Genomic DNA, 117,614 nt, shown 5'->3' with positions numbered 1-117,614 from the left:
TCAAATTAGACCTAAACCTTCTCTTCCAAAGGGAGTTGAGCGAGAGAAAGGGACATGTTGAAGAGCGTCGCGAGCGGTTTGGAAATAATGTCCGCAAGAGGTGACAGCAACCGTGGATGTAACCCGTCATGGCCCGGTATCTTACCAGGTTTGATGTTAGTTATTAACGGAAGGACAGTTTCCTCAGTCACCTGTAAGAACTCAATGGTCGGTATCTCGGTGTGAGTGGGACAAGTATTTTTTACAATAAACGTAGAGTAGACTTCGCTAAAATAGTTTGAAAGTGTCTCAGCTTTTGCCTAATCTGATTCAGCTAGTAAATCTGAATTTTCGTGTAACAGTAACGGGGGAACACCATCACTACGTTTCATTCGCCGTTTAATATACGAAAACAATCGTTGCGGACAAGTACGGCTATCATATACTAACTATCGCTCGTAAGTGATACGAGATCTGGCTATGGTTTTCTTACAGATATAACGGAATTTTTGGTACTCACGCTTACATGGGGCATGACCTGTCAACAAGAATAAGTCCCAGAAATGTTTCCTACGCTTTAACAGCTTCCAGGTTTCCTTATTAATCCAATGTGACAGCTTACGTGTTGACCATGGGATAAACAGCGACGTTAGGGACTCGAATGTAGACTTAAAATTATCCCATTCATCTTCGATCAATCCATCCGCGTCGACCGACCAATCAGCCGAGATAGCGCAGTTTCTGATTGCCGGACTATTAGCTCGCTAGATATTAGGACGGGGTGGGGCAGATACGAATTGTATATATAGCTCCGTAAAGGCACACATACAATTAAATTAAATCAGCCCACAATCTTCTATCGACCTGAGGTCACTCAAATATGAAGCGCTCACTCTAAGGCTAACAGCTTAAGTCGCTGAAATAAAAAACGTTACATTCTGTGCTCGCAAATTTAATTTCTAGACGTATAGATACAGATACAATACATCACACTTCTCATGCAACCTTGTGCTGAAATAGAAGAGCTACCTAATTTTGTTTAAGAGTACTGAAAATTTGACTTTTTCGTGAAAAAGTTTTAGTGGTGAGTGCCGTAGTTGGTGACGTTTTTACTCGGGACAAGTAATTAGCATATTGCTGATTGTAGTTTCAGAAAAGAAATATGCTACATTCGTAATGTGAATCAAAACTGCCTCTTATATTTTAAATACAAATCCCGACAAGTAATGCTGGCACTTTCTGCATTAAAAAATTTCCCTGTTAAGAACGTGCGGGACATATGGTTAGGTTGCTACGATTGGTATTGCTCCGTCATGTGAAGAGTTGCAGGTTACTATTTAGTGTGACTGCCATAGTAATTAAAGTTAGGGTCTAAGTTTGTCTTTATGAAGACAAATACAAGTTTCAATAACGACTGCAGCTTTTATCATGACCATAATAGTAGCTAAACAGTTGTGGTTTGTTCTTCAGGCCGTTTTAATCTACCTTAGGTATTGCAATAGCAACACTGATTCTGCTGGGTAATTGGACTCATAAAAGTAGTTTTTAGTCACGCAGTCTACTTTCCCATAATAGTTTTACTGAAGTTTTTTTACTGATTGAGGTAGTTACCGCAACTAGCAGTTGGCTGTATTAACCTAACTAACTGCATTGGAGTCCTTCCCACAAATATAAGACAATATGTCAAGCTAAGCTACAGATACATTTCTTGTTTCACGAGCCTCTGTATTTACTCGGAGTATCAGTGATCTGCTGCTAACGAACATGGAAACATATTACGACTGCAAGTATTTGAATCAAATTGTACGAAATCATCGAGTTATCATGTTTGCCAATCTGCTTCTTATTGTTACTTATTCTTTTTTATATATATTTCCTGGGACCTCAAAAATTTTACTGAAGTTTGCAGATTTGGGATATAGGTGACATATACGTGGATAAATGAACACTTTTAATTTCATCATGTCTGTACAAGATCCTGAATGGTTCTTTAAGTCTATTCTATCACCTTGGTAATACCCTCACAAGATGACCGAAATGCAAGTGTTCATGTTTTTGGTACAATCGTCTTTAGATATCTCTTATCTGGGGTGATTTCGACGTCCTCTTTAACAAGACACTTAGTGAAAGTGATACAATGTGAATAGTCAGCTTAATAGCCTCACGTTCATCCTATTTGTACCTTGTGTTACCTGTAGTCTCTAATGCGTGTATTCTAGGTTTCTAATTTAAAGATTAGTGACTTTCTTTCCAGCTACCAATTACAGACTTACTAAATTGCTAGAAAAAGCTTTCAGGTGTTTCCGGTAGTTTTGCAGGGCTGTTGGTCAAACGCCACATATTTTTGATGATTCATGTATTTTTATCATTTTAGTATCCCCTGAATAATTGAACTAGGTCAACCACAATCCATAGATCCACTGTGATTGCCTTGACGTTGACGTTTTTCAAAGTTAACATCATTACGAAGTACCGTAGTGGAGGCATACTATCCAATGCTAGTTTCCTTTATTTTCTTATCGTCAAAAGTGATTTGTTTGTGATGTCATGGTTATTTTGTTGTTGTGAAGAATGTTGAGATGTTATAAAAGTCCTAAACTCTCGTAACAAAGTCTCACTTAACACCCAGAGTGGATAAATACTGGCTTTTATTGTCTGGTACATGGATTGAATATGATCTATATAAATAAATCTCTATTGTCTTATGTAAACTAAGTCTCGTTATTTATCTAAACATTAATGCAATGGGGCTCCATAATATTTATATGCACCACACAAATAGCTGAATTTGTGTGTAGGCTAGGATACTCCTCGGGTGCCCGAATAAAAACGGGTGACTTCATAAGGGAGCATTTTCCCGAGTGTTTGGTCCATAGCACTAACCCACAAGGCAATAGAGCGACTTTTAAAAATGCAGTACACTTGTTACCGGTTACTAAAAGTGAGTTCATATCTCATTTTTCCCCCAGGGTCCGGTATCTCATGTGCACCTTTGATTTGAACTCAGAATTTTCCAACTCCACCGTACTCACCAACCCTATTAGAGCGCTTGACATTGACTTTTCGTAAACAGCGCTCCAGTTGTGAGAAAGAAATCAGTAAGACTTTCCTGACTCTAGCAATAAAAACAGTTATATGTGAGCTTTTCGATGAGAGTGGGCTTGCCACGCTCTCAGCCGTACCAGAACATTTAGGGTCCGAATTGTATATTTGGTAAATTATACTCTCCTTACCATTTATCATAACGATTGTGTTAAAATTATTCTTCAAATGGTCATAAGTCAGTCAACTACAACGTAGGATTAGGCACATATATGCATCGGTTCTAGTTCCCATACTTCATTACCACATCAAGATGAATGCCGGATTCATAGAAGTAGTTAATTCAATGGCGACAATATCTAAAAGAAAGATTGAGTATAAGTATATAGTACAGGAAGAAAAAATTAGTTCGTAGGAAGAAAGACATAAAGCAATTCCAATCTCACGGTTTAAGTGCAGACAAAAAGTGTATACACCGACGCCACTATGATCGATTCTGAGCCATGTCACCCAGAGTCTTCAATCATTAGTTACGATAGTCGCGCGGACCCAAACCAAGTAGTCCGTATCTACCACCATGGCTCAGACAAGAAGTTGGTGACTTCAAGGACTGATGCCACGTTTTGGTTTGACAGCCTCTAATATTCTTCCAACCGTCCACAATAATCAGCATTGTGCGTCGTGGTAATCGGTATTCAGGCATACGTAACACGTGGCCCAACCATCTCAGTCGATGGAGATTCACAACCTCATCAACTGATTTACCATCGTTCCCTAATACCCTGCGTCTAATCTCACCATTACTTACCCGTTGATCCCAGTAGATGCGAGCAATATTTCTAAGACATCTGTGGTCAAATATTAGTAGCTTACGAGTATCTTCTACTCTTAATGACCACGTTTCGCAGCCATAAAGTAGGACAGAACGAACTGTCACACAGTATACTCGTCCCTTAATTGATAGACGGATATATCGCCTGAGCCATAGGTGACGTCAGTTGGCAAAAGATAAACGAGTTGATATGTGGACCTCCTGGAGAGACATCGATGCCTGAAAATTCATACGACAAGAGCGTTGTTTTCAGCATTAAGTCTATGATGAAATTGAACAGAAACGGGGATAGTGGACAACCTTACCGAACACCACTTGAGGTTGCGAAATCAGATGACCGTTCGCCATAAGCTCTCACTAGACTAGTAGTGTTCGAGTAAAGTGCCTTCACAAGGTTTATGTACTTCTGAGTTAGACTGTTGAATGACAGACACTGCCACAGGGTCAAATGCTGCTTTTAAATCATGAAGAACTATCATTGTCTGGCGCCGATAAGAATGTCTGTGTTCTAGAACCTGGTAAATTTTGAATATGTGATCGATCGACACCACTTGAGGTTGCAAAATGGTCGTAAACATTAATAGAAGAGCTCACAGTTGCTTTACACATGATTTAATGTTTGTTACGCTTCATGTATGATTGTGTACCATTACATTGATGTGCAATGTTCTTATGTTTTAACAGTTGGGAGTCTTCAGTTGCTTGATTCCAAGTCTGTCGTTATGAACCAGGACTATTCATTGAACATTTATTTTGTTGTAAGCACTCAGTTAATACACTTTTCTGATTAATTTTAACAAATTTATTTGCAGCCATATATATATATATATATATATATATATATATATATATTTATTTACATTCTGCAACTTTCCAGTTTTTATGCTAGATCTTTATATGTACAGTTTGAATTACCAAGTTATCTGTTACCCAAGAAAAATCCATTATCTTCTTCTTACTGTTTGGTGATCAACAGTATGGGAAATATATGTAATTTTCTCTGTCCTCAAAATGTTAACAGATGTTATTCAACCTCCGCATTAGATGCTTCAATTCATGATTCAGACGTAAAACTTTTATGTGAAAATGAAGCCGTACCTATATCAGTGGAAAACATTAATGACAGTGATGAACATGTAACAAGTGTTGTTCATAAAGAATCAGTTTCAAAGCACAAAGAGAAATCAAATAACAGTACTCCTGGTCAGCTAAAGTCTATATCTCCTTCGCTGCGAGGTCCGAAAGTAATAAAAGAGTATGTAAAATTTCCTTTTCTTACGGATAACGAGATGGGACATTGGATTATTAAGTCTCGGTTCATGTTTATATTACGCGGACCACCTGGTTCGGGGAAATCTTTTGTGTCGGAGTGCATCCGAATTCGTTTTCCCATGGCTAAGGTGGGTATACTTTCATCGAAAGTGTATGTTTTACTGATTGTTTTAAATGGATACAAGTTTTTGCTAGATTCTATGTTGTTTAATTGATTATGCTTCTTTGTTAGGTGGCTTTCTGTTCAGGTAGTGTCACCAAACCATTGAAACTGCATTCAATTGTGTTAAAATCTCTTCATATGAAATTGTTACTCCTATTGGTTGGTAGTCGGGCAGTACTTCATTCTACTAGTCCCCAATTCGGAACACAGTTGAACAGAAACGAACTTATGCTCTAAATTATAAAATTGGACGGGAGTAGAATTCACTGTAAAACAGGTTTTTGCACGAGAGGATTTTAGAATCCTCTCCAATTATCCTCTAGTACTGATTAGCTAAGAAATAGCTAGTCAGCGTGCTCCAACACAATTCTGCATCGAACATGCTGTAATCCAATCTATATTTTGTCAACAAAGAACTTATCCCATTGTTTTTCAAACCACTCAGGATTCATTCGATTTCTTTTATTCCTACTTGCCAAAAAGTCATCTGCATCAATGTAATCGTAGTGGAAAATGGCCAAGATTCATGGTGTCTACAGCTGATATACGAATGGGATGTGGAGGAATTTTGTATCAGTACATCTTTTTGTAGGTTTAGTCGAGGCAGTCTGCTTTGTGATAATTTTGTCACCAGAACTGCTTAGTTTTGGATATCTCCTTCGTCCTCAGGATAATAAAAATGAAAGTGTTCAGATGAAGAAATTTCGAAAGAGCTATGGTATATTTATTGCAACTAATTAGCATTCAGGTCTGATAGTTATGACCAATGAATTCGGGATTATTTACATGAAATTTCCCTTGTGTTTCTGTAAAACATGACAACGTACATTATTATTACTGTGTCTAATTACATGTATGTAAATTGATGCCCATCTTTATGTTTACATCTTTTTTTACAGATCTTTTCTGCAGATGATTTCTTTTATTTAGAATCAAACGGCTATGAGTACCAATTTGACACCAGTCGATTGAGTGAAGCTCACGAGTGGTGTCATAATAATGCTTATAATGCTGCTTGTTCTGGGTACAGCCCAATAGTTATTGACAACACAAACACAAGAAATTGGGAAACACGTTATTACACAGATATGGCTCGTCGTTTTCACTACTTTGTAATAATGGTCATCCCACAAACACCATGGCGATTTGATGCGGAAACTTTAACTATGCGTAATGTACATTTTGTCAGTTTAGAGACCATTGAAGCTAAAGTCCGGAATTTCGAACATATCTATCCATTGTATTATGGTTGGTTTTGGTCGGCACCACCGAGTGAAACATATTCAAAACTTGACATCTCAGATACTTCACGAGACATAGTTAGTAGACCAGGTAAACGGCGTAAAAGCTCTATTCACTCAAACCCATGTATGGAATTGAATCGGTTGCTTAAATGGGGATGGGATGCTCTTAATACTATTATAGAATTACCCGGAGTACATCATGAATTAATAAATGCTTTCGGTCTGCCCCAAGGTTGGTTCTGTTTTTAGTGTCACTATTAAAGTGTTTATCACGATTTTAGTTAAAGGTACTCCTTTTTCTTAGACTTCATAATTTTTGTATGTGTTATATCTCCTACACATTTAACAAAGAATGCTTCACATGCCTTGCTTTATTTTACAAGCTTCATTCTTTTATTATTTATCTACCAGAAGATTCACATATTGACTTAGACTACTCAGACAGTATAGTTCTGTTTGGTGATGCTGGAAAAATGCAATTCTCCGGTCGTGTTAAGCAACAATAAAAATATGTTTAGGATGAGGTTCCAGACCTCCAAATGCGAATTATTTTTTCAGGATTATTCTACTTTATCGCCTGATATAATGACAGAGTGGTGTATTCGAGTGCGTCGATTGCTTTCACTTATCTTAGCAGTTCCAATGATTCTGATTTGCTTTTTTCTGGAGAAATTTCAGCACGGATTCAGACGTTCGCCAACTTGTGTCACTTGTAGCGTAGGCGAGAAATCCGTCTACTAACCAAACAACGGGTTTTCTGAACATTACTTTGCTCTTTTTTATTTATGGGTGCAAAACAGTTATTAAGAATAGAGGATATTCATTGGTTGCTAGTATTCGATCACAGATGTCTTCGTAGCATTTCTCATCATTTTTGTGACCACCGGGTTAGAAGTTCTGAGGTTGAACTCAGAGTACTAGGTAAGTATGACGTGTCAATTGACTGGAATAGTTAGGACATGTATTACATATGCCAGTATAATGACTACCTCGAAATGCGATAATGGCTAATGTGAGAGTAGGTTGGAAGAAAGCTAGGGGAGGTTAAACTAGATATGGCACCGGTTCATGAAGTCATCGGATTTGCGTGACAATCGTAACCAATCGTTAGAGGCTTCGGGTGTTATGGCTCAAAATCGTCCGCTATAGAACAGGTGCGTTTACTCTGTCTTCTGTTGGAACCTGGGTTGTGAAATATCTGAATTCTTTTTTTTCCTTACCTAGTCTTTTTTACTGCTACCACTAATGCTTTTACTACTTCAACTACTCTAGAGTTTGTTTTGAAGAAATTTTATCATCTTTTGCTAATAGTGTGTGATTACTTCGACCGAAGCACGTTTGTTTACGTTCTACGTTGCAAACGATTGACCAGTACAAATTAAACGGACATACCACAATTGTCTTAGTGTTTTCATTTTACTAATTAACTGTATTCATTATTGGTCTCGATATTTATTAGGAGTTAGTTGTTCACTTATTCATTTTCTAAACTACTTGGCATGATTACATCATTCCCTCCTGTTTGTTTTGGGGTCGTTGTTGCTACCTTGACGTGGTGGTCGGGTTTGCCCATCGTTATGAACCAGTAGAGCCACATTGGCTGGAACAATCGTTCCTCAAGGTCCTACTATGCCGGACAGGTCAGTTGAAGAACAGTAAAACTAAAAGCAGCGCAAACCCAAGATCTGAGGGTGAAGTCAAAGTGTTGACTGTACAGAGATGTGACGGTAGTAAGGTGCTTCCTTCAGACAACCAGCATGACAGCGATGCTGCCTTCCCACAAGGAGGGGTGGAGTTAGAAAAGTTCGACCCCATAAATGCACACCTCGCCTTATCCTGTGGATATCCGTCTCTGGCGGTAATGTCTCAACAAGTACGGAGCTAACAAGAAAATTACTCACAAAAAGGCCATGTGTGACCGACCTCAAGTAGTTGTCCCTTGGGAACAGCGGTCACGCGCTCAGGTCACTGAGACCACCTCTAGTCCAATTCCCTTTCCAGGTACCTCCAGAAGAACCCTTCCGTGTTGTGGGCAAACAGGAAGTGATAACCACTCTCACTTCTAACACCACTCAAGACCACTGTATCCATAATCAAACTCTCTCTTCACTTCCTACTATTCATCCTATATCGACTTTCAACTCTAAACTTCCTCTTCTGGCTTCCTCCTCAATTATCGTCATGGCTAACCATTTTAGTGTGCAAAACACTGTCCCAGGTCTACTGAAATTTCGCTCCAAACTACACATTGGAGCCTTTGACGGGCGCACCCAATGTCAAATCGGCCAGCAGAAGTCCTTGGCTGGGACTCTAAAATCTCGTAGCATTGATGTCCACTTTCTCCATTTTTGTTTAACTTCATCATAGACCTACTGATGGAAATGACGTTCTCGTCGGCTGAATTCTCGGGTATTGAGCTCCTTCCAGGAGGTCCAATTATCGACTTAGAATACGCAGATGACGATTTCACTTATCTTGGAAGTGTGATCAGCCCTAATGGGTTGGTGTCTGACGAAATCTCAACACGAATTCAGAAAGTGCGTTTATCTTTTGCCAACTGACGTCACCTATGGCTCAGGCGATATATCCGTCTATCAATTAAGGGACGAGTATACTGTGTGACAGTTCGTTCTGTCCTACTTTATGGCTGCGAAACGTGGTCATTAAGAGTAGAAGATACTCGTAAGCTACTAATATTTGACCACAGATGTCTTAGAAATATTGCTCGCATCTACTGGGATCAACGGGTAAGTAATGGTGAGATTAGACGCAGGGTATTAGGGAACGATGGTAAATCAGTTGATGAGGTTGTGAATCTCCATCGACTGAGATGGTTGGGCCACGTGTTACGTATGCCTGAATACCGATTACCACGACGCACAATGCTGATTATTGTGGACGGTTGGAAGAATATTAGAGGCTGTCAAACCAAAACGTGGCATCAGTCCTTGAAGTCACCAACTTCTTGTCTGAGCCATGGTGGTAGATACGGACTACTTGGTTTGGGTCCGCGCGACTATCGTAACTAATGATTGAAGACTCTGGGTGACATGGCTCAGAATCGATCATAGTGGCGTCGGTGTATACACTTTTTGTCTGCACTTAAACCGTGAGATTGGAATTGCTTTATGTCTTTCTTCCTACGAACTAATTTTTTCTTCCTGTACTATATACTTATACTCAATCTTTCTTTTAGATATTGTCGCCATTGAATTAACTACTTCTATGAATCCGGCATTCATCTTGATGTGGTAATGAAGTATGGGAACTAGAACCGATGCATATATGTGCCTAATCCTGCGTTGTAACTGACTGACTTGGGGTCATTTCTTGTAGAGAAAAAATACCAAGGGTTAAATAAGTATCTCATACAATTAGGCATTAGTTGGCAGTATTTTATTGTGAAGAGATTTTCGCCGGGGAATTTCACTCTTAAGAAATTTGTTTTGACGATGAATCGTCGTAATATTTTGCACGTTTAACTATACTCCAATATTGTTTATTGTGTTTTAGTACTATGTAATTTTTTATAGTTTTCATGTGATGATTTTGAACTTATGTTAACAGTAATGAGAGTATTTCAGAAGTTGAATAATTGCACATTTATTATTTTCTTTATTAGATGCAACTGTACAAGATGTAATAACTCATTGGGAATCCGCTACAATACCTGACTTCGGGAGAGGTTTGAAAACTTGCAACACACCTAGTATTCCTCATGTAACAGCTAAATTTTCCGGATATGGTCGAGCCTTCGGTGCAGAACATTATGCTCTACGTAGATCTGTGAATGAAAATTTACTGGGAAAATTATTCACAGTACAAATTATCGGCTTAGTGATCACTCCACGTACAATAGGTGCTAGGGTTAAACTTCCAAATGATGAGGTCATTCGACATCTCTGGGCTGCCGACGATCAACAAGTTGTATTCCCAGGTTTGTACATTAATCTCTCTTCTTTTTATCTTATTACATGAAATGTTTGAATAGTCTGTACATTGGAAATTTATAAATTTCTAACCACAGTAACAGCGTTGTGAATCTTCTACAATAATTTGAATGGTGTCTTTTTATAGTGCTAAATTTAACAGGCGATGATAGAGCCAACCAGCTGAAGGAAGTTTTCCCAGTCATACTTTTTACGAGGTTCTGAGTGTCCTTTTTTTTGTTTCCGCAGCTTAAGTTCTCATGTGCTGAGCATTTAGTTTTTTCCTTTTTTTGTAGACTTTCACTATCAAAATGATGTTCATTTTTCTTGCAAACTTAAAACAGTAGAACAACATTCACAACACCCGCTGGAATTATTTGGCACCATGCTGATGACTTAAACTGAATTTTTCCAAAGAGCCATATAATATTGATGTTGATAGATTATTGGATTTTGAATACTTCGGAAACCTGCAAATATCTGGAAGTTCAGATGTAATAGTCTTTACAGCATAGAAATCCTTTTTGATTATAACATTTACATGCATAAGTATAACTACCAATGTTTAACTTGACACTACAGATAAAATAGCTATTGGATAGATTGTTGACAATTAAACTAATGATATATTTGTAATATCCCAATGAGTAGAAAATAAAACTCCTGAAGTTTCGTGACTTTGTTTAATACATTTCTTCAGTCATGAATTTTACTTCTTAATCATTGGAATATTACAAATATATCATTATTTTTATTACTTCTATTTATGATTTTCGTAAGGCTAGAGATTATTTTCAGGTTTAACTATCTGATGAGACATCGGCTTTAAATTTACATCTATGCTTGAATCTTTATAAGATCTAAGGATAATAACATTTTATCCGCTTATTAGGTTTTCCAAAGCCTTTAACTCTTTGAAATCTTTGATTTCTCTTTTTCTTAGCTGAGAACTGTAAAATTAGTGGTCAATTGGGACTTATTTCTCCCTCACTGAATACTATGTGCCTCTCATGGTTGTATGGTTAAATGAATAACAACTGGAAAGGATTGCGCAGGACAGGATAGGATGTAGAGTGCTTGTGAGCGGCCTATGCTCCTCCATGAGGAGTAACAGGCGTAAGTATGCTCATGGTTGTAACAAAAAGAATCATTTTGTTACAGAAACTTTCAAATTAGGGATCAGAACTTTTGGCATAAGGCGATAGGGAAGTTTAATGTAAAAATTATTCCTTAAGAATATAATTCTATCGATGATAAATTTATCACGTACTTGTCTTCATAGTGAGAACAAGTTCATGGCGGATGTTCCGCTTGATGTTAGAGAACTGTTAAATAAGGTAATCTCTAGTTTTGTGAAAGAATCTAGGTGACAATGGGGTTGATGAGGCAATAAGCTTTCACTGCCTGAGTTGAATGAGACATATATTGCATATGCATAGCCACCGCCTATCTCAATGCGTCATGTTGGCCGATGTAGAAGCAGGTTGGAAGCTAGTAGAAGCCAGACCGAAACTTGGGTTCAGTCTTTGAAGTAATTGGCAGTTCAACTAATATTAATAAGTGCACACTACCTGGTTGTGACCCATTCGACTTCCATAACTGATTGTTTAAGATATTGTATGACATCGCTCAAAACCGGTCACAGTGGTATAGATGCCTTTACCGTATCTTTTCCGCTAAGTCGTTAGTTCCGAAATTATCTTTTTTATCCCACGAATTCATTCTCACCTCTCAGATTTATTGTATATTCATATTTTTCCTTACTATCCTCCGATGCTGTCACTACTTCAACTCTGGTGCTTATATTGATAATTTCACCTCGCTGTGCTGATATATGACAAACTGAACCAATTCACATATATTCTCAGGTTTCAATTTACCTGGCTGACTTGTAAAAGTATGCATTATAAATGCCTTTATCAAAAACATTTTCGGTGCTTTGACACCTGTCGTATCCAGAATCCAAGCGTCTTATGGATAACTTGACGATCCATGAATCTAATTACCCATCAAGTTCTATATCATCGGCAAGTAGATCAGGTACACACAACTTGGCGAAGCGATTGATGAAATAGCTAAATTCAATACGCAGAGAATTGATATATGTTTTTAATTTGATTACCATTACAAATATATTCACTCTAGACTTATAACTGGTTATGTTGAGTTCTGTAAAGTCGCACCAATCTGGGCTAGACTAATCAATTATTAATTTATATTTGATAACCGCAGGTGTACTTAGCACAACCCTAATACCTATCTAACTTAGTCAGTTGTAGATTTTTAATTGTATCCCATAAGTTCTGTACTCCGACGTATGAGTAATTTTGATTATTTTAATCTGTATATTTTTCTACTGTTATGTTACTGTTAAAATTTCTTCATTTTTATACTTCTCTTCCGATAGATAATATTGGTATAATGCCTGTGAATCGTCCAACTGGTTGTCGTGCTCATGTTACAATGGCTTTAGCAACTGGTGTATCCCCAGCAGAAACAGGTCTTGATTTACTACGTGTTGTAGACATGGAGTTGAACAATCGGCCAGGCGATCACGTAGCAATTATTAAAAATGGTTCTGTTCGTCGACTAATCATTCCAAAATTACACTGTAATATTTCACCTGAACGCTGTTTAGTAAAGGTACCAAATAAATTAAACTATCATCCACGTAATGATAATAACTTTTACGTTAATGGTATCTCATCAGTTCCGCTCTCAGATTGTGAGACTATTTATGTGTACGATCTTGATTTTCCTCATCACTACCGTGTTACTTTTGCTGCTTCATATTGAGTTATCCTTTCATAAGTTTCCATTAAGTCATCATTAATTGCCAATATCTTCTTGCCTATCTGCCTTACTTTAAATCGGTCCAATTACCTGTATACATATACATACGCATAATACCATAAATTATTTCAGTCTCCATTACTTCACTTTTTAGATTTGTTCATTTCATCGGATTTGCATGTTTTCTCTTTGTTAATTTGTACATGGATAAATCAAAATTTGTAGCAGACATTTTGTCTAGTCTTGTATCTGTACCGGATTATACTAATTGCTGTAATTTATTCATGCTGTTGTAACTATGACCGTTTCTAATCTGCTCGTATTATTTAGTTGTTTATGTACTTATCGTCTTATAACCGGCTGAAATCGTTATCCGAATGATTAATTTCTTGTAACTGTTTATTTTTTCACACTGCATTACTTGTGAAATTCTATACAATCACAAATGAAAACTGGTATATATATACAATATTAGGGTTCATTGTTTAATGGTGAATTTACTATCGCGAGTTTATTTTCTTTTCCACCATGACATATGCTATCTAAGCCTATAAGATACAATACCCGATGTAAAAATTATATATTCCCTCTATTTGTGTTAATTTTCTTGTAGTAATTCATTTTTGCATTGACTACTAAGTAACAGCGTCCTAATTCACCGAAGAAATTGCTTGAAAGGATATGGAAAATTATCTTAGTTAACAATATGATCCAAATTGTCATGAATAGAACTTGAATTCTTCCATATATTGCTTCGTTATGGTTACTTATTCATATTTAAATGCTATCTATATAAACGACCAGCATAACTTTCCGAAATTGTCGGGTAATATTTAGAACGAAACCATCGTTGTACTGTTTTGAGGCTGCAATACTAGTTTTCTTGCGAATTCGAAAAAAGAATGTTTCTAGTGAACTAAACGAATTTCCGTATTGTTTATAGCGACTGACACATAGAAATAGCCACTAGTGACTGGGTTCGAGAATTCTAATAGGAATTTGTGACAAATGGAATAAACCAGATCGAGATTTAAGCAGTAATTCAATGATTACGGTGACTAATGATCGCCCTTATATCAGGTAGACTTAATCCCTAAACTTAACGGTCTAAATGCTCTTGTGAGACCCTAAGGTCTTTGGCGTCAATCTCGTGCGCTCAAATGTGCTAGCGGGATGTAGATCGGATTAAAGAACGTTTCGTGCAGGATTATGTCAGGGCACACTGATTGGCTATTCACCCAATCAGCGCTAGAAGATGCTTTGAAAATACTAGAATCTTCTCGTGTAAAAACTATAAGCATACTAGCGTTTTTACCGTGATTCCTATTCCCATCCAATCATGTTCTGGTTTGGGGACTTGTCGAGTGAAGTGATGGCCAACAATACTAAGCCATACAAGTAGCTGGGTTGTAGTAAAAAAAATTATAAGTCGTGCAAACACTATTTCTCATTCTCCGTAGTGTTCGATGATTCTTCAGCTAATGTCAATTCACGATGAAAACCATCTTCAAGTTGTAAAAATCCACAAAACTAATAAATTTAGGTAAATCAAGTTACTGGCGCGTTTTCAAGTACAGCCAAACTAACAAATCTAGGATTTACCTGTAAAGAATTTCTTTTGTTTATCGAAAAACTGTGTATTATGCACATCAGATTAATCATATCAGAATATATTTTAATGCCTATTATTAATTAAGTAGTAGGTACTACACACTTTTGGGGTTAGTAAATATCAATTTCCACACTTGGGATTATTACATAGCTTTTTAAAATGAAGGTATCGTGTGAACCTTGAGAACTTTCCGTTTTAATTGTGAAGTGAAGTTAATATTGGGTAGCCCCCGAATGCCCTGGTACGGCCGAGAGTGGGGTGAGTCCGCTCTCCCTCTCGAAATACTCTCACACGGCCGCGCGTATACAGCCTCTGCCAGAGAAGTCCTACTCATTGCCTTCTCGTGGCGGGGGTGTTGTTTACGAAAATGAGAGGATGAAAAGCGAATGTCCGGCGCTTTAACCGGATCACAAACCAATGGTGCACATGGGCTCCAGTATCCTGCGGGAACAAATGGCGTATGAACCAATCTTTGGTCACCGGCTACCATGGGATTGCATCTCCTTACGATGCTCCACTGCCTTGTGGGTTAGACCTTTAGGTCAAAGGCTCGGGGAGTGGCCCCCTAAGATAACCACCTGCTTCGGTTTGGGCACCCGGGCAGTATCACAGCCCACACACAAACGATGAACTCTATGTCTACGGCAACTGCTTTTCTCGCTCCGAAAAGCAATCAGTCGATTCAAATACTTATCATTACTATTATTGTCATTATTAATACTATTATTATTACTATTATTGTCATTATTATTATTATTTTCCACATTATTCACCCTCCTTTATACTTATACAGCGGCTCGTCTTTGGTGGAAATCCGACTGTATCTAAACGTTCTCGTGTCACTGTCCGGTTGAAAATTGTATGTTACCATCGAATATGAGTACTGAAGCAGTTTTTCTGAAACCAAGTGCACCATTCAAACTGGCTGCCTTCAACGTTCGCACACTTATGCAGGTTGGTCAACAGATAGGGCTGGCTATGTCTTTAGAAAGTCTTAATATTGATGTTTGTTGTCTATCCGAGACCCGTATTCAAGACTCTGGCGAAGTACTATAAATTCGCTCTACATCTGTCACTTCAAAAAGCTTGTTTTACGTGCGCTTATCCGGGGACCCTGTGGCATCTTCGTCTGGTCTTGCAGGCGTTGGTGTCGCACTAAGCGCTAGAGCTGAGGCAGCACTAGTCGATCGGATCCCCATTAACAGTCGGTTATGTGCTGTTAGATTAGAAAGTTCCATCGAAGTGAGAAGAAATCGGCGTGAGAAACGATGTCTTTTCGTCATCTCCGCCTATGCCCCGACAGATTGCAGCCCGGATGCAATCAAGGATGAGTTTTACTACCAGTTATCTGTTCTTCTCCAGAAAGTGCGTTCGACAGATATTGTAGTACTAGCCGGAGACTTGAATGCTCAGGTCGGGCGTCTAGGCACAGAAGAGAGTCGTTTAGGTGGCCGATGGGGACTCGTTGGTCGCAGGTCAGATAACGGGGACCGTCTACTGCAACTGTGCACAGACCACAACCTGTTTCTGGCTAGCACTAACTTTCGGCACAGTCATCGCCGATGTGCCACCTGGCGTCCTCCCTCTGCATCCCAAGCCTGGACTCAGATTGATCACATCGCGATCAGCTACCGCTGGCGTGGTTGTGTACAAGACTGCCGCTCCTTTTGGAGTACCTATCTGGACTCTGACCATGCCTTGGTCTGCGCCAATCTTGCCTTACTTTTCAGTGGACAACGAAGTGACCGCCAGCAAAGGATTGATATTAGCAAGCTGGTTGCAACTTCTGTTGCAAATAAGTATCGAACCGAGCTAGCCTCTAGGCTAGCTACCACTCCACCGAAAAGTATGGACGAGCATTGGTTGCAATTGCATGACGCCATGAAAATGGCGGGTACAGTCAGTTGTGGGTTTGCGAAACGTCCCGCTTTTAAGCACTGGGTTTCTTCAGGTTCCTTACAACTCATTGAAGCCCGTCGGTCTACTCCGGGTGACCGTGAGTTTGACCATAAACGAAGGATGTTACGTAAAGAAATTGGGCAAAGCTTGCGTAAGGACCGAGAAGCCTGGTGGTCGAAGCGTGCTAATGAACTGGGAGCAGCAGCTGCATCTGGTAACTACCGGAAGCTCTTCCAGCTCATCCGAGCCACTGGCAGCAAGAAGTCTGGTGTGAGTGAAACAATCTGCGAGGATGATGGGATGCCAATCACTAACATCCATCGACGTCTTGGACGATGGGCAGAATTTTTCGAAGGGCAGTTCAACTGGCCTGCTGCTCCGGCAACATCGGTCAGACTGTCCTGCCCTCCATGGCCGGTGACGACTGATCCACCAAATGAGGAGGAAGTCTGCGAGGAACTCCAACTCTTGAAGCGTTACAAATCACCTGGCCCAGATGACTTACCTCCGGCTCTTTTTAAAGATGGTGGTGACTTTTTCACTAAGGAATTGACGACGTTGTTTACAAAGATCTGGGAGCTCGAGAGTGTACCAACGTCACGGAATGAGTCGATAGTTGTCCCTATCTTTAAAAAGGGTTCACGTCGTTCCTGTAACAACTATCGGGGGATAAGTTTACTTCCGATTGCGTCCAAGCTATTGGCTTCCGTCATTCTTCGTAGGTTGTTCAAAACCCGAGAGAGATTGACCCGCCAGGAGCAGGCTGGGTTTCGTTCTGGTCGAGGATGTATTGATCATATATTCACCCTCCGCCTAATGTTAGAACACCGCCATACTTTTCAAAGGCCAACAATCGTAGTGTTTCTTGACATCAGGGCTGCCTTCGATTCGTTGGACAGGACTGTTCTCTGGGATTGTCTATTGAAGAAGGGCGTGCCTGAGAAGTTTATTAACATCCTAAAAGCCCTATATAAAAACACCTCAGGCAGAGTGAGGGCATACAACCACCTTTCTCCACTGTTCCATTCGAGCAGTGGGGTTAGGCAGGGTTGCCCAATCTCACCATTCCTCTTCAACTTTGCCATCGATGACATTCTGGAAACAGCTCTGATGGATGTAAGTAATGGCGGTGTGGATCTGTTGTCTGGAGAAAGACTTCTCGACCTTGAGTATGCGGATAATGTTGTCTTACTATGCGATAATGCCCAAACCATGCAATCCGCACTTGATCAGTTGGCAATCAGTGTCCGTAGGTATGGTATGTGCTTTGCACCGTCGAAGTGCAAAGTACTTCTACAAGACTGGCAGGATTCCAATCCTGTACTCACCCTGGATGGTGAGCAGATAGACGTAGTCGAGATGTTCGTGTATCTGGGTAGCTGCATAAGTGCTGGTGGGGGTGTGAGTGATGAGATCAATGCACGTATAGTGAAAGCCAGAGCGGCTTATGCCAATCTGGGCCATCTTTGGCGCCTTCGTGATGTTAGTCTGGCTGTAAAAGGTCGGATCTACAACGCGTCGGTGAGAGCAGTTTTGCTCTATGCCTGTGAAACCTGGCCTCTCCGAGTTGAGGATGTTAGACGACTCTCTGTGTCCGATCATCGCTGTCTCCGAAGGATTGCTGACATTCAGTGGCAACACCATGTCAGTAATGCAGAGGCTCGGCATCGTGTGTTCAGGCACAGAGATGATAATTCAATTGATGTTACCATCTTGAAACACCGACTTCGGTGGCTTGGACATGTTCTTCGAATGTCGTCCCAGAGAATTCTACATCGTGCATTATTTGCCGACTCTGGGACTGGTTGGAAGAAGCGGAGAGGTGGTCAGTGCATGACATGGTGTCGGGGCATGAAAGAAAGCTGCAAAGAACTGGCTTGTGTTGGTCCTTCACGACTCCCTGGTTGGGGTCTGAGAGATGGTGCTACACAGTGGCTAGAGACGTTATCAGATATGGCTCAGAATAGAAGCCAGTGGCGATCCTGCTGTAACCTTTTACTTTCTTCATAAAAAGTGGTTGTGTCTCCCTTACCTGAAAGATTTCTTCCGATTGTACCTTTGCGCTCCCTGATTACTAGCACATTACCTTACACCAATCTCTTCGTTATTGTTCTCTCTTTTTTTTGTTGCGCTCCTTAGCTTTTTTTTCTTTGTATTCCTCTCGAATTTTCACTGTTTTGTGTGGCGCATATATATTGGCGCTCTCTTGTACCAATATTCATGTGTCCAAATAAATAAATAAATAAAATAATATTGGGTAAGAAGTAGACTACCAGTTATTAGTTAAAGTGCAAAGCAAAGATTGAAACATTATTGGGTCAGTGAAACAATTAGTGACAGAATAAAAACGCGATCTTCTTAAATATTGGTAAGGTAATGATTTTGGCACAAGAATTAATCGTGTTAATTATTTTGAGATCTACATTATTTCCTGTGAGAATTAAATAGTTAACTACTATCTCGGACAACATAGTCCTTTGACAAACATCCATCGCACTGTTAACATGCACACCCTTCTATTCTCATAAAATAATACTTCAACAAATAAATATGGATTGTTAGGTGCAGCCTTTTATCGACTTCATATGGAAAGGGGGCGCATACTAATAAAGTTGATCAGTAAAAAAGCGAGTAACATTTGAGTGTGAAATATGTCCGCCTTACCCTTTGTTCCTTTGACTTATGACTAATCAGAAACGTACTCCAGTTTCTACGATTATTTTCGTATGGAAACAATCTTAGAAAATGGAGTGCTGTTAAGAAAGCGTCAACCCTTTGATGGTTATTTGTACGGAATCATCTCCCATGAGTCTTACCAGTAGAAACATTCTTTACTTATATCGGGGACATTTTTTCAGGACTACATAATTTAAAACTAATTTAAGTCAAACTGATCCTCTTCGTAATATTCATTTCAGACTGCCAATAAATATAAAACCATGCTAAATGTTAATCCACTGGGATACGACATTATCGTACAACCTTCACATTCGTCTAAAGACCTTTAAGTTGGGTAACTAAACGTCACTATGGGTCTCGAATTCCTCAGAATAAATGGCAACTAATTATTTCATAAAATGATGTAAATTTGATGTATAATCAGAATATGGCTTTATCTTATAACAGTGTACACAAGCGAAAAAATATTCGTCAATAAAGATAACTATATTGTAAGTAAGTAACATATATACATTCCGGTAAATAAAATAATGTACAAAAGAAACTAATTAATTTACCTGGAAAAGAAAATGATATGAAATAAAATAAAGTGAATCGCATTTACTGAGTTTTCTTACCTAAATAGGTAAATGAAACAAACTTTTTTAAAAGAAGAAATAGGAAGCAATTTCGATGAAACAAATTTAATCAATCTCTGACAAAAAAAGTACTTTCGACGGCACCATACAATGAATTTCATTATCACAAACACGAACATCACTAGATTTAACTCTTTTATTACCAGACTTTAAGATATTCTGTTCATTAAATGAAGATAACTGGTTGCAGTGGCTCGGTGAAGACGATGTGCAAACAACCGATGAAGGTGACGACGACGATGTTGACTCTAATCCATCTGAACTGTTGGCTATATTTGTCCCACAAACAGCTTCTAACTGTTTTATTCTGAAAATTAGCATCAACAAATAATAGTAGTAAAAACAAAAATAAAAAATCTCGTTTGAAATAAACGAAACTGTTTCAGTGTCTATAATGTATGTCAGTTACCTTTAAGTGACATAAAGACGATACGGAAAAAAATATGGTGCCTTACATGAATGATACATGTGTAGAGACCAACATAACTAGTTTTGAATTTGTAAAATCCATCAATAGAAAGTCAATTATTTGAGTTACATAACTTCTAGGACTTGAGAGTACCTCCAGTCTCTGGCAAGATTCAACCCTATAGCAAATCATTCAGCATCACACGTAATTGCTGAAAACATTACTTTGAGAAAATCAATCACTATTTAGACATTTGGAATATTTTTTATGCATGGATTGCCTTGATAGACGAATATAAACAAATTCTACTCGTTATAATTCACCTCTCCTAAAAGCTAATCCGGGGAGAGAATGTAAAATTTTCTAGCATATATTTGTTAGATTCAAAAAGCCCCCAAGTGCCCTGGTACGGCTGAGAGTGGGAAGATTCAGCTCTCTTAAAATGCTCTCACATGACCATGTACATACAACTACTGCCACGGATGTGTTACGTGTGCCGAACAACCACCTACCCTAACGATCGATGTTATGTGGTGTAGGAGTAGTTTTATTTATTTATTTAAACACATAAACATTGGTACAAGGAGGCACCAAATACGTATGCTCCACATAAACGCAGGCACATCCATTCTTTATCGTTCTGCGAATTCTGAGCTTTCGAGTTCTCCATGACTTTTGTTTTGTTGTTGTTTCACTGATTCATGTTTTCTTGAGTCGTACCTCTGATGCCTAATCTTCTCAATCACCACTGATACTGTTACTATATCTACTACTATGGAATTCGGTCTGATAATTTCATCTTTCTCTGTTGATGTGATATGGCGACTTAAATCGATGTACATACGTACCAGGTTCTACGTTGTGACCGACTGAATGAATATAGAATACAGTTCATTTGTGACTTTTAATAAACTAAAGAAGCCATTCTAATCCTCACGTACAACTTGCTTTACTTCTGCATGCTGGCGAATAGTCACAAATTTATCCAAATTTTTAGGTTGAGATAAGGAGAATGTTTTTAAAGTTACAATCTAAACAACAGTATCTGACTATAATCCGGGCAATTATGATATACATCTCTGGTGTCATAACCAATCGAATTTTCATTTTGAATTAGAACAGCAGAAAAACACGACTGTATGGAAGCGAACTTGAAAACAACCAATAATCAAAATAAATGAAATTAGGAGAAAAATAATGAGTGATAACACTGCAATAACATACCTACGACTTTGCATTTTTAATAGTGAACCCAACTGTTTGTTCTGCTCAGTCACTTCTCGTTGTTTACAAAGTAAATGATACACCAAACGACTCAATTTACAGATGCGGGTCATGTTTAAGTTTTGACCCTGTTTAAGTCGCTTTATGTCAGAAGTTAACTTTTGATTGACCGTTAATTCTCTAGAAATAGTTCCTGATTCCTTGTGGGTGATATTTTCCTAGATAACAGCAACAAAAATGTTAGCTACCCTGAATATTGTGATAAAAAACAACAACGCAAAGATCACATGTCACATGCAAAAAGAACAACTATTCCTCACAATATACACAGTAGAGCATTCATGCTTAGATGGTTGTGATGATTGTGATTATATAATAATCATAACGATAATATTAATCGTATTATCGTATTATGTTTTGCCTGAATATTTGATCTTCAAATTACATGCACTAGAGGACAGAATATGCGCAAAAATTGTTTCTGAAAAAATGACAACTCTAGGATTATTTATTCTAAAATTATTGTGACCGAACACTAAATATATTGTCAGAAGAGACGGACGGCGGGTGGCAGTGGGGTCCAGGACGCGCGTTTAATCCTATTTGGAACCAGATATATTGGTCAAAATGGATAATCATCTGGAGGAAACAAGCAAGTTCCGAACAGTATTAGCATGAAAAATAATATAGATGTTTTACGGATGACACTTGAGTCTATAAGGGATGTGATAAGAGAAGCCGAACCAAGAAATAGGATTAGTACATTGGGTAACATTTATTGATAGACTACTTAGTAGGTTCCGAGTGACAATCACGATCAGGGTTTGGAGATATTGGATGACACTGATTAGATTCGGTCTTAGTGGTGCACACCCACTCACTTCTTGTATTTTAGATCCTAAACCTCAACAATGATTGAGACATATTTCCTTATAAAACAACAATTTGATGTTTATTTATCATAAATACTATTATTATTTCGATTCCATTTATATTCACCTAGGTAATCTCACCTTGTTATGATGTATTATGGAGAAGTCCTACTCACTGTCTTCTCACGGCGGGGTGTTGTTTACGAAATTGAGAGAACAGAGAGCGAATATCCGGTGCGTTATCTGGGTTGGTGAATATGAAGGACCCACCTAGAAAAATTGTAAAACTTTGATTCCAAACCAATGGTGCACATGGGCTCCAGTGTCCCGAGGGAACGAAAGGCGTATGAACCTGTTGTTGGTCACCGGCTACCATGGGATTTAATTTCATTCCGTTGCTCCACTGCCTTTTGGATTATACCTGTAGGTCAAAAGCTCGTGGAGTGGCCCCGACCGTTGTTGCTACCCTGACGTAGTGGTCGGGCTTGCCCATCGTTATGAACCAATCGAGCCACACTGGCTGGAACAATCGTTCCTCGAGATCCTACTATGCCAGACAGGTCAGTTGAAGAACAGTAAAACTAAAAGCAGCGCAAACCCAAGATCTGAGGGTGAAGTCAAACTGTTGACTGTACAGAGATGTGACGGTAGTAAGGTGCTTCCTTCAGACAACCAGCATGACAGCGATGCTGCCTTCCCACAAGGAGGGGTGGAGTTAGAAAAGTTCGACCCCATAAATGCACACCTCGCCTTATCCTGTGGATATCCGTCTCTGGCGGTAATGTCTCAACAAGTACGGAGCTAACAAGAAAATTACTCACAAAAAGGCCATGTGTGACCGACCTCAAGTAGTTGTCCCTTGGGAACAGCGGTCACGCGCTCAGGTCACTGAGACCACCTCTAGTCCAATTCCCTTTCCAGGTACCTCCAGAAGAACCCTTCCGTGTTGTGGGCAAACAGGAAGTGATAACCACTCTCACTTCTAACACCACTCAAGACCACTGTATCCATAATCAAACTCTCTCTTCACTTCCTACTATTCATCCTATATCGACTTTCAACTCTGAACTTCCTCTACTGGCTACCTCCCCAAGTATCACCATGGATAACCAGCGACATACGTCGTTACCTTTTCGTCGTTTCTCCTACGCTCCCACTGACTGTAGCTCGGATAAAGTTGAAGATAACTTTTACAGAAAGCTTTCTGAACTTCTTCAGAAAGCTAAACGCTCAGACATAGTACTTGTAGCAAGTGACTTTAATGCCCAAGTAGGTAGCTTAAACCAAAAAGAAACACGTTTATGTGGGTATTTTGGTATTCCAGCGAACAGATAATGGTGATCGTCTGTGCAACTGTGCTCAGACAATCATTTATTTTCAGCAAACACAAATTTTAAGCATAAGGAGAGACATCGTCTAACATGGCAACCCCCTACACCAAACCAACGATGGACTCAAATAGATCACATTGCCATCAGTCATCGTTGGAGAGGGTCGATAGAAGATTGTCGCTCGTTCTGGAATACCTGTTTGGACTCCGATCATGCTCTTATACGGGCACGTGTCTGTTTGCACCGAACTGCACACAGGAAAGCCACTTTAAGAAGACCCATTAGAATTGAATTAAGTGGTGAGAAAGCCGAAAATAGATTCTAGGAAAAACTGAGGTCACACTTAGTTAGTCCTGAAAACGAGGCTGACCCAGATGTTGCTTGGAAAGATATACAAACAGCTGTGGAAACAGCAGTGATATCTATTAGTGATTTAAACTACAGGGTTACAAAGAACCAATTGATTTCTTCAAGGTCTATTGCACTGGTGGATTCTCGTAAACTCATCCCACCAGGCTCTGAACATTATTTTATTTTAACACACAAATATTGGTACAAGGAGGCACCAAATACATATGCGCCACACAAATCTCATTCGATATGTGTGAGGGCTGTGATACTGCCCGGGTGCCCAGACCGAAGCACGTGGTTTTCTTGGGAGCCACTCCCCGAGCCTTCGACCTGAAGGTCTGATCCACAAAGCAGTGGAGCATCGTGAGGAGATGCAGTCCCATGGAAGCCGGTGACCAACGATTGGTTCATACGCCATTTGTTCCCGCACGATACTGGAGCCCATGTGCACCATTGGTATGGGATCCGGTTAAAGCGCCGGACATTCGCTTTTCGTCCTCTCATTTTCGTAAACAACACCCCCGCCACGAGAAGGCAGTGAGTAGGACTCCCCTGGCAGAGGCTCTGAACACGATGATGAGCGAAAGCGAATCAGTTCTAGGTTAAGCAAAAGTCTAAGGAACGACAGTGAGCAGTGGTGGGCATCGAAATCAAAAGAGATGGGAACGGCGGCGGCTAAAGTGAACACAAAACAGCTCTACAGACTAATAAAATAAACTGGAACCTAAAGTTCAAGTGTAAGTAAGGCTATCTCAGAAAAATACGACACTCTTATCTGTTCCTAGTCCAGACGTTTAGAACGATGGGCGGAACACTTTGAAGGGCAGTTCAGCTGGTCTTCAGCTACTCTACAACTACCCTCCATTCCCAGACAGTGTGAATGAAACATTGAAGTAGGTCCTTAGAATCTGGCTGACGTTCAAAAGGCTATAGTTAATATGAAACGAGGAAGAGCAGCTGACCCAGATGGATTGGCTCCAGAGGTGTTTAAGGATGGTGGTTCAGTTTAAGCGATTAATTTGACTAATATTTTAGCTAAAATCTGGGAGTAGGATGTTATCCCATCTGACTGGTCACAATCACTCATTGTCGCGAAATATAAGAAGGGGTCAAAATCATCCTGTGTCAACCATAGAGGGATTAGTTTGACTAATATAGCACCTAAAATACTAGCCTCAATAATTATCGGGCACCTAACTAAGACTCGTGAACTGCAAACACGAGAAAATCAGGCTGGCTTCAGACCTGGTCGTGGCTGCATCGACCACATATTCACCATTCGTCAGGTTCTAGAACACAGGCATACTTATGGGCGTCAGACAATGATAGTTTTTTCTTAATTTAGAAGCAGCATTTGACTCTGTAGACCGGGCGGTTCTGTGGCAGTGTCTGTCATTGAAAGGTGTACCTCAGAAGTACATAAATCCTGTGAGGGTATTCCATTCCTCACACATCGAATAACGAAGTGTGTTGTATATATATTTGGTGCCTCTTTGTACCAATGTTTACGTGTTTAAATAAATAAATAAATGAGACAAAATAACGCTAGTTAAATAACGTTGTGATTATGAGTGGTTCCAAAAATAACAGAGGAATAAACAAAATTTTGTTTATAATCATAGAGATCTATGAAACAGAGACAACGAAAATCCTGTATATTCGAAATCAATGATTAGCCATTGAGTGTAGATAAATTCTAGTAGAAATATAAAGGAACTCACCGTATTAGCGAGTTGACATGAATGTTGGGCTAACTGGTTTAGTTGATGCCGTTTGAAAGTTGAAACTGCGCGGAGCTCATCTAATGGTATAGGACCTCGAGCTTGACTAATGGAAGGGCTTGATAATTCAGATGGTAGCCACGAGTTACCTAGTGCCAATTAGGCATTAAAATTACTTAAATGACAGATATTGTACTTTCATAAAATCAATTTGTCTAAATAAGTAATGTATGAAAAAAGAACGTGTTAACGCTCAGATCAATTGATGAAACAGTGGTTCACTGACCTTCAGTTTTATTGCTACTACGAGTCCAATTTTAGACTTGACTGTAACTATGACTTAATCGAATATGAATCCATTCTTTTCCTTTACCGAATACGAAAAAAGTGCCGTACCCGAGTTTTTACCACTTAGTACTACACATTTTTTTACAACTGTACGGGATATGGACGTGGAACTTGATGTCCACATGAAATATCTATGGGGACAATCCTCATAAAACAGCGGACTTCGAGAATCAGATATTGGCCAACATTTACAATACCAGTTCGACTGCTTTTGTGCAAAATCATCACTAACCATAACGGTAACTCAAAACTTTGACTAACCCACACACAACAGTCGTTTACGTATTTATATTAAAAACACACAATATACAACACTTGGCTTCTAAATAACATCATATTGGTTGTTTCACTAATAATTACAGGAGTGCGATTAGTTGTACATATTCTTTTTTACTATAAATGTCATTCTGAAAACTAGACAACCAGCGAGACTCCAATTTATGGACGAGCCACTCAGAAGCGGTTTAGAGATTTCAAGGTTACAGCGCCAACTTCAGTGCTTAATGCCAACGTACGATCGGTTCACAGGGAATTTTGTACAAAACGTGATAATTGAGCGGCTATAACAAATAAAACAGCGAGTCTATAATTTGTGGACGAATCACACAGGTATAAGATAATAGATCTCGGATTTTAACGCAAAAGCCTTTCATGCATTTGACTAAATAAACTTCTGGCATTATAGCTGATGTCAGTTCGTGATGAAAACCCTATATATAATCCCTAACTAAGGCAAATTACGAAAATTATCGCGAACTGGATAATAAAAGCACCAGTAATACTGGCTGAAACCAGGTACTGTAGTGAACAGAACACGGGTAGGGACGATCGAATCTTTTTAACAAAAAATTACAGGACTTGTTAATAAAATCTAACAATCATAAAGTAAATGCTTAATTAGCAAAATGTCCACCAATTGCCTCTAAATGACTCAGACTTCATTGTTCTTGAATTTTCATACAAATTGCATCCTGTTTCCATTCTTTACTATTCGATCCTCTTGTCTCTTTGCTGCCAGACTTTCTGTTCACGACTAACATCATATAATACTTATGTCAATACAAGTAGCACACACCACACTCGTCCCCCCTTTGAAGCAGTCGTTCTTGCGGTGGTTCATGCTCGCCGCGTCACATTCTTCGTCTCTTCAGTCTGTGCTACGCCCTCCGTCAAAATGTCGAGTCCGCGGCGCGCTGACCTCTACAGGTCCGTCGGCCTGCCGGGGCAACCACATCCGATATCACCCCGGCACCTGGGGCGCTTAACACCCGCGCCCCACTGGCCTGATGAGCCATCTACATCCGACGTCCGCCCAGCAGCTGCATGTCCCACCGCTACTCTTCGTCGACAGTACCCGCTACAGCCAACGCCACCTCGCCAGAGCACCCCACTCGACGCCACCTTTCCGCACCAGACTGCTCCAACTAGCACCTCAGCTCTATGCCCGCAATGGCGTTCGCAGAACAACACCCCCCCTGGTTGGCAGCGACACCAAATGTAGTGAACAAGAACACAAGTGGGGGACAACATAAATAGCACACACCACAGTACTACAATATATACGGATGTTTGTAAAGAGTACAGACTCCTAACTGGGCTTGGCTATGTGCATCGTGTCGTTATCCACGAGTGGCATTTTGTGTTCTCAACAACCGGGGTGCACATAAGCAATATTGGATCTATGTGGTCGAGGCTAAGAGTTTTTCGACCTCATCACGACTCCAGAGGCCGACTATTTTGTAGCCATATGGATGATTTCCTCTACCGCATGCATTACGATTTTAGAACCTATGAACCCCTTACTAACCTTGAAAAGTTTTTGAACCACGTATAAGAAGTGTATCCACTTTATTTCCTTGGTTTTGTATAATACATTTTTACTCCATACTGACTGTTTGCTGATTGGCTGATATCTCACAAAGTCACTTAAGATTCGTTCAAAGGTCGTCCATAAATCAGAGTCTTGCCGAAAAACCAAGTCCAGGGAATCGTAGTGACGATATTTTAAAATGTAGATATTAAGAAAATTAACAGCAAGTGACGATACGACTAACCTATCGAACCATAGCAATAACACATAGCTCTAAAAAAGAAAGCCTTCTTACCAAGATCTGACTTCAGATGCAGAGATGGAAGGATGTTTTCTTCAAAATGCTCCATCGCCATAGAAGATATATCTCGAAGTTCATGCAGTATATCATATGGTCTTATCGGAACACCTTGATTCAATCGTATGAACCGACAGACACCTTCCATTTCATCAAGAACCTTTCCAGGGAAAAAACAACAGCGATCTTTGTCTGCATAGCGCATGATACTCATTTTCAAAAGAGACAGACGTGTCTCGATGGCAGACAGAGTTTCACAGTGTCTAGGCAAATTCATAACTTAAATAACGCAAACCTGTTAAGCAAGTGATTTCGACGCTCAGATTCACGTCGTGGCAACAGCGAACGAAGTTCTGAATGATAGGATACAACCATTCTCTCAATAGTCTTAAATCCTTTGTTGAGAATGCCACGGCATACAAAGTCAAAAAATCTACATGTCTAGAGACGTTACATAACATACGAAGCAGTACCTCTCTCAGTTTGGAAACTTCTTCGTATCTTAAATACTTGAAAACTTGCTCAACTAGCTGAACAGGTAAATCAACAATATTCACATAGGGCGGCATCACTGACGACCTTCACATATCAAAAACCGCGGCTAAGAATAAATCAGTTATTCGATAATTAGCACAAACTAATTACCAAGTCTAATTCTGCTTATTTAGTAAATTTTATTAACATCACTATCTCAAAAAGTTTTATTTACATCCTACATTTGGAAGGAAGCTGGACTTTTCTAATTTCCAGTATATATGTATGACGAGCTAGTAAAAACCGAGTTCCTTTTCTTTTACCTCTTGTTATTTACGTACGTTTTCATACCTCCCACAGTTCATGTCTAAAATGAATTTTTAGGATCGGATCGCAAGATTGAACCAAATGTGTATTCATAACTAAAACATCCATTTTTACACCTCGAAATACAAAGACGTTAGATGATTTCATGGTTATTTTTACCAAAATCGGTACTCCTGATATCCGTGTTATATGTTCTTCTGACATTATCAATATTCTTTTTGGTTTATCTCTCTGATTTTTATGCCAGCTTTCATCCAGGACTCTTGTGGACATAATTTCGTGTTTCTCTAAGTTCTCCGACCAGAAGATTATAATTTGACTAACACTAAGATATGTCTGTACTGTTTGACTTTGTTTGTTACACAACGGCAGATTAACATCATTGAAATATTGCTTTAGATACGTATCTATTAGTCCACCCCTAGTTATTAGGTTTCAAAGACCAGAAATATCTCACGGAATGACTTTTGTTAGCTGGAATGTATTCTAACATAGCGGATTCCAACTAGCCTGAAAGTATCCTGAGTGCTAGGAGCCGTCGGTGAGGAACGTCGTAACCGAACAAATCGCGAGGCACCGAACTGGTGATCACAGGAGATACATTAAGGCTTAATAATCAAATCAACCGATATTCCACAATTTTGTGAGACTAAGAAATTTCGACAACCATAACTGGGAATGATTGCTGAAATCCCCGCTCCGCTCAGCAATTAACAAACATAAAATCGTATTTTTTCATTTACGCCGTATATGTATGGAAGTTTGGTAGAATAAATGGTAGGAATTTGAAAAGTTGTTGTGATATAAAATCAGCCGACAGTTGTCCTCGTTGAATAAAATTTATTCTAACCACAAACAGGCAATAAAATCTAATAGGAATTCGTTACGGTTAACGAACAAAAGTATTGAATTATCAGGTGATTGCTTGGAGGCGACAGATACGGCAACTTGAATTCAGGTTTTCCATATTTACTTCTTCTCAGGCATCTAGGTGCAGGTTCCTTGCATAACATTTGACCGATTCATCCAAAAGATGAAACAGATATTCAAGATTTTACAATACTTTAATCTGTTACACATTTATAATCTAAGGACGCCAATCCAGTCAAATCAGACATAGGAGATGAGTGGGTTCAAAGGTGTGATTAAAAAGTTGTCGATATGCTGATAAACTTTTGATCTAGACTGGCCGGTAGTTACAAGGAGCGCGTAGAAAATACATCCACTCGTGATCTGTTGCAGTTGTGTGACTGAGTGTATTCAGCTTGGATGCCTCAAGAAAACTAATGAGGTCATCTGCAATATTGAAGACATGCAGAACTATTTCTTCTGGGATTTTGATAACCGCTACACATGACTCATATATTGACATTTGGTTATCCTTTTCATTTAATTGAGACTTTCCTAACATCACTCCAAACTATGACTGCACAAACTTTTATTCTAGCATCACATCTTACTGCAACACTAGGTTAATTTTTCATAATTATTTTCTATTTTTTTGTCACTAATTTGACGATACATACATAGTCGTTAATTCCTGTTCTGTGTTCATAAACGCTTGTTAAACTACTTGCGTATTTCACATCTCCTTCATTTCTATACACTTATTTTCTCCATTTCCTTCTTTAAACTCAATTCAATATTCTTCTCAACTACACAGAACCTAATTTATTATTATTCTGTTATTATTCTCTTTTTCAAATATGGCAAATATAATGCTAACATTACTGAAACTTGTGTATTGCTGCATTTCTAAAGAAACCTGAAATGGTTTCTTCACAAAACTTTTGTACCTATGAGATGTTTGTGAATAACAAAAATAATATTAATAATGACTGTCTTATAGATGTAAATTGGATAATTTTTGTGTATTCACATACAATTATATTAAAGGAAACATTAGTTCCTGCTACTTCCTTGAACTTTAATATCTTTCTGAGGGATATGAAGAATTATGAGTTTCCAAAGCAGAAGACTGTCATTCAACTCTAAGCATCAAAATCACCCAAGGCTACATCGTGTAACATTCACTAACGTTACCGACGTAGAGAATATCATCTCGGATCCACTCATATCCTCATTCTTAGGGACTTCAATCTTCCTACATTCATTTTCGCGGAACATGCGTATATTGGAGGTGAAAACTCAGCTGAAGCTTGGTTTTTCAACCTCAGTGAGAATCTGGGATTGTTCGAAAATGTGATGTCGGCAACTCGTTTGAGAATCAGTGAGACTCCGTCGCGTTTATACTGGGTATTTAAAAATGAAGATTTTCTAACTGAAAACCACTCAATCCTGGCTCTCATTAGGAGAAGTGATCACTTTGTCATAGCCTTGAGTTTTATCGGCAAAACTGAGTTAAGTCATCCCAATAACAACAGGCGCTGAAATTTCAAACGGTTGAATGTGTCAGCTTTACAGGACAACCTACAACAGGTGGGTTGGGAAATTCAACCTCAACTAGGTGTGGATGCTTATTCGGATATCTTATTGATCATGATCTCATGTGATACAAAGCAGTCTATTCCTCAAATAGTCCTCAAATCTACAAGCAACCTACAGTCATCAAGAACTGCACTCTTCGTTTGCTAAGCCGCACAAGGCACTGTTGTGCTGAATACAAATGCACTGATAACAACGGCGCGTACAGGCAATACAAGCATACCAGGAGCATATGAACAAAGGCAATGCGAGAAGACAGGTTTCAGTGCCAGATAAAGCTTATCGACATATTTATATCCAATCTGAACAGTACCCTCGGACATTTCAACCGATCCACACTAACTACATTGATGAAAGCTTCATCTGCAACTGCATAGGAATTTTCGAATTGAACCCGAGCGTTGATACTAATATAACTAAATTACAGAACATGTGGTTTATCCCTTCCTATTGTTCATTGTTTATTAATCATAGCCTTATGCTCCTAACCCTCACTTCCAGTTCCAAAATCCCTCTACTGTTTAAATATACATTATTCTTCCTAAGTGTCATGTCTCTTTTTTCTTTTGCAAGTAGACAGATAACTCACTAATGTTATGGATCATACGAAGCTCAAAATGTCCTAAAGTCTTGTGAGTTACTTGATGTTTTATTTTTCTTACCCTGAAAATATCACAATTTTAATACCCTTTCATATACTTTGATTCGCTATTAGTCCTTACTATATTTAAACCACATATAATCTAACCTCATTTTTGTTTTTAACTTTCACCATTAGTTATCTTCATAGCAGTGTGATATACTAAATGGGTATCTAACCCACAATACATATGCTTTGATTATCTGATTTGCTTGTAACATGGAACTAGTAGAGACAGTGTATTCCAACTATGGGATTTGATTAACGCAGTATTCATACCTATAACAAGCGTAAGAGAGCCTGACGTCACGAAAGAAAGGAGGGTGGCGTTACTGACCAGCAAACATGATGGTACGCAGATAGCCTCAATCCACCCATGTCTGTAGGGCAGAACGTTTTGTTTAACTACAGCTCCTTATGGTCACGTGGAATGTCACGAACTCATTGTATTGATGCTGATTTATTATGCAAAATACCTCATTAAATCGTGTTTAGAACGTTGGATTGGTTTCACTTCCTACCCAGAAATCATGTTACAAGCAAACTGGACAAGTCGCTAAAAACGAAGTCTACTCAAGACCCTATAAAATCCAAAAAACGGGCTCCAATAGCTTCGACAAAAAAAGAGCCAGCCATTGGTTTATCATAATACTGTATTTAGAACTATACTTTATAACTACACATCCCATACTTTCAGCTCCTTTCTGAACCACCTCCATTTTCAGTTGTTCATCCACTCAAACCTTGTTCACACTTATTTTCTTTAACCTATTAGAATGTTCTTGCTTAGTAAATACATTAATAAAATAGAATTAGACTGAGTAGTCATACCTTAACTATTCCTTCATGATCACTGTCTGCCCATGCTTCTCGTCCTTTCTTTTTGCACCGTTTTCAGCCCTTTTGAGATATGCCACCGAAAATATATGAAACGGGTGACTTCGTCCTTCACCATCATTACAGCCTCATCAATTCCAAAGGGATGTAAGTTTGCTATTTCTAGAAGATCCCACCTTCAATGGATCTATCCTAGACTATCACTGGCACGTCGCAATGCAACTTTCATAAAGCGCACCAATTGTGATACTGACTAGAAACATCTACATTCATATCTTATAAAATACCAACCCAGTTGAGCAATTTACTACAGTGGAAATTGTATCATATGTAACAATTTGATCTTGCCTATAAACTGGCACGCCTTATGTAACAAACTGTTATTTGAGAAAATATTATTATTAATTATTATTTGAATTGGTGTGCCGGAAACTGAAGTATTTAAAAAGGACACTTCTTCTGGTCCGCATGTGGTTGATTCCGGTATACTGAGGGAATCAGCTTCAATCTTGGTGACACGGCTTAGCGTGATGTTCTCACACTGTCTAAGCTTAGACAAACTACCGGAAATTTGGATACTGGCTCACATCACACCGATTTTCAAAGTAGGTCGACGCAGCAAACCTTCAAGTTACCGACCGGTGGCTCTTCTTTCTACACCTTAAAAAATATAAAGTCCCTGATATGCGATGGTATACACGACTATTTATTATCCTTAAACTTCTTTACACCCCAACATGGTTTCAGGAAGGATCATTCTTGTGTAACCAACCTACTGACTGCGGCGAACAGATAGACAACCATCTTTGATTGCAAGAAGAAGATTGACGTCATTTTTCTTGATTTCTCAAAGGTTTTTGATAAGATCAACCATATATCTCTTATCAATAAGCTCAAACTATTGGATATCAAATCACCTCTAATTGATTGGGTCACTTCATATCTAAAAAATCTTCAATTTAAGGTCAGGGTTAACTTCACTTTCTCTCAGGCTATGGAATGCTCTAGTGGGGTCCCCTAGGGTTCAGTACTAGTGTAGTGAAGAAGAACACGAGTGGGGACAACCTAATATATTTGGGCACAAAATTACAGAATATCTCACTAAGATCTGATAACCATACAGTAAATAGTTAATTTGCTAAATTTTAATTAATCGTCTCGAACGTGACCGTTTTTTTGCGAATATCAGTCCATCGTCTCAGGTTTCATTGTTCGTGCGTTTTCATACCAATTGCGTTCCGTCCCCGTTCTTTCCTTGTCGACGTCCTACTGATATATATTCTATGCATGAACATTGTGATATACTGTTTATGTGGACATAAGTAGTTCAAAACTCACATGGACATCTTATTTTCTTGATACATAAAATTGATCTTCCACAACAGGTATCGTAAGACTTTTTACTTTTCGCAGATGACGTGAAACCTTGGAGAGAGATACGCAACAAAAAGGATATACTGGCACTTCAGGAGGATAAGATATGACTTCAAGGTTGGGCAGACGATAATGAACTTACCTTTAACACTTCAAAGTGTAAAGTAGTCCATCTGCAACGTGTTGCAGACTACAGTTACAACTTAAGAAACTCCTCTCTAGTAGTATACCGAGTGGTAAAGGATTTAGGAGTCCTGGCGCCCTACGATTTGGAGTCTTACGTTACCTGTGACAAAAATGACTTTCTTGAGATCCTTGCACTGGTAACATAGAAGCGCATTTTGATCAGTGTGATAGTAGAACTGTAGAGTTATGGTCTGCTATGATATTAGTACTGCTCTAATAATAGACCTAATCCTAAAATTGTAGATTTGTCATGATATAACTGCCTAATCTATAAGATCTTACGTGGAAGTCACACCATCGACTACACCAACTCACTGTATCGTATCAATTACCAATACACGATGTAGAACAAGGTTAGGCTAGAGAAGGAACAATATATTTAATATGAATAGAAGATATAAGGCAACATTCAGAGGGACTACGTTTGCACAGCCGCGCCATGCCATCCGATCAACTCCAATTCATTCAAATCCTCGTTGGCGCCTTCTCCATCATTAGGTATTTCTCCGCGTCAAATATTGAATATCTATTTTCCGAGTAACCTCGTATTCCGCTTTGAAGATTGTGTGGTTACTGTCCAATGCCACTACAGAACTCTCCATATAATCTTCAATAGATTTATTCGTCCCCAATTATAGAATGGAAACAGTATTTCCCCTCTCGCTCCAAAAGGATAAGGAAACCGTGAAGCGTATGCAGCGGCGGGCCACGAAATCAGTTCGGGGACTCAAACTCAAGGCCTATGAAGTGCGCTTCCAATCATCAGACTTTCATTCATAAGGGTAGTGGCGTCATAAATTTGACCTTCTAATGGTTCACAGCATCTTGAACAGTTCTGGACATCCCCTTGAACACGTACTTAAGTTTAGCATCAACAAAAACCAAAAGGGTAACACCCAGAAACTAGAGACACAACACATTAGAACGGACTGTAGACACAACCTCTACTCCTGAAGAGTTGTCAAATGATGGAATTTGCTGCGGGCTGAGCTTGTCCAAGAGACTTCCCAGGAGTCCTTTAAGAGGAAACGTGACACCTTCCCAAGGACTAAGGATAATATTTTAATGTGATTTGCCAATTGCTTCTTCTTCTTTCATCGTTAATATACCTAGTTTTTCACCTGTAGGTATTGGTGATCCATTGCAACTAGACACGGAACCCCAATAAGTGAAAGCTTCTTCTATTTCGTCCTCAACTATTTGAATCGCTTAAAAAAACTAAAAAAACTTGAGGGTTCCACTTGTAGCGACCAAAGTTGCTTCATCTATTCTTTTTGTTTTATTCAATAAATCTAGGGATACTCGTCAAACCCACTGATTTCTCAGTTTGACGTTTTGAAGGTCGGCGGTCCTTATAAGTTGTCTGTCTTTGTTTTGTAAATTTGTTAGTCATCTTTTTCTTGGTGGTTTTTGAAATAGGCTGTATTCCTTTAAAAACGTTATGTCGCGAACTCTTTAATTTGATTGTTTGTTTCGTTAAATGTACATGTTCAGTCTGTTTCTTACATATTCATTTAAAACTATTGTAACATTGCTGTTCGGCATGCTGTACTCTCATTGGTTTCCTCTCTGTTGGTGTATAATTGTTGTTCAACTTGTTTATCTGCTCTGAACGACCATGTTTTTCGGCGACACTGAACAAATAGTACTTTGCAATACATTGCAAATTATAATTAAATCATACTTTCGTATTTTTCACTGCTTATTATAACTGTATGAGCTATCTGCATCAGATTACTTTCGTCTACTCTTTCGTTGTATTTCAATGTGGATTGTTTAGTATACGTTTTTTAATATAAAAAACAAGAGTGGACTATAGAGTTAAAATTTCATATCGAACTGAGTTTTAGTGGATGAATGCCAAAAAATTTATTAGTGCCGCCTTAGGTTAGCTTTATGTCCATTTTATAGTAACTCAATAGAAGTAATGTGACGCGATGGTTTGTTCGGATACGTTATTAATGATATTTTGTGTTGATGTACGTAAAATAGCTCCTTACAGCACTCCTGAAGCAAAACCATAGGTGACTCAGTTGTTTGCACCAGTTCATTCACTATTGTTCCGTGTATCTCTGTGATAGCTTCTTGAATTGAGGCAGAATTTTAGTTTAAGATAGGGGTTAACTATCATATTGTTCTGTTTCGTTTTGTAAATTGTTGGTTGTTTTGCTCTGTTAACAAAATATGGTTTAGTCGTTATATCGTCGCTTTGTTTCTATGAAGAGGTTTCTAAATGCATATGACTCGGGTATATTATGTACTCATTTAATCTTTCTGTGTTTGATGTGCGCTATATCTCTACAAGGCGTGATAACTTTTGATCAGCTCATTGCTGCACTGGATCTTAGAAATGATATGAATGTACGTGAATTGCTCCTGAATAATGACCGTTCACAAGACTGAATAAGTGGTGCAATCGCCCTAATGGTTTGAATTAAAGACAAGACAATTTCCCATACGAATAGATTATATATGCGATAAAATGACATGCTTATATACAAAATTAGTAAAAAATCAACGTATTAAAATGTCATAAGCGCTTGTGTAAGATTGGTTTTTAGGTCACTCCCCCAACAGGCAATCAATACACTACTATAATGTCTAGTTCTTTTGGATAATTGAATGGATCATGGATAAATTAATTGTGGACATGATTAGACCATTTCATAAAATTTTTGTTGATCTCGATTTTATATTTCATATCTTTCTCTTTTGAAAGCAATTCATAAGCTTATTCTGGCTTCTCTGGTGTTCTTACTTGTAATCTGTTTCCAACTTCTACATCATTTGGTATCTGATATTTTGTTCGACATCAGTAAAATGTATGATGACTACTGCTATTCAAGTTTTTTTGTAACCATATTCAATCTGAGCTGATGTTAGTGATACGTGCTACTGTGTTTTCTGTAGATCTTGGAATTATTCTTTTTCGTTTGTCGGGACTTACACTATCAAGAGGCATTGATGCTAGTATTGATATTTTGGATGTTATGACCCACCATAACATATTTCAGGCATGGAGGATAATATTTTTGTGACGATTGTTCTCGTCATGTCTTCACATGTGCTTATATTTCGGTTATAGTTGTTATCACCAACATTAACATATCTTCCACATTGTAGAAATTAATTTGCCGTATATTAGTCAACATTTATGTGAGTACTGTCATCTTTCTCATTTAGGTTTTCGCATATTTCCTGTGAAAGTTGGAAGCAAGTCGGATGAGCATCCACATATTTCCTACACAATGTGGTGTGGATCCCTCGGGAAGCGAAATATCAACTACAGACAGCCTTATCCAAGAATTTCAAGAATTCGAAGCACAAGTGTATTCTGGTGCATTATTCGAACAAAAATGCAGAACTAGTACTCCATCAAATAAAAACATTAATTCTGTACCAAGTCAAATGATTAATATCCCCACAATAAGACTTGACCCATGTTCTCGAGGAACTTGTGCCAAGCAACAGTTGGAGAATTTTGGTCCGAATGAAGTAGGTTAAATTGTTTGGTGTGTTAGTTTTATTAGGGAGAACACAAAGAAAAATTACCTTTGGTTAATGTAAGCAACACTTTATTCGATATCTTAAGCAATACTAACTACTTGTAATTCGTCGAAACTTTGTGTCTGGTAGCAAGAAGGAAAGCTTTTAATTAGGCCATGGATTATGTTGATTTATTTATGTCATGAAATAAGGAAATGATGAGTATAGCTGGAATAAAACTTGGACTTTAGCTGATACTTTCTAAATTACTTGCTAACTTCTAATAGCTGGGTTATGAGACTTTAATAACAACTAGATGTTAATTTCCTTTAGACCAGTTTCTTCGGTGGTATTGTGTTGGCGGGATATATATTGGATTAAATAATATACCGTATAGGGTTATGTTGGGGCACACTCGTCGGTTATTTCTTATTAAATGGGCAGAATCGTACATAATGCCAATCACCACATAACCAACTGACAGTACTTGGTTTGTTACGAGTTGTTCTCGGCTTCTGAGCTTCTAACTTAATATTAACGTTGACACTACTGCAGGTTAAATGCGGATTTACCTGTTCAATTAAATTATTGTCTTGTCTGACGTTTTTTAGCCGTCTACACTTATCTGTCAGTATCCTGAGCGTGACGTTGGGTCTTGATCCAGTCTAGTTAAAAGTCTAGTCCTAATCTCAGCATATTGTGGTGACTTAATAGCTTTGATGAATATTCGGCATTTAAATCGATTCTCCATTAATGGCCGTAACTTGGACAGTTCACGCTCTCTGTTGACAACATTTGGTAGAGCACCATACTCATCGTCGTCGCGTTTCACTAAATTTAGACACTGGTGCCGAATACTAAACAATGAGGATGACTCATGAATTTCCGTGTCTTCGGGACTGAGCTCTCGAGGTAACTTGGCAATATATGGTTAGCAAAGCGTTCATGTTCATTGCTCCCCAACTTACGCATCAACAATCGAGTCTTCTACGTGTCATCTTGGTTATAGAATTCTATTATAAATGTATCTTCCCAACTCCTGAAGATATTATTTTTTTCGGGGTCATAGTTGAATTCTTGGATGCTGTTAGTAACTGTATCACAGAAAGTACTTAAAATAGCGTGTGAACTTTAGCGATGGATGTTAAGAAGTTGCGTCAGCCTCCAGCCACCACATTTGTGCATCAAGTTCTGCTTGCTGTTGTCGTGGTATTCAGTTTAGCTGGTCATCTGATATGGGCATCTTGAATATGTTTTTCTTTGTCGCCACCGTTATAATGTCTATTGTTACGACCCATCTACTCTTATTACTTAGTATTCTTCGACATTGCTTCACTTAACAAGTGTCAAAATCAGAATACGGTTGAATAGGAATGTAATTTTATTCTAGATAACAAAGGTGAATGGAAGTTGGCTATTTCCTTACCAACCAGAGCTAGCAGATGCTTGGAGAATACTTTAGAACCTTCTTGTGTAAAAATTATGAATATACTGACGTTCTTACCGTGATTCCTATTTCCATCCAACCTTGTTACGTGGAATATAATCACGTTCCTGTTCAACCGTGTTCTGATTTGGGGACTTTTCGGGTGAAATAGTGTTTAAGAATACTAAGCCATAGGAGTAGCCGGGTCGTAATTCGAGAAACCATAGCATGTTGTTTTTGTAGGTGTTTAGTGGAAAACCTTCCGCGGACATTTTCGTGATTTTAATTCAGTGACCGAGTAACGTGTAAAACCCAGCCGGAAAATTCCTGTGAATTTATCTATTGGAGGACAAGGTTTTAGCTTCTGTCATCTGATTTTAATAACATAAGGCTACTTAAACTGGTGTGTTTAAGAACAATCCATAATCGACAAGTTGACACCCAAGGAATTTTGCTTTATGATTGTTTTACAAATACATTATTATCTCAGATGATTACTGGAACCCAGTAGCCGGGATTCTTTTGCATGAAGAATTGTGATAGTGACTGACTACTCAAATCCAATTAAGTGGTTTGAAGTCCAAATATGCCACCCGATAGTTGGAAGCCAAGAAGTTTGATCAATATACCACCGATACCATCATTCGTGACGTTATTTCTATTTTAGTTGCAATTCATCTGGGAAAATACCTCATTGAAAAGACTTTTTCTCAAATATACGATTATTGAGTGTGTATTTCCCGCTTGTTGCTAAACTGTTTTTTGAGCAGTGGGCAGTAATTTTCAGACACCACACAGATTGTTGTTATCTGAGTGTCCGCTCTTTAGTATCAGTCAGAGATAATTTGTTTAGGCTGCGGTATGTACCTGAGATTGTCTTAGATTTTCATATTTCGTTTCCCATCACTCCTAACTTCGTTTACCTGAAGTAGATCCAGTGGTGTTCTTAAAAAGGCAATGACTTACGTAGCTTTCCATAGTTACCAATCCTTATTTAACCTGTATGTATTGGCAATTAAAACATCCTTTATTTGCATAATTCTCTAAACCTAAGTTTTTATGTTCAATCTTTTCAGAGCTTCTTGATGTATGTATAACATTATATTAATTGAAATCTAATCTTATGCGACATTGTCGTAACATGTGGTTAGCTTTGTTTTATGTTTCGGTATTTCCTTCTGTATACTCAATAACAGGTTTCTGATGTTGAAGTAGACAGTTTAGATGATGAACCAGTGAATTCTACAGTCCAAATCAATGCATCATCAAAAACAAACGCAGATATATTTGGATCCAAAGACAGTGATTCTTTTAGTAATCGTGCAAAGCTTTCACGTATTCCACAGGTGAATTATCATACTAAAGTTTCGTGGCAAGAGTGTGTTGAATCTTTGACAGAAATTTAAATTTGTTTTGTCTTAAAACTTTAAAGTTACGTATCACTGTTAGTTTATTCCTTTTTATTCCATCCGATATAAGGAAAGTGAAATAGCTAATTCGCTGATAATTTTTACATTGCATATTAGGTCATAAGTTTTATCATCTGTCTAGGAACTGTAATAGTGAAAAGAAACTCAACTACACGGGCAAATATTAAAACATGCAGTACTTTAGATGTGTGAACATAATGGTTGTGGGTTAAACGGTTAGCAAGTAAACTGAAAGCTCCAATCGATGAGTGTTTGCATATGGTAATAATCTTACTAGATTTTATAACACGTGATAGTAATAGTGTATTAAAACAATAGCAGTGACGGCTGATTATGTATTTGATGATATACGTTAGACCGTTAGTGATAATTTTTTCATTTAGTGGGTTGAATGAATTTTTCATTCGCATTGCCGAGAGAGTAACCAATTAACATATGTGTCTGGGTATTCACAGTTATAGTTTGTTTTCATTGCCCTGTTCGAAAACCATCTGTTTTGGTTTGGGGGCGCAGGAAGTATCGCAGCCCATATGCAAGTATGATGACGTTACTGATAATTTCATCACTTAATTTTAATATACAGTCTTACCAGAATATACAAGGACAAAATAAATTAGTAAACCCTCGCTATCATATCAGAAGGCTATTAGTCTTTTTGAAATCTCGCACCTACAATACACATTTCCCTAGCTGCAGTTTAAATGGCTTAAAATTTAGCTCAATCACTTGTTATTGCTAAGTTCTAAAATAAATATAAAAAAAGTAAATAAAGTTTTGGGTATTTCAAGAATAACAAAATATTTATGATTGGTGTTGTGGTTAGTTTCGAGCCACAGTCTCTTAAACTATTCAACAATGAACTTTGTTTATCTCTGAGACCTATTGTGCTCATATTAACATGTAATATCATTGAGTAGTAAGATCATTAATATGATCTTTCTGATTTCCTGACTTATTTATTTCCTCTCTTCAAAAAATTGAGTTTGCAGTATATTGCACCTCATTGTATTTATTAATTTATCGATTCTCACGGGCAGCCATTATATTTGACTTGATTTTCACATTATTTAGCCTGGGGTTCATCTATATACATAAGCAAATGGTTTCACATAGATCAGGTGTCTATAGTTCTATTATGTCTTTGCTTGGAAGATATTTCACATCTCTATAGAAAAAAAGGTAAGATACCTCACCGTATTACTTAGTTATCAAATACAACCAGCCAATTTGCAATTATTACAAGTAGGTAGGCTGCTATGAATCAAATAAAGTTATTGTGTTGTTGCTTCAATTTTTCGGATTACCAGTTTATAAAGGATTTTCATTTCTGTCTGAATGGTGATCATAAAATTAATGTTTAGTGTCTGTGTACAGTACTGAACATAACTGAATTCTGGTCTCATATGATTATCTTTTCGTCGGTATAAAACGTACATCATGAATTTTTCAGATTTCCAATTTTCGTGATTGTTTTTCATAAAAGGATTGTATTATATAAGTGTAAACCAAGAGACCCTGGGTTAACCCGTAGAAAATCATAGCTAATGGGCATTGATTAATATACTTATATGCCATCAGGTGCTTTCTAGGGTAGGATCAATACTTTCCAAATATTTTTGAATCGAGGTTTGGGCGTTGGATTTTAAAAACCATGCCAATCGAACTAAAATATCACAATAAAAACTCTTCGTTCTCGTAATATTTATAGCTTCTAAACACACTGGTACAAACGAAGATATGGTGAATCCACTGTCCTCGAAATTCTCTCACATGACCACGTATATACTACCACTGCCACGGAAGTCCTCCCCGCTGCCTTCTCACGGCGGGGTGTTGTTTACGAAATTGAGAGAACGGAAAGCGAATATCCGGTGCGTTATCTGGGTTAGTGAATATGAAGGACCCGCCTAGAAAACTTGTAAAACTCTGATTCCAAACCAATGGTGCACATGGGCTCCGGTGTCCTGAGGGAACAAAAGGCGTATGAACCTGTTGTTGGTCACCGGCTACCATGGGATTGAATTTTGTTTCGTTTCTCCACTGTCTTGTGGATTATACCTGTAGGTCAAAGGCTTGTGGAGTGGCACTCTAAGAAAACTACCTGCTTCGGTTTGGGTGCCCGGAAAGTATTCCATTTCTCACGCAAATCGGATGAAGTGTGGTGCACATATAAATTTGGTGCCTCCTTGTACCAATGTTTATATGTTTAAATAAATAAATATTGCAATTTACACTTGTAACTCGTCTAGAGCTACTAAATACCAGTTACTTATCTAAATGTATATCATAAAGATCATGTTATTATCTATATTAAAGGCATTGACTTATTTACTATCCAAAGTAATGCACTGTTGGCAGATCAGTTTCTAGCATTCACAATTTAAGTTACTTCCCAGTTGATGTATACAACGTGATAGTGTTTCTTTGAACTTCATTTCTCGATAGCTGATCAGATCCCCTAATCGTTCCTTTAGTCAATCCACCATTTCAAACAATCAGGAGGCAACGAAAAATATTGCATCTACAATATCATCTCGCCACAGTCTCCCTTCACAGATGGAGTTTCCTGTCTTACAGTCATCTGCCAACACAACAACGACAACTAGTAAACACCATGTGTCAAATTCTGACTTTATTAAAGTAAAATCTTCAGGAAGCAATCAGTATTTCGTCCCGAATTTACTTACAACACCAGATGTGACGGAAAGCAATCAAAATTTTCATTTGAAAACATATCTCTCCAATCCTACATCTTCACAGTCAAGTTTATCATTCGATTCAATGAATAACTCAAGATCATGCAATAAAAGTCGAGTACAGGTCACAGTTAAGAAGTTGAATACATCATCTCCATCTATAAATAATTTAGATTTATCTAATCTGAACAAAACAAATATGGATTCGATTGCATCGTATGCCCATGAAGATCCAATTGAAACACATGATCTAGTTGTAGCTAAAATGGCTGCGGATGGAGTAGTTTGGGTACCATCTTCTGACGCAAATCATTCTACCATTAATAGTACAATTGCTGAAAAAAACGAGGTTCATCAATCTATTTTACAAAAAACTGATCAATTGAGATGGTATTCCGAGGAAATTGAAGAAGAGAAAATAAATGATAATGTAAGTTAATGAATACTATTTCTTATGACAATGTTTGTAAACTAAATGAACAAGTGGAATTAACTAGGGGATAAACGAATAGACAGTGAATCTTTGGAAGCATTTATCTTTCAAATGTAGTTGACTTTGAATGTCTATGTATACTTTCTCATTTTACTACCTTACATAAAATGTTTATGGAGTTATAAATAAGGTCAGATTTATAAGATACAAGCCACTTGATTTTGGTTGAGTCCTTTCATTGATCGATATTTCTGATTAATGTCCGTAAATGATCTAATTGAAAACTATTTACAAAGGCTAAGATATCTGTACGCCTTAACTTTTTATAAATATTGAACAGTAAGTATTAGGCGTCATTTATTTTAGTCTTGACAGATAACAGTTTTCATTTGTTTTTATACTTTTTTTCATTTGTGTTGACTTACTAAATACAGTTGCACAATGTTTCATTTGCAACTTGTGTACTTTGGTACGAGCCCCTACTTTAGTGTTTTTTCTGTTCCCATACATGATCTAGAACAGATAGATGCATTTCACTAATCTGGAGATTATTACATTGTGATTATTTATTACCATTTTCATTTCAACCTATAAATATTGATGATTCATATTTTTCCGATAGATAACTATCATTTTCTTGATTTTTATATATGACAACGATTCTGTAAAAGATTTACTTGATATGCATTGGATTATTTAGAAATTATTTACACCAATGATTTATCCTTGTTAATCTGATCAAAGGTTCGGTTTACTAAACTAAATAGAACAAAATTAGTCAGTAAAGGTCAGTCAGTCAGTAACAACGTAGAACTTCGTACGTACGTACATCAGTTCGAGTTGCCACACCACATTGGCACAGAGATGCAGTTGTCGATTCAAATCCCGTAGTGGTAGAGGTAATAAGAGTATAAGCAGTAATCGGGAAGATTAGGGTTTGGAGATCTTATTTAAAGAGTATAATACAGTGAAATATATTTGGAAAGAGGAAAAAAGGGACATGAAGGATTCAGAAGATTAGAATTTGGGAGAACACAAACAGTGGATGCACCTGCGCCATTGCAAACGATTTTGAGCCATGTCATTCAGGGTCTGTAACCATCGGTTGCTATCATCTCGTGGTCCCCAACCAGATAGTCTACACCTACCAACATGACTCAGTTCACTTGTCAGTGACTTCATGGACTTGTGCCATGTTTTGGTTTGGCCGCCCCTAGCTTTCTTCCAACCTACTCCTATACCATTGAACATAGCACGTCGAGGCAGTCGGTCGTTGGGCATACGTAACACGTGTCCCAGCCATCTCAACTGATGAAGTTTCACTACTTCATCAATTGATTTGCCATCCTTACCTAGTACCAGTTTCCTAACAACTGTGTTACTTACTCGATGGTCCCATGATATACGAGCAATGTTTCGAAGACACCTATGATCAAATACTAGTAGCCTACGGATATCCTCTACTCTTACCGGCCATGTTCACTGCCATAAAGTAGGACGGAACGAACTGCTGCGCAGTAAACACGTCCTTTGGTTGATAGACGGATATCTCGCCTACGCCATAAATGACGCAAGTTGACAAAAGCTTGTAGAGCCTTCTGCATGCGTGCTGAGATTTCGTCACACACCGGACCACAAGGGCTGATGAGACTTCCAAGGTAAGTGAAGCGGTCGACACACTCAACTACTTCACTCCCTATCATTAGTTCGGGTGTCGATGCAACGCCATCCTGAAGCAACATTTTGCATTTCGAGGGAGAGAATCGCATCCCGAACATGCTTGCATTGTTGCTTAGAGTGGTCAGAAGACTCTGCATTTTCTCACTGTCTTCACCAAATAGAACTATGTCATCGGCATATTCTAGGTCAAAAAGTGAATCTCCTCGTGGACGTTCAACCCCTGGAAATTTAGACGAGGAAGGTGTTATCTCTAAAAGCATGTCAACGACAAAGTTAAGCATGAATGGGGAGAGTGGACATCCCTGACGAACACCACTTGATGTAATCAATTCTGATGACAGTTCGCCATAAGCTCTCACACTACCAGTTGTGTTCGAGTAGAGATCCTTTACAAGATTGTTGTACTTTTTTGGTACTGCTTTCAGTGACAAACACTGCCATAGAACCTCACGATCAACAGAGTCGAATGCCGCCTTAAGGTCGAGAAATACTACCATTGTGTGGCGTCTGAATGTGTGTCTGTGTTCTAGAACCTGACGTAGTGTGAATATCTGATCTATACAACCACGTCCAGGTCGAAAAGCAGCCTGGTTTTCTCTAATCTGCTCTTCGTGAGCTTTGATTAGGCGTCGAAGTGTTATTGAAGCTAATATTTTAGACACTATATTAGTCAAACTGATTCCTCTGTGATTGTCACAAGAGGACTTTTGTCCTTTCTTATAGACTGGCACAATCAGTGATTGAGACCAGTCAGATGGGATTACGTCCAGTTCCCGAATTCTACCCAAGACCTCAATTAATCTCAGTGCTAATACTGGACCGCCATCCTTAAAAATCTCAGGAGTGAACCTGTCAGGGCCTGCTGCTCTCCCTCGTTTCAGATTTCTTATAGCTTTTTCAACTTCATAAGGAGTCGGAGGACCTACATTAACTTGCCATTCATGTTGACTAGAGATCGTGGGAAACCGAAGTGTGGCTGAAGGCCAGTTGAACTGATCCCTAAAGTGTTCTGCCCATCGATCCAATCTCCTGGATTGAGAATGAATAATATGTCCATCTTTTTCTGAGATTGTTTCGCTAACGGTCGCGTTCCTAATTCCGGTTTCCTTAACGAGTCTGAACAATTGTCTGCCATTACCTATTGCCGCTGCCTTTTCCATCTCTCTTGCTTTCGCTATCCACCACTGTTCGCGATCATTGCGTAGACTTCTTGTCAGTTTGCGCTTAAGCTGACTCCGCTCTTCATTATGTTCAGAGCCGGGTGGAATGAGTTCCCGAGCATCTATCAGTGCGATAGATGCTGTTGAGATTCAGTGTTTCTCCCTAACCTTGTGGTTTACCGTACTCGCAGATATCACTGCTGTTTCCACAGCTTTTCGGATATCATTCCATGCTGCCTCGGGGTGGGCATCACATTCATGGCTGCCTAACAGTTTTCCTAGTTGTTCCTGAAATATACTCTTAGCTTGACTATCATTAAGTAGGGCCCTAAGATGTTTCCTTGCAGCGTCTTTCCTACGTCCAGTAAGACGCAAGCAAATACGCGCTCGTACTAGAGCATGATCTGAATCTAAGCATGTGCTCCAGAATGAGCGACAGTCTTCTATCGAGCCCCTCCATCAGTTAGTAAAGGACTGAACGATGAATATGTATTACTGAAATTTCTATTCATAAACTAAGCTCACACATTACTTGCTTTCATTTTTTTGAATAAGTAATATTCTTTTTATGTATATTGTATGCGATTACTTCAAAAGTATGTTAAAATGCACCTCATGAATAAGAACTGTCTAGACTTAAACGTTCACTCATGATATTATATAGCTAATAGGTCAACATGTCCACCAGTATACTATTACATATTTAGATTTTTCTAAAATTTATGTGATACATTGAAGTACGTACGTATTACTTTCTAGTTATATCGACCATCGACTCCTTTACTCACTGTATTTTTTTGTGTACTGCTCGAAGAATCTGTCATATGGGTTAGAAAGTTTGTCATAATCACACTATTTAAATATTACATTGTTTATTTGTGTATTTCCTCTTGTGTTTACGGCACTATTTTTATGTTATTATTGATCCAGTTTGTGTGCGAAATAAATGGCGAACAATCAAATCATGAATAAAATTTTTATTGTATTTCATTTTTTAAAATTCGAGCAGAGTAATTTCGTATATTGTTATTAGATGTATGGCTTATGCCAATTACCGGTTTCCCACACTGTAGAAGGATATTTTTTAAGGTATATGAAAATAAAACTAAATTATAGGTAATTTTGTCAACTTTCAGATGGGACTGCAGCGCTTAAGGGACTACTATTTGAGGCCGGTCTCTCACAGCCTTTTTGTAAGTAATTGATATAACTTATTTGCCAAGTAAAGATTCATGTGCTCAGCTTCAAGCCGCTGTTTATGTATGAGGTCTAGTGATGCTAAACATGACTTTCAGATGAACTTTCTACTCAATTGTTCATAATGCTTCTACTATATAATGTGCTGTGTTTAAAAAAGATGTTCATTATATAAATATTATTGATGTACCAAGTATAAGTTTATGCATTTGAGTTTCAACTGTATTGTTTGTGTGAAAGCTAGTAATACTTACTATCTGCTTTCAATCTATACAAGTTGATTACGGTTTGGACTAGTGCTGGTTAAAAGGCGAGACATCACTTCTAATCTTCCATTAAGCGATAGAAAATTGAATGTTTACATTAAACAATTGATTACTGTCATGAACGTTCACCAAATTATCATATATGACTCTACATTTTTGACAAACTTCTCTTATCAGTCATTACTTTTTTTAACGGATAAATGTTTATTTTTTTCCTCATCCAAATGTACACACACCTTAGGGATGAGTATGTTCGATATTTTTGATTTAATATCGTTAATACTCCTAATGATATCATCAGGTTTTCCTTTTATCGTAGAGATGACTAATACACCACTAGTTGAGTATTATTGATCAAGAAATTTAATAAAAAAGTAGAAAAAAAAGTAGTTGGACAATAGTGATTTTTTCCGTTTTTCCTTTTTTCCTTCTTTTGCTTTTCTCTCCCTCTTTCTGCCTCACTGTAGTATCCTGTTAAAAGAATATGTATGCTTCCAATAAGTTAATTTCTAATTTTTCTTACAAAGAGTTGTATGGATTTATTTATATTCAGTTTTTGTAAAAATTTCAAGCAGTCAAGGTATTATTTTGTTGCCTTTATGCTGTTGCCTTTTCTTTTACTCTTATGTTTCGTTTATCCTATGCGCTTCTACATATATTATACAACTGAAAAGCTAAAAATACACTTGAGTATAGTATTAATAATTATGTACACAATATATTATATCAAGGTAACTATTTAGATCAGTGATCAAATAAGAGATAAATGAAATTATCCGCAAATCATATTCACTTTGACAATCGGTTACTGACCTTCGATATCCGGTGTGTATGTGAAAAGAAACTACAAGTGAGAGTATTAGTGTTACTAATGTCTATAAAGTAGGATAAGGCTAAGTGAGTTTTGTTTTTAAATTGGAAGTTTGCGTGATTTTGTGAATAATTAATCAAGTCATTTATGCGAAAACACGATTCTACTGTATGTTATTGTTTAGTTGAGGAACGAGTTTTACATATATCGTATTTGAGAGTCGTTATCTGGATAAATCTTTATTGCTTACTTACTTACTTACTTACACCTGTTACTCCTCGTGAAGGAGGATAGGTCGCTCACCAGCATTCTCCATCCAACCCTGTCCTGGGCAATCCTTTCCAGCTCCTTCCAGTTGTAATTCATCCTTTTCATATCTGCTTCTATTATCCGACGTAATGTGTTCTTTGGCCTTCCTCTTTTCCGCTTCCCTTCAGGATTCCAAGTTAGAGCTTGCCTCGTGATGCAGTTTGACGATTTGCGTAATGTATGTCCTATCCATTTCCATCGTCTTTTCCTAATTTCCTCTTCAGCTGGAAGTTGGTTTGTTCTCTCCCACAGAAGGCTATTGCTGATGGTATCCGGCCAATGGATGTTGAGTATCTTGCGTAGACAGCTATTTATAAATACTTGTACTTTCTTGATTGTAGTTGTTGTAGTTCTCCAAGTTTCAGCTCCATACAGTAGAATTGCCTTGACGTTCGTATTGAAGATTCTCACTTTGATATTGGTTGAAAGTTGTTTTGAGTTCCATATGTTCTTCAATTGTAGGAATGCGGCCCTTGCTTTGCCAATCCTCGCCTTTACGTCTGCATCTGAACCTCCATGTCTATCGACGATGCTTCCCAGATATGTGAAGGATTCTACATCTTCCAGAGTTTCGCCATCAAGGGTGATTTGATTGCTGTTCTCCGCTTTGAATTTGAGGACCTTAGTTTTCCCTTTGTGTATACTGAGGCCTACTGATGCAGAGACTGCTGCTACATTGGCTGTCTTTATCTGAATCTGTTCACGTGTACATGATAGGAGGGCTAGGTCATCTGCGAAGTCCAGATCGTCTAATTGGTTCTGAGCTGTCCATTGTATTCCGTGTTTTCCTTCAGATGTCGAGGTCTTCATAATCCAGTCGACCACGAGAAGAAAGAGGAAGGGAGAGAGTAAACAGCCTTGTCTGACTCCGGTCCTTACTTGGAATGCATCTGTCAGCTGTCCTCCATGCACTACTTTGCACTGTAGTCCGTCGTATGAGTTCCGGATAATGTTGACAATCTTCTCAGGAACTCCGTAGTGTCGAAGAAGTTTCCATAATGTCCTCCTATCTACACTGTCGAATGCCTTTTCATAATCAATGAAGTTGATGTATAGTGACGAGTTCCACTCAACTGATTGTTCGACGATGATCCGTAGTGTTGCAATTTGGTCTGTGCACGACCGATCCTTTCGGAATCCAGCTTGTTGATCTCGAAGTTGGGCATCTACTGCATCCTTCATCCGGTTCAGCAACACTCTGTTGAAGACTTTCCCTGGTATTGACAGTAGTGTAATGCCTCTGTAGTTTTCACATTTGCTCAGATCTCCTTTCTTTGGAATCTTGATGAGGTGTCCTTCTTTCCAGTCCATTGGCACTTGTTCCTCCTCCCAAATCTTTTTGAATAGAAGGTAAAGCATGCTTGTGGTTACTTCGACGTCTGATTTCAGTTCTTCAGCTGGTATGTTGTCGGGTCCTGCTGCTTTCCCGTTCTTGATTTGTCTGACGGCCATTCTAATTTCTTCCGTCGTTGGTGGGTTGACATCTATAGGAAGATCTGTGTGTGCTGCTTCGATGTTCGGTGGATTCATTGGAGCCGGCCTATTCAGGAGTTCCTCGAAGTATTCTACCCATCTGTTTCGCTGTTGTTGAATTTCAGTGATTGGCTTGCCTTCTTTGTCTTTGACCGGCCTCTCTGGTTTACTGTATTTCCCTGATAGTTTCTTCGTTGTATCGTAGAGCTGTTTCATATTTCCTTCTCTAGCAGCTTTTTCTGCCGTCGTTGCTAATTCTTCCACGTATTTCTTCCTGTCGGCTCTAATGCTCCTCTTCACTTGCTTGTTTGCTTCTATGTATTCAGCTTGTGCTTGGACTTTCTCTGCTCGTGCTCGGCTGTTGTTAATTGCTGTCTTCTTGTTCTTCCTTTCTTTGATCTTGTCCAGTGTTTCTATAGAGATCCATTCCTTATGATGGTGTTTCTTTAGGCCCAGAACCTCTTGACACGTTGAAGTCAATGTTTCTTTGATGCCTTTCCAGTTGTCCTCCATGGTAGTTTCTTCTTCCTTCAGTAGATCTTGAAAGGCTTGGAATCTGTTGTTGAGAGCTATCTTGAATTCATTGAGTTTGTCAGTATCTCGAAGGAAGGCTGTATTGAACCTTTGTAGTGCTGTTTGTCCACTTGTCCAGTTCTTTTTTAGCTTCAGTTTTAAATTGGCTACAACTAGGTGGTGATCTGAAGCTACGTCAGCTCCTCTCCTGGTTCTCACATCTTCCATTGTCCTTCGGAATTTTTTGTTGATGCAAATATGGTCTATCTGGTTCTCTGTAGTGTGGTCCGGTGAGATCCATGTAGCCTTGTGTATACGTTTGTGTGGAAATATTGTGCCTCCTATGACTAATTTGTTGAATGCACACAAATTTGCAAATCTTTCTCCATTTTCGTTCCTCTCTCCCAGTCCATGTCGTCCCATAATATCTTCATATCCAGTGTTGTCTATTCCGACCTTGGCATTTAGATCTCCCATCAGAATGGTGAGGTCCTTTCTTGAGCATTTCTCTATGATTGACTGCAGCCGCTCGTAGAATTGATCTTTAATGTCGTCGTTGCTATCATTGGTGGGTGCATAACATTGGATAATATTCATTAAGATCCCCTCCTTCTTTGTTTTGAATGATGCTTTGATGATTCTGGATCCGTGGGATTCCCATCCTACAAGTGCATTTCGTGCTACTTTGGACAGCATTAGAGCAACTCCCTGAGTGTGTGGAGCATTTTCCTCTTCGGGACCTGAGTATAGCAGCATCTCTCCCGTAGCTAGCCTTTTCTGTCCAGCTTGGGTCCAGTGGGTTTCGCTGATTCCCAGTACTGCCAAGTTGTATCTCCTCATTTCCGTTGCTATTTGGCTGGTCTTCCCGGTTTCCCACATTGTTCTAACGTTCCATGTACCTATAAAAATTTTTGCTCTGGTTGTTAGAAGGGGCATCGGCCTCGTGGCTTCCGAAGGAACTCGGCTTTCACCATGAAGCGTCATAATTCTTCTAAATGAAGACCTTCTAACTCCCAGGACAGAGTTAAAATGGTTTGGATTATTTTTTCTGGTAAGCGTTTTTTTAGCGAGTTAGTTTTCTACGAGATGGGGACGCTAACCCCATGCCCAACCCTCCTCCTTTACCCGGGCTTGGGACCGGCAGTAACTCTAGAAGAGCTACAGGCGGAGTTAAATCTTTATTGCAGTATATTTTAAATTTTCTTTAAGTTTACAATGAACAATGTATAGTTCATACTATCATCGAGATATATTCACTGCAAATTTGTTTTATAATCTATGTAGCTCATTAAATCAATATAATGAACATTTGTGATAGTAACGTATATATTTCTTCTTTATTACAACTACACATGCTGAGTAAAAACTAATACTGTGCTTTCATCTAGACGTCAAGGTACATTTATATTAGGATTTATAATCGGATGGGTCAAAAGCAAGAAAGTAGCTAAAATCTAGTTGTTGAATGAAGTACCAAATTTCGTCTTTCTAGAAGCGGCTGTATAACTCGTATTGACAAGCGTACATCATCACTTATTATCGAGTATCATCGTTTCTAAAATCCTGTCCGATGAGTTGTGAGTCCATAACTTCTGTGATCAGCTTATGTACTTTTAAAATATATTGTACTGCATTACTTGACTTGTATTGCTTTTTATAACGTCAGTTATGGCATAACTAATCAAGATATACCTTTAAACACTAGGATTGAACCAACCTCGTCATATCAAACAAATAGTGCAACGATAGATATCCTAACATTTCGATGTTGTAGAAAAGTGCTTCATCTGTTATTCATTTCTTTAACTTTCTGTTTGTGGTAATATGAACGATAGAAAAGATATAGTTTATTTCCTCTGCGAAACGTCATGAATATTTGTCACGCTGCAATATTACCATGTATTAGGTTTAATTCTCTAAAAATCTTGTCTTATCTGTTCAACTGTTCATAGCACATACTTTCATTTAATAATTCATCATATATATTCCCTTTATGGATAATAAAGGTGTCAGTAACTATGACAAAATACTGTGCATCTCAACTTGAAAATCTGTTTTATCAAGTATAACATTGGAAATTTACATGAACCAAATTATGTTTATAATTCATCGTAATTTTTTCTTTAAAATGTGCATATGTGTTTTTGTACATGTTTTGTTTCTATTTCAACTTGTATATTATTATTTGGTCAATCATTAAATTTCTCCCGTTACTTATCGATCAGTTCTTATCACATGATATTTTGGGATTGTTGTTTGATTGGGTGTATATTAGTTTAGGTAAGTATTACATTGTACACAATAAACGATGGATTATAGAGAGAAAAATAATGTGACAGTGTTATGCACTAGTAATTTTACATATGATGATGAACGTGTAAAGCAAATATGTTTTTCGGGTGTAATTTATTAGTCACTTGAATCACTTCTGTGAGATTATTGATTTTACAAAGTTTCCCCTTGATATACATGTATCACTTAATTCCTTTTGGGAAATATCAAAAAGCGTAATGATGTACAAAATAGAATTTGTGAACACTAACAATAAATAAGTCAACGCTTTATTTTATATCTACTTATAGGTTCAATATATAGGATTTACAAAGAATAAATGACGTAATTAAAAAAAAAGCGGTTATTGAAGACATTTACATCGTAAATCTAACTTGTTTATAATATCTATAGTGTTTCTATACGGTTCACATTGGATATTTACAGTAATATGTACGTTTAGATGTTATCGAAATGAAATATCTCACCGATTTAATAGTATTCACAGGTTGTCACATTGTATCATGAGTACATCAGTATTCTAATATCACAGCTTACCTTGAATTGAGACCAGCAATTTGTTTGATAGGTTGAGTATGTTTAATGATGTATGAGGTGGGAATGAACGCCATTCCTAAACTCATTATATGGTACCTAGGCTACGTTTGACTTATTCTTATATGTCTGAACGGGAAAAGCCTTAGGAAACTACGGGATGAGAAAAAGGTGTTGAATACATGGTGGTACAAGAACACAGGTAGGTATAGGCATTAACCCTCTGATTAAAACTTGAAGATAAGTATGTGCTGCCGAGATCCTTAAAGAATCAAAACTGATTCATCACTGTATTTGGCAACATAGTTTATTAATTGCTTACAGAATATTCGTCATTTTTATTGTACTGCCCACTTAATACTGTTATTGACTACACTAAATCGAACTGTCCCACTGTTTTTGTTTCGAGGTTACATCATTATACTTTCCTGCCCCCATCTATTGCCTCATAATCTCATAATCCTATTGGTGTAACGCATATTTATTTTGGTGCCTATTTGTATCAATATTTATACATTTTACATAAATAAAGAGGTCGTATCAAAGCGTACTTGGGACGCATCGTTTTTATTTGAGGTAGATGCATGATAACTATTTAAGTGTTTAAAATACTCAGAATTCAGGCACTGGGTTGCAAATGCTCAGGCGTAAATATGATCTGAGGATTGCAAATGACCAGAAAACAACTTACTTGTTTTGTTATTTTCATTTTTGCCTATGTAAATTTCTTTTTTTCTTACCTAAGCCCCTCACGAGAGCTGTTTTTCATTTTTATGGTAGTTAAAGATTCTGTCTTATCATTCAGTGGTCGTTTTAGTATGTTCAATGTTTATTTTAATTTGTAGAGTCTTTCTAAATATATTCACTCTTATATGGTGTTCCCTTAAAGAAGTCTTCTTCGGTTTCTGCAAATAAAACTGTCTTGTAATATTCCTTTTGAGTAGCCATGGTTTAAAAAAGAAAGGGAATTATAATATCCAGATATCCGAATCATAGCTAGAATTATATTACGACCTAGTTCAATATACATTACGACCTCATCCTACTCACACTTCTGTTTGGGCAGCTGTGTAGTTACAGTAGCTCCAATACAAATAAAGTGCCTCAAAGCCATGTGTAAATTTATACTTGGTAAAAGAGTTGTATTATTACTATTTCTACTATCATCCCTGTTGTTATTATCCTTTTTTAATTCTAAGTGTTGATTGAAGCCCTTCAATCACAGTCTAGTATTTCCTTGTTTTTTCATTTTGATATATTTGTTCATCTTTCGTATTGTTTTGCATATCCGTTTACTGCTATAGTAAATAATACGTCTGAAGTTTATTAACTATTTGAAACAAATAGATATATGTGCATATGAGTTCGAATCTTTGACAGAACTTGATTTTCATCAGAAGTACAAAATGTTCGTTAACAGAGTTTTTTTTAAAGTAATATTTAGGATGCACAATTGTATAAAACTAAGTATGGATTTGGTTTTATTTATTTTTCTATATTTTATGTGATTAGATAAACACTTAATTTATTATTTTAATAATCCCTTTCAAATTACACCTTAACAATCATTGAAAAAACAAAAGTTTATGTGTAACACATCAAATGTGTTTGTATTTCATTTATTTCCGGTTAACTATGAAGCGTGAAATGAAATAGGAATAATAAAATTGTTTAATCAGGTGAAACTGTAACAGAGTTTGCATTAAAATTTACCAATCTCTATGAGAACAATGATAATAGCTTATGTCTGTTGCTTATTTATTACTAAAACTATCGAAGTCATAATGCGACGTTTTTTGTAGTTTTCTGAAGGTAGACGATGGATGCAAAACATGTGACCTTTGTTAAAGTTCTCTTCAAAGTTTTCAGCCGTTAGGTTAAATAAAGAACTTAGACTTAAAATTTATGCGATTTGATGCAGTTTGTGATGTTGCCAACTGCATATACGTTTAATGAGTGGAAGGTAGATATGGTAAATGAAGTCTGTAAGATCGCTGTTAACAATGGTTGGAATAATTGAAATTGGAACATGATGTATCTTAAATGAACAAGGGAATGAATTATTTTCTCTGTTTTTCAATCAGTCATGTAGTGATAAAATTTTGTTTTGTATTGATGATTATCATAGTGTTGTTCAGTTTACAGTGGTTTATTGTTTCATAGTACAACACCTTTAAGTGATCACCCTGATTAATAGCTCGATTTAGATATTCATCATCTTATCTGTTGTTTATTTTTGATAATTGAGTCAATAGACTTGCACAATGTAATTCTATAACAATTGAATAAGTCTCTCTTTATGTACGTTTCCATTACTGTCTAATTTCATGGTTGATATGCATTTATCAAACGTACAAATAGAAAAGAAAAAAAGGCAATTTAGAATATAAATGTTTATTAGGATTTATTTTCATTTCATTTTTAAATGAGATTAAGTTTGAATCTAACTGTTATATAACTTACACAAGTAAATTTCATTATTCACTAATTAGTGAGTGTTCAAATTCACAATTCACACAAAATTCTAATAAAACGAACAATTAAATTTCAAAGAATTGGGTGTTTCCTATTTTGTTTTAATTACATCAAAGTTAAAGTGTTATACATTCAGATTTTTTCAATATCATTTCATGGGAATTAACATGTACTTGTGTGTTTAAGCTTCACTTATTTTGATTGCTTAAAATTATCTCAAACGAATTTAAATGAAGGAAATTATAATCTCCTAATAATTCAAGAATTAAGATATACTTTGGAAAGTCTTAAAATCTCTGGTATTATTATAATTCAGTAAAAATATTAGCACCTGTCAGTGACAAATACTGTCATTTTGATAGGAAATATCCTGTTTGTTATCCTTTGTTTACTTAGGATTCTTTGTAACGATTGAAGGAGTTATTAGTATAAAGGCGTTTGTAGAGATTATTGAATCCTATAATTTACCTCACGGACTGACCTTAACTATACAACCATTTAAAAACAGGGATAATAACTATATTCTCATTAGTGAATAACTTCGAGAGGAGATTCTCGGAGTTTTAATGAGCTGTGACCACACGAACTTAATCATATCGGGCAATGAGGAATTTACCCACTAATGGGTGAGATTTTGTGAAACGGTTGAAGTTCGGAATGTAAAACTCTAAATAGCTGCTCTCCGCTAGATCTAAAGTTTTTGGTTACATCCCAAATTTTGTCACGGATGGGTACTGCCGAATAGTTGCATACTAGGACGAAATAGTGATCTAGTGCGTTCTGGCTTTCATTATATGTCTGCGGTCAGTCTGTGGTTGTAAACTATAAGATTATGAACGTTTTTTTGGAATCAACCCAAGTTTGGTAGAGATATTGATTTAGTTAACTGGAACGAATGCACTTAACCTCAAGTCAAATGTAATTGTAGTAATCAGTTTAGTTATTACGGTTACTTCTAATTCTTGAATACGCTGTTATTTATTGTTCGTCAGTTACTATTTTTCACTCATTTTCTGTTTCCTTTTCTTTATATTTCTCGACTACCACTGGTATTATTTTCATTTATGAGTTTCCTCTAACTGTGGCTGTGGTGACCATGGTTTGCGGTCTCTATTGTGGCCTTTAGGGTTTTCGCTTAGCCCATGGAGTTAAACTTATTGAAATGGTGATAATATTGTTTATTTCTTACACTTAAAGGTAAATTACATTTCACTTTTCAAACTAATTGACCCTAATGTGTCGTTTCATGGTTGATGATAATCGCATATTCCCATTCATTAATGCGTGTAACAAGTCGATGCAATTCTTACGATATCTTTTATAGATTTTCTCGCACATTTGATTTCGTTGATTAATAGTTTTTCTAAAATATTTTCCTATCTGAATTACTTTTTTAGCCTGTTGTGAGAAGTAATTCAATCACTGAGTCTCATAATTCAATTAAACACAATTCACCTACTATCCATAATAATCCTACAATTGATAATAATGTAAATGAGTAAGTCTTATTTCTTCATTCCTAACGTTTCCGATTGTTTTATTGATGTGGTTTTCTTCAATTCATGAGTTAAATGTTAGTCATTATCTTATTCATCAAGTATATTTTTACTACAAACTTCATACAAGATTCTCATTCATATAAAATTTCTTCTCGATGTTGCTACAATGCTGTTATGCATTCTATTTTCTTTTTATGTTCTGTTAGGCACATTCTTGAGGATATTTATTTTTCACTAAAAAAGTTCTAGTTATTTCATCTTCATATCTTTAGGGAGGTTCGTTGTGACATTGATAAATTTTCATAGATTCACTTCACTTACTTACAACACAGAAATCATAACATCATTTACTAAAAATTAGGTATACTCACTTCGTATTTACAGAAAAGTCTTGATTAAAATTCAAATAAGGGACAAAAAGAATGGAGAAGAGTTTCTAGTTTAGAGCGTGAAGTATGATATTGCGTAACAGACTGATGTCAAAAAAGATATGATAAAATCTACATTATCCTTTTAAATACAAACATTCGATCTAAATCTTTGGATAGTAATCATTCAGCAGACACAGTAAACTTGGAGCTGTTCACTAACTGATTATTCTGAAAGATACGACATTATTATTTCATAATCTTATCAATATTTATTTCTTTAATTCTTTCTATCCTAATAGAACTCATAGTGAAATTGTACAATCTTCAAACGTGCATTGTTGTTCATCGTCTTCTTCAATACAAAAGGTGTTTAACTCATCTAATTGTAATTTTAAAGATTCACAAATTGATACACCAGAATCCTCTTCAAAACAAGTTGAATTAGAGGTAAAATTAGAAGAAGTAAGTTAGAAAACTACTTTTAAAGATTCATCTTTTTATCATTTCTCCTTTTTCATTAGAATAATATTATATATTTGATTTATGCACAATTGTTTATGAAGACAAATAAATTTGTTTAATTAAGTGTTTTATTTTGACATTTGTTTATTATGTAGTGATATCTTTTTTATGAACTAATACAAGCTAAGATCAACTTGTTTTGACTTTATATCCGGCTTTTTATCACGTGATTTATCCACCAATCAAAATACGACTGATACAATCTTAGCACTGTGCCAAACCAATGACGTTCGACCGGTATGGGCAACCTAGCGTCCTTATTGGTCCTATGTCCGCCTAGCCCGTCCATTTGAATCCAGAATACCAATACCAGCTTCCAATATGCGAATCGGATCGAATCATTTATTTCAAACATACTCGGTTTATATATCAACCAAACAGACCGCAACACACCATAAAATAGAAAATAACATTTTTACACAATAAAGCCAAAAAGTGGCTGTGAACGTGAGGGTCAGTAGTCAATAAACTGAACATAGCTTAAGAACCGTAAATCGTACAATAATAAATTATAGGTCAAAATAAAGCTTATAATAAGAGGAATATAAATATACACAATCTAATTATTGAATAGTTATACCATAAGAATATATAAATAATATTTGTCCATTAATAGGTCTCAGAAGTTACTCGTGATTTAATCTTCGCTGGGATATAACACAACTTTATACTCACCTTATTATTCAATTATTTATAGAACCCTGTAATTTCCTAACCAATATTATCTATCCTAGACTACAATAATTTAAAATGCATTATTTTATAAGTAATAGTTTTAATTATGATACTTTTGTGAAATGATTCAGTTGACGTTTGTTTCATTTACTAGCCTTGTTATCGATTATTCAATTTACTTGATTTAATTAATTTCAATCTTTTTTTTCTTGTTTGATGAGTACCTCTTAGTAACTCTTAGGACACTGAAATGATTTAACATATAATTATTGTATTCATATATTTGAGTAGTTTAAATATGAAATAAATCTCTAGTCAATATTCATTAAACGTTGTTATTATCAGGTCATTTAATTATGAAAAATGAAAAGGGGTCTTAAAGAAAAGAGAATTATGTTATTTTTTTTTTATTATAACGGTACAAGTATTTGAAAAGTTGAAATTTTTGTAATTATTTTTCGGATTATTATTTTTATTGAATAATTAGAAAGTAACTGCAGCTATAGTATTTATGTATTTTTATTGTAAGCTTCCAGTGAATCGGTTCAATGTCATTGTACGTTTTTTTGCTATTCCTTAATCATCATTAATTAATTATGTACTGTTTAATTCACTCTCTTCCATTTATGTTACGGTTGTGTTTAAAGTACGATTTCTGATTTAGTGTGTTGTGTGTTCGTATTGTTCGTATCTGTGTACCGGGTGATTAGAATATATATCATGGTACCTGTCTGCTGACCTCTCTTCGGACTTAGGACAGAGGATAAAGAAAAGCTTTTGGATAGTGTACCATTAGGAGTGTAGCCTACATTGGTTCAAGGTTAACTGTGCTGGTCAGAACATATAATTATCAAAGCCTAGGACTCTAGGCCGATCAGGCGTTCCATCCTGATAATTTGATATAGCTTAGTCTGGCCTAGATAACCGGATTAAGCTGCTTCGGTGTTTCGTGCTCAAGTTATTGTTTCTCCCAACTACTTTCTTAGCCCCTAACATTCTAACATGATGTCTGTGATATCGATCCACTTGATCGATTGAATTCGTTAAGGATTAAAAGATTACACGAACATATCAATGAAATCTATTCAGTGATTGATCAACTGTTATTTGAAAATCAGTTGTGGTTTCATTATTAAACCTGGTAACTTTACTTTTACCTAGAATTCAATTAGTTATATGAATAAAAGCTTAATAAAGAATCCCTATAAACAACCATATATATATATAATTTCTAGCATTGAATGTTAGTTTCGTTTACAAACTGACACCAGGTGAGAAATTGTTGAAAACTGTGTTGTATTCTTTAGTTAGTCTTGCATCGTCCTACTTTGAGATTTATATTGTATACTCGCAATACCTTAAAGCGAATCATACTTAGGATCTTCGGTTCATGCAATGAGTACAATTCCTTTAAACGCGTAAGTTAGTGTGCTATGCTACACATTTTTTAATCTAATCATCACTGATAGTATCCATTATTTTAAGATATTCTCAACTGAATATTTTATCATTAAACTATTCGTTTTAGATTAGAATTTTATTTAAATAATTATCCAAGATCAAATCGACTGCACATACTTGTTTATATATTTCTATTCATAACACAAAAGATGCACACTAACTTACATAATGATCAATTTTAATACTTTACCAAGTTATTGTTTAACTTCGTTGCCATAGTATCGACTACAGTCTATCAGCTTTGTTTATGCTCTACAAGTAATAAATCATTGTATTATTATAATTGTTTATTATTACCGATAATTAATAGGGATATGGATTATATACTAAATTCATTTACATACTAACATCTGTTTTACCATATTTTAATCAACATAAAATTTGATCATATTTATCTTTTTCTAAGATCAAGTTCATTTAAGGCTTCTTTATTATTATTATTATTATTATTATTATTATTATTATTATTATTATTATTATTATTATCTCTAATATTGGTATAGTTGATGAGATTATCTAGTTACATAATATTAATATAGAAACACACGATTTACCTGCATAAGCTTCAACGAAACAAAGAACATGGCCATTTTGTTTGTGTAAATAGTCCTAAAAATACACATTAAATGACTCATACAGATTTGTTTACAGTCAGTATGAACTAATTATGTACATGTGATATGGATAATTGCCTTCCATAAATGAAATTATTTTCATGGGATACATATTGTTTAAACTGATTGATCATGTGTTTGTGACCTCTGTCTTATTTGAATAGCCCTTAAAAATGATCTAGTTCTGTTGATCAGTCGTAATGTCTTAATATCATTTAGACTATGCTTTGATGCTTGTTGGTTAGAGATATTTATATTAATATTGAATAAGAAGTCCTAAACACACGAGCTCTAATTCGAAACCTTTCTTAACCACGTGATATCAGTGGGAGAAAATATCTTCATCTTCGTATACTGATTTATTGAATCATATTCACTGATTATATGACGTTAGATACTGAACTCAGCTTTTTGGGACAAATTCGTGGTCCGAATTTTGTCCTTTGGTACGGTTTTGGTTTAGATCGGCCAATAAGTCCAGTCATTAGTGTGTTCTCTTTGTAAAGTAATTGTTATACGATTTCTTAATTATCACTATGAGGTTTTGTGGATATCATAGAATTTTCGTAGATTTTAAATCACGAAATGATTTTAGACCACGATTGAGAACTTGAAAGCAATGGATGGCCGTTTCACCGTAGTATAGGGTCCCACTTTGCGCATTCATGACCCCGCATCTGAGAATCGAGTGTAAGTGAGACTATCTCAGAAAAAGACGACACTCATCTGCTCCCAGTCCAAACGTTAAGAACTACTGGCGGAACACTTTAAGGAGCAGTTCAGCTGGTCTTCAGCTACTCTACAACTACCCTCCACTTCCAGACAGTGTGAATGAAACATTGAAGTAGGTCCTCAGAATCTGGCTGAATTTCAAAAGGCTATAGTTAATCTGAAACAAGGAAGAGCAGCTGGTCCAGATGGATTGGCTCCAGAGGTGTTTAAGGATGGTGTTTCAGTTTTAGCGATTAGGTTGATTAATATTTTAGGTAAAATCTGTAAGTTGGACGTTATTCCTTCTGACTGGTCACAACCACTCATTGTCGCGAAATATAAGAAGGGGTCAAAATCATCCTGTGATAACCATAGAGGGATTAGTTTGACTAATATAGATCTAATATACTAGCCTCAATAATTTTCGGGCGCCTAACCTTAAAAGTATTGCTCGTATCTGCTGGGATCAACAGGTAAGTAATAGTGTGGTTAGACGCAGAGTATTGGGGAATGACGACAAATCAGTTATTACTTCTGTGGTAAATTCTATGAATTTGTTGTTCATCTTGTGCTAATGAGGTGTGGCAGTTTGGACCAATGCATGTGTGTGCCTGGTCCTATGTTTTATCTGACTGACTCTTCTTCTTTTTCCCTGCTCTTATGTTGCTTTATTGACCGGTAAATTTCTCTTTCCTTTGATCATGAATAAGTGAACTTCTTTTTATTAGGATAATATATTTTCGTACTTTTTTTATAGCTTTTTGTCGTACGACAATGTAATATCTAACTTGCTTATTTGTTTAGTTGTCCACTGCCCTACATTTCTGTTAATATGTGTAAGTGTTTAGCATTTTGTAGTGGAATTAATAGAAAAGATCAGTTTTACTTCGCACATGGGTCAACTTGTATTTGTTTACACACATTTGTTGTGTAGTATGTAGTAAGAAAAAAAAAACAGTAAAGGTTGTTGTACTCTTCATTGTGATATAGTTAACTGACAATAATTTAAAGTTCACTGTTTTTTTCAATTGACATTGTGTTGTCCTTCATCCAGTTGATATATTCTCCTTCACTCTCTCAGCATATATACTTGATCGATACTACGTATAATGTACATTCCTTAAGGAGTATGAATTTTCGATTCGTCACTTTTTCTGGCTTTTGTGTGTACATCGATTTATTCTTATTTCTCTCTAATTTTTTCCATTATTATTTTTATCATTGTGTTTTCCTTAAGATGCATTAGTATCCGTTTTTAATGATATAGCGTCGTTTTTGTTTCCACTGTATTATCTCTCTTTTTCTATTAACAGGATATACATTCATATCATTTTCTACATGGATTATCTGAGATAGAGTTCATTGGCAGACTATTTTCTTATATGCTAAGGTGGTGACGATTTGAATAAAAATCTGTTGAACAGTGGAAGGCAAAACTCTTGCCTTTAGACTATAAACATATTTTTCTACCATTTCAGCTACAAAACTCTACTGACTGCGTTTCGTTTTAATTTCTGTATGCTATTCTGTGTTGTAAATATAAGGATGAATACTCTATCAGTCAATAGCATTTTTATCTTGAATTACATTATTACCTGCAAGCTGATCACAACTAACTCACATGGTGTTGTTATAAATATCCATTGGATAGTTACCTTTATTCATATTGGAGATAGAACCTAATACATACTCATCTATTCAGTTTACCACATTATATTAACCCCGCGAGACAAAATTATCAAAACAAAGCTCAGATTAGTGAAAGTAGTAACAGAATCAATAGTAGTAGAAAAGATTAGGGGTATATTTTTGTAACATAATTGATAAGAAATTGGTTGCTTTGAATTTTTCCCGATTTTAACTCCCTTTTAACCTCATTCATTCAGTATTACTTTATATATATATATATATATATATATATATATATATATATATATATATATATATATATACTTGATGCATGTTTGCCAACAGAATACAATGTGTTTATAATTTCTTTATGCAACTGAATAGATTAGTAAAATAGTCACTTATTTCTCAGGTTTCTGAAGTGTAAGACTCTAGATAAAAATTGTTCGTTTAACTGTACTATATCCTTATATGTAGTCTTTGCTTTATATGTTACTACCATTTACTTAGCTACTCCTATGAATACGATGTTCATTTTGTTGTGCTAATGCGATATGGACCGATGCATAATATGTGCCTGGTCCTACGTTGTAACTGACTGACTGATTTAACCGGTAATAATGTGTTTATTGAATACTAACAAATAACACTTCACTTTTTAAATCGTATTCATATAAATTTCAATATATTAGATTAAAAATCATTTATAAAGTAAATGAACAGTTTATAACACTATTTTTTTACACTGATGTTTATAGTACAGTTTGTTTTGTTTTGCGTACAGTTTATGTCACTAAAATATTTTATTCCTATGATATAAATATATATGAGACAAAAAAAAACTTATCGTTTCGACTGAATATTACTTAACTTCACATAACCTTACAGTGCAAAACTCGATTTATGTAACACTCTGTATTGTTACTTATTATATTATAAATCATATATATATATACACATAATTGTATACATTGGTTCTAATTCTTTGTCATTCATTGTTACATGAATTAGACCCACATTATTGTTAGTAAAATATTTAAAATTTTTCAGTATATACGTATTTGTTCTGATTATTTTACGCTTTAAACATTTCGTTTTTGTCAACGAAAAAAAAAACGTTTACAAGAAAATCATTTAGTAGATTAGTTAGAAAATAGTTTGGCGCACTTTTTACTTCAAACGAATGCTTCGATATTTCGTTGACAAGGACACTGGTTACAGATTGTCACCTTAATACTATGCGTTTACTCTCTGTTCCACAATTTGATTTATGGAACAGTTCTATTGATTTATGCCTAGTTCAATAGGTTTTTTCTATTATAACGATAAAATACAAAATAACTGAAATCATATGGAATAGTGGGGTGGTTTTAGATTATTTCTTGTTTTATTTGTTTTTCTGTCTTTTGATTTTGTTTTCGGTGGTGGCTTTGTCAGGTAGTAAAAACTTGTTCATCTTACAGGACAATATCGATCACTTAAAGAATAGTTAGGTTTTAACTAGCAGTGAAATCCAGAAAGTCCATTTTTCACCCTATATATGACTCGTCAACGGAATATATCTCCATACTTATATTGAGTTTCATATTGGAATTTGATCTCGTTACTTTTCCTTCCAAACGCCAACATTTTGTCCATTGAGCTAATTAGTTTAAACAGCTACTAGCATGCTCAATGGGTATATTATTATGTCATACTTCACCATTGAATGAATCATAAAATTTCAATTGTTTAGTTGAACATACAAATATACTATATGACTTAATTATTTCTCTCCATATAATTGAAAGCGTTGCTAATAATGATGTTCATCCACTCAGTTTGTCCCTACACCGATTAATCTACTACTCTATATAAAGTTTATTATCAGTTGTTACTTTCGCTGTCTCTAAACGTTTATGTGTGTCTTATCTCTTGGATGTTGGTGATAGTTTTTAGCAATCTGAATTTCTCTTATGTATAAGCAAAAACAGTGGGGCGCAAAAATGACAACTTTTATCCACTAAGTTCTTTCCAGTTAATCTTGAATGGGAATAAGCTAGTTAATCTGTGTGTTCCATATATTTTAAAAAATACTCTTAGAATATTCCACCCGAAAAACAAAGAATATATGATCTAGCATTTGTTTTCAATGACTTTTTCATGTCTTATAGTTAGATCTAAAGTGATTGTGTTGTTACATCGGATAAAACTCTTAGGGTATGCAAATCAAATGTTTTTTCATAAAAAACAATTGGAAATATGGATTTCACGTGGATGGGGTATTATTTATCCAGTAAACTACGTCGTTGGTTAAGTCAAAAAACAGAATCGACTGGTATCTATGTGAATAAATCTGATCTACTTGTGCAAAAAATGGTACAATCATCCTCACAACATACTCGTACCATCGCTATTCCAGTCTTTTCAGCGAATGTTACATACATTACTCCATTTCCCTTTTTATGAGATTTGTATAGTTTCTTATAACATAACCTTAATTATTGAATCACCTTTCCTTAATAACATGATATTTTTACGAATGACTATTGTGTTTTTTATTGCTGTTTCCACGATAACCACAAAGCATAACAGTTCCTATTCTCTATTAGATTTTTTCGCATACGCTTTTAATCAATTGATTGAAACTTAGTAATGACTGTTTTTTACTTTTTTCTTTTATTCTTCCAGGCTATGATTATTCGTAAACAACAAGATGATTATATAAAACAATTACAAATGTACTACGATAATCTGTTAACGAAACATGCTCTAGCTGAAGTTACCATAGATCAGTTACGTATGGGAATACGCGTTGGAATTGATGTAAACAATCCGAGCGATACACCATCTCAGAATGTATCAAATAAACCAAGATCTCATAGTATGCAAACTCTACATTCCAACATTAATAATAGGCGTGTATCCGATGTAGGTTATCCTCAAGTCAATAGTGGTTATCATCAGACTAGAAATAATTCTAGTAATAATAATAATAGTCTACATTATTCATCAACACCTTTGTTAGAACAACAGAAAAATCGAATAAAAAGAAATTCATCGACACACGATACAAGAATTTTATCAGTGACTTCTGATAGTTGGGAAACTGGACTAGGTAATATCAGTAATTCTAGTCAAATTCATCGTCAGAAAGATACGTCTAACATAAATAATTATGGTAATCAACAATCTGTTTTCCATAGTCAAGATCGTATCACGTAAGTTCATTTTATCTAATTTATCTTTCATATGTTCATAATACACTGATTAATTAAATTGATGTTGTAACAATACCCTAAGTGCTTACCTTTAGAAGATCATCATTTAATTGGACCTTATGAAATTTTTTTTATTAATTGAATAGCTTGCAACTGATTTTACATAACGATAAATCAGTTATCCCTAGTACATATACTGCTTTGAAATTTATTTACTATTAATCAGCAATGATAGTTTTACATACCGTTACTTCCTTTTTTTTACCTCATGCTCTCCAAATACAAGAACAAGTAGTAATAATCCTATACTGGGTCAAAATCACTTCAGAAAATCTTCTGATCCTTCTCTATGTTCTGGCGATGATGCTTCTCGTTTTCTCAATGATCCGATGAAAACGTCCATCAACTCAAGAAGAAATACAATAGCAAATTCATGCTCTCCTGGACAACAATACAAACAACAAAATCAAATGAATTTATCATCGTCATCAAATAGAAATCACATATTTTCCGGTAATAAGTTTATATTTGTTTATTGAAACTACTTTGATACAGAATTGCTGTTTTTATACTTCATATTTTCGCAGTTAAATTAACGAGTCGATCTAAGCTGGACCACCATTGAAAATCTAGAAGAACTGGACGGTCGTCTCTCGTCCTAGTATAAGACTCCTCAGCAGTGCACTATTTCAATGTTAACTATATCCGACTCCCAGTTATTTTTTCAGAAGAAAACTGGTTTAATAATCTAGTTTTTCCTTTTTAACTGTTAACTAATAATCTTTCAGTTTAATTTTCACTTCATTTTTCAAGTACAATATAGAATTCACTGAATAATAAAATTTATCATTAGTTTCTAATTTTTTTTACACTTTGAACAACAACAAGAAAGTGTATACGTGAATACTGACATTCATCAATATTACTCGTGATTATCTTGGGATGTTTGTTTTCTTACTATGTTTCACTAGTTAATTTCAATATTTTTAGCTTGATTACAATTAGCAATCCAAATTGTTGTGACGCACAGTGTCCAGGAGTTGGTAATAATACATGCTATTTATATACAAGAGCTTCGGAGCTCGAGAGATGGAGTATATATATAACACTTTAGGAAATTAAGTGTTAGTGGTTTATTCTTTAGTCCTTGAAAATGAACATCATGTCTTGGTCAATCACATGTACCTATCAGTTATTGATTTCTGATTGACCCACAAACGTATTAAAAGGAGCATTTCAATTTGTTTCTAAAATTGCTCGCAGTTCTTTGTGTTTCCTAATTAATAAGTTCCTAACTAGATATGCGCGTCTGAAAAAGAAGAAAAGTTCCACTGAATTATCTAAGTGATTAGCTTCTGATGTTTTGCAACTATGATATAAATTAATTTCTGTAAAGAGTTTGGCGCAAAAAATAAAGAGTTTAAGTCCTAATGTGGAAATCGTCACTGAGATTCAATCAGATTCATCTGATGATTCTCAGGGTAAACGAAATGTATGTCTTGGATTTCACTGTGTTCGATTATCTAACCTTATATTTTAAAAATGTTTATTTGTTTAAATAAACATATGTATTTATTATTTTACCAAAGCAAATTAGTCACTAAAATAAGATTACTCATTACGATAACTAAATATTATTTATCATTTCACTGTTCATACCAATCATTTATTTTTACCACTTCATCTTACGTCTTGTTGTCTTTATTTTAAATTTTTATAAACAGTTTTGGAATCACACAATGGATGTAACAAGAATGAAGTATTTATCAATGAAGAAGAGTTTGACAGTACACCGACGAATATTAATCATATTAGTGATCAAAATAAACAACCAGACTGTTCAAAAGATCCAATAGACATTATTCAACACTCACAGAAAGCCATTTCTACTGATGCCGCGCCATTAGTCAACGGTACGCCCGATTTAGATGACGATATAGTGTGTGGTCCTGAAGCTATTCAAATGGAATTGCTTCTACGTGTTGCTGATTTACAAACACGTTTGTCTACAATGGAATTGTACGCAAATGAACATCGATTTATTCCAGATGCAGATTTAGTCACAATGCAATTGGATTATGGAACATTGAAAAATTATTATGATTTAGCTAAAGTTCGTTGGGGTAAAGGTAATTCTTGTTCTACAGTTTATTGAATTTCAAGTTTGTGTTGTCTTGTAAAATTGTATCTATATTAGATTTTCAAATGGTCATATGTAGGAGATAGCACTGATATCAAGTTTATAACATTTTCATGTGAACACGAAACTATAAAGCGATATATCTGTGGTTAAGATGTTCAGCTTTCAGCAGTGAGACTATAATTTATGGACGACCTTTGAGCGCTCCTGAAGTGATCTTGAGAATGTCAATCAAACTGCTGGTGTTAAATTAGGGTTATAAAAAATAATGCGAGGAATTAAGATTAGAAATTATAGCTGGGATTTAGAGTCAGAAATTAGAGGCACGATTTTTATTACGAACTGATATCAGCTTTAATGCCAAAATGGTATTTAGCCATATGGCTACATGAGTTTCACGCTGAAATCCAAGACCTGGAATCTTAAATCTAATTGGTTCGTCCATTAATAATAGTTTCTCCCTTTTAGCCTCTACGTTATAGTCCCAAACCTACTTAGATAAATGTTCTTAGGTTTTTCTATTCTAAGCAACCATAGTTCTGTCTAACTATTCTCTCAGTCTTTTATACCGTTCTGGTTTGAAACCTTTTTCGATGTGGTTTACGCATATTGTAGAAACCATCTCCAAACGATTGTCTCTAGTTGTTGCCTGCCCAATTGTTCTTCAGTTGATAAATCTGTGTGCTATAAAGCTGATCACTGTAATGTCCACTAACTTTATTATCGTTCACGAAGGACATGCTTCTTTCTTCTTTATATTCATTTTTTTTGGAAAAGCTTTCAAGTGACGTCTTTTGAGTGATAAAAATGATCTTTTTAGGATTTAGTTTTAAAAAAATACGTAAAGTTTCCTTTCTTACTGTAAACATTTTATGTACTCACCTATGATGTGAACCACAGTTTTATCCCATTAAGTCACATAGTTCATTTAGCATAATTACAAAAATTTATCCTTAGCTCCTTTCATGTGATTTCCTTTAATCACGAATAAACATACCTGTCTGTCATTATGAAATGTTATTATTTTCTTTACAGACCCTCAGTTTGATGTCAACAAGGTATTGATTGGCGAAATAAATCACATGGGTAGTCAGTTGGATAAATTAGGAAGTTATGTATTAAATAGTGGTGAAACAGTATCATCTCCATTATCTACAAATTCTTCATCACCTGCACCACTTCCAACGCCACAACCAACTTCCATGTCTATTTCTGATCTACCTGTAAATTGGAAAGACTTAAATATATTTAAAAATTCTAGTCGCATACCTTCAGGTGAAAATAAACCTGTGAAAAATACTACAGATAGTGGTGTTCTGTCATCTCCATCCTCTTTACCTAGTCGTTCAGATCACGGTCGATTATCCTCTGTGTCTCCGTTACATTCTCCAATTGTTGAAGGTTTGTTTTATTATTTGCTTACTTTATTTCACATTACCCTACTTGGACTACATATATGTTGAGAGTAATTGTATCTTTATTTATTGACTAATGAATTTTCATTATATTTCTATGCCTTTCGGTGAATTGCGATGTTGGTATATGAACTCTTGGATAGTATCTGTGATTTTTTTTTAAATCGTTCACTGCAGGAAAATCAATAGTATTTGTTGAAATTATTTACATGGAGTTTTGTGATTTATTGTTTGCCTTAAATTAGTACATGTCCAGATGTTATGATGTTTAAAAATTCTGGGTAGTAGAAGGTTGTTCTGATCAAGTCAATTATTATGATTATGGTCAATGAATACAATTGTTTCTTCTTAATACCTTTTGTTTTACAATGACAATAGAACTAACTATCAGTGGTTAACATCTGCCTTATGGTTGTGATGACTTTTTATTTAGCTAGAAGTGCATCACTTTATAATCCATATTTGAATAACTTAATACTGAGGTTTTGAAAATAGTTGAATAACTCATTCTGATTGTAATAGAATACACCGTTCTGAAGGGTTATCCTGACCATGCAGCAGTATGCATCACACTCAAGAGTTAAGTTAACATCATCTGAGGAATGCAGGTACATTCTGCTGACGAGTTAAAAACAAGACGAAACGCTCATCGTGGATTTCACTGCTAGTCACCATTCATCTGTGTTATAATACTTGCGACGTGAGGGCAATATCGAAACAATCCTCATAGCATTGATTGTATCCTTAATTAATAATGGGGAGGTTCAAATAACCAATACAAATTAAATACTGAATATACTATACTGACATTCATCAAACTGCTTACATAAATGATTTCAGTTAGATGTTTTGTTTAAATATAAACAGTATTTTATGTTCTTATAATTTAATTATGAGAAATGTCTGTTTCAGGTAAGCAACATTCGATGATCATTAAAATTTTCAATGTCACTATTGCATAATAAATCTATTAAATATCTAATATTTTAGATAAGTAAATGGCTTAAAGAGGTCATCGCAACTTTTATTCTGGTATATGCTGCAGAATAGTTCACATACTTCTTTATGCCCATTTTATAATGACGAACGGAAGCGAGTAAAGCACTGGATTAACAATTAAGTGGTTCAACATTTCGTCACTAATTAGCAGGTTTGAAACCCTTTCTACCTTCGGTTTGGTGAACTAGATATTTTCATCGGCCCTTATAGTTGGATTGGAGCCAAGTATGGGAATCTATTCTTCGTTATTGGTTAATAATAAGTGAAGAAGAGGTGGGATAAACCCAAAACTAAGATATGGTACTTACCACAAAATGCCGTTTACGTTTGATGTGAATCATGCAGAAAACGATGTACCTCTTGAATATATCAGCTGTATATCAATAATAATAATAATAATAATAATAATAATAATAATAATAATAACAATAAGTGTTTGTATTTGTCATCTACCGCTGATTCTCTGACGTGATTAGCGTATATTTATTTTTATCACAATTGATTGATCACTGGGTAGTGATTATTGTCATGTGTGTCAATTCCTTATTAGTGCAGATCGAATGCTGTCGACCATGTTGCAATGTGGCCACCAGTCTAGGTGACTGGACACTGCGTGCACTACGTTGAAAAATATATATATATTAATACGGCCACGCATCTGCTTGCGCCTCACTGGACGCAAAATAGCCACACTAAAAAACCGCATTAGAACTGAATTGAGTAACAAGAAAACCAAAAGTAGATTCCAGGAACAACTGAGGTCACACTTAGGCAGTTCTGAAAACGAGGCTGACCCAGATTCTGCTTGGAAAGATATACAAACAGCTGTGGAAACAGCAGAGTCATCTATTAGTGATTTAAACTACAGGGTTACAATGTACCAATTGATTTCTTCAAGGTCTATTGCACTGATGGATTCTCGTAAACTCATCCCACCAGGCTCTGAACACGATGATGAGCGAAAGCGAATCAGATCTAGGTTAAGCAAAAGTCTAAGGAACGACCGTGAGCAGTGTTGGGCATCGAAAGCAAAAGAGATGGGAATGGCGGCGGCTATAGTGAACACAAAACAGCTCTACAGACTAATAAAAGAAACTGGAATTACTAAGTCAAGTGTAAGTGAGACTATCTCAGAAAAACACGACACTCTCATCTGTTCCTAGTCCAGACGTTTAGAACGATGGGCGGAACACATTGAGGAGCAGTTCAACTGGTCTTCAGCTACTCTACAACTACCCTCCACTTCCAGACAGTGTGAATGAAACATTGAAGTAGGTCCTCAGAATCTGGCTGAATTTCAAAAGGCTATAGTTAATCTGAAACAAGGAAGAGCAGCTGGTCCAGATGGATTGGCTCCAGAGGTGTTTAAGGATGGTGTTTCAGTTTTAGCGATTAGGTTGACTGATATTTTAGCTAAGATCTGGGAGTTAGACGTAATTCCTTCCTACCGGTCACAATCACTCATTGTCGCAATATATGAGAAAGGGTCAAAATCATCCTGTGATAACCATAGAGGGATTAGTTTGACTAATATAGCACCTAAAATACTAGCCTCGATAATTATCGGGCACCTAACTAAGACTCGTTGACTGCAAACACGAGAGAATCAAGCTGGCTTCAGACCTGTTCGTGGCTGCATTGACTACATATTCACCATTCGTCAGGTTCTAGAACATCGGCATACTTATCGGCGTCCGACAACGGTGCTCTTTCTTGACTTAAAAGCAGCATTTGACTCTGTAGACCGAGAGGTTCTCTGGCAGTGTTTGTCATTGAAAGGTGTACCTCAGAAGTACATAAACCCTGTGAGGGCTCTTTACTCGAACACTACCAGTCGAGTGAGAGGTTATGGCGAACGGTCATTTGATTTTGCAACCTCAATTGGTGTCCTTCAAGGCTGTTCACTTTCTCCACTCTGCTAAAGAGTAGAATGTAAAACAGCATTTTAAACTGCAACATTAAATAGATTGCTTTTATTCAACAAGCATGTACAGAACTTATAATATTATGGCGAACTGCCATCTACTTTTGCAACCTCAAATGGTGTCCGTCAAGGCTGTCCATTTTCTTCATTTTTGTTTAACTTCATCATAGACTTATTGATGGAAATAACATTCTCGTCTACTGAATTCTCGGGTATTGATCTCCTTCCAGGAGGTCCACTTATCGACTTAGAATACGCGGATGACATAGTTCTGTTTGGTGAAGACGCTGATAGAATGCAGTGTTTTGGTAGCACTGAGCAACAATGTCAGAATGTTTGGAATGCGCTTCTCTCTGTCGAAATGCGAGTTGTTGCTTCAGGAGTGGTCTGCGTCAACACCTGAACTAAGGATAGGGAGTGAAGTAGTCGAACGCGTTGACAAACGCATATATATATATATATATATTTACATTTATGCTTACAGGTTATCTGATTATAAATGTAATGATAAAATTTAATTCCTATTTTGGTTTCATAAGTCTTCCACATTTACTTATCTAAATAATCATTGGTTATATATATAAGTTTATATTAGCGAAATTTTTTTTAACGCTAACCAACTGTTTACAATGATATAATTTATGACAATATCTAAAGGTTGTAATACTGAATAGTTAAATACTACATATTATTATCTATAAGTAATATTCCATGGTAGATTTTGCATTAATCTCATCTGGGATTATTCATATAACAACCGTACCCTGTTTTGTATACTTTGGTTTTGTATTGAAGTTGTCCATTATATTATTTAAAACCGAACCGTATACTGAATACTCTTTATATATCGTATATTTCTATCATTTTTTATGAATAGATTCCTTATCGGAACTTGAGAGTGTATATATGGAATTGATGCAACATTACAATAAGATTAAACAGCTTCCAATGACTACCTTACGAACTGAACAATTGTACAATTTAATGAAGGTAGGATTGTTTAATAATCATTATCTATAACTTGAAATGTTTAGTTCCATGTTTGTGTTGTCAATAATAATAGTAATAGTAATGATCAGTATGGGGATTTATGGAGACTGTAGTATTTTCAAAGTTGAATTCACGTGTCAATCTATACTAAACTGAGGAGTCCCATGCTGGAACGAAATGGTCGTCCAGTGCTCCAGGTTTTCAGTGGTAGTCAAGCCTAGATCGACTCATGAATTCAACTGTTAAAATTAAATAATACTACCTTTATTTAGCTATTTATTCACCGGTATCATATGTTCGAAGCTTTATTATTCGGGGAGTAATTCTACTGTTGTCGTTTATTGATTTAGCCTCATTTTTTTCTTCCTACAGGTTTTATAAATCATAGATTAAAATTATAGCGTTCCTATGACCTTTCCTGAAGCTTGCATATCAAAGAAATTGTCTTCGCTTGGGCATGAATTAAAAAAAATTTATCATCTTTACTCATTAAGAATTAAAATTTGGTTATTTAAGTATTTTACACATCTTAGCGGTTAAACCGGCTATGGCTGCTCTTTTTTTTATCAGAAAAGTTTCATATCAAAACTTCGAATCATGATATCCTAAAAAAACATACGTAGGCTATATGGGATTGAACCAATTAGATTGCAGACCAAATTATGTGCTGTTGTCATACGGTGGCTAGTTCACTGTTCTACCTTTCATGTGTAGAAAGTGAAATAAGAATCACTCCAAATCAATCAGATGAGTGATTTTCATAAAGGGAATGTAATTGGGTAGAATTTTCTTCCCCCATCATTCTTCCGTTAGATGACATTTCAGTCATTTTAATACGTGATGTTCTAATCGTTTAATCTACTATTCTGGAATGTATATTGACCATTACATTTAGTTTTCTGCACAGATGTGACGTCACAGAAGCTATTTTTTTCCGTATTAGTGGTGAAATACTATGAATTCATTTACTTGTCGTATTCTGCGAATTTCAAAAATGAAGTATTCACTTGTCAAAATAAATTGATTTTCCCATATTCCACACTACTTAATTTAAAATAAAATTTCTTATCGGATTATTGTATTTGAACGGATGGTTGATTATCGGAATAAGGATTTATAAAGATTGTAGTAATTTTAATAGTTGAATTCATGAGTAGATCTAAGCTAGTCCACCATTGAAAACCTGAAAGCACTGGACGGCCGTTTCGTTCTAGTAGAACCATCGGTTTCGCGCTCGGATGCTTAACCTCTAGACCACTTAGCCGGTATTCAACAATGTCCAGTGCATCCGGGTTTTCAATGGTGGTCTAGCTTAAATGGTGAATTGTAAAGTTTACAAAATATTTTCTAAATTGATCTTGGTAATCATATAACACTTAAAAGTGAACAGTATATATTAAGATACTGGTATAAAATCTATGAACATAAATTCTAACTGTCAATAAGAAGTTATAATTTGTATTCACCAAGATATCCTCTACACAGTTTCTACGTTGTATTAGCTTATTCAGTCTTTAGATATAATCAGTTTCACTTTCGTCGTTCTCTACAAATGTACTTGACCATTGATGAAGTAACTGTCAAAGGCGTACTTATTTTAGTTGAGAAAATTCTCCCTTTAAAAAGAAAATTTTCTTAGTACTTATGACTTATAAAGTGCCGTTCCAGTTCCATACAATGCTAACCCATATGGACATAGATTTTTATTTTCAACTAAAAACTGTAAAATATGTATTCATCGACTTGATTATTTAAGATGTTAAATAAGGACTTTCAGTATCTTACCTAGCTATTTCTGATCAATCTTCTAACTGCATGCTTGAATCGGTTTCCCAAGCTCTTCTTATAACTCCAGGCTAAATCTATACGACGAAAGGAAATATGCGAAATTTGTAACGAACTCATGACTCCATGGTTCATTTATGTACAGAAAATTGAGGGTATTTATAGCATTTCAGATGCCCTCGAGCTCCTGAAAATTTTTTGGAATACTTCTAAGCACAGTAGCAGGATGGGTAACCCTGCAGTCAGGAGTGTGACACGTGACTTCACTTTCTAGATGTTTCTGAGAAACATCTGTTCAATTTTGATTGGCTAAAATGCTTCCCACCCATGAGGTTTTTCCGAGGAATGTTTCGGGTATCCCCAACAATATGTTTCTAGTTCTCTTAGCTTTGGCTCATTTATTTTTCTTTGTAATTTCATGAAGTATGTAATAAAGTGACTAACTAGATTTATTGTGCATGTGCGTCCAAACTGTTTCTATGCATATGATGAATATCTAAACTTCATCTTTACTGTTTTATAGGTTTCAGTATGTTCATCATATCATATTCAAATATATTATGTGCTAATTTTTTACTAATTATTTTAGCGTTTATATGATTTGGCGTTAACTGCCGATAATCGTTCCAGTATTATTGCCTCACCGGATGAATTAGAACGTATTTTCCAATTAGATGGGGATACCAGAAAATTAAGTGAAAATTTAGAACGTGCTATTGCTTTACAAAAACAATTATCGAACCATCAGAATTGTAAGCATTAAAAAGAAATAATGTGAAATTTTCATCTCTTTTTTTCTCTCAAGTCCTCTCGTTTATTAATATAATAATAGTGTATAATTTGTAAAACTTGTTAGATTTCGTTAGTTATTTGATATTATGCACCAGATGTTTACATCATTATAATGGGTACAGATCCAATGAAATGATTATTTTTTATTGAATAATTTATAACTTATTATCACTTTTTCAATTTTATTCATCTCTCGTCATAATAAAAATGTAATGGTTGATTATTTACAAAGAACCTTTTTTGTCTGAGGAATATACATTACCCATAATAGTTGAATGCTGTTCTCAAATTCTCCGAAGCCATGGCAATTAAGCGACTAACATCGGACTTATGTATCCAAAAAGACACAGTTGTGAATCTGTCTTAACTACAGTGATTTTATCGCCATTTTGTTACATTATTTTTTTGCGATTTTCTTTTCTCTCCTATTTTAATTACGTCACTTATTTCGAAGCCATAACCTTATTATTTATATTTTAGCTGACTGATCTCAATTCATGTTGTTCTTCATAATTAACGTTCGACTACTTCATTATATAATCAATTAATTATTTGCTACGATAACTGGTGCTCCAGGATCTTCTCTCACATATTATATTTACTTACATCACTCGTTAAATCTTTTACACTCTCACTGCTCCACCACAATTATTGCTATAAGTTTGTAAACTTGACAATAATTTTGATTTTAAATATTACAGGCTGTAAGCAGCTGATAAGAACCTAACGAAATAAAAATGGATTCATGTTACTCTACTCAGTTCTTTGTTCTTGCTCTATTCAAGATAATCAAGGGAACTAAATGTATGAAATTACTCGATATATTTGTATTTATAGCTGATAGTTGATCATGGACAGCAGTATACAATGTAAGATTAAAAGATGAAATATTCATTTGAGAAAAAGATAGGGAAGTTGATTGAGATGGAAGTTTGACAAGCTAAATAAAAATAATTTAAACATATTATTAATAAAAGGGATTTTATGGAGTCATGCTTCTTTTTTCTCTTAATGTCACTTAATAACCATGTATTAGAAATTTTCGTTTTCTGTAGTGATTTTTTAAATAGCTATTTCATTATATTTTTAAACCTGTGATAATTTTCTTGTCATGTTTATCTTCATTTGTAGTTCATAGTTCTGAATCGAATACTTCATCATCACACAAAGATGTTGTTCCACGGACAAGTGAAATAAACGATAACAAAGTTAATTTGCCTAAAGATAAGAGTGCGACTAAATTATCATCATCTGTTTCATTGTCTTCGTATTCCAGAAGATGTGATGTACAAAATAATAAAAAGGTAGGATTAGTTGTTTCTTGATATAACTGTCTGCTGAAATAATTTTTTATATAGTAGTAGTAGTATTGGTATAAGTCAGTCAGTCAGTAACAACGTAGAACTTCATACGTACGTACATCAGTTCGAGTTGCCACACCACATTAGCACAGAGATGCAGTGGTCGATTCAGATCCCGTAGTGGTAGAAGTGGTAAGAGTTTAAGCAGTAATCGAAAAGATTAGGGTTTGAAGATGTTATTAAAGGAGTATAATCCAGTGAAATAAATTTGGAAAAAAAATAAAAAAGACATGAAGAATTCAGATGAGAATTTGGGAGAACACAAAGAGTGGGTGCACCCTCACTATTGCAAACGACTTTGAGCCATGTCATTCAGGGTCTCTAACAATCGGTTGCTATCATCTCGCGGTCCCCAACCAGATAGTCTATACCTACCAACATGACTCAGTCCACTTGTCAGTGACTTCATGGACATGTGCCATGTTTTGGTCTGGCCACCCCTAGCTTTCTTCCAATTTACTCTTATACCATTGAACATCGCACGTCGAGGCGGTCAGTCGTTGGGCATACGTAACACGTGTCCCGACCATCTCAACTGATGAAGTTTCACCACTTCATCAATCGATTTGCCATCCTTACATAGTACCCGTTTCCTAACAACTGTGTTACTTACTCGATGGTCCCATGATATACGAGCAATCTTTCGAAGACACCTATGATCAAATACTAGTAGCCTACGGATATCCTCTACTCTTACCGGCCATGTTCACTGCCATAAAGTAGGACGGAACGAACTGCTGCGCAGTAAACCTGTCCTTTGGTTGATAGACGGATATCTCGCCTACGCCATAAATGACGCAAGTTGACAAAAGCTTGTAGAGCCTTCTGCATGCGTGCTGAGATTTCGTCACACACCAGACCACAAGGGCTGATGAGACTTCCAAGGTAAGTGAAGCGGTCGACACACTCAACTACTTCACTCCCTATCATTAGTTCGGGTGTCGATGCAACGCCATCCTGAAGCAACATTTTGCATTTCGAGGGAGAGAATCGCATCCCGAACATGCTTGCATTGTTGCTTAGAGTGGTCAGAAGACTCTGCATTTTCTCACTGTCTTCACCAAATAGAACTATGTCATCGGCATATTCTAGGTCAAAAAGTGAATCTCCTCGTGGACGTTCAACCCCTGGAAATTTAGACGAGGAAGGTGTTATCTCTAAAAGCATGTCAACGACAAAGTTAAGCATGAATGGGGAGAGTGGACATCCCTGACGAACACCACTTGATGTAATCAATTCTGATGACAGTTCGCCATAAGCTCTCACACTACCAGTTGTGTTCGAGTAGAGAGCCTTTACAAGGTTAATGTACTTCTTTGGTACTCCTTTCAGTGACAAACACTGCCATAGAACCTCACGATCAACAGAGTCGAATGCCGCCTTAAGGTCGAGAAATACTACCATTGTGTGGCGTCTGAATGTGTGTCTGTGTTCTAGAACCTGACGTAGTGTGAATATCTGATCTATACAACCACGTCCAGGTCGAAAACCGGCCTGGTTTTCTCTAATATGCTCTTCGTGAGCTTTGATTAGGCGTCGAAGTATTATTGAAGCTAATATTTTAGATGCTATATTAGTCAAAGTGACTCATCTGTGATTGTCACAAGAGGACTTTTGTCCTTTCTTATAGACTGGCACAATCAGTGATTGAGACCAGTCAGATGGGATTACGTCCAGTTCCCGAATTCTACCCAAGACCTCAATTAATCTCAGTGCTAATACTGGACCGCCATCCTTAAAAATCTCAGGAGTGAACCTGTCAGGGCCTGCTGCTCTCTCTCGCTTCAGATTTCCTATGGCTTTTTCAACTTTGTAAAGGGACGGAGGACCTACATTAACTTGCCATTCATGTTGACTGGAGATCGTGGGAAACCGAAATGTGGCTTAAGGCCAGTTGAACTGATTTCTAAAGTGTTCTGCTCATCAATCCAATCAGGTATAGTAATCTTGTGCAAAATACATTATTCATGTCAGTGACTTAGTGTTTGATGCACTCTGTTTTAAAAAGGGATGATATTACATATTCGAATTTCACTCCCTTGGTTTCACAAGATTCTCTCCCAAAACCAGGTAGATGAACTATGTACCTAACCAATAAGTTTCATCAATACCTTATATCAGTAATATTTACTGCATCTGTAGACGTGCGATGCAAACATTGACCAACTATATTAATTTACCGCTTTGGACTCCTTGTTAATGGCGTATATCTTCATAACTGCGAAACAGTATATTTCAGCCTATGTATACGTGTTTGATATCAGTTGAAGAATTCCTAATTATTTTTACTTACTGTGCTACATGATATTAAATATACATTTTAAAATTTCATAATATGCATTTCTTATATTCAGTATGTTTATTATCATAAAAATGCAAATCCGAGTGTGATTTAATAATAATGCATAAAACGTACTTTAGTAATCACCTTAGCTTATGTGAATCAGTTTTGAATTTCATAATATTTATTTAAATATTCATACTTATATTCAATTCTGCATTAGAGTGTGTCATGTTTGATGTTTTTTTCAAAATGTCTTCCTTTGTATCTACTGTCTCTGTTAATGATTTTGTGGAGAAATAATACTGCCCACATTTTTGTTGTCAATTTGATAATAAAAATTTCATGATCTAATGCTAATGCATGTAAATCTGTTTTATCATGCTTACAAATGATAATTCTGTTGGAAATATTCATCATTCTATGACAACACATACTGGTCTGATAGTAATGCTCCTACGACTAGATCCAATGATTGTAGGCTCAGCAGTTGTTTTTTTGCTTCTTAAGTATCAGTTGGTTTTTTTTTTCTGAAATCATTGTTAGATGTTTAAAGTAACTTCTATTATATTGCATAATGACGTTTCGATAAATTTCTAACAATAAATCATAAAAGCTTTTACTGTAAGAATTTTTCGTCCCGAGTTTAGAAGGAATCTGGAAGAGGTAACTGTCTTAAATCAATAAATGTAGTGGTATAGTTTGCGTAAATTAAACTATTACTATAACTGTGCCTATTTCTAAGTAGCGAAACTCGGTTGATACTTTTTTGACATAGATATAAAACTATTACACCAAATAAAAAAAATTGGGCGCGGGGCAAAAGTTGTTTTTAGTCAATTCTGTTCTGCATTATTCGTTTTTGTTGTTTTGAAAAAGTCAGCTAAATGTTGTATAGTAACATTTTATGTTCATGATCCAGCTGTTAACGTAATTTGTCTTAGTATCAAAGTCCTAGCCATAAATTCTCTGTGATACTTATTGTTATATCCGGACGAGAATAAATGAGTGGCAAACTTCAAGAATTATTTATGGAGTTATATTATATGTATATTCACATAAGCTTTTATTTGATCCCTTAACTTTTATCATATGATTTGCTGTTCTTGAGATATTCCCAATTTATTAGTAACAGTCTTCAAAATCACAGCCACTTTTTGGCTTGATCTTGTACAAATGTTATTTTCTATTCTATGGTGTGATATGGTCTGGTTTTGCTTGTATATGAACCAGGTATTTTTGAGATATATGATTCGTATGGTGTAAGCTGAGATTGACATTCTGAACTTAACAAGTAGAGCTAGGTGGAAAAAAGGCTAATCGGAACTCGAAACCGCTCGTACTGGTGTATGCATCATTAGATTGTCCGTGTAAGTCAACGTATATAAATCGGCTTTCGTATTTCGTATTATTCGTACATTTAAGGACACAATACTTATGTTACTGCATACAATAAACTAAGAAACGTTTTAACAATACTCCTACATTGACCTTAGTAATCATCATTTTGATTAATTTTTGTGTACTTTTCTTCTAGAATTCTACTCATTCACAATCATTCACTTCACCTGATTCATCATCCAATCAGGATAGTGGCCTTTCAACACCCCCTGAAAGCTCTGATGGCATGAAGCATGATGAAATCGATCATCGTAATCATCATTACCAACAAAATCAATCTAACCAATTACCTCATCATTATCAGACTTGTTATTCATCTTCTTATCAAACTTTGAAGCATAAGACATTATCTAATAATAGTAATTCACAAATAGATCATTCATTTGATACACAAAAATATGATCATTCTGATAGTGGTTTAACAAGAACACATCCTCAAACAATTCATTCTATACAACCTATTAATAGTGATCACAGAAAATCACCTATAAACACATCTTCAGCTGAATTAAGTCATTCAGTCTATAATGATAGGGATAAACAAGATAAAATGCGAATAATGCAAAAGAAATCACCTGTTTCATATTCTTCAACATTATCATCCAGTCCAAGTACTAAACAGTAAGTGAATAAAATTTTACTGCCTAGTTTTAGGTTGCTTTTTTATTTGTTTTTAACTTAATTTGAATTTGGTCTCAATCAAAACGCTCTCCATAGTAACGGTTCATTTACTACTGTATGTTATTGTGAATTTATGTAGATCCAAGTGTTTTGTTTTTATGTCGAGTCCTTTTTTTTAAATGAATTGTTTCTATATATTTGTACAACAGTTAACTTATTGTGGTATTCGTTTGTAGTTATTATTTGGTAAATATGAAATGGTTAACACTTGAGATATCCTAACGAAAATAATGTTTAGATCAGTTATCTTATTCCTATTTGATCGGTTTTTCAATGATCCTGAGATTTAGTGTTACGTAACATTGATCAGTTCTAGAAATATGTAAACAGTCATGGTAATAAAATTATCAAGGCAATTTTTTCTCACTGTTTAATTATTTGGCCATTTTTTTACATTGCGTTCAAAGTAACAGAAATGATGTAGTTTTTGGGAAAGTCGTTCATGATCGGTTTAAAAGGTTAATAATAATAAATGTATCATGTTAATTAGAATTTATACATAAGCGTTACATGTTTCTTAATCTGATTGTTATCCAGTGGTATGAATGGGGTCTTGCATGCGGTGAAAAGACATTTCTCGAGATTAGAAGTGCTATTGACGATTTGAGAGTACGAATATAATACCCGAGGGATAAGTGCTTCAAGTTGCTGACATACGACATTTTATGAGTAGTTATAGATAGGTGGGCTCTGTACTTTTAGTGTCTTTTTGCCAACTATAAAAACCCATGAACTATTTTCGTGGTTGACGTTTTCTAATTCGATCCTAACATTATGAAAAGACAGTGAGCCCCAGATCTCGGTACTTTCCAAAAACATTACTGCTATGACACTCCCGTACAGTTGAGATGACAACTTCAACTTTGGGTCATAATTGTGCCATTTTTATTCTTACTGTACCCCACCAAACCTGGTTGAGATCTTCGAACCTAAAGAAACAGATATTTTAGCCAACATAGCTGTACCAAACCATTTCAACATGGAAGCTAAGATTGGGTATATGTGTATCAAAGACGATATTGTTTTATTGAGCCTATTAAACATAATCTACGACCATAGAAAATTCCACTTTTTATCAATTTATTACCATGCCCTTCAAGGTTATTGACAATCCTTGTTGTTGTATTCACCTGTATCAAAACAGTTAAATCAACAAATTGTAATGAGTCAGGAAAGTGTTCACACATATATAAAGTTTATTTCTCAGTCGATTTCTAACTATGCTATTTGAGTAATCGAATTAATGGATTAGTGTTTCCATGTGACGTAAAATGTAGTTTAGAAACCGTATTTAACTTTACAAAGTAAAGTTTTATTCATTCGTCTTTAAATCAGACTTTTTATTAGGGCTACACTGCTGTCTGAATTATTGTAGATGAAGTACGGTTAGAAGCTGTGAATTACTTACACGACTCAAGAGATTTATGTAAATTAAGGCTTTGTCACTTCAAGGTGATTTTTTAAGAGTTACGCTAATCATTTTTGAAATTATTGCCACCAATTTGTGGGATCAAAATTGTATTATCATTACGGTTTAGTATTTTGTTTAATGCAGTTTGCTTTTTCCATCATTATTTTTAGACGAATAGATGATCTTGAGAATGGTGTACGTTTATTGAAAGAGAATCTTGAAAATCTTTGTTTAAAAGCTGAAAATCGTGCACAAAATGGTAATGTGGAAAATGGAAAATCAGTTTTTAATCGAAAATCTTGTCAATTCGTTTCACCTACATTCAGTTTGCGTAATAATCTTCCGTCATCAGGTGTAAATAATTCAGATACTTCTGCTTTTCCACATCTCATCACTAGTGGTCCTCTTTTGAACAACAATAATAAAAGTATTGGTGTTTATGCATCATCTGAACTACCGAACACATCATCATTATCCATTCAAGGTGTTTACGAAAAAAACCTTGTCGAGAAATCGAATTGCAGAAAAACAGTACTTCCACCTGGTCGAGTGTATCATAGAACAGTAGATCGAAGGTTTGTCAAAAGACAATTATTATTTCTATGATAACATACGATTTATTCATATTGCGTAATTTTTGTCCTTCTTAGTCCCTGAAGTTTTGTAATGAACTAGTGTAGTTGTAAGCTATTAACCAATGCTCTCGTTTGGTTTTCTCTCTCTCTCTCTGATTTTGCTGATTTATGCTGTTGCATATTTGACTGCCACGTTTTCACGCCAGATGTTATGTTGTCTATAAATAATTGACTGAACTATGCTGATAATTTGCCTAACTCATATGTTATGCTCTGCTTTTTTCAACCATTCTTTGCATCTGATTGTTGAAAATTCATGATGTTTTGCAGCTTACCAAGTTGGTCAATTCGTCAGATTGATGTCTTAATAGATTTACCTGATTTTTGTTTAATAATTATTTTGTATACTCTCTAATGATTTGTTTGAAACTATATGAAGTTTTGCTCGCAAAACTCGATTATTCCTCAAAGATAAATTACAATCGATACTAAGATTGATATTTAGACCTTATCATCATTGTTTTAGCATAATGAAATGAGATAAATAAGGAGATGGTTTAATCAATAAATATTGAGTGTGAAAACGTTTGCTACTTTCTGCTCATAGATATTAAGGCCTGTTGTCGACAACTAAAATTTGTCGATAAATTAGATCATAACCTTTAAATTAGTTAATACTATGGTTGAGTATGTATGATGTGAAACGGAGTTTTTAATGTTGCTTTCTACCAGTCCATCATGACTCCGTAGTTCAGGTATAAGAGATGATCCGGGCCAGTGACTTGAAAGGTTGTCAAACGTGATTGAAAACAGAAACCAGTGATAATCCTCCTGCAGTTTTGTTTTACATTCTTCATTAAGATAAGATGCACTTTTGTAGCTGAAAAGGGTTTTTCTCGATATTATTCTTACCGAACTGTATCTAGTATTATATACTACTTGTTTACATTTTCTTTTTCATTTCACTTCCTTTTCCTTCCGTATTTCTTTCTGATGTTTTCTTTATGTGATGTATACTATTTTTGGTGACCATTTGTACTGGATTTTATGTGAACTAAATATCTAACTGATCGATCTGTGGAATTTTATGAGTATGTTTTCTTTTCACTGTGATTAGATAGAGATCAGATCGTTACTGGTATTTCATTAAACTGGGATCTGGGACATGATTAACGTACGTTATATAGCGTTCTTCTTCGTTTCCTTGCCTTAGTAATATTTCCGTTGTAACGATCTTATATTATGTACAATAATTCTCTGTATATTTTATACATTCTATTTTTTTTTAGGTTAGTAGCACATGGTCAAGAAAATGATTGTGACTATTCATTTGTTAAACCTCAAACTAACAGTAAAGGTTATGTAAAACCAAAGTCGAATCGACCTATTATACGTACTTCGTCCAATAACAATTCACGCCAAATTGCACATCATATTGGCAATTCCAGAGATTTCAGTTGTTCTAGAATAGTTAATTCTTCACGACCCAACAATAATGCAACTCATTCAAGTATGTTTAATGTTGATAACTTGTTTTTCTTATATTTCAAGCTCTTACTACTCATATATTATTCTTTCCATTAGATTTAGGTATGTTTAGATTCTGCAATAGATCCTGTAAATTTCTTACCTTTTATTATAGTTTTAACTATGAGAAAGAATTACACTTGGAACGATTGTAATCTTGTAAATCAGTGATAATGATTCCCTCTTTTGAGAAAGTCCTCTATCGTCTAAAAAAATTTGAGATAGACTTAGTTGAAAGATGCTTGGAATAGGATGAATCGTTGTCATTGGAGAAAAGATGTTATAACACAGTAACATTTACAACAATTATTCCCATACGTTCTATTTTTCTCAACACATTGTTTTTTCTTGTGTTTGTTCTTGTTCCTCTAAGTAAAAAGATTACTTCAGGACTGGTCTGCGTCAGCACATGAATTACTAATAGGTAGTGCTTTGGTTCCTTCACTTATCTTAGAATTCTGATCAACCCTGTCTTGTTGGTGTCTAATAAAATCTTGGCACAAATTCATAACGCTTAGTTGGCGTTTCCCAATTAGTTTCAGTTGTGTTGTAGGCAGACTATTTGTTTACTAACCAAAGGGCGTATATACTGTGCAACAATTCGCACTGTTCTACTTTATGATTGTGAAACATGATACTTGAAAGTACATGACACACGTAAGCTACAGGTTTTCGATCAGAGGAGTTTTCGAAGTATAACTCTCGTTTCGAGGATTGATCGAGTGAGTGAGCAATACCGAAGTTAGACGTAGGGAGCTTATTAAACCTTCACTGACCGAGGTGGCTAGGATATATTTTAAGTATGACTCGCCAGATCCTACCCCGATGAACGAATCTTTCTAGTGCAGGGATAGCTACGGGTTATGAAATCAAGATTTGGCACTAGTCCATTAAGTTACTGTCTGCTGATCTGACCCACGTTAATGGATGGAGGCTAGCTGGCTAGAGTATGGGTGATAATTGTGATAAGAGGTTGAATAATGTAGGTAACATGATCCAGAGTCGGTCACTATGGTGCACGTCTAGCATCCTTCAATACATATCTTTCTATTCTGTTTTCTCAAATCAACTTCGCAAGGTTTGGTCTTTTTATCATTGCTACTACACAATTTCGATCTATTTTCTAATTTTTATCTCTTTATGGTATTATACTGTATGACAACGTGAGTCAACGCAAACCTATACCAGTGTTTGTGTTAATGATGTCTGACTTTCTAATGCCTGTTTTGTTCATCATTGTTGAACTTTTTATTTCAAAAGGTTTTATTCGTCTGCATGTGATTCATCATTATCTGTTTGACATAAAGTTATTGCTGAAATTCCTAATAATCACATACTACAGAGATCTAAATAAGAATTTAATAACTGATTTCAATATCTATAATTTCTAACTGTATATTATGGTGATCCCATTTGTTCAATAGTTTTCCTAATAGCTGATCGAATTCCATTTATTAAAATGCTAATCGGCCGCTAATTTGAGTGATATGACATCTCGCACACTATGTTAAGATGTTGGGTGGTTGTAGTTTTGACTGTAAAAACTCCATGAGAACCTCTCATACTACGGAACTGGGGGACACGGGATCGAGTTCGCCAAGGAGAATCAGTTCCCCTACATCTACAGGTACATAGAAATTCCTGTAGAATAACTCCAACCACCTAACATCAATATAAGTCCCTCAAATATACTGTTCTGCTTTGAAATGTGTTATTTTTCAGTGGTTTTGTCAACCTACCGGTAACGATTGATGGTTAAATTGAAATTTTGCAAATCTTTTAAAATGAATTATAATACAAAATAATTACAAAATGAAATTTTCGGTAATAATACCATATTTCTAAAATATATTGTTTGTCAGCATGCGTTGACCTTGAAACCAGAAAAGCTGACTGTACTTTTTTTTCTAAGCTAACACTTTCATCGTATAATGCTTTGTTTATGCGGTAAGTGCTTTGTTGTAGGTAAATTACTTTCTTTTTTATATTTCCTGCGGTTTTTTCGCTATCGTTCAATTATTGATATTAAAGGTTTATCACAATATATTCATTTTTTTTTAATGAAGAAATATTCATAAGAATAATCAAAATCAACCGAAATTGTATCATTTGGTAGTACATTGTAATGTTTGATTAAAAGATACTGCAGAGGTGTATAAATATGTAATTTGGTATCAGTTTATTTTTCAGGGTTAACAATATTACTGATAATATGATAGGTAACTGTACTCTTTGTTATTCTTTTCCAAGAATGTTTTTCGGCATTCATCATCATTAAGTTGCAACATATACACTCTTAGGAATCTCTTTGACTTTCTGATGTGAAAACTGTTACTTTTAATGACATCATTGTTTTATTGCTATCGTTTGAGTAGAGTGCTGATTCTTATATTATTAGTGTTTTTTTTCTTTATCCCTTTTAACTTGATCAACCATAAAAATACCCATTGATTGTTTTATATTCACCTTTTTTCACAATCAGTCGTAACTAATAATTATCAACCTCCTATAGAAGGTAATTACAGATTATGAACTTTGTGTAGCCTCAGCTTAAACAATCACCTTTTTTCTATGTATATTTTGAAATGATATACTTTAACAATAAACATGATTTTCCATTAAATAGAGTTCAGTTAGATATAGATCGAATGAGCTTTAAATGTTTTGATACTGTTAACTTCAAAATTACTCTTCCTTGGACGCTAAATTTTTCTTTTGACTTATACGTAAGCCATAAATGATGTTTATATAATAATAATGTTTAGTTCGACTTAATTTTCTTTAGTGACTGAAGATATTTCAAATCTTTTGTGACAATATTTGGTTTGAATTTCTCGATATAATCCATTTCCTTGTTAAACTTTCTTTTTAATTACTGTTCCGCGTTCATTTATATTTTAATCATTGATTATTTGGTTTATTTTCTGGCTTTCTGTGTTTCTTGTTTGTCAGGTAATGGTTTAAATCGTTCAATTAAATATCATTCTACTTATCAATTAAGTAGATCACATCAAACTGATTCCAGTAGCAGTAGTGGTAATAGTTGTACATCATCAGTTAGTGGTGAATACTCTACAGACGATTCACCTACTATTGCTTCACATATTTCTTCAAGTGCATCTTCCAGTTCTATTGATGATAATTTCAATTTCAATCATTCTTCAAGATGCAAACTAAACAGTAAATTATCAATATCTGAATCTAATTGGCAACGTAATGCATTACCGACTTCGTCTGTTTCGAAATCACTTATGCGAGATGAACATTCGAAATCACATAGAAAATTTCATCGGTCAACAAGTCTTTGTAAACCATGGGATTCTTATCGTACTCCACTTCGATCTGTAACAAACATTCATGACAATTACGGCTCTTTAAATCGTTTGAATTCTGTCCCTTTTAAGAAATATGTATCGAGCAATCCTTCGAATTCTAAGTTTGTACATAATCTAGAAAATACCTTTGGTGGTTCAGTACCGATTGTAGCCAATCTGGACACACCATACGAGCCTGCTCACCTCCAACCAGGAAAGCAACAATCTTCGCGTGTGTATACAGCCTTTGATAGTATTCAAAGAAGACCTCAAGTTCCATTTCAACCATCTTTATATTTCTACCCTTCGACAGAACGAATTCTTTACTCTCATCCTGTTCAAACACCATCTGTACACTTTCTCAGTAATCACCGTGAAGATGTTTTATTTTCACCACTAATCCCTTCTAGTTTAAATCATACCTCTGCTTCCCGTCTCAAGACAACATTATGCGATGCCTGTGGTGGAAGTGGTCAAGTATTAGATAATTCTAATGATGGAAGTCTTCTAAGTGGTCGTTTAGCTGAACCTCCACTTATCCGCCCAAATATTGGCTTGAATCCCTTACATCGAAAAACGTTATCTTCAGCCAGGTTGGTCTACCATTTTTGCATTTTTTTTACTTATTTCTAGGATGCGAAATTTATCTGTGGTGTTTTAAATGAACAAATTATAATTATTAGTTCACACCGAAAACTTATGTTCACTTAATGGTGTGCTTATCTGTTTAGTTTGTTGCTTAGTTTCCTATAAATTATTCAATCAGTTCAGACTAGGTTTATGTGGAAGCTTTTGTGATGAAGATAAAGACTGTTCACTTTCAATAATCCCTTTTGTCTATAAGTCAGATTTTATTAATCGATCTCTTAGAGTCTTCTAATGCATTTAAATAAACAGAAAACTTCATCCAGCATTCCACAGGTTCATATTCTCAATCTACATGTCTTTTTTTACTTTGTGTATATTTCATAGAAATATTGGTCAGGTGTTCAGTCCTCTGTTTCTTTCATTTCTAATCTTCATGTTTCAGATTCTGTTAACTTAAACAATAACGTGTTACCCTTTAAAAGTTTTTTTTTGAATCACATCTCATCTAGTTATATGAGGTTAAAAATGTACCTAACAACACTATCCAGTTATCCTTTATATGAACACAATTCTTTGCATCACATATTTTTAAGGTGTAATAACTGCCATGCTTCGTTTATTTTCAGTAACATAATATACTACTTATCATTGTAGTTAGTAGATTGTGTTGCTGACATTGTGTCTTACCACTTATTTGTATTTTGCACTGTTTGCAACCAATCTTTAGACAGTTTCTGATCCTTGTTTTAATCTTAACTTATTCACATATATAAGATTAAATTTCGTATTTCCGTGCTTCCTAATTATTCTGGTTTTCAACTTTGGTGACGAGAAATACTGTTATATAACATAAAGAGTGGACATGAAAATATTTGCATAACTCTATGTGTTTGATCAGTTAACCCTATAGGATGGAAAAGCTTCTATGTGCAAGAAATAGTCACACTAATACATAAATTGGAGGGTTATCTTATCCTGTCCTGCAGACATTGTCTTAGAAAACAATCAGACTGATAGTCACGTTTAAATCAGCTAGATCCAGTCAGCCATGATTTAACAGTTTTATGTTTGCATTAACAAATCTATCAAAGTACATAAAAATATAGTAAAATATTTGTGTGAAGAAAAAGTGTTTCATTTCGAACTAACCCATATATATATACTACTGAAAGTCATGGTGCTTGCCTAAACAAATACAAACTTACAGATAGATAACTTCAAGTAATACAAACACTTTCCAAGATCTTATACATCATATATTTTATTTTTATTATAATACATCATACTTGTATACTAGTTCGTTGAACATCGGTGTTTTGAAGCATTCTCACATGGAAATATGACTTAAAAAATTGTCTACAAGCATAAATTTTGTTAATGGGTTGAATTTTGATTCTGTTCGTTTAATATACTCTGTAAAAGATCAGAATATACGAAAATGGCTTATGAAGTTTTCAGAATTACTGAGAGCGTCTTGTTTTCTTTCGACAGAGCAAAAACAAAGAACTGGGTTCAATTATTTGTTCCTGCTCTAATAAAGAGAACTAAATGTGAGACACTCTTCAGCTCAGATATATTTTTGTAAAATCTTTAATTACTGACAAATGGACCCATTACTTGAAGTAGTAATTCTCTTTTTCCTGATTTCACCTTATGCACTGTTTCGTTTTGTGTATTGTGACAACCACTCCTAGATAATTTTTTCACATTTAACAATTACACTTTATTATCCGATGAAATTTGTTGTATTCCTAATATGTTGTTCTCGTGTAATAAAATTTCACCAGTTTTTTCTCATGTTACGTCATCAAATTCTAATGTTTATTGTATATGAATTAGAACTAAAGAATCTCGTGCACGTCCTTTAAGAGCTTCACACCCTTGTGATGATAACTCTTTTTTACAATCATTACGTTCAAAGTAAGTAGAGTTCTGTTTTTTTTCTGTTGACTATATGTTGCTTGCCTACTGCTAAATGCAAGAAAATTTTCTCTTCTTGTTATTTCCACTGTTTTGCTTGTTCATTCGCATGCTTAATGTTTTTCGTCTGGTTTATTCTACTGTTGGAATCTCTGTCCTGAATAATAATTGGCTTGCATTTGCTTGCATTATGTTATATGATTAAATATGTTTTATATTTTTTCCTGATAACTGTGTATTATATTAATTCCCATATATTCAAGTTATGTTTTACTTGATATGATGATTACTTGTTTTTTTATGTATCTCTGTCTATCTAAACATATCGAGCTAATTATTATGCTTATTTCCTGTGATAATCTTAATCCAATAATACATCCATGTGTTTTATTCAAAAAGGTTTGTTACTTACTTTTTTTGAATTCGATCTAAGTTTCAGTATGAAATATTCGTGTTGTTTGAGGGTCATAAAATTTGTTTTGCCTTGATTACGTATAATTTATTAGCGCCAAGTGCTCTTGTCACTTATTCGCCAACCTCAAACGATATAACGTTTGTTTTTGCGTTGGTTCATGACGCTTTGTGTCTTGGTAAACTGTCCAACTTGTATTTCGGTATCTAGGATAATGTTTTTTACGATGAGTATAATTTTTATTTTGAAACTGATTGTTGAACAGCATTACTAGTAGTCAAGCCATATTTGCGTATTATGGATTTTTAAAAGGAATTTTCGCATAAACATGGAATGGATAGATTTTGAAATTGATCAGTTTGTTGCATTTATACTATCGTATGGTTGACTGATTTATGAAGAGTCTATTACACTATATCTTTTATAGATTATATAATGCATTAATCAGGTATTTCGTTTAAAAAACGCATTGAAATAGTTTGTTATCGTAAAAAGTAGTGGTATATTTGTTTAGACTATTGGTCATTAATTGATAATTGGGAGTTGTTGTTTGAATTTAATGATGGATAAAAACATTGATCTGGATATTTGTTTTTTTGTTGATGCTGTACAGTGTTTGGCAAAGTGTGTAACAACATACACTATTGTACATATATTGTTAGGCAGATTTTAGTAATAATACTGCAATCACTGAAGATTGTTCTTTCTATTTCTTGTCACATTCCTCGCCTTTATGCTGTTTCCATTCTTTTTTCCATAAATCTTATTTCAAGGAATATCGATAAGAATGAACTCGTCAGGATAATAAAGAATGTGTTTCTTTAAAAATATCTTGAGTGAACTTCAATCCATTTGATAGATGATGATGAATAACTAGAAAAGTAATTTTGGAAATATAATTATATTGTAGTTTCGTTAGAAAAAATCTTTTGGATCTGTAACTAACGATCGTCAATAAATATTCGTAAATTACTATTCCAAACCGAATATTTCCCCATTTATAATATTGCAACTGTCACCAGCTATCTGATGCAACGTAACGTACTTCATAAAAACTTTCATGTTTACCATTTATTCTGAAACTTTCATACCGATTTCTCGGTAATTTATGACAATTACTTTTTGGATGCCGGCTCAGTGGTCTATTGGTTAAGTGCTCGCGCGCGAAACCAGCAGGTCCTGGGTTCGAGTCTCGTAGAGAGAGAGGTCGTGGATACGCACTACTGAGGAGTCCCACGATAGGACAAAACGGCTGTTCAGTGCTTCCCTGTTTTCCATGGTGGTCTAGCTTCAACTGACGCATGATCTTAACCATTGAAATTATTTTCTCGTTAAACATATTTGTTTTTTAGTCAAATGATTATGTTGCTTGCAATTTATGCATGTTTACGAAAACATTTACCCATATTTTATGTATATCGTTATTTTGAATACTACTTTTCAAGTCATAAACACATTTCAGACGGTTGAAAATTACTTTCTGATTATTAACTAAATAGCTAATCGATTAACTAACTAACCATCTTTTCCATACTATTTGATAATCTAATTCATATTGTATTCCACTGTATTTTTGATTGATTTGGTATTATTGCTTCGTTTGTTTTTCTTTCATTTAAAGCTTATTTGAAAATGAAAATACTTATAGAAATATCGTTTTAAACCCTGTAAATCCATCTACTTATTATCGTGATTTTGAACGAATCGATCAATCTGGGAAATTTGGATCACTGTATGTTATGTTTTAGTTAGTATTATCGTTGTTAATGTTGAAGTCTTCATAATATAATAATAATAATAATAATAATAATAATAATAATAATAAAGATTAAATGGATGTTAAGACAATAAGTCAAAATCACCGAGACCTAAGATATTCAAGATGATTCAAATCTCGAGTAGACGTTTTTAAGCATTACTGTTGAAATCACATCTTATGTGTTAAGTTTAATGATAGACACAAACAGGTAGTTTTTGATTAGCGAACTTGATGCTGATTCGTTATGTTGCTATTTCGAACTGTTTCACTTTTTCCTGGTCTAGTTAGTCGAGTAGTATCACCAATCGTTTTACAGAATATGTAGGTGTAGACTAGCAATTAATTAATTGTCGTGTAAGTGATCTATGAAATTAGTCTTTTCCAACTATCTATGATATGTCATCACATTTTAAGAAGGATTATTTGCGTAACTTAATAAACTAGTTATATTTGTTGTATATAGATGGTTGATTTAATGATATTGTAAAATTGTTCCTACCGTCAATTATGGTTTTATTGATACCAAGTACCATTCAACATAATTTTTACAGATACGACTATTGGTCATTGTAAATAAATCATATAAAAATTATTGTATTAAAATATTCATTTTGATTTCTTCCTTGATGTAAAACAAATCCTCATCTATCATCTTCGTATTCTAACTTCCGTTATACGATTCGTATCTTCTAGCAATAAGTATTAGTTTTAAAAGTAGTCTCTTTTATGATTGACGTAACTAAATGATGTAGTTTATGTTTTATTCTCACCACTCTGCTTGAGCATCTGAGCTACCTGTTCCTGTCATCTAGATATTTCAACAATTAATATATCATTATGTCTATTAATCGCATAACATATCCTGGTGCATTTCTGAAAAGTGTACAACTTTTCGTTGTCAAAGTTACAAAAAGCCCAATAAGAGATAATGTGGTCGCTGGCAATATGCAGCGAAAAGACTATACATTATTCAGATGTTCATTTACTGAACTGCCAACATCTAACTGGTGATCACTCAATATTTATCGTCAGGATTGACCAAGAAGTAAGAAACGGAAACTTGTTGAAATACTTTGCGCTGAGAATTCTATATTGTACCAAAAATATAATATTGAAAAAAGCTTATAATAAAAAATATAACAAACGAATAAATTATCAATTAATAACTCTGTTAGCGTGACATAGACTGGATTAAAGCATGCTCGATGCACGATTGCTTTGGTGCACGCTGATTAGCTAATTCTTATCCAATCAGCATTAGCCAGTACTAAGTGAACACTAGAATCTTCTCATGTAAAAACTATAAACATACTAACGTTTTCCCTATTGTGCTTCTGACTTGCCTCTTACTTCCATCTAATTTTGTTATTCGGAATATAATCCCTTTCCTGTTCAACCGTGTTCTGATTTGGGGACTTTGCCGAGTGATTTGGTGTCCAAGACTACTAAGTAATAGGAATAGCTGGGTTATAACCGTAAGAGAGAAATATAACAAACTCCTTTTATTTAAAGAATACAAAGTGTAATGAACTGATCTTGTTTTTTTCTTTCTTTTGAAAAAAAAAATAGTTCTCGTATTAATAAACATTCTCGTTCAAAGCAGATTAATCGTTCATTTCATACACATATTTCACCAAATCATTCAAAGCATTCACATCATTCGAATAAAACTATTAATTATCATAACGATAATAATCATAAGAATAATTTTAAAAAGATGGAGAACAATAAAAATATTGACATAATGTATTCATCTGAAGATAGTAATTCAAGTATATCCTCGAACGATAAACATTCAAATCATTATAAACAAGTTTTACCAATGAATAATTCGAATTCTGTGAGTTCTTTTAAATATGATACTTATTCAATGTTAGTTAGTATTATTTTTATGAATAATTTGTTTGTTTGTCTAAATAGTCTATGGGTTGTTTTTTAAAGATAAGACTCTATACTCTCTATACTTCTTCGCACACCATCCGTCTATAATCCGTAAATATCATTTAAACAGTTGTGCTAATCTGTTTTTGTGAAATATGATTGAATTGCTTGTATACTCAGTCCAGGAAGGATTAGTTCATTGACACAGATTTTTTATTATCCGCTTCATTGTTTTTTTTTCTTTAAATGGTCTGTGCGTGTGTACGATTCGTAGTTTAATACTACAATTGTTTTTCTGTGCGATATTTGTTTCATGCTTTTAACTGTATTGTGTTTGCATCTCATTTGTTTTTCATTGGTAACTCTATTCAATACACTAAAAAATAAAGCATAGATTATAACTTTCAATCCAACAACAGTTCTACAAATTTAATTAAAGTATATATTGGACAAGCGAAGAAATACTATGAAATAGTACTCGATGATGATTATTATTGTTCACTGAGAGATGCAAAAACATTTCATTTCTAGTTACAGTCATATTTCTATTCAAATAAACTACATTATTTTGTTAATACTCTGTGGGAAATAAAAAAGAACAATACTGAAATGACTTGCATTTTATGCGTTTGATTCAAGTGACAAATTACATTAGTAGACAAGTGTATAGAATTATTCCCGAGTTTAATGTACTGACACAGTTTTTTTGTCATTTAAATTTTACCAAATCTTTTCTGTTGCAAAATGATCCATAAATGTAAATTGAATGGATGAGTTAGATCATGTATTATGTGTATCCCCACCATCTACCTTACCATGCAATGCTTACTGGTGTATAGATCAAGTTGGAAAATAGTTAAAGGTGACTAAACGAAGACTAGATTGTCAGCTCATAAATCTATTGACTATTAGTTGGAGCTGTGTAAACCATTTGATGTTTTCAAGTTGAACAGAAAAATGGTTCAGTTGAATCACTGAGCTGAAATGCTACACAATATCGGTATTTTCCTATTTGAATAATTTCTTCACGATATTGTAATGTTATAAATGGGTAACTGTTTCATCTTGTGTTAAACGTCCATTGATGATAGGTTTCACTTAGAACTACTGGAAGTTCATTTGAAAACTAGTCGCTAATTAACATTTACTTACTATCTACTTTAGTTTATTTAATCCAAAGATAAGTTGTTTTTTTTTTCATTATGAACTGTTTTTAACTTAATAACGAATTCTCATAAATTGATTTAGCTATTTACCACTGGAAAGTTAGAGAAGATAAGGCTTCACTTTGGTGATCATTGTATTATATACATAATAGAAAGAAGTTCTAAGAAGTAGGCAATCAACCATGAACATTTAAGAAGCTCATTTTAATTGTCATGTAAAGATTATGATTCAAGTTGCGTTAACATCAAGTTATGTAATTTGGTGTCTATTTTGTTATATGTAATGATCAACCCTAAGATAATATTGAAATAATTGTTTTCAATTAGTTAACTGAATAACTTTGTGACATACCTTAGGCATTCACTCCAAATCACTAGGATACAAAACACAACATTGGAAAATGGTTCTGGAATGGTTTAAGTTTGGTGTCACCCGAAAACCATCATAATTCATGCTACTTAACTTTAGATGAAGTTACATAATGGTAACTGAAGATGAATACAGTATCATGTACAAAATGAAGTGCTTTGAATATGAGAAAAATCACCTCAAGCAAAATAGACTCTCTCTTTATTTATATCTAAATACGGACTGTAATCATTTCAATCAAACAGTCACGGACATGAATTCGACAGGAGAAAATTCAAAATTCTGGGTTGAGAAAATTCTAAGACTAGCAGACAATTTTTTAATACATTGCATTCAGATCAATCGACTGGTAGTAAACCCATTAGTGGTTATCTAATCTATCAACGCAGACGATCAGAGGTCAGCTGAACAAATTAGTCAACGTAATTTCAAGGATAAATGAAGATACCAAGTCTAAAACAAGGTTACTGGAATGAACTGATGTAGAATAACTACAAAGTTCATTTCTATATCAATTAGGTGCTGATGATTTTGTCTATGATGACAAACTCAACAACGCTAAATTAAGGAAGTGATAACTTTGTGAAAGAATTTTGAAATATGGATTTAATGCTTTAGAAATGAGTTTTGTTTTCTTTTTGTTTTAAAAGTTTGTTCCTTGTTTTAAAAGTAGAATATTTACGAGAATAACTGAACTCTTACGTGGTTTATAAAAATAAATATGCTTGAAAACTCAACTATTGATTTTGTTGTCGTAGCATAAACACTTACTAAAATATTAAGAAAGGTTCTGGTGTGTGATAAGTTTTCTTTGGGAAATTACTAATAATTTTTGTTTTGTTTTTTTTTGCTGAAAAATTTACTTATAGGTAGGGAAATGTGTCAGTCAATCGAGGCAACAATCAACAGGTTCTCCATCGACATCAGCATCATCCACATTATTACCAGCTTCATCAGCTCTACAAGAAATCCTTAAAGCAGCTTCATCAACCAGTCGATTAGCACAAAAACTTCGTTGTAGCTTAGAAGATTTGTGTAAAACTGAATCGAAATAGAGCGAATTTTGTGTTCCAAACTTTCAACTATATTGTGTATAGTTATGTACTTGTGTGTGTATTTCCTTCTCACATAGTTTTACTGATTTACTTTCCTTTGTATTTTCACTATATACACATCCCATCTTATACGTGCTTACCAATTGTGTGTAATGGGATGTCGTGATAGAGGATGTTGCCTGATTGTGTATGTGTATACATGTCTGTGATAGGGAATTTATGCGACCTTTTTTCAGCTTTATCTCCTAGCTTTCATATATATATTACGTATTATCATTGAACAGTAGATATATTGACTGATTGTTTGATTAAGAATAATCTTTCGTATACTGAATATAGCCATATTTCTTTATTCTAGTAAAACAAATAACTGTATTCTATATAAATATATCCTTCTTTGTAGATAACCGTACCTAGTAAATAGTGAATATCTTTTATTTCATCTCTTCATTTCAATCATCATATAATTCTAGTGTTAAACTCATTCATTATTAATATGATTACTATTATAATTAACATTGTTACCTTAATTATATTGAGCCTATCTTTATCATATTCTCAATTTTTTACATTCTTCCTTTTGTAATGATATTCTTCACTGCCTTCAAAATACGCTTTCGAACTATTGTCATATTGAAATGAGAAAGTGTGTGAATTGACCAAAACCAACTTGATATTCTTATGCATACACAAACTACTGCTGTATGTTACTGCTTCCTTTAAACATTTCCCCTTGTATTATGGTTATTATTTTATTCATTAAAAAAGTGCATTTGTCCTTATGTTATCATTATAAGAACAGAAAGATCTTACTGTGTCTGTTTTTTTTAAAAAAAATAGATTAATTAATTATTTCTCAATTGAACAGTATTATACATATTCTGTCTTTGAAGGAGTTTTTCCTCGAGATTTCCTTTCTTTTAGAATTAGTAACCTATCCATCTGTTACTTTTTTGAAATTCCTCGTGTGTTGGAGGTCCAGTTGTTTGTTTGTTGATTTTCGAACCTTTGAATTTATTTGGATTGTTTTCTCTATTTGTTTCTTTTATCAGTGTTACTTCTTTCCACTTTGTTTTAATTCATGAATAAATTATAAGTGAAATATTCTGTTGTTTGAAATTTTTTTCGTTAACTATATTTCAAGAATAGTGCTTTAATTCATGTGCTGAACAATTATTAACTACACTTTTTAAGTGCCTTTAACCAAACCATTTTATATGGCGTTATCGAGTTTCTTTGGCAGCTTTGAGATTCTTATGACTTCACTAGCTTTGTTCACTAAACGAATTAGTCATTTATGTGGTCACAGTTGATCTTGTAGTTTGAATAGCTAAAAATGACGCTAAAATATGTTGTGATTTGCCCGGATTCGATCAGTCGGATTATTTTTTAAAAAACGTCCTTTCTGGAACGCTTTCTTAATCGTTAATTCCCTAAATGTACTTCAGGCAGTTCATTTTTTCTAGATTTCTATAAATAGCTACCGAAAATTCTAATAAGGAACTGTAACTATTCAGTTGGAATTAGTCAATATTTGAGGGTTAATTCCTTAAGTTATCAGTTCATGAATATGAGTTTTCATATCACAGTAGTAAAACGAATTTTTATGGAATACTGTTGAAGACTATTAATTCAATATCTCAATAAGTTTATTATGGTCAATTGAATATAAGATTTTTTTAAGATGACTGATAGAATTTTCAGCAAAACATGGAGAAAAGTGTTTGAACTTGGTGAGCTTCCCCATGTTGCCGTAGCAAATGAGAAATTATTCAATAATTGAATCTCCAATTTTAATGCTTGATAGTAATACACCGAATGTCATATTTCTTAAAATTAAACAGCATTTTATAGGCGACGATTGCATCGTTTATTCTGGTAATGTTCAGTCGAAGTTTTCAGTATTTAACTAAAATAACGCAGCACAAAAATGGTATACTAAACGTGTGTGTGGTTGTTTTAACACCATTTAATAAATACACTTGTCCAGTTATTATTACTTTTTTTGGACTAGATCTATATCTTCATGCCTAACAATTGTTTACATTTATAGAAGGGATCTGTCTAAATATTGTATTCCTTTTATAACATAACCAAGTATATATACCAAATAAAAATTCGGGCAACATAAACACAAATAAAAAACAAGCATAATTTGATTAAATGACATTAGGGTATAGAGAAGGATGTAATACTTTTTAACTGATATATTACATGTTATTTAGTTCCCTAATAAATACAAATTTATGTACTAGAGAATATCAAGATGAATTATGTGATTTGTTTATTTTTCTTTAATATTTAGATTTTGAACTTTAGATTATCAGTTGTGTTACATGTTATTGGTACTCATTTTGAATTATTTACAAAGAATTATGCAAATAAAAGAAAGAATATCAACGGATTATGTACCTTAACAAGGTTAACAAATCCCTTTCATAATATAATAGCTGGGATTGTTTAGAATGATCTAAGTTGGTAAATATTAATATTATAAAAATAATAATATGATTGTTAAACTATGGAGTAATTTAGTTTCCAATCAGTTTTGATCAATTAACTAACAGATTATCAATGAATTGTTTATGTTGTTATCAATGAATCTTATACTGACAAAGTTGTATTTTCATGGAATGTCATAACTTGTCATCTTATGATGCTTAGATTGAATAAATGGAAAATTTCTTTTTAAATTTATTGTTGTCAACCAATGTAAATATGTACTTATAAATCATTTGCAATATTTATATTAACGTAGCTTATTATTTATATTATCATGTTGCATTTGCCTTTAAGGATTGGATGCTAATATATACGAAAAATATAACATATTTGATCCCTAACATTTAATACTGTGCATATATACATATTCATATATATAATTTCATCTAGTCGTTAGGACAGTTTCATAGGCTTTACCAACACAATCATGTGTACTTCTTTGCTATATTAAAATGTAAGCATACAACTACTAGTATGTTCCGATGTGGTTATATTTTTTTTCGGTCAAAAATAAATGATTATTAGATCTGATAATGTTTCTTTTAGCTGTGAATATTTTCGTAATATTGTTATATTACGAAACAATTCAAAAATAATCTAATTAAAAGGAAAAGGCCTTCCTTATTAGACGACTATTCATAAATATAAGATTAAAACACTTAACTGTTTAATTAGTACCGATTGGAAACAAGCAAGAGAAACATGTATTATTGATTTGTTCAAAATGACGAGTTTATGTCGGATTTCATCTCTGTGCATTTGGTATTTGTTTTAATTGGTATACTAATAACTATACCGAACAAGCGGGTTTTTTTTTCTCAATATTCTGAGTGTACACATCCATTTCATGTAATATGTTTTTTTAGTGGACAAGTATTTTATTTTATGAATCTGTTCTGAATGCGCTAACTTCCTAGTTTGAGTCCCTATGACGTATTCAACTTTGAAGATAGATTATAACTATATAATAATCCTTCTTAAAACACAATGGAGTACGTATTGATCCCTTACCTCTGTGTTTAACAAAGCGAGAATAATTTAGTAGTAAACTTTGTGTTACTGACCAGTAGTATACATTTTGAAGTATATTTTCGAGAATTTGTTTTTCTCAAGTCTCATATAAGTTAACTGTTGAATTTAGTTATAATTTGTTATTACTCATTGCAAAATATTGTCAGATTGAAGAGTTATTTACTTAGTATGTTCCATCGATCAGTAGTGGTACCATTATTACTTCCTATATTATTTTTAGTTTTAGCATATTGGTTATTCTAAAAAATGATCACATACATATACATCTTTCAGTGCATTTAATATTCTGTAGAATACAAACTGAGTACATAGTACTTCCAAGTTTTTGTTTTATTGCGGTAGTTCGATGGAATGCAAAAAGTATTATAGCATACGAAACGATTGTCTTTGGTTGAGAAACATGTTTCTACTGGATAAATGGTTCGCAACATTCAACTTAATTCTCTATGCCGTAAATTGAGTAACATACAAATTACAAAACATGAAGGAAGAAAAATCTGTTTTACATATTATGTTCTAGACTTAGTCGTATCATCCAAACTTCAACACTGAAGTGTTCCTACATTTGATCCTTATCAATCAGAAATTAAAACTGCCAGCTTAGAATGTATATCGAAGTTCTTTTCTAGTTAAATACAGGTATTAATTCCTAATCTATCGGAAGCCTAGAAGTTCTACCTAGAATATGTTGCCATGATTCCGTACACTTTAACGAAGTTGTTGAACTCATCATTTTGAAAACGTCCGTCAGTGTTCCAACTGCTTGATCTCAAACAAAACTGGAAATTTTCTTGAAACAGATATACCTTCCATAAAGAAGGTTATATGTATGAACTACAAATTAATACAAGTGAATTATTTTCTTATACATGATTTCACTTCTGTCTACTGAACATTTTGATTAGTAAAATGTACACACAGTTATATCATTATTATTTCCAGTTATTAGAATCTTACGATATTTGGTTTATAGATGTACTGATTCATATATCGCTTTTTTTATTATGATAATTATTATAGTTTGTATTTTTCTATTAGAAAATCTTAATCTTCCAGAGTGATGGTTGAATAGTTTGTTTATTTATCATATAATCGAATGTGTTGTTTTTCTTAAGTGAATAAATTGACATTTTGAAAAGAAAAGAAACCATTTTTATAATCTACTTTAATGATTCTATGTGAATAAGTATTGGAACGTAAATATAAAATAGTTGATTTTTATCTAATAATTTTTATGTTAACCACGTTGAGAAATTTTTCTGGTTAAGAAAACCAAACGTACAGTATTGTAGCGGTACATAAATAGCTCTGTAAGTCTTCGACATTAGATGCTGACAACATTAGTTTTAATGGACTCACCTAGTTGAAAGCGCTCGGTCATGCATCCGCACCAGATCACGAGTGGGAACGCCGTGCTCAACAACCCCTGCAATCTCTAACCCGATTAGATCAGACGACCCTCGATAAATTGATAGCCTATCAAATATATCTTCAAACCTCCTCGCTTCTATCTTTTGATTTCACTTGGTTGGTACGATTCATATTGAAATTATAAAATATAATCATAGAAAATGCATATATGTAAACAATAAACCGAGGAAATGAACAAATCAATTCGTTTCATTCATTTTGAACCAGTACAAGTAACATAATGTACACATATTGTTTTTTGTTATTGTTGTGTTCAACGGATATTCAAAACACATCTAAGATTATCATATGATGACTATATCAATCAATTATCTGTCTCATTTTATTTTACGATATTCGACAATGTCATCGTTTTCCAAAACATAAATTGACATTTTACATAATATCTGATTTAAGAACAACATTTTTATTGATTTTATGATCTAATGATCTATCCTGCTAGAATGGGTTATCTGTTATATTCGATTATAAAAAACATTATTGATTGATAATTACCATAGTTGAAACTGTAAATTTTCCCATAATTATATGACATAATATAATCTCATTACAACAAATGTACCGTGAAATATGAAGCTTAAATCAGTTGAACAATTTATACTTCTGATAAATGTTCTATGAAGAGCAATTTGTTCCATTTGACGAACAGCTCTCATCTTCATATTTATCACTTATGACTATGATATAGTCACATCTTTTAATTTCGGGTTGCCAATTAAATTTTTGATGTATAACATAAAAGCATCAGTTGAAAACCATTATTGAAGAATACCCATAGCTACTCCAACAATCCATTGAATAGCCAGATGAAATCAAAGGACAGACAAGCATGTTCCGTTATTGTGAGCTATTAGGTTGAGATAGTTCAATGAATGTTCAAGGGAATGGATTAAGGTTTATTGAAATCATGGTCACACAAAACTTCAAACCTCCTTTATGTTATCACTCTTGACTTACCTTATTAATATTGATATATTGTTCAGAGTGGTGTGTTTCACATTGTCTTCTTCATCATCTTTCTTACTTCTTACGTAATACACCTAATAAACCCATTATTTTTCACGTATGTGTTTTTACACATATGTGAGATCAGATTGTTCTAACTTTATCGCCTTAATATATCATGTAATTCTGATAATCTTTGTCTTTTCATTGCATTATCCAAATTTATCAAAATAACTAACTGTTTTAATATATTTAAAAATACAGGTCTATTTAGACTACAATATAGTCTTATAATCATCTGGTAATTGGTAATCACCGAAAGTCTCGATGTAAAATAAGGAAGGTTGTTTCTAACAGACATCAGCTAGATATGTTTGCAGCATCATTTAAAAGTATAGTTAACCAGAGATTTGAACATATGTCTTTCAGTAAATTGATCGTGGATATTTAATCTCTATTACTTCGGGCAGCATTCAATACTAAATTACAAGTCTAGAATGATTGCTCATTAGACAATGTGACCTACATTAAACAGTCACAAACAAATACTCACATAAATACTTCAAGTTTTTATATTGTGCTTGTTCTCTAATATACCTTTCAGAACAATATTATAATGTTTTACGTTTCACTGTATTATATAATTTCTATGCTTTGTATGTAACTGAAGAATGATGAAATCGCATTTGATACGCTAACGAATTACGTCCCCTTTGTTGATGTAACTTATGTTTACTATAAATTTTGTCTAAGTTACAGTACTGTCGTATAAAAACCAAGTAAACCGGAGAGCGAAGTATTGAGGCCTTGTATATTAAATTAAACACCTTTCATAAATAATTAAGATTTTAATATAAACGAATTGTTGGTGAATGTTTTTGTTTAGTGATTAGTTTAAATTCAGAAGCTACTGAAGGGTGGAAGAATAAAATCTCCATTAAACCCTACTTGGTTGGTGTATCTGTTTAAAAGAGTAACTATCATAAGGGTTGAGTTTAAGAGAGCACATAAATAAAGGTGAAGATTAATAAGGGCGACTATCAAGAGGGTGACCATCAAAACAGCTAGCATCGAAAATGGTAATAAATTTTTTTAGTATTTGAAACTTGGTTGATTCGCCGTATGTCTCTATGTTTCTATGATCCATGAAAAATGTGGTTCTTTGAGAGTTACGTGAAGAGTCTGTTATTAACAAATACTTTAATCTTTTTATTTCAGTAACATTTAGTTATTCTTATTACCTCAATCATCAGTGAGTATTAAATTTTGTATTGAGAAATTAGGATTACGTGACAAACGATTGTCTCATCATAGAAAAAGACAAAAATGTAAGAATCTTTTACACTTTCATTCTTCACTAAAATCATTAGTAAAGTAATATATCATATTTTTAACTTGTAAAATATATAGTAGCGTGTTTTTCAGAAAATGTCCAGTCATTCACTACTTCTGTTATTGGCTTAAAGGTATGGATAAGCGGTAGACGATATTATAAATTATGACTTGTATAATAGAACAATTACTGAGGCCCTATATAATTAATGTGAACAATAATAATCAGTCGTTTTTGCAAATATTCTAAAAGTTATCAGCAGCGCTCATTACCTGGCATTATATATTCTATCATCAACTACAGTCTTTCTAATTTGGCTATGCCCTTGATAATAGATGTTAGTCTGTTCTGATTAGTACAAGACAGAGTCTTACTTGATCCGACATAGGTTAGATTTCCGTTCTTGTCGTAACTTTTAAATCAGTTCGATGCACTTTTATGGATCGTGTTAATAATCCAAGATAGATATAATTTTGTAATAAATTATGTATTATAAAACTAATTTCCTAAAGTTTAAATGATCAACAGACGAATCAGTGACAATGCTCTATCTACTTGAATTTCGATAAATTACAGGTACTGTGGTATATTGTTTATTGAATTGAATCACATTCAATGATAAGCTCAGTTTAAATCAATATCACTGATCATTGTTTGAATAAAGCAATTGACAGCATATATCTATTAACTAACTATTAACTGAACGCAAGTAATTTCTGAAATAAATATAACTAAGTAACACGGTATGAATTATTTGAATAAACGCTAATTTAAGTAGAGTTATTCAGCATTACTCAATGCAACCTCAAGGTAAGCATGAATATAATTTACATAATGATAATGTTTAAATAAAATCATAAATTTCACTATTCACGTAACTTATGATTTCTTTACTTAATTACGACTGTTACTCCTCGTGGGGGAGCATAGGCCGCTCACCAGCACTCTCCATCCAATCCTTTCTTGTTGTTATTCATCCTTTTCATATCTGCTTCTGTTTCCCGATGCAATGTGTTCTTCGGCTTTACTCATTTCCGCTTCCCTTCAGGATTCCAGAAGACAGATAAATTTTAAGTTATTGGAGAATCTAGACTCAATAATGTCATGTACACTATAAACAAGTATTCAATTATATATTTTTCATATTTGCAAATTAAAATATATTTATCCAGTTATTCATTAAATATATAAAACAAATTTTCTCAAATTAATTTTAAACTAAACAGTTTAGACAATTACTTTCTCTTGTATGTTATGCTCACGAAACATTTAGACAACTTATGAGTAACTACATGTTATCTGATCAAATATAGAAGAATTTAAAATTTTAACTGGGTCGAATAACTCTTGTTGGTGTCCATAAGAGATTAGTTGAATATACATGGTTACTAAAAGAAATATTTGATACTATGGTCACTTTTGTCTATTTAAAAAAGGTTTGTTATTGATCTAAAGTATGAAAAATATTGAACAGGTACCAGTAACAAGACCGGAAATTGTAGATGAATACAGAACATCATAAATCAACTGTTGTATCAATTGTTTCAGTCATGTTTTAATATAATCATTTAACATTTAAATGGATGAACAATTAATATTTTTAATACATATTGATCTAGATAAGTAATATATAGTTAAATGATAACTACTTCCAAAATAAATTTGTTTAGTGATCTAATAAAACCATGTCATTTATAAGTCAAATCATTATGAAGTGAGATAGTTAATTGTAGATTTTGTTGTATGAGAACCGGGTTATTCTTGTTTACTTACTTATTTACGCTTGTTACACCTCATGGAGTGACATAGGCTGCCCACCGGCATTCTCCATCCAACTCTGTCCTAGGCTCTCTTTTCCAGTTGTTTACAGTTGCTATTCATCCTTTTCATGTCTGCTTCCAATTCTCAGTGCAATGTGTTCATTGACCTTCCTCTTTTCCATTTCCCTTCAGGATTCCAAGTTAAGGTTTGCCTTATGATGCAGTTTAGTGATTTTCGTAATGTATGTTCTACCCATTTCCAACGTATTTTCCTAATTTCCTCTTCAGTTAAAAGCTGAATTGTTTCCTTCCATAGTAGGCTATTGCTGACTGTATCCGACCAACGGACATTCAGTAACTTGCGTAGACAATTGTTTATAAATACATGTACCTTTTTGATGTTTGTTGTAGTAGTTCTCCAAGTTTCATAACCGTCTTGAATTTTGTATTGAAGATTCACACTTTGATAATGCTGTGTTTGCTTTGTCAATTCTCACCTTTACATCTGATTCAGATTCTCCTTATTCATCAATGATGCTACCCAGATAAGTGAAACTTTCCACCTCTTCCAAAGTTTCTCCATCCAGTGTGATTGGTTTAATGTTCTCCGTGTTGTATTTTAGGGTCTTATTTTTTTCCTTTGTATATGTTGAAGCCTACTGCTTCTGCTACACGGTAAAAAATCTCCCTTACTAAAACAACGCTAACTGCCCTATACTAAGAAATATGAATTCTCATTCAATAATCCATTGGTATCAAGTTCACCAAGAACGAATTAGCGAGCTCAAATCAATACACAATTTAAAACTAAACTTCACTTGTGTTTTTTGTTGTTGTTGTTGTTGTTGTTGCTAAGCTGTATTCAAATTCACCTAGAACTAAAATAAACTACCTAATCGATCTTTTCACCAATAGATTGATTTTTCCTTTTTTTTCCTCTATATTATTAATTTAATAATAAACTAACCATTTTACTTGTAATTTATTACAAAATTTAAAAAATATGACATTTTTCATTGGTTAACATGAAACTTTAAAACTTTTATCTTTTCTTCAATATAGAATAGTTTTTTTTGTTTTTCTCTGTTTTTTTGTTGTTTTTTTGTCTTTTTTGTATCTAACCTTAAAACAGAACATAATCATAAATATTCATTTAATGTAATATAAACCACTATGTAATAAATCATACTACATTATTTGAATATATATATTCATTACAGATCTAAAATCTCCACAAACCCCTTCTGATATATTCATTAGTAATATAGAGAAGTTTTCTAACGATATATTAAAACAAAATTTCATGTATTGTTTTATTGAATTGTAGCTATGTATTGACGTCATTGAATTTGTTCATTGTTGGATTTACTCTTTTTAGTTTAAAATTTAGTATTAAACTATTTCATAGTTAAGAATCAACATATGGTTACTATATTAACTACTTTAAAATGAATTAAACAGTAGTTGTTTTGAAAAAAATGAAGCTGTAATGGTATTTCTATGGAAGATATGATTGTCTTTTTATTTTCTTTTACATAAAAGCTAACTGTTTATTAAATAATAGAGTTTTTAAAACATTTTTGAACTAAGCTACATTAACTGTCAATGAAACATGAATTCAGTTTTCTGTTAATCGTTAAGGTAAATTATATCTTGTTAGCGTTTTTATAAAGTTCTGTAATATATTTTTTTTGACGAAATTACGTAAGGTTAGTAATTCAAGTACTAACCCTTGATTTTTATGATGATTAAGCAGTGATTTAAAGAATTAACGAATTCATTCTAAACTAAAATCGCATTGTATAAACATGTCAGTTTTATCATAAGAAGCGTCTACTAGATGATCAAAGCTTCGCCTGAATTCCCTCCGGGGGCTACTGTCGGTCTAAAACCCGGATAAAGGAGGAGAGTTAGGCATAGGGCAAGCGAACCCATCCCGTAGAAAACTAACTCGCTAAAAAAGCACGCTAACCAGAGAAAATTATTCAAACCATTTAAACTTTGCCCTGGGAGTCAGAAGGTCTTTTTTAGAAGAATTATGACACCTCATGATGAAAGCCGAGTTCCTTCGGAAGCCACAAGGTCGATGCCCCTTCTAACAACCAGAGAAACCCTTTATTTAGGTACATGGAATACTCGTACAATGTGGGAGACCGGAAGAGTCTTCTAAATTGCTGCAGAAACGAGGAGATACAACCTGTAGGTGCTTGGGATCAGTGAAACACATTGAACGCAAGTTAGACAATAACGACTAGCTTCAGGGGAGCTTCTGTTGTACTCTGGCCATGATGAAGAAAATGCCCCACATACACAAGAAGTTGCATTGATGCTGTCCAAACAATCACAAAATGCACTTGTAGGATGGGAATTGCAACAATTCATTAGTTGAAATCATCAGTTGAGTAAAGCTAGACCACCATGGTAAGCCTGGAATCACTGGACGGCCGTTTCGTCCCAGCATGGGACTTCTCAGCAGTGCTCATTCATGAGCCCTCTTGCGGGATCAGAACCCAGGACCTTCGATCTCACGAGCGAACACAACCTTTAGATCAACGATGTTAATGTCTAATTTCAACCGAGCACGAAATTGCGCCACCGTCCACTGTCGTCTTCAGCGAGTTAATGCCTCACAACAGACGCAGTTGAACTCGATGGCTCAATGTTCTAGAGGTTAAATGTTTGCTCGCGAGACCGAAGGTCCTGGGTGGATGCGCATTGCTGATGAGTCTTATGCTAGAACGGAACGGCCTTCCAGTGCTTCCAGGTTTTCCATGGTGGTCTAACTTTAATCGACACATGAACTGAACTATTATATGCATAATAGTTAGTAACATGTCATAATGGTTATGTGGATATGGTTTCAGCAAATATTTTCGTTTACCTAACTGTTTTCTAATTTTAATCATCCCCCATGTAACCAATCTTCATCTCATTATGAAAAAGGAAATTAAATTATAAATTACTTCTTTCAACTACTTTTTTTGTTAAAATGAAATCTATGTATGTAACTGTGAGTAATGGCATCTAAAAATACTAGCATAGGAAAATATGAATCGGTATGCTTGAATGTAGTTTGATTTTTTAAACTGAATAATGTGACAAGAATAAATGAATACAGTAAAGCACATCAACCGTACTCAGAATTTCATTTCTAAACACAATTACGAGGATAAAGATGTTTGGTTCTATGAAAGAGACAACCGTATAAATCGTTTATTTGAAGTCTGGATCATTCACCGAAAATCCAGGTGTATATAAAGTTGTAAGTGTAACTTGTTGAAACCTAAAGGAAAATATCCACTTAGAATCTATTTCAAAAAGCGGAAACCATAGCAAAACATGTTATAAACACTGAACGTTTTATGTAAAAAAAAAGAGAAGAAAACATTCCGACGGACGAACACATAATCTTTTATAGCTTCTATACCAATGCAACCATGTTTAGTAAGGTTTTTTTCCAACAAAATCCATAGTATTTGCCTCAAATATACTAGAATTTATAAACCAATATAGAACTCAGGTAATATTCCAACCCTTTCGTTTTCTGTTCCTAATTATTAATTAACATCACGTTACCATACAAAGTAAAATCAAGCACCATCAGTGAGTGATCGCACTTCATGATTCTCAATAGACCACAACATCGTTTAAGTGATTCCGTCACAAATTAACTCATTTACGCGTTTATTTAAATGTGAAAAAAAAACGTACATAGGGAGAAATAATCTGTGTACAATAGTAGGATAAATTGATATCAGAGGTTCAGATAAGCGAATAAAATAAACACTGATGCAGTTCAACAATAGGTCATACTATTGCAATCGGTCATGTAATTAACATGCAAGCAAGTATTAAATTATTTCATAGAAAGTGCCAGGTTCATATCCTTAGGTTTCCGTAAATGTCTGTCTGTACAAGAAACATGCCTCCTAAATGTGCCTATACCAATTTGGTCTTCACTAAGAAATCCTAGTCATCCCTATTTCTTTATAATCTTACAAGTGATATGGCTAATTATCCTTCTTTCTGTATTATACAATCTCTTCTCAACTTTAAATCATCACTTTCATATATTCAGTCTTTCTATTCGATTAGCCTTCATTGCTTTTCACAACAAATGTCTTGGCAAGTGTGTTCAAAATACTAAACTACCTAAAGTGCACAGTATTTTTATCTATGCTCCTTCCAAAACCTACTACATAACCACGTTTATGATTTCGAACCCATCTGTTTAAGCCTAATCTCTTCGATCAAGACATTGCATAAAATCTCTCATTCTACCATGAAAATCACGTGTCTTACTAGTAATTAGTTGATAATAGCTAAATTTAAATTCTTATCCCTACTAATCATTCGTTAGTTCCATTGTACTGAACAAGAAATTAACTGGGGACAACTTCGTGGTAAAATATAAGAACAATACATTGAATACTTCATTTGCAAAATTCATTCATTTATCCTTCTTATTTTGTATAATTGTTTCAAGTCACAATTTCTTTCTATTTCCGTTTCTATTTTCTTCAAATCGATCTTCTTATCCTTCTGCTACTATGCATTCCTCTTCTAATTATTGTCACATAGTACTTATATTTGTCGATATAAATAGCTTACATCACATCATTTTCGTGATTTTCATGAATTATACGAATATCTTTCACATGTCCATTTCCATCTTAGTTCTTTTCTTTTCGCTTTTATAGACTAACTGAAACATTTTTTCGTGACATATGGTTGTTGAATAACGTTTTCAATGTTAAAATTTTGTTGTTACCCTGACAGTGATAAATTGAATTACATTCTGGTCAGTATTACATTGTTTCTGTTTGTTTGTATATGACATGCCTCGTCAATTAATAGTCATTATTACTATCATTATTATTATTATTATTATTATTATTATTATTATTATTATTATTATTATTATTCAATACTTGTTACATCAGTAAAACTGATGGCTTGATATTATTTAAACTATAAATTACCATTGTCTATACAGAGTTAATGATCAAAGTTATATTTTATACAAAATCATTATCAGTGTTTACCAGTTCTTACTAAATGTAACGTCATTAGTTATACGATTATTGTGAAATACGATTGCTGTCTTATACGATCAAACTAATAACGCATACATGTATGAGAGTAGCGTAGGTGTTCTGTTTGGTCCTTTCTCAACCTAGCCCTGGTTGTTACGTTCAGAACGCCTCCACGATATGAATCATACATTTCAAACATACTTGGTTGATATACGAGTAAAATTAGACCACATCATACTATAAAGTAGAAAATAATATTTGTACAAGATCAAGTCAAAAAAAGTGTCTGTGATTTTGAGGACTGATACTAATAACTTGTGAATATCTCAGGAATAGTAAATCGTATGAAAAAAGTCAAATAAAAGCTTATAATGAAAAGAATATGAATATACATAGTTTATTTACATAACAATTATGCAATAAGAGTATATGTATAGTATTAATCCATAAATAGATCCCAACAGTTACCTTTCATTATTCTCGTCGCAATATAATAGTAAATCCTGATTAATACCACATGATCATCCACAATAACTCATAAAATTCTTCTTTTTTTGACGAAATCAACACGGTAAAACCATAAGTAACTTCACTTAATGCAATATAGATAGAATGGAAAAAAGGGTTCAGGTTTACTTATTAATTATTAGTTGCTATAGGACAGCTAGTCAGTTTAATAACTTTACTTAATTCGGAAAACATTTTGTTATTTACGAAAAATATATTCCAAATTTCATTTGCTTGCTACTATTTAAACTATATCAAACTTAATTATTTAGCAACTTAACCTAATTAAATGAAAGATATCTTAGTTTAACTGTTTTTGCTTTATGTAAAAATGTGTTGTAGCCATTGATCACTTTAAAATTTGAATGTAAGATATTTTCTAACTCAACTGTTACTATTTTGGAAAGATCTAGTTAATTAATCGTGCTTTGAATTACTGAATATTTCAACTGTAAAACTTCTTTTCATAATTTCCAAATCTCAGATGTATTCCTTTATGAATACAGTAAATACGTTATAAGAATTGGTAATCTAAAAAAACGTCAGTGAAATTATTTGATTTTCAACGGCAGTAGATATACTTCTAAATATGATCGTTGGCAAGGTACGTACTAACATACAGGACTTAGTCAATAAAATGTTCTATTCAAGTGATGAACTTGTGGAATTTAGGTCAACATTCAGAGGCATGGGACGGCTGTTTTGTCCTAGTATTGGATTGCGTAATGCTCATCCACGACCCTGAACATGGTGGTCGAATTCAATGTATTCAGTTTTGCGCGCGAACGCCTAAGCACTGGACTACTGAACCAGCATCCAACAGTGTGTACATTCGACTTTAATCCATTGTCCCCGGGGGGAAACTGTCTCTTTCTCGACACATTTCAGCCTTAATAGTCATAATTATCCATTAGAACTCTGGAAATTTCATTTTGAAGTTAGTCACAAGTGAACACTTGATAATTGTTACTGTGTTTGGGAGGTTGTTGAATTTCATTGAAAATATTTGATGACTTCAATTTCAACATTTTAAGTATGTTTACTATATCTACTAAATCTCCGTTTCTTCTAAAATTAAATAATGTTAATGTAATAAGACGACGAAGATTATCAGAACTATGTGATATATTAGCGCAATGCATTTCGAATAATCTGATCACACATATACTTGTTAATAATATTTATGTCGTAGATGCGCACTGCTGAGGAGTCCCATAATGGGACGAAACGGTCGTCCAGTGCTTCCAGGTTTTCCATGGTGGTCCAGCTTCAATTGACTCATGATCATAACCATTGGGATAAAAATACAAGGTCAACTAACCTGGAAATGGGGTAAGAGGAGACAAGGATAATAATAATAAAATGTACACAATTTAAAACCTAGTCACTGTGGTTAATAAGCCAATATTACCAGGGTAGGTTTAAGGTGAGAACTAACCGTTTTTGAATACACAAACCAGGTTTGAATTTTCATATGGCTAAGGCTTCAATAAACCTTAGTATACACTATTTTACACTTTTAAACAACACCACAAAAGCCGAGTTAAGATCAATCTTATGGCCTGTTTCGATCATATGTTTAGCAATAAAGGATGATGGATGTTTATCCTCTACTCTTATTGGGTCACTTGATTGTATTTGTTTCTGCAACCATTTTGGTACATGTTCACACACCCTAATTTTGAGACCACGTTTACTCCTCCCTTATTATTATCCTTGTCTCCTCTTACTCTGTTTCCAGTTTAGTTGACCTTTTATTTTTGTATATAAATGTTCTTAACAAGTATATGTGTGATCAGATTATTCGAAATGTATTGCGCTAATATATCACATAGTTCTGATAATCTTCGTCTTCTTATTGCACTATGGAAATTTATCAAGGGGACTAATTGCTTTAAATAATGTTAATCAAAGTATTTACTTTAATTTTCTATATTTTTTACTTATAATTCAATGCAAAAGTGATTAGTAACAAAATTATAAATTACTTACAATTAAATATTTAATCATTAATTAACAAAACAGATCCTAATCCAAATTCAGTCCAAAGGGTATGTATTAAATCTCTTTTCAGAAAAAATATATAAATTGTTATCTAAATCTGATTTAATGATTATACTTTATAATTATAAGGAACCAAATTATTCTCATTTTTAATGTAAATAACATCATAGATAATCTTAAGACGTTCTACAAATATGTTATGTATATAAATTCACTTGGTATTGTTTACTTGAATCTTCCCATTGATGTTTAGGACTGCAATTGATCAGTATCTTATTGGCTGTTGGGACCATGTAATTACATAGTAGTACTCTGTTCTTTTAAGGCTTAACTTTATACGTAAAATATATCAACCCGCTTCATAAATAAGAAGTCTCAGTATGTACATAACTAGGATATTTCCGGCAAAAACTTAGGTAATAGATTTATAGTTATTTAACAGTTATTTATAATTGATAAAAGATCTTCCAACAGTCAAAGATTCAAAAGAGTTTACAGTTAGGACAATATAAAAAACCATGAAATGATTATTTAACAAGCATATATATACATATAAATACCAACTGTCCTGAGAACAGCTCTCAAATTTGCAATTTTTCAGTTTGTGACATGGTTCCATGGTATTAAAGAAATTTGAACAGGACTAGCATGTCAGTTCTTCACGACTCGCTGGTTCGGAGGTCATAGAAATATTGCCATGCAGTTGTTGGGATATTCAGTAAAATATCCCCAAAATTATCTTGTTAAGTCTAATGCTATCCTTGAACGTGAACTGGTGTCATTTTCATATTGGTCAATATTTATTTCACGTGTCGTTTCCCTACTGGTCAATATTTTATGTGTCATTTTCCTGTTGGTCAATATTCACGGTAATCCTAGATGTATAAATATGCATTTGTCTGTAAAGTATTATTCCTATTCCTATTCTTATTCTTCTTCTGATCCCATAAACAATTTCATCTACGGTTCGTGTTCTGATATATTGGAGATTGGGGAACAGTATTAGGGTGGTACTGGGATATCTGAACTTGGTCAGTCTGTAGAAATTATGGTAACCACCCCGCGGTCCACAACATTGGCATATGTTCATACTGCGTGTATTGCCTCGATATTGTATTAAATCACAATAGGAAGATTCGACTAAAAAAATACCAAGTAATTTTAAACTTCATCCTATTACACAAACAAGCGGCTGTCATGACTCAGTAGCTACGTGGATAACGCGATGGCGTTTGAAGCAAACGGTACTAGGTTCGAGTCCCGGAGTGAACATCAACCCTGAAATGCAGGTAAATCCAGCTAACGAGTCACAATTGATTGATCACTGGGTGGTGATCAATCTCATGCTTGTCTAGTCCTTATTAGTGCAGATCGAATGCTATCGATCATGTTGCAATGTGGCCATCAGTCTAGGTGACTCGACACTGCGGGCACTATGTATTGAGATTAGATGGTGGTTGGAGGTAGTCAACAGGGTTTCCTGTTGACTACCTCCAACCACCATCTAATCCCAGCTAACGAGTCTCAAATAGGACGAAACGCGCATCCTGGATTCCAATGCCAGCCACTATCCATCTTTGCTTATCATATATATATTCCAGAGTAGTTTCATTCTTTAAAAAGCAAATTAACCATATAAAACTACAAAAAATGAAAATACACTGAAGTTTGTTTGATTTCTATATAAGTTGAAAAAGGTTGATGATGTTCCACTGCATAATAGAA

The 117,614-nt window shown here is 34.7% G+C and overlaps 3 protein-coding genes across 6 annotated transcripts; 2 read left to right on the top strand and 1 right to left on the bottom strand.

The window, feature by feature from the left end:
* The first annotated feature begins 1,237 nt into the window (after positions 1-1,237).
* Positions 1,238-15,039, top strand: MS3_00006845 (uncharacterized protein). 2 transcript variants are annotated; one of them, XM_051215083.1, is made up of 5 exons: positions 1,238-1,308; positions 4,731-5,253; positions 6,188-6,764; positions 10,155-10,469; positions 12,869-15,039. In XM_051215083.1, the coding sequence occupies exons 1-5, from the start codon at positions 1,259-1,261 to the stop codon at positions 13,255-13,257; spliced, it is 1,854 nt and encodes a 617-aa protein (XP_051068264.1). In that variant the 5' UTR covers positions 1,238-1,258; the 3' UTR covers positions 13,258-15,039. The 2 variants fall into 2 exon arrangements, with proteins under 2 accessions (XP_051068264.1, XP_051068263.1); XM_051215082.1 differs by having other exon boundaries at positions 1,238-4,681; positions 4,706-10,469.
* Positions 15,040-18,568: 3,529 nt separating this feature from the next.
* On the bottom strand, positions 18,569-29,031 carry FBXO28_1 (F-box only protein 28). Of its 2 annotated transcripts, XM_051215077.1 has the most exons (6): positions 28,920-29,031; positions 28,742-28,887; positions 28,444-28,709; positions 25,991-26,139; positions 21,716-21,933; positions 18,569-20,389 (listed from the first exon to the last, which is right to left on the bottom strand). In XM_051215077.1, exons 1-6 carry the CDS (start codon positions 29,013-29,015, stop codon positions 20,128-20,130), a joined length of 1,137 nt encoding a protein of 378 aa, XP_051068261.1. In that variant the 5' UTR covers positions 29,016-29,031; the 3' UTR covers positions 18,569-20,127. The 2 variants fall into 2 exon arrangements, with proteins under 2 accessions (XP_051068261.1, XP_051068262.1); XM_051215078.1 differs by having other exon boundaries at positions 18,569-28,709; positions 28,742-28,879.
* A 7,059-nt stretch (positions 29,032-36,090) lies between these two features.
* MS3_00006842 (uncharacterized protein) lies at positions 36,091-101,499 on the top strand. 2 transcript variants are annotated; one of them, XM_051215075.1, is made up of 20 exons: positions 36,091-38,224; positions 40,838-40,987; positions 43,517-44,197; positions 58,308-58,408; positions 59,080-59,242; positions 67,063-67,592; positions 67,879-68,105; positions 69,317-69,721; positions 70,768-71,133; positions 74,948-75,060; positions 77,435-77,597; positions 78,769-78,941; positions 82,817-83,301; positions 84,943-85,347; positions 86,637-86,857; positions 89,827-90,781; positions 92,616-92,696; positions 94,730-94,840; positions 96,437-96,707; positions 99,154-101,499. In XM_051215075.1, the coding sequence occupies exons 1-20, from the start codon at positions 37,952-37,954 to the stop codon at positions 99,337-99,339; spliced, it is 6,060 nt and encodes a 2,019-aa protein (XP_051068259.1). In that variant the 5' UTR covers positions 36,091-37,951; the 3' UTR covers positions 99,340-101,499. The 2 variants fall into 2 exon arrangements, with proteins under 2 accessions (XP_051068259.1, XP_051068260.1); XM_051215076.1 differs by lacking the exons at positions 94,730-94,840; positions 96,437-96,707; positions 99,154-101,499 and having other exon boundaries at positions 91,219-92,904.
* Positions 101,500-117,614: the final 16,115 nt, after the last annotated feature.

The sequence above is a fragment of the Schistosoma haematobium genome, chromosome 2 (genome assembly GCF_000699445.3).
Source record: "Schistosoma haematobium chromosome 2, whole genome shotgun sequence".
Taxonomy (NCBI): domain Eukaryota; kingdom Metazoa; phylum Platyhelminthes; class Trematoda; order Strigeidida; family Schistosomatidae; genus Schistosoma; species Schistosoma haematobium.
The sequence above is the reverse complement of the archived record's forward strand: the minus strand, read 5'-3'. Positions and strand labels throughout refer to the sequence as shown.

Bases quoted from the DNA above. Each gene is read 5' to 3' on its own strand.
- MS3_00006845 (XM_051215083.1), top strand. From the start codon at position 1,259: ATGGTTAGGTTGCTACGATTGGTATTGCTCCGTCATGTGAAGAGTTGC. The intron at 1,309-4,730 runs GTTACTATTTAG...GCAACTTTCCAG, and splicing joins CGTCATGTGAAGAGTTGCAG to TTTTTATGCTAGATCTTTAT. The intron at 5,254-6,187 runs GTGGGTATACTT...CTTTTTTTACAG, and splicing joins TTCGTTTTCCCATGGCTAAG to ATCTTTTCTGCAGATGATTT.
- MS3_00006842 (XM_051215075.1), top strand. From the start codon at position 37,952: ATGAGCATCCACATATTTCCTACACAATGTGGTGTGGATCCCTCGGGA. The intron at 40,988-43,516 runs GTGAATTATCAT...ATTTCTCGATAG, and splicing joins AGCTTTCACGTATTCCACAG to CTGATCAGATCCCCTAATCG. The intron at 85,348-86,636 runs GTTTGTCAAAAG...ATTTTTTTTTAG, and splicing joins CATAGAACAGTAGATCGAAG to GTTAGTAGCACATGGTCAAG.
- FBXO28_1 (XM_051215077.1), bottom strand. From the start codon at position 29,015: ATGCCGCCCTATGTGAATATTGTTGATTTACCTGTTCAGCTAGTTGAG. The intron at 26,140-28,443 runs GTAAGAAGGCTT...AATTGGCACTAG, and splicing joins GCATCTGAAGTCAGATCTTG to GTAACTCGTGGCTACCATCT. The intron at 21,934-25,990 runs GTGAGTTCCTTT...GCTGTTATCTAG, and splicing joins CATGTCAACTCGCTAATACG to GAAAATATCACCCACAAGGA.